We start from the raw sequence: 144,179 nt of genomic DNA on the forward strand, positions 1-144,179 counted from the left end.
ACAGAATTTTCTGTGGGATTTTCTAGTAACTTCCAAGAAAAGAAACTTTACGAAATACTATACAATAAAACCATATATTCATATATTCTATGCTTTTTCAAGAGGTTCTATCACTTCGCTCTGTATAGACATAAACTTCATAAATCCTGTAAAAAAATGGGATCCCATATGCCATCTTCTTTTGGCACCACATCAGGTGTAACTTTAAGAGAAGTTACACCTCAGACATAATTGTGTAGCCATTTCATTCTCTATTCCACTAGAACTCCTGGCTCTAGTCTCACTGACTTTGCTATCATTCTTTTTGCTGTACTATAGCCTTTTCTACTGACACTTTGAGACAATTTAAGACAATCTTTCACACATATTCCCTAAAGAAGAGTTCTAATGCCGAAACCGCCATAAGTCTGTTCTTACAGATGCAAAGAATTAATTTTAGTTTTCTCCTGTGGTTTGATTTTCTGGGTGCTCATTTTATACCTTGCTAATCCACTGGCTGTACAGATTTTCCAGAAGAGTTCCTGTTTCTGATATTTTTCTTATGATGTGGGCTAAATAATTTCTTATTTATAGCAGATAAGATTCTGAATCACCTTATGGCTTTTAGTAACAGCAAGTAAAACTTAGTCTCATGTAATTTTTCTATTTCAGCATTTAATATATTTATTAAATGTATACTTTATAAAATGTAATTAATTGGTATTTCTTTCCTGGCTTGTCTGTAGAGAGATTATAAACCATATTCTTATGTACTGCTTGGCAGCTACAGCTACTACTTAGTATCGCCAGAACAGCTCAAATGATTATCTGTTTTTCCAGAAGATGGTAATTTCTGAATATGTTCAGGAAAAGTATATAAAAAAAAGTCTGTCTTCATCATACAACTAGGTAGCAGAGGCTGGAAATTCATGAAGGAAGGAACCAGGGACTACACATACTTAGATGAAGGAAAACTTATGTTTAGGAACTGATAGACCTTATGTAGCCTTGGTAGGCAAACTGCCTAGGAGCACAGTCTCTGAACTAAAAGCAAAAAAATAATTGAGATGCCTCTGCTATTTCTTTTAAGAATATCTGGTTCATAGGAGTTAGAAAACATCTGTTGTGACACCAACAAAAAGCCTGAGTCAAGTAATCTCACTGCTAGATGGTTGTTTCAAATTCTTGTAATGACCTGTAAACAGACAGTGTAATCTTAGATAAACAATGGAGGGTATAAATGGAGGGTTCAAAGAAAATACATCTATTATATTCTGTTCCATACCAGTTTACTCATTAAAGGTGCTAACTTGACCTCCTATATTATTCTTTTTTACCGATGTATTCTTACATAAAAGCTTTTTGATGGGGCCTTTTGAGTTAATTCTTCAAATCTATTATTTCCATACTATCTGCTTCCAAAAAGCTCCAAACTGTGCTTGTCACTAAAATAAATAATACATTGGCTAGACAGAGGTAATTTCTTTCGCAAAGTATAGTGTACTTGAAACAATGCTTATATGAATGGGCTGCTTCATGACTGTAAGAGAAGTTCTGTATTTTTTCTCTGAGATAAAACATCAGTACACTGTGAAAATAAGAAAATTGCCTTTTTTTTTTTTTTAATGAGAAACCATTTCCTGATACACTACCTTATTGCGTTTGATGATCAAATATTTTGCAATGTATGGTTGCCTATACGTCACGGTCAGTGAGGTAAAGTAAACACCTTAATTTTGACTCTGTATTTTTTAATGGTAAATAGCCTGGTTTTGTTTCATTGGTTAAAACAGTAGGAAAGCATAATGGTAAGGCCTCCTTTTCACAACATCTTATCTTATAAACATAGCAGTATTAATGTCAGCACCTAATGGTATCATTACTAGTATCAGAACACCACTGAATTCTCATGGCTTTACCTACACATCTACAATAATATTGCAACAGTGAAAGAAGTCAATAATTTAGCTTTCTTTGTGGATTTCACAGTGCAAATCAGTCTTGGAGATATCTAAATCATAATTGTTAAAACTGCGAGAGTAAAAGTTCAAACGAAAACAACTACAATATTGCTAACATCTGCAGAAAGAAAAACTAATTTAAATTCATGTTAGATTGAACAAAAGATGTGAGAGAACCAAGACAAAAAGATGTCATAGATCAAAAAACTTATTTGAGATTTGGCTATTTTTCCTACACATACCAACAAATGTGAAGAACTCACAAATGTGAAAATCTAACTATAATAATGTTTTCATTTTTAGCCAGGTATTTCTACTTTGTAATTTAAATATGGAACACACTAGCAGTAACACTTCATTATTGTTTCTAACTCAGAAAGAAGCTCTTTCACATCTGTGACTGAATTCAGTGATTTCAGGCAAATGCATGAGCAACTTCACATTAAAAAGAAGCGGTTTTCTTTAACAAATAAAGAGTTCCCCAGCTTCATTTGGTCATGTGTACTTGGTATTTGCCTTAGCACAGACTTTTGAAAATTGAATTATATATTTTTTTTTCCAGAGTACTTCTGAAGAAATCCATAAGTCAGTCCCAATTATTTGGTGTGGATTCATTTCTGATATAAGTAATTTCTGACAGTCCAGCAGATGATGCAATAAATTGATCCAATCTACCCCACTATCGATAAATATGATGGATATCTAAATAAAACCAGGGATGCAGTACTCCTGTTGTTTGTGAAGAAAGCATTGAGCTTTCAATTTTAAAACATCACATGTACAGAACTAATAGCAACAATAATAAAAATTGCATTATGAAGGCTGCCTATTTGCACTTAATTGCCCTACCAATTTCTAACAGACCGATGCTAATGACATATGTAATGGGAAGTCCTGTCATTGTTTGCTATTTCAGATGCACAGAATAATATGATGTAATGCACACTGAGGGAGTACAAATACCTTTAAAGCTTTCAAAGTACTATACAGCTTACATACATTTCTGGAGACAATAGCCAGCTCTCAGGAAAAAAAAATGACTGCAGATGTCAGAGCAATTTTTTTTTGAGTGAAAAGTAAAAACTGATATGGCATATTTCATGTTTCACAGAACACAGACTATCTTGTGATTGAACACCTTTTTCACAGGCTCTCATATAGTAAAGTGAACCAAATTAAATTTATCTTCTGAAAAAGAAGGAAAGACTAGAGTATTATGTGGACTCAGTCCTTGATTTTTTTAAAAATTAGGGAATTTAGTGGTGATGAGCACATATTGTGCCTATTCAGATGCTTCATGTGTGATCTCTGTCTTCAGGATAAAGAACACAAATATATTCTATTGATCCTTGAAATGGAACAGTGTATGATGCCACTTTAAAGAAATCATATTCTAAGAATAACATAAAAGTACTTAAAAATATCTAAGTTTGCATTCATGCGCTCCATCACAATTCATGCCAGATGCCACGTCAGGTTCAACTGCCAGCATGAGGATACTCAGAAAATACGTGTGCTCTCCAGTTCTGTGCACTCGCTTCTGAACCATTTGAGAAGACTTTGGTCTTACCTGGATTTCCTTGATGGCTTTTGGTTTAGTTTCTACTCTGAGCGTGGTAGGATGGCAGTTGTTGCATTCATTGGTCCTCTCTTCAGTGGTGAACGTGTGGGTTCACAAAGATCTTTGAGGCAGCCTCTCATATCACTTTATAAGGCGTTCCTAGCAGTCCTGCAAAATGGGAAGGTTGTAGACTATTACTTAGAAATTTTGGGGAGTGTTTTTGCGGATGCTGACCCTCATGACTAAACAGCTCTTTCATGAATTTTGGGAGAAGCTACTATATCATGTCAATGTTTTTCGTGAGTTTGACCATTGTTGATTTTAACAGGATTGCCACCTTTCTTTTTTTTTTCCATATATTCTTATACAAATCTTAATCCCAATACAAATTCATTGTTAGAATCATGTGTTTTGATGTAATCTTTTTGGATTCCTTCTGTGCCATAAAGAATCTCAATATATATGATAAATTAGACGTTAGCTTTTCTTCTGTCTTTCTCTTGCTGTGGTTATCTCACTGATATCTCACTGATTTTTTTTTTTTTCTCTCTTGTGCTTGACATCCATATGTGTCTAAATTTGAATTACGGAGTAATAAATGCAGATAAAATACTTGTTTCTACCTTTATATGTGAATTTGCTGGGATGAATAGTTGACAATATGATATAGATTTTAATTTCAGATTAGAAATACTAACATTCTAACACAAATTTGATACTGTACCTACTTGTTAGACTGATGATTTTAATGGATAATTTTTTCCATTATCTTTCCTGACCTTAGGACTGCAGCTGTTTCTCTTTTTTTTTTTATTCAGTTGTAATTAGTTTTCAGATCCTCCAAAACATGACCACTACGTAGGTACAATGTCCACTTCTGACCCTTTAGAAAAATGTAATGAATTAGAGGCCAGAACAAGAATTTGAAGATCTGCATGCAGAACAGTATATTTCTCTGCTTGCTTTTGGCACAGATTGTTTCATTTGTGTGTAGTAGATCCATCAGTGTTATAATTCTATTCCTGAAGATATTATTTTGGGCCAAAAAACCCACTCCAAACTGGCTTATATTAATTTTCTTTTACAGTCCAGGACACAAGGGGAATAAGTTATGTCAGTCTGAATCAGGAATTTAAAATATGTTCCTGTTGAATGGATTACATGCACATACACACTCAAACACAGCAACATTCCTCCTTGTTCTTGTTGTCCCTTAATCCGGGCATAGGTTTGCGGCCCGTGCGCTGGACCCAATCAGCTCAGAGAATCAAGATCCCCCTTCTAACCTTTAATGCAGTTCTGCACAGAAAGGGCGCTAGGCGATAATGTGCAAATCTAGCACACCTCTTTGGAGAGTTCATAGGCTTTTTATACAGGTTATGACAAAGGACAGGTTGCACAAGATTTACGCATTGATCAGCTTTTAGCGACATAACTGGTGCACTTCTGCACAGGTTCTGATTATTGATTAGTTTGTTATGTAAAGGGGGTTGGACATTAACATGTAGAGTCTTCCTCCCTGGGGTGTGGTTTTTGTCATGCTAATTACTTTCAGTGACTTGTCTTTGCTGCTTTCAGCTCATTCCATACCCTGTATCACCCATCTCCCTTGTCAGGATGTAACTCATCTTGCTTTTATTCCTCACTCTGAGGAATGCGTTCTCAAATTTAATCATGAATAAAGAGTGTATTTTTTAAACTTTGTTGCAACTGGTAAGATGTGACAAGGTTTCTGGAGAAAAATTTAGCTGAATTGCTGAGTCAAATTGCTCATGTGTTTGTTTAAGCTTTTTCCTTTGGGAACCTAAAACTTTTTCATCTTTGCTTTTGATTTTTGAATGCTATTTCTTAAGTGGAGAGAGGCTTTCCTTTTCGATGACCTCTTCATTCAGTTTATCTTTACAGTATTTCTGACATAGATGTTTGCCCTTTTTGGCCATGATATATCTGAATTCCCTACTTCACATGTCCCCTCGTACTCTTTGGTGATCTTCCACATGCATTAAAACTTAGCACAAATGTAAAGAGCACACTACTGCTAACAAACATACTTTATCCCTCTTCTAAGCAGCAATGATATTTTGTCTCTAACAAGGCAAACAATTAATTTGTAGTGATTTTTAGTTTTTTGTGTTATTTTGAGCATATGACAACGTACCAACTCATCTAATCCACGTATAATGTTCTGAATGCTTTCTTTCGTGCCATCTTCTATGGATACTCCCTATATATTTGTATCTACACAGCCCAGCATACCCTTGTCTAGGTTGGACCACAAACAGCCTAGGCAAGACCTTTCTTTCTGGGTGTTTTAAGATGGGGCATCAGCTCTCCCTGCCCAGTGCCATTAATGGCCATGGGACCGCACACACCCTTGGGCGGAGGGAAACACAAAACCACTGACAGGTAACCATGGGCCGTGCGGCCAGGTTGTACCTATGACCGTGCCATGCGGCCAAGGCCCATCGGGGCCGCACGGCAGGGCAGCCCGGCGGTAGGCCTCCGGCCGGCGCCATGCCGCAGCGGCCCCGGAGAAGGGGTGCGTGAGGCCTCGGCTCTCCCGCCGGGCGGCCCGGCATTGTGCCTCCGTCCAGCCCCCGCGGCCACATCGAAGGAGGACAGGGCGGAAGAACGCAACGGGGGCTGCCGGCGCCGCCGCCTCGCCCACAGCGGGGGCCGTCCCCACGGGTTGCCGCCCGTCCCACCGGGGGGGCGGTGGCACCACACCCCTCCCCCCACCCCTGGCACTCCCCCGCCCTGGGCCTCGTCGGCCGCCGTCCGTCTTCCCAGGTGAACGCGTATCCCTCCGCCGCGGCCGCCCCCACCGCTGGGCTCGGAGCCCTACAATCCCCGGATGCAAATTGTTATGGCCGCCAACAGCGACTGGCTGGGCTATGGAGAGAGGCGAGGTAACTCCGCGAGGGGCGCAGGGCGGGAAAGGGGGAGGGTCCCCGCGCTCTGCGGGAGAGGGTGGCCTGGTGCGGGCCGCGGCGGCGAGGAGCGAGCAAGAGGTGCGAGCCGCGGCGGAGCAGGAAGCCGCCCCGTGCTAGGGCTGAGCCGTCAAATAGTCCCGCGCCCCCCGCCACCTCCGGCTGCGGGAAGTTTGCGGGGCGGCCGGGGCTGGCGGCGGGGCAGCTGGGGACCGCAGGCAGCGCCCGGCCGCAACTGGGAGGAAGCGCGAATGCCTCATGGCTGGCGTCGGGCTCCCCTGTGGGGCCGTATCCTTCCGCCGGGCTGCGCGGAGCCGGGCGAGGCGTCGCGGGCAGCGCGGCGCCCCCCGGGGCCGTGTGGGCGCCTGGCGGCGGGCGGCCCGGCGGGGCGGGGGCAGCGCTGCTCGTCTGTGCCGCACGAGGAGCCGAGTGGCTTTCAGGGAGGAGCTGGGGAGGAGAGACGTCCCTAGTCGCCCCCCCCCAATTTCGGGGAGCGTCCGGTGCTGCCGCCGCGGTCGGGTGGAGCCCGCGGCGCGGCCCTGAGGCGGTGGCAGCCCCGCGGCCCCCGCCTCCCCCCAGGGCCGGCGTCACCGGCCGCTTCGTGTTTGGTCCCCGCTCTTCCCTGTCTCCTCGTCCCGGGGTCGGAGGCACAGCCCGCGCCCTGGCCCTGCTCCTCGGCGAGCCCTGGCAGCACCCTGTGGGACCGCCGCTCGTCAACGGCGAGGCGGGAGCCCCAAGCAGGGAGGCGGGGAGCGACCCCCGACGACGCAAGGGCGGGCTGGGAAGGGGAGCGCTTGCAGGTACGCTGGCAGTGGCCGTGTGTCGCCGGAGCTTTCAGCTGCTGCTTTCGTAAGTGGCAAATTTTCCGTGTGGCATGAGTGTCTGTGTTTGTTAGCTTTGAAAGTGATGTGGTAATTTATTTTTATTTCATTTTTACAAAAGCAGCGTTTTGCTGTGTCAGATAGATTGTATCTGACCACTAGAAGCTCTAGCTCTATGGGTTCCTGAAGATCTAGTTTTGTCAGTTCCTACATGCGTCCAGATCTTTGTAGAGATGAAGGCACTACTCTAAATTTGCAGACACGTGTAGGATGGGACCAAGCCTGGAACATATTTTAGCATAGTATTTTTTTAGTAAGATTTAAATAAGTGTATACTGTTTTTACAGAAATATTGAAAATACCACCTGCCTGGAAATGTATTTTGAATTTGTTGGTTTTGTTCTAAATGGAAAAACTGTAAAAGGTAGCAAACTTGGAAGTGTTTTACTCACTCATTTCTCACTAGATTAAAGTATTTAGCTAAAACTTTTTTTCTCTGTGTGTACTTTTTAAAAAATAAGATACTGACATATTGGAGCATTTTGGGGGAAGAAAATAGAGGCTTAGAGCCTCAGGTGGTTACTTATGCTTGTGCTTAGTGGTTTGGGGTTTTTTTTTTTTTTTTTTTTCCATGAGAGTGAACTGTGGCACATGCTAATGTATTTACAGGATTTGTATTAACGATATCTATTTTATAATCTACTTGTTTCAAATATTGTGAATTCCACCTCCCTTCCAGGTTTTTGCAAAAGTTCGTAGAAAATTATGATTAGATCTTTGCTATAGAATTTATTACAATTTTTACTTAAGCAAAGATAAGTGTCTTTTGAGTTCAAGTTAAAATTTGATGGACTGAGGTACCAGTTACTTCTTTCTGTCTTGTTTTTAAGTTATTGTATGTTTATGCTTACCAGTTATGAATGGCTGAGATGTAGTGACAAAGCTAAGGTTAAAATAGGGGTTGTTAGGAGGAGTTTGCTAGTGATTTTTAATCCCACTTCTTCCTTTAGAATTTGTGTTTTATTTGATGGTGTTCTCTGGGAGAGAACATAGTATGTATTTACAGTTTTCTGTCTTCAATGTATTAAAAATACACATAATGTAAAATTGTGAAGAATTTGTGCTTTTCAGCTTATTCTTTCAGTTATGCTTTTACTTACACCTTTTAAAATACCTTTCCTTTTGTTTCCAGACCTTTTTTCAGTATTCCTCCTGAATGTGGCCTTTTCTGAGTCTTACATATTTACCTCTTCTGTTTGTGTGGAAAAATGTTAAAAAGGCTGTTGAAGAATTGAAGTCAAGTCTTTTCCTACCGTGTAAGTCTGACTTCTTCTTTGGTAATGTACACTTAAAGATCCCTGGGATTGATTGATTGATTTATTTTTTTTTTTTTACTAGTTGGTTGTTTCTAGTAAATGTTTTTATTTGTCATGCTGCAGGTGCTTGTTGATAGTTGCATGCTACCCAATAATAACAAAGTTAACTAATTAACCACACTAATTATAATTTATAAGAGATCTCAAATGAGCTTTGAATATACCCAACTGGGACTCTTTGCCAAACATAAATGTTTTATCCAGTTAGTGAAATGTTGCTCAACTGAGGACCACACTGGCCCCATATTAAAAGCCTGAGGCGTGTTCTCTGCAGCATACTTTATCCACTTCTGATTTTTACAATGTAAATTGCACACACATTTCAGGTTTCAGTATTTGACTGTATAACGTTTTAATCTGAATGACAGGCAGCTACCATCAGGATGATGTATTGCATCATACAACGTGTAATCTTTGTATGTTGCGTCTGTGTATTAAAAAAGTTCTTCAGGCAAACAAGTCCAAGTCACTTTTAGTTACTTATTCATTATGTGGGAGTTCAGCTTGCTCCTGTTCAAATAAGGGGTTTACCATTGATGAGAGAAAGCATTATACTTTCTGGTACTCTTTTGGTGAAAATGGAGTGTAATGTAGATGAGTTGTTCTATTTTGAAGGCTCAAAGTAGAATAATATCTCATGTATTAATCTACTGTGTGGAAGGTGGGAAATGTATCAACTGAGTAAAAAAAAAAAAAAAGTCATATACCTAAAGTGCTTTAGTTTAGAAAAGACTCCCAAGGAGGGAGTATGTGTGTATGTGGTTTGTGTATTTCTTGTGGTTTTTTTTTTTTTTTTGTTTTGGATGTGGTTGAAATCTTGCAGGTCTCATAGCTGAAGAACATAGTTAATTGTATTTATGTGATATTGGAGTCTATATAAAATGTCAAAGTCTACTGTGCTTGTTATTTTCAAGAATTGTGCATAAATGCTAATATTCCAAAGGAATGCAGTAAAGCATATGCTTAAAAACATTGCTTTTCTTACTATGTTCTACATGAACATGGCCTTGAAAAGTTTTTAGTCTTCATTTTATTTGTCAGGTATTTACATGTCTAGAGCTAGATACTTTCCTCTCACAGGACTATGGGAAAATATTTGGAAGACCTTAGTGGTGATGCTTATTATGGCCTGGAGCTCTAGAAGCAGCTCTTGCACTTAATCACAATGAGGGAGAGGATATGATCATTCTTTTCAGTTTGAATGTGAATAAATAGGATGATCTAATGAGTTCCAAGTCTGTGTTGCTTCAGGGTGTGCAGGATAATAGTGGAGAGAGAGAGCTGCTGATCAGATTTCAGCTAACACTTTACTGACTTGCTAGTAAAGAAGAAAGTGATGCTGTGACTTTTACTGTGGAAAAAGATTTTAGTTAAAAGAGTTATATACTTCTGAAGAAACAGTTATTCTTCCTTTTCAGTTTCACTTTTCAAAATCCAAATTATTTTCACTACTATTCCACTTCTGCTGATTTTATGTTGACATGTGGGAGTGCTGTTCGAGCATAGACTCAAGCTGCTCTAAATTGTCAGTGGAGCCTGTTATGGAAACACTGGCATTAAGTCTGTAGCGAGACAGTGATGCTGACCATACCTACTTGAGCCTCTTAATCCATAGAGGAGTACTGTTGTCAGTCATGCACTTGTTCTAAAAAGATTAACCTACACCCAGGAACATATGGTGAGAAAACAGTTAACTTTTATCTGTTGGCTACTTCAGACTTGTGTGATACTAAAGGTAGGTAAGTGAATAATTAATTGTAGATGAGTGTGGTGGGATTTTTTGGTGTTGGTAATGTCTCTATTAATGAATTATATCTTATGCCAGTTTTTGAATTTTTTTTTAAGAAAAATTTATTTTAAAGCACAATAGTTGGCTACTAATAGAGTAGCAGACTTGAGTAATATCAACTCCTGCTGAATTTGACTTGTTTTTAGTACTTCAGCTAGGTTCAGTTGGTGATCCATGTAACAGAGGAGGTACTGTGTTTATATTTGCTTGAAATCCTCACTAATAAATGCTAGCTTCATTTTTCAAAAGCAGCTCATTGGATTTCTCATGGTTGCAGGCTGTCCTAGTGGGAGAAACCCAAAATTTGATGGCATGGAATTTCAGTATTTTCATCTGTCAGTAGGTGGTGGTCTTTAAAGCTTATTTTTCAAGATTCGTGTATAGTTTGGGGGGGGGGGGGGGGGGGAACCCCAAACAACAAAACAACAAACACCCCCCCCCCAACAAACACAAACAAACAGAAGGTTATAGTGTGATGTCTCATATTTTTTGCCACATCCTTTTTTGTCTTAAATACTATTGTAAAAATCAACAACTTCCAAGATTGGCATGTATTTAGTAATGAACTGTAATGAGTGTTCTAATTGCATTAGTTTAAAAAGTAATATTTGCCTCTTTTTTTTTTTTTTCTTTTTTTTCTCCCTTAATTTCAGGAGAATAAAATGGGGAAGTTCTAGAACCTTGAGAATAACTCAGCACAGTAGTCTTGTTTGCTGAAGGAACCAAGACCGATCTCAAGAATTCACTTAAAGTAAAGGAAAACCTAAAATCATGCCATCTGAAAAGGAACAGTTTGTTTGTGATAAAAAGAAAATTAATTTGTTAAAACACAATGCTGCGAACAATTTTTCTACAGATACTACTTTGGAAAAAGCACTGGTGAATGATCCTTTAAGTATGATGTCTCAGCCAGCAATTTTGGATGTCAGTCTCTCTTACGGACTAAAAAACGTGAAAATTGATTTACCCAAGGTGAACATTCCCAATGAAGTATTAATGAAACATGAAGTTGATAGATTTAGAAAACTCTTTCAGTGTAAACAGCAAACGGCAAGGAAGTCCTTAAATCTAGAGAAAATAAACGGAAGCAATCCCAGCTTTTCAGAGGGAAGCCACTTGCAAAATAAACCAGAAGTGCAATTTGAAGAAGGATTGAAAACTACAGCAAAGATACTGAATTTCAGTTGTACAAAGTGCAAGGATAACATTAGATACAGCCCAAATGATCTACAGAAACATTTTCAGCTGTTACACTACGGTGAGTTGCCTTTGTATCCTTGTGAGATGTGTAACTTCTCAGCTAATGACTTTCAGTCATTTAAACAGCATAGACGCACCCATCGTAGCACTTTAGTAAAATGTGAGCTCTGTAACGATGAGCATATGTACACTTTGTTGGATTTGACAAAACACTTCACATCAAAGCATTGTGTAAATGGTCACTTTCAGTGTGAAAAATGTGAGTTTTCTACCCAGGATGTGGGCACATTTGTTCAGCACATTCACAGACATAATGAGATACCATATAAATGTGGAAAATGCCATCACGTAAGCTTTACAAAAGAGGAGTTCCAGCAACATCATCTTGTTCATACCAGTATGTTTCCTTTTTGTTGTCAGTATTGCAGTTACAGCACACCACGGAAAGATTATCTTTTAAAACACATCATAGCCTTACATAGAGACCACTTATATGCAAAAGAAAAACTGGAAAAGGATAAATGTGAAAAAAGAATAGTGAAGACTCCAGCAGGACTGAAGCTTGTGTTAAGAAGGTATAAAATGGGAGCATCAAAAAAAGCACTCTGGAGACGGAAAAAAATAAGCAGTGTAAGTGACAAAACTGGAGAAAAAAATGCACAAGTGCTAAGAAGTGTGAATAAAATTCAACCAAAATCTGTGGAGCTGAACAAGTGTATGAGAGATGTGGAAGCACATGAAGAAAAAGATCAAATTATATATACAGAAAAGCATAATTTCACGAGTGGAGTGCTCTCTGCTACTACTGCACAATACAATAAAGCAGATGATGGAACAAGTTATGGTCTGGGATTATTGAAAAATGCTGTTCATGGGCCAACAGTATTGATGGTCAAAAACAATAAAATATCTGTTCCAGCAAATTACAGTGCTAAATTTATGGGATTTAAAATGGTAGATGGAAAACAACATATTGTTATAAAATTATTACCTACAAGTAAGCAAAACTTATATTTGTTGGGTCCAAAAGCTGATCCTGTTAAAGATGGCTCTACAGCTCCTTTGCTACAGACTGCTGATCCCTGTGGCTTGTCTTCAGGTGCTATATCACATGTAACTGATCAGTCAACTTTAAGGAACAATTCTGTTCACTTACTAACCTCCCCTCCATTTTCTTGTTCTCCTCATTTAGGAAAAACAAAGGTGGAAAAACAAAGTAACTCCTTATTGTATGGTAGGAGTGTTTCTCAAACTGTAGCACCTTCTAATGTAGCTGTAGGAAAAAGTTTGAATTATTTCCCAATGAAGCTGGGCTCTACTGTACCTCCAAGTGATGAGGTGACAAAAGTTGGAACTCGGAGTAATATCTCGTGGGGAAGCTACAGTCCTCCAGGTCATCCTCAGGTATTACCACCTACTATTACAAATACGCTTCACTATGACCCTATGAGAATGCCCTTCTTTCCTGAACTGAAAATACAAAATGGTGGCCTGAATAATAGCAATGGAACAAATAATCTCTATTATTCAACTTCAGTGGATTCTTCTAATGAGGGGTTGCTGTCTTTTCACAACTATTCCAAAATGGACACTTCGGATAATCCATGTAGCATTTGGATGTCAACAGATGACAGATATAAAGAATTTATATCTAGCAAAACAGTTCATATTCAAAATGGTAGGAGAAGTGAATCTGCGTCTTCGTATTCAGAGTCAATGAAAGGCTTAAAACCAGAGAAAGTTGTATCAGCCCAATCAAATACTAATAAAACTTACGGACACACAAACACTAAGAATAACTCTGTGTCTTCTAAAAGCCAGTCTAAATATGTTGTCGACAGCAAGTGTTTTATGGAGGACCAGCAGAATGGCCAGCAGTACTTGGATGCTAACATACATCAGGGGTTTCAGAATGTAGCTGAGAAATTCCAAGAAGATGCCTCTGATTGTGTTAACTCGGTCTTAATGCCTAAAATCACATCTGTTTTCTCATTGCAGAGTGAACAGGCAGCTAATTATTTATCGCCTGAAATAAACCAGTTACTGCAAGATGTGTTAAAAGTGAAAACAACTACTCAGCAAGAATCCCACAGCAAGTCAAATAACTGCGTAAAACTTCATTCTGACAAGCTGCTTTCTAGTCATGAGACAGGGAATAAAGCCTTTACGCATTTAAAAAGCTCGGCAACTGTGTGTGGTTTTCAGAGACCTTCTAACGTAGGCTTTAATTTATGTAAGAGAGAGTTGAACACAAGGTGTAGCACAAATGAAGGTACACATTGTGTGAGAGAGAGACAGACATCCAGAACATCATTTGATTCACAGGGAATGGATCAATTATCCAGAACTCCAGGTGCCGGTACATTGCTAAGAACTCACAGAGATGCAGTCATAACACAGCAGTTAGTAAAAGATAAAATAATGTCTACAACCCAGAATCCTAGTAGCTTTTCGCCAGTTCTTCAGGAACAGAAGAAAACCCTTTTAGTTCAGTCCCCTCCGTCAGGATTTTTTGTTCCTTTGCACCTTGCTAACCAGCCTGGACTGCAGGTGGTTTCAGGAAAATCCCTTCCGTCAACCAGTTTGTCAGATGGACATGTGACTAAAGGTGTACCTGCATCCTTTGTTTTAAATAAAGGACCTGGAATGATTTTGACTTTTAGTGGGGCAATTGGAACAGTAGCAAATATTCCTAGTGATGGTTCTCAGGTTTTAGGGAGAGTTGCATCCAGAGAATATGGTAAAATAACGATACCAGCTTCAAAAGTGGAGGGGAAAAATGACAGTTTCAGAAGTGTAAGAAGTTCCTGTCATAGAAGAGCATGTAGTGCAACAAATGACTCATTAAATAGCATGCCATTCAAAGGACCTCTAGTAATCGCAAACTCATCGGAGTCATCCGTGAAAGGAATTTCGTCTGTGAAGGTGTTATCAGAGCATCAAGATGCTGTCTTTGGTTCCTTGGAGTCAGTAAACCAACAGGAAATTAAACAGAAACAACATGTTTATGCACTTTTGCCTGATGGACAGCAGGCAGTTTTTCTGAAATGTATGACACCAAACAAGCCTGTAGTTCATAAACATAGTGTTTTTCAGGATAATGCTAATTATCAAAATTGTCAGCCAAAGAAAACTGGAGCCATGGAACAAAAGCTTTTGCTGAAAATTAAGACTTCTGCTTCAGATACGCTGGCTGATACCACTCAGTCAGTAAGCAACTCAGTGCCCTCACTACGCTTGGATAACTTGCAGTCCCTTACTCCTGCACTAGCATGGAAACAAGCTAATCTTACTTCTAATGATGCCTTAATCTTACCAGGTAGGTTAATGCCAGCAAATGCCTCTTTGGCAAGCTCTAATCCAGCATGTTGTGTTCCTCCTGTAGAACCTGTTTGTTCTACTAAGTCTGCAGGGACACAGTTGCAAAAAGGTTCTACTGCGAGTAGGCAAGTAATAACTGCTAACAACAGGAATAACTTTGGTAGTCAGAAGTCCACATGGAGCGCTCGAAACAGAACCGCAAAAGTAAAATCTCGTTTAAAACGAACTGAGTCTAAGAGTTCAGAAACTGTGAGTGTGCAAAGAAACAAGAATTTCAAACGGAAAAGTAAGGATAATTGCCCAGAACCTCCAAGAAAAAAAGTCATGTTGCACAGAAAGTGTAAAGAAAAGAATCAAGCTGAAGTTGTTAGTGAATCAGGGGGCCCTTACAAACTGAGGGCATCAAAGGAAACTGTGAGGACTTTGAAATTACTTCCTTTTAATTCTAAACAGCTTGTAAAATGCCCTCGGAGAAATCAACCAGTTGTTGTGCTTAACCATCCCGATGCAGATGTTCCAGAAGTTGTAAATGTAATGAAAACCATTGCTAAATTTAAGGGACATGTTCTTAAGGTTTCATTGTCAAAAAGAACTATTGAAGCGCTTCTGCAGCCAGCCTTCCGCAATCCTTTGGATGTAACTACTGATGGTCTTTCTCAAAAGAGGCACAGGACAATAAAACCTATTAGCCCCGTAAAAGAAAGATTTGTCTTAAAATTGACACTGAAAAAGACTAGCAAAAACAATTATCAGATTGTGAAAACTACCTCTGATAATACCTTGAAAGCTAGGTTTAGCTGCTGGTTTTGCGGTAGAATATTTGACAATCAGGATAATTGGGTAGGGCATGGACAGAGGCACCTGATGGAGGCTACTCGAGATTGGAATTCATTAATGTAATGGTGACCAGTGAGAAAAATAAAACAAATATCATACATCACAGTTTTTTAAAGAAAGAATAAATTAGGATACACAAGTAATTTTGTTTTGCATTTCAGTATTGTAACTGAAGTTTAAAAATTATGCAAAGTGTGCTTGTATTGTAAAAGGAAGAGCAGATTCTCTGTTGCCATTAAGCTTTGAGACAAATCAAGGAGCTTTGTGGTTTAGATAACTTGTAACTAACTGCAAATACAATTCCATAAAAATATATATTATTTTTTGTTACTACTATCATGTCCTATATTTTTATTCTATAGAATGAGTCTTCAGGGCTTTTGTTCTGTACATATTTTTTAAAAAAACCTAAACATGTAAATATTTTTATACTTTTCAGTTATTTGGTATAATTCTTGCACAGAAATTGCCCTCTTCCCCTATTTTTCAGTTCTGTGCATGCACTACTAAAACCAATTTTTAAAATTTTTTCAGCTACACACAGCTGTTATCCTGGGATTTTTGTTACTTTCACTTGTTAGCTCTTGATTTTGTTTTTCAGGGATTAAACACTATTGTTAGCAAGTGCCTAAAAGATGTGAAGCAGTTTACATTATGTCAACTGTGTAACCATAGGTCCGTATAGGGCCATTTCCCCAGTAGTTTCATTTAAACAAAGCCATATGTGAATGCTTTAAGCTATATTGCTATGCACATGACACTTGTACTTTTTCTGTGCAGTTTGTCTACTTTCTTAGTGAAGTATTTTTCATATAAATTAATAAAATATGTTACAATTGTGTTAATACAGTGAGCCTGAGAATGGAATCAGTTGAAAATATACAGTATATATATTCATAATGTATATGATGTTTAAGAATGGTGAGCATTCCTAATCTGTATTGACTCTGTCACTATTAAATTTGCTATAACTTGTGTTTACAGAATATGACTGTGGGCATTTATAGAAAATATTTCTATTTGGTTTTATACTATAGAATCATAGAATTATAGAATGGTTAGGGTTGGAAGGGACCTTCAAAGGCCATCTAGTCCAACCCCCCTGCAAGGAGCAGGGACATCTTCAACCAGATCAGGTTGCTCAGAGCCTCATCCAACCTGGCCTTGAACGTTTCCAGGGACGGGGCATCCACCACCTCTCTGGGCAATCTGTTCCAGTGTTCTACCACTCACATTGTAAAAAATTACTTCCTAATATAAAATGTCTGCCACAAACCCTATAGGAAGGCCAGGATATGGTGAAGTGCAAAGCACCATTTCAGGCCTGTTAACTACATTATAGTTTTATTCCAGGTGGATATAATTTATCCTCATAATGACTAAATAGTATTTTCTACTATTGATTATTCAGATAAACTGCCTTTTAGGGTACCAGCAGTTTAGCAAACCAAGGCTTGAGTTATTCCTCCTTTGTTTTACTGGCCAGTAGGGTAATATTCCTAGGAGCCTGCTTGCTTCCTACTTACAGTTCAGGGATAATGATGACGGGAGAATGTGCTTCACATTTCTTCATGTTTATGTGAGGGTATGTAAACAAAACACCTTATCTTATCTATAGTGACTGAGAGTATACAAATGAAGGTCCTTATTATCCACAGTAATTATTATGTTTAGAGGCTTTATCTTCCAGATTCTTTATGAACCCGGAGGCTAAACTCAGTCTTCAGTGGGCATGCCATTACCATAGGGTATCTTTTGCTGAAGTACTGTAAGATTTCATCTTAGGTGTGTAAGTCAGCTTCCCAAAGTATTGATGAAGAAAACTGTCAAAATTGAATACTGGACTTGGAGAGGACTGGGGCACTTAAATCTCTGAGATTTTAGATAGATTGTATGCAAGCCCAGGGGTAGTTCTCTGACTGTTTCCATAAGGTAAAAGTGAAAATTTACTTCCTACCAATAAAACAGTTGGAAGTCTTTAATGGATATCACAAGGATGTCAGCAGTAACAGAATTTGACTTATATTTTAGAAAGTGTTATAATGAAAATTATTTAAAAAAAATTATCTCGGTAGCTAGATGCATTTTTCTTTCTTGATGTGCCTGTTGGCAGGAGGATGCACACTAGCCTTGTAGGTGGTTAATTTATATATGGGAGTCAACCGAAGTTCCTGAGACAGTCAAGGCAGCATAGTTTGAGTGAATTAATATACAGTTGGTGTATGTTCTGTATCAAAATCGGATCACTTTGTGCTGCACAATGGGCTTGGACACTGACATTAATTCGGCTAGGAAATCTGAAGAATACTAGGGTAGTGGTGAGAAAGTGTGTTGGAAAGAAACAGCATTAGGAAAGGAAAAAAAATGTGTTAGGCTTTTTGGACTGGAAGGATCTGTTGGCTGGCTCAGCTTCCTTTCCTACAAACCCTGAAATTGAACCCCTGAATTCTAGGCATTGCCATTGTATTTTTGACAGAAATATCTGTGAAATTTGTTGCTAAAACCTACTCAGTGCAGCTTCACCAAGGATGACCGATTTCTGTGAACAGTTACTTAGCACTGAGGTGGAAGTTCTGTTGTAGAGTTGGGAGGGTTTCTCTATATTCAGGAATCATGAGAGTAACAACTGTCATTGGAATTTTATTTCCCTACAGCTTGTGCTCCTATGAATTGGGTAATCTTAAATAATACTGTGAAAAAGAACATTGTAAAGATAGAAAATGTTGAAATGTTGCTTTATACAATCTTAATTCATTGTCATTTGTCGCTTTATCCATGGACATCCATCTCATTCAGTGCAGAGAATTGTTGCTCCCTCTTGAGCAGCGATGTAATATTTTGTTTCCCCACCCTTAATTATGTCCTTGTATTATTTAGCACACGTTGCTCAAGTTCTGAATATCTAATTCTTTTTTTTTTACAAGCCTTTCCATAATGCTTTGTTTGAGGTTTTAAGAGTTTGACACTTCTGCAGAGCAGATTTCAAAGAATCTTGAGTGAGACTTCAGTGAAGTTAAGATCACAATTAATGATCATCAGGAGAAAGTTTGGCTTAAGCAATCTGACCAGCGTTGAAGTGGGTGGTACAGTAGAAGGTGCAGGGACAATATACAGTTCTTCAATGAAATGTTCAACTGCTTTAAAAATATGAGGCTACCTTTTTACTGGCTGACTACTGCAATGTTGGTTTGTGCATTTCTCAGCATTTTCAGTAAATGGGAAAGGTATCTTAGAAATATCCTGCAAACCACAGTCTTTCATTACACAGATATGATTTATCCCTGACCTATTGTGTGAACCAAGTGAAATATATAAATCCATGTGGAAAAATAGTCAATGAATGATCATATATGTAATGCTTGTATTGTAATGTTTGTATCTGGTGTGACAAATTAAGGTTGCACAGGCCAGTTTCTAACTTGATTTGAAAAGTGTTTTGATTTTGCATGCTTGACCTTGCAACCATAACATTTTAAGATAGCTTGTAAGATCGCACATATAGCAAGATAAGAAAAACACTGTAACTTTGTTACAGTGTTTTGGGACATACAGAAATAGGTGCAAGTGCAGGGTCAACAAGTGTTTGTACAATATTTGTGTGTTTGTGTAAAGTGGTCTTAAAGAGGCCTAAAATCTTGCCCATTGTATATTATTTGCAAGATGTGTATTCGTCAGAAGTGATGGTTTCTCTTCCTCAGCAATTCCAATGTTTTAACAAAAAACTTGTGTTGAATATTTGTTCCAGGGCTGTTGTCACGTGGGATGTGTTTTTTTTTTTTACAACACTTCCTAAGAATTTCTGCCTGCTGCTGGTGGTTTAGATTGAAGGAGGAATGTAGTTTTGTAACTTGCATGTCTGAACACTTGAATTTTTGAGAATGCAAGTTCTTCTTTCATGGAACAACATTGTGAGGAATGAGGTGCAGTACTCATTGTACTCTCCTGTCTGTATCAGGTCGGCAGACAATGCTTCTGCTCCTTTGTACACTAGTAAATATACTTTGCTCTGGTTTCTCAGACAAAAAAATATATTTTAAAGCCAATTTTGTTAGTTCTAGTTTTAGGTCTTCCTTTAGTTTTGTTTTTCCTAGCTATTCAGTTAATAACAATTATATGGAAGATAAATTAGCTAACAATATCAAACAAACATGGAGGGAGAGGTGTGTTGCTATTTCTGTCAGAGATCAGACTTGACATACCTACTACCTGGTGGAAACACCTGACAGTATGAACTAGCGGCAGCTGCCAGCACTGCAACAGTTGTAAGATAAAGTTTCAGGATATAAAATAAAGTTGCAAGGATATAAAATAAATTAACACTCAGAACTGAGCATGCTTTGTTCACATTCTGATGCTATTAATTCAGCAGCCAATACAGAATCTTGGAAATGGTAACTTGGTGCAGTCCTATACCTGAAACTTTCTCTTCTCCAGCTAAAATTGTGTTTCAAACTATGTCTACACCACAGTCTGCCCAAGCTATAAAAGATCCAGCTTGGGTATGGAAAGCAGGGTAACTAACCTGCCCCAGCCCTGGAGCCTTATTCTGTTCCTAGAATGTTCTCATCTCAGGGTGAATAGATTATTTTGTGGAAAGTAGTGGTTTCTGTCAAGATAGCCCTGTAGTGATGTAGAACACGGCTAAAAAGAAAAGGAGGGTTTCGGCATGAAACTAGTTCATTGTTTATCTAGAGCATATTTGTTATTTGGAGATCAGCCACAAAGTTCCATGTAGTGCTGAGCACGTAAGAGCTGAGGGGCAGGAGCAGCAGTGCTTTGAGTATGGAAAGGGCTCACTATTGCTAATTACCTTAAAAAACCTGATACTTAATCTCTCATATGGAAGCCTATAGCTACACTTGAGTTTTACTTTTTCATGCCTTTTTCTTCCTCAGTTCTAGAATGATGGCGATACTACATATTTAACTCAGAAAGCAGTGTTTGAAGAACCTAGACACTTTTGTGAGGAGCAACATATAAAGTTTAGCAAGAAACAGACAGTTTTGTTAAGAAAAAAAGTTTAAATACTTTGCAGTACATGAGTGAATAAGGCAAGGACTCTATATGAACACAAAGCTACCTATTGAATGGCTGCTTTTTCATGGAGTATTTTCCATTTTAAGTATTGCTTGAAATAGTAACCTTCTAAAGTGATGTTTATAATATCAGTATGCATATAGGAGTGAATTCAGCTTGCAGAGGCTAATAACTTCTGTTAATTTTGAGGTTTTGACTTGGCAATCTTAACGTTCTAAACGTTACAGTAGTACTAAGTGTAGTATTAGTAGAATACTAATGAATACCAACTGAACAATATGCTAAACAGCATTTATGTAGTACTGTGAACAACAGTCTGTCATAGGCAGGCTTGTGTAAAGTCTGTGTACATTGTTTCTTACTTGCCAGTGTCTTGTTTGCTTCTCATCTGTGGTAAGTATTATCTGTGTTGTAAAGGGAAGAAGCTGAGACACAGCAAGGTAGGTAGCTATGTACCAAACATTTTAGTCATATTACTAAGCAGTTCTTTCTATAAGATGGGTGCATTACTTACTTGTAGAAGTAATTGATCAAAACCACAAGGAAGGAGTTGCAGAATATAACTAACACCTTGCAGATAATCCTAGAGAACAGGATTTGTGCCTGATTTGGAACAAAAATAATAACAGATGTGTATACAGTTTTGGAAAATACCTTTAAGATGGATGAGTTTTCAGGTCCAGTGAAATCAAATACCTATGCAACTAATTAACAACTGTTCCTAGAAGTTTTTCATTGGTGCAATTTATATGCTCATCAATTCCATTGTCACCACTTCAACTTTTGTGGTAGTTTGTTTGCAATAATACAGTAAGTAAACCACTGTGATAGAACAGGCTTGAAAAAAGAAAGGGTTGTGTGTTTGTGTGAACAGTAATTCTGCAAGAACTGAGTGTGTAGTTGGTTTAGCAATGAAGTAATGTGCTTGAGTCACCAACAGCAGGCAATTTGAAGACAAAAGATTTGAGAGGCATTAAGCTAAATATATATACTAAAGCTGTAAAAAGTTGTAGCCTTCATAACAACAGAACTTATGAAGGAACACATACAAATATATACATTAGAACATCAACAATCGTGAATTGATGCTTTCTTGCTGGAAGGATGCCAAGAAATGCGATCCAGCAATGCCTTCATACAGTATTGACTTCACAATATCTTTAATTTTATTTGCACATTTGAAAATACAAAAAATATTAATGAAACAGAGTAAAGCTGAGGAAAAGGACAACACATGTCCATTAATCTAAAACATTCAGACAGGTTTATTGCTACTAATCATGTGAAGTACAGTCCTTCTGTTTTCAGCTTGTACACAGCGGTACATTAGGTCGAGTTGCTTTAACTTCTGGGACATGCACTTCACAAAGAAATTGCTGAGTGCAGTGATCAGTGGTAAACATAACAAATGGAAAGAGTGGATCACTGGGTATTCTCAGTTTTAACGTTAAAATGTCCTACAGGAAATCTGTCTTTAAATAGCAGTTAAAGGACCAGGCTGTGGTATGCAGTTGATCTTCACGTGACTTTGAGTACTTGTGTTGTCACAGATGGAAATCACAGACGGAAATCACAGATGAGAGTATATCTGCTTTGGCTTCTTGTGTTAAATATGAGTTCTTTTCTGATAAAAGTGACATGGGGTTGAACTTTATGAGCTGCATTTCTTACTACTCAGTAGGTGCTCTTAAAAGAGTATTTTCCATAATTTTGGATTTTCCTCTTTTAATACCTGGTCCACATGTTCTGGGATGTTGAATAATTTAAAAAGTCTTCACTTTAGTAGTTTGGTTTAATTAAGAAACTCTTACAATGTGTTTCAGTTTTGTTGAGTCTTTTGTGTTGTTTTGGCTGTCAATTAGAACCAGGGATGTGCGCTGATGATTCTCTACTATTTCAGCAACGCTGTCAAAGCGCTGGATAGAGAAAACAAAAATTAATTAGTACTGGGTTCCTTTAATGCTCTAATGTTGACAGTAATAACAGCATCATTTTTTTCTCTTTGCTTCTCCCATCATTGAAGAGAGTGGAGCTACTACTGTTACCAAGTGAGATGCTCTGCCTTTTAGTAAGCAGTGATCCTGCTCTTAGTCCTGATTTTAATCACGAACAGATTCAATTTGGACAATGGAAAGTACTATGGCCACTAGCTGTCTCATCTCATGCTCCTTTCCATGTGTGATTGCTGCCTGCATAAACTGAACCACAGAAGTTGTTACATGGCATATTAAACTGACACCGTGTTCAGTTTACCTTAATATATACCAGACTGCAGACTGTGGCAGCTTGGAAGCTGCTTCATTTGTGGTTCAGCCACCTCAGAGGGAAAGCGATCTTCAGAAGTAACATGGTACAGACAGCCATCAAGGAGAACTGTTCTAGTTATGCAATTTTTATGTTTGTCACTGTAAATTAATATCCAGAATCTGCTAGGTCTATTGCTTTTCCTTTTGGTTATTGGCCAAATACAGATTTGGAACTACCTCTCTCTTTTCCTTGTGAGGTCACTTCTGACCCTTTGTTGAAGGCCAGATATGCTCCAGGCTATTATTTATTCTGTAACCTCAAAATTCTTGCCTGGGAGGCAGATAATTAGGCTAAGGCAAGCGTATCCCTGAAAAGCCTACTCTGCAGTGATAGCAAACAGTTGTTATCAGTACTTGGGTTCCAAGTTTCTGTTTTGCTGTCAGAGTAATTATCTATGTTGTATAATAGCCAATTGGTCACTCTCATTTTTGCCAGAAGGTTTTCCTTTTTTTTTTTTTTTTTGTTGTTGGTTTTTTTTGAGCATGGCTGTTCTTTATGATTTTCCAAGAAACTTAACGAGAGTCTTAGGTAGAAGGTGAACAGAAGACTGTAAACAACTGGAGAATTTATCTAGAAGCTGCAGCTCTGATCCTGATAACTTTTGAAAGCAGTTATATGAGTATGTTTTAAACTGTATCTATGGTTTTAATTACTCAACAGTATGCAAGAGCTGGTGTTACATTGGTTTCTCTAACTTGATAGATCATTCATTATACAGGGTACACTTTTATCTTGATACAGAAAGAATAACTGGTCATAGTGCAATATATCTTAATCCTTGCTTATTACAGGTATATAACTGAAAACTGTTAGGAAAAAACCTCCCACACAATCTCACCTCTTCACCACTTTTTTCTCTGCCCAGTGCATATTGTCGTGTTGATTCAATAAATCGTATAGGAATGTTGTACACTCTTCTGTTGTAAAACACAACCAGTGTGTATGGTTGCCGTGAATCCTGTCCAGAACTCTTTCTTACTAGAAAAGATCCATCCTAAACAGAGAAAAGTAGTAAGTGTATTCAGCTTATTTTTTCCAACAACTTAGTTTGTATTTAGCTTAATATGTTCATCTATATTAGCATTAAACCCTTTTCTCCCTTTAGAAAAACTGTACAGCAGGAGATGAGAAGTAGCATGCATTCCTGCTGTCTTACAGTAGCTTACAAAGGTGTCATTTAAGAGTCACCTTTACTGCTGCCTGTTCTCTCTCAATCAGCAAAAACAAAGAAGGAAAGAAGAAACACACAGTGGCAGCGGTCTGTTGGGGTCCACAGATTATTAGTAAATGAAGTTACTATCAGTGGCAGTAGGTAGGCGAGAAAGCAGTGAGAGGTGAAGATACTGTTTCTCCAGAGCTGTAAAAAGCACTCTGATAAAGATGAGCACCTACAGCTACCGATACTGTAGCCCAGTGCTCGCTAGCTAGCAGCGGCCTATGCTGGTGATAACCCCAATGCTCTGCTCCTTTATCGAGCTTTGTGGAGTTGGGCAAGACTGGAAATGCACCTGACGCTGAGAATGCAACTCTACACGTTACTGTTCCTTTCTGTTGAAACTAGCTTTTGTACACAGAATAGTTGAGAGAACTCAAATTCTCCAAATATCTAAATGCATAGTGTTGCTATTTCAAATTGCATAGCAGCATCAGCCTTTCCCAATAGTAGCTGTTTTTACGTGTGCCATTGGACAGTGTGGAGGTTGTTTAAAAGTCACGGGGCTTTGCCCTCCATTTTCACGGATGCACATGGGCTATAAAATCTTCCTCAGCTCTAGTCCATAATAGCTTTCTCTGCAGTGCATCAGTCAGTTACACTAATGCAATTTTGTCTTGAGATGGAAAGTATAGTTAAATAGTTCCACCACAATAATTTCATGTCTGACAGTATTTGCATGGCACAGTATTCTGACCTGTTCAGAATACAACCAATGTTCTTAGAATATTTCTGGTTATCTTTTGATTTTTTTTTTTATTTGACATTTTTTCATAAAATAGACATTCTTTAAAAGCGACCTACCTTGCTTGATCGGTACAATGCATCTTCTGCCGTTTTCCTATCACAGGTAGCAGCATACCATGCTTTACTATGAACACCAGCATCCTAAAAAGAGAGAAACAGTGTTTCACTTGTAAAATAATAATTATAATAATAAAGAATATGGCCTGTAGGGGAGTTACTACTAAATGACAGGTGTGAAGAACTCAAATGCAGAACACTTCAGAAAACAGAATTTAAGAAATTCTTTGTCAGGAGCTCACCATTTTTGTTGGATAGAGGACAAAGAAAAACTAGTGCGTCAAAACAGTGGTAACTGATGGGTGACAGAAGGCTGATATATAACAGAAGAGAAAGATACCCTGAGGAAAGTAGTCAGGTTCAACTGGAGGATAGTTTGGTATTTTTAAAGCAGGAAGCTATTATAGTAAAATTTAAAAGAGGGTATCTAGGAAGTGTTGAGGAATAAATTGACCATTAACAATTTAAATGCTGCTCAGCTGTGGCCTAGCCAATGAAATGTCCAGATTTGGTAGGCATCCAAGCTTTGGGAATGAAGTTTCCCATACACTTAGTGCTATTTGTAAACATGATCACGATTGCCTCTATCTGGATAGCATAGAGGTTGGGTAAGTGTATCTTTTGCTCTTTTTGTTGTTATTAAATAAGGACAAATGGATGGAGTCCTACAAAACAGAGGAATAATTAAGGTCTTTACTAATACAGCAGTTCAGTTCCCAGTGCTTTCACCTGAGACATGACATATGGATTCAGTTGCGGTTCTCTGTTGGATTGAGTCCAACATTTAGAATAGTGCTCTTATCTGAAAGGCATAAAACCACGTTTACTGTGGAGAAGGATTACATCTGTGACAGAATACAAGAGTGGCTTCCATTTTATTACATATCTCTTGGGTGCCTCATTTCTGTATTTTACCGCCTGTGAAGACCTCACCCAGATTATCCTTCTCTCTGTTCTGTTAAATGCTTGGCAGTGTTTTGTACAGTAAATTAACTTAACCTCTTCTTCCAGGGGAAAACATGGGACAAAGGACTTCATGGATGGGGGCCACAGGTGCAGACCTGAATATACAAGGTAGAAAGATTGGCACCCTAAAGATAGGTGGATTATGTTTTGGAAGATAGAAGCTCTCATAGCAACAGAAGTGCAAAGATAAAAGGACGGGAGGAGGTGATGGTAGTTGGGAGTGAGTGGTATGAGATTATAATTGGAATAAGAGAAGCGGTGTGGTAGAAAACTGGATAGTAAGATGATGCAGGATTGAGTGTAAATTTGGGAACAGGAGTGGGGTTTAGAGGAAATGTAATGTATAGGAGATTTTAGAAAAGTATGAAAAGAAATTATGCTCAAGGGAAGGACAGGATGGGGGATCAGAAGCAACATGAGACCTATGCAATTATTAGACTTAAAAAGCTAGAAGATTTAACTAGGGAAGCTATAAAACCAGGAATCATTAAAAGTGAGCTCTTCCTGAGGAGGCTGATGCAAAAGCTAACTCAAGTGAGTGAAGAGGCTATGGAAATAGTGCTGAGAGTATTTCCTAATGAATACTTCTGGGTATTAAGCTTCCTGTTCATTTGAACAGTTTTGCTCCAACTTTAAAGAAAAAGGTTAATGATAAAATTCATTTTCACACAAGCTTTGTCACCTTGGTACAAAACAGATTTAAGATTAAGTTGTACATTATGGCTGAGCTGGTTTAGCTGGCTCATTGCTGCCAAAAAGGGAATGTCTTGGCTTTTCCCTTGTGCTCATTTTGTTGCTCATCTGATCCCACAGTAAGATAATTCACTTTGGTAACCTCATAGAAAAAAACCAAACAACCTTTTCTGTTTTGTCATGATGTTTTATATTTTACTACCAGGTTGGTTTTCTGTCAGTTTAATGAGTTGGCTCAGCCCACTGCAGGGTCAGAGGAACACCAGAGAAGACTGTGTCTGGGAAGTGAGTTGACAGTGAGGAGAGAGCAGAGGTTTCATTTTGGGGGCATTGCACTAAATTCTCAGATTGGCTCAAACCATAACATATAAATAACTCCAAAATTCTTCCATGTATTTCTCTAGTCACACTATTCATTGGAAGAAGATAGGATGAGAGAAATTGCAAGTATGCAAGGTACTTAGAGAATGAGTCTGGTAAACCAAACTTTGTTTAACAGAACAAGGAATCAACTGCCCTCGGACCTTTCTTCTAGCACTATCTGTAGCCTGTAATCTGGAAGCAGAGAGCTGCTGCTCGAGTTTGTATGGGAACCAAACAAATAATGAACCTTATGGGCACGAATCACGTCTGTGAGCACCTGTATTGTACAGGATGCTACAGCAAATGATACCACTGTACATTGGTGGGAAAAAAATCCATTAACTAACAGTAGGTTTTTTTTTTTTTAAAAGAAAACAATAAATGCAAAATGGTTGTTTTATTAAGCTCTGGTTTTGCCTATGGCTATTACATAAAAGCTGCAAATATAATTATTACAAGCTGTTTATTTAGTGTCTGCTGGATTGTTTTATTTGAAAGCAATTTTAATAAAAATATCCAGTATGACATACTGTTAGAATTTTTCCAGAACTTCAAGTCCCTTGTATTCCTCACTGTTACATTATCTTTGTCATGTCAGGCTTTAGAACATTTAATGTTATTGGCTCTGCATAATAGAGCCTTTTTTTTTTTTTTTTGCACTCAACAGAACTATTTTTACCTTGTTTGTGACTACTAGGCTAATAAGAATGGCTTCCTGCATTTTGTAGTCTGCCTTCATCCGAAATGAGAGTAAGGGCAATAGTACTGAAATGAAAATAACTTTGTTTGTTTAGATTATTCAAAGCTTAATGTTGCAAAGAAACACAGGAAAAAAAATTAGTCATAAACCTGACAGCATTAATTGTAGCGAGAAGAGGTCTGTTAAAGGAACATAAAGGAGCAGGTCTTGGGAGAAACTAAAACATGGAGGGGAGGTATCACAGCGTCCTCCGAGAAGGGCAGCAGTGACTTTCTTCTCTGTTCTTAACACTTTTCTGACACCCCAAACTGCAATAAGGCAATGCTCAAAAAGGATTCTACCCTCTGCATCCTGTTGTGTTGGGCCAGTTAGGAGAGCATCCCTGTTTCCTCCTACAAATTTCTGGCACGTCACATCACTGCACGCTAATGCTAATAGCTGCAGATGGCTTCATTGTCTCCGCTTAGTGCGCATTTTTTTTTTTTTTCAGGACACAGTATGTACACCTATAAGTTATTAAACTCTTCATAGCCATCTATATCAAAGGCTAGACACAGATTTCCTTGTTTCAAATGACGTTAAAGTAGTATGAACTGGGGAGTCAGGAAAACCTAAAACTAAGAAGCTTTTTCTGGTTTTGTTTAAAGTGACTGGTAGAATACCAAGGTTTGAGATAACGCTATTTACATATTTTTCTACAGTTCGTTAAAGCTTTCCTATGCTATATGTTCTAAGCATTTTTTTTTTTTATGAAAGCTAACATTCAGATTATTTGTGCTACAGAAAATCTTCACTGCAAAAGGGGACACGGATGCCCTCCACAAAAAGGAGTATGATTTTCATTTAGAAAGGTTGTAGGAGCAGAAATACTACTTTAAAGTAAAGGATAAGAATATTTCCGTAATGTGAATTTAGCTAGTGTTATACCTGGTCTGCAGTACTTGAAATAGATGAAATACTGCTGTGGGAAGTACCCAGAGAACGGTTTGCAGCTTCTGGCACTTCTAGAAAAGAGAAAGAACAATATGTATGAGTTTTTAAAGTATGTTTGTTATACTGTAAGAAATTGATTTGTTACAAGGTCTTTGGAAGTTCTGAAAACATTTGACCTTTGGTATCACTCAGGAAAGCCATCTACTGCAAATGGATGGGCTTTATATAAGTGCTTGGGACATTTGCCTGCTCAAAAGGAGCCTTGCTTATAAAGAGAGAAACAGTTTGGTTAATACCCAGAGCTAGACTTAAAATGCAAGAAACCCTCACCCCCCACCACCGAAGTGAATCAATGTAGCAATAAAGAAAATGCAGGAACACAATGCAAAAAGCACTCAGTCCAGGGTGAGTAGTCATCATATAGGTGAGGGAGTCAGGAAAACATATGCATCTCAGAGAATTTTTCACTAATTTAGTCTAACTAGTTTGTATATGTGTGCAAGAAGTCTAGAAGCAGAACTAGTAGGAAAAATTATGAATCTTAATTATAATTGTAATAACAAAGTATAGTAGAAAATAGCTATTAGGGCTGAAATACAGATGTTGAAGAGTTTAAGAAATTAGAACGGAAATGGTTGAGTATTGTTGCATAGTAATGATATCATAGAAATATGAGAAGTAAGTAGATAATTGTTTTCTGGTAAAACAGAATCTTGGTCAAAGATAGTATAAGTGTCTGCTATAGATACTTGTGATCAAAGTTGGGTACAGATCAATCTCATTAGTCTAGAGAACATGATTGTAGAAAGTTGAGTGTTACTTATATTCTGTTATTATGGGAGGTTTTATTTCCTGTTTGGGTTATTTACTGGGGGGGGGGGGCACTTGTCTACTCCTGGACATGACACTTTACATACTGCTTTATCAAATCTTCACTAATAGAATTCTGCTTCAGATTTTTGTTTCAGAAAGCAGTAAGAATGTTACAGAGGAGGTCATACAGTGAATCAGAATTAAAAAGTTCAGTTGGACTGGAGAACTCAAAGACACCTTTGTGAAGTAGGTTTAGAACTTCTTTTGTAGTAAAGATGCAACTGTCTGGAAGCTGCATTCCAAGTACAGCGGAGACATTTTAAGGAGCAGTTCCAGCTCTCAATGAATGAATAGTCACCTGAAAAATGCTATTCAATATTAAGAATTTTGGTTTTTCTGGCAAATTTTGACCAACCAGCTGCAAAAGCTACAGCTGAAAAGTATGTTGTATGAATAAAATAAGAATTGCCAGAAGACAGGCTGAATTAGACTTTACAAAAATAAATGAAAATAAGTAATAAGATATTCCTTAGCTGTGTAAAAAGGAAAGAGAAATGGGGCTGTCTGCAGTAAGAATTTTAATGATTTTAAAGATAACCTAGGTACTAAACCAATATTACTTCTGGTACAGAAATGGAGGCGAGGGGAAGTGGGGGGCGGGAGGTGGGCAGTGTGGGGAGATGAAAAAGATGTGGACAGGCTGGAGAGGATCCAGAGAAGGGCCACAAAGATGATCAAAGGACTGAGAAGCCTGCCTTATGAGGAGAGGCTGAGAGAACTGAGTTTTTTTTAGCCTCAAGAAAAGGTGGCTTAGGGGAAACCTTATCACTATATTCCAGTATTTAAAGGACGATGGAGACTTTTTTACAAGGAGTCTCATAGAAAAGATGAGAGGTAATAGGTACAAATTACACCTGGGGAGATTTCAATTGAGCACAAGAGGAAATTTTTTCACAATGAGAACAATCAGCCACTGGAACAATCTCCCCAGAGAGGCGGTGGATTCCCCAACATTGGACGCTTTTAAGATTCAGCTGGACAGAGTGCTGGGCCATCTTGCCTAGACCATGCTTTTGCCAAGAAAGGTTGGACCAGATCATCCTTGAAGTCCCTTCCAACCTGGTATTCTATCATTCTATCAATTGAACTGGTGGGCCCAAATGATCTTTATCCCCAAAATTTTAAAAACTGATGCATGAAAATTATAGGGCTGGTAACAGTTACTTTAAATACATTTCAAGTCAGGGTGGTACTGTATGATGAAAGTATACCAAACATAATTGCTATACGTAAAGTGGAAAAAGTGACCTGAGCAACTACAGGCCTTTTTGTCTGACTCCACAGAACACAAGGCCCTACGAGAGAATTCGAAGGAAAGAACATTAAGATTTAGAGGTAGAAGTACAACTAGCAGGAGAAAAATCTGAAATTTACTCAAGTAGATAAAATGTTATAGCTCTGTCATAAAATAACAGTTCTACAAGGAGGAAATATGGTACTGTACTTACTCTGGAGTTCAGTAGAGCATTTGATAATGTGCCATATGGGAAATTATTACTTTTTATGAAGAATATGGAAGTTGACACTAGGCTTCTATGGTGACAAGGAAGAGCTGGCAGGTTATGCTGAAGGGACATGAGTGACTGGGACCAATTGTATCTGTGATTAAGTTGTTATTGGACCTGGCACAGAGTAAGAGTGCATTAAAGATAGTTTACTAATCAGAGCATCATTTAGCACCAGATGGCCTCAAAGAATAGTTACACTTCAGGGATTAGTAAGAATTTATGCTACAAGTTGAAGCACATCAGTTGTGCAACAGGAGCAGACAAACTTGAGGGCATCAGTCCATTGCATGAATAGGAACCATTATTATACTTCCACAACACAGGAAATGTATGTTGCAACATACATCAAGCAACCATTTCCAGGAAACAGAGGGAAGTACTAATAACAGCATATAAGCTGAACCTACAACACATGCAGATTTTTAGGTGCAATTCTCATAATCCATTTACAGAGTGAAAGATATGTTTAGACTGAAGTATGTGCAGAAAAGGGCTTGCAGGAAGGTCAGACAAGTGTCTGATAACAAGAGACTAGAAAAATGTTAGATCTAATTTACACTTCTGTGCAAAGAGAGTTCATATACATATTACCTAATTTGTTTTTAGCTGTGATCTGAAACAAAGTCCCTCTTTGAAAATATTAATTGCAGAAGAGCTTTAGTACTTGCCATTATAAAAATACCTTCTTTTTTTACCCTTGTAGAGAAAGAATAAGTTGCTGGATGCAATAATAATCTGTCGGGCTTCTAGGCAACAGAATCCTGGAACAGCCTAGAAATGTCGTATTTAGGGTTCTTCTATGGCAAGGAAGATTGATGGAGTCTTTACTATTATGTAGACTGACCCAAACTACCTTTGGTAGAAATTTCCAGGCGTCACAAATGGGAATGAAGCACCCAGTTTCCATTGATTTATACAATAACGCTGACTGGTTGAGCTAAGCCCCTGGATACTTGATCTCATCTTCATATGCATTACAGAGACAAATTTTAATTCCAAACTAATGAATACGCATGGCATCTTGAAATAATCTTAATTCAAAGATTAATTTGAAATTACAAGTTAATAACATTTTAATTCAAAATCTGAATTATACTTACTTGGCAGGATTGAGGACTTTTGAAGCAAAGGTCTGAAATAAAGAAAGAGATTACAGAAAGGTCTGAGGAGATCTACCCACTTCTGAAGATATTAAAATTGTGTATTTGGAGCATGCAGTGGTAGAACCTGTTCCATCTCACCCATTTGTCCATTGAGAAATAAGGGCCAGATACAGGTATTTAAAGAATTCATATCCCACTAGTACTGACAATTAGGAATTTAAACATCACCTAATTAGAGGTTATATCCTCTCATGCTTTTTGGTGGTGGTTACAGTATTTGGATGCATTTGCCATGTTTTATTTTTTGCTACTGTGAGGCATCAAGAAACATGACTTTAAAACAGCAACAGAAGGCTACAGAGAAAACAGTGCTCCCCTTTGAACTTCTCACAGCTGTATTCAGGCCACGGAGAAGGTGCACTGAAATATTCAAAAGATGATAAAACGGGATTTTACTTTTGGGTGCTACTTGGAGGAGGTGGAAGTGGAAACTCTTGGCCGGAACCTCGTCGTCGTTCTGCTGCTATAGGTTTTTCTGTAGTTTGGGAAAACAAATTGTAGAGTCAAGATTTCTTCAGAAATATATTGTCCTAGATAAGAGAATCCCCGTAGCTGAAGAAGGGTTTCTTTTATTATTATAACTTTTGGGGTTTTTCGTTACGTGGCAGCTTGCCATCCTGCTGCTTTCTTTATTGCCAAGTGGCATACCACCAAATTTCTAGGCAAATAGCTGCACCGTGAACGCCTGCAGGAGCTCAGCTCCGAGAGGCGAGCTGTGTGATACGAGGGAGGATGCTGGGGCAAGCTGCCTATAAGAGCTCAGCTGGAAGAGGTGCGGCTGGCTGGCTGCATCTTACCCTTGTGTTAGACACCAGCTCCTGCTGAGTTTTTGCCTGGAGGAGCTGCTGCCTTGCACAGAGGCGAGACACATTTTCTGCCTGTGCGAGGAACTGGCTCTTGCCAGGAGTCGCCTCTGTGTGAGGTGCTTCTTACTGAGTTCAGAATGATGCACTCATGCTTCGCCTCCCTTCCCCCTTCTCCTCTTTGAGGACTATATGGCGCATTGCTGGTCCATTATGTTGTATGTTACCCTGCCAGTAACCTCAACAGTTTTACTGTGACTGCTTTTAGAGAACAATGATATTCAGTGCCACTAAGGCTGGTCAGATCCAGTTCAGAACTGCTAAAACCAAAGGCCCCTCAAAAACCTAGAATAAATTGAATGTGGTGTTGTTTGTTTCATGGTTTTAATAAAAAGAAAATTAAGTTCTGATAAATGTCAACTTTTTCACAGTAGTGGAGATAATTTACCTTCATTTAGAGTTAAGGTCTCTCTGGAAGGTAAGCATGGTTTCTGCAACAAAACAGAAGGAAACCAAATATTAAATGGCATGCCACTTGTACAGCAAATGTTTATCTTTTTATGTTTTTTTGTGAACTAGTTTACATTTAGAATTTACAATATCGTGGAGGGATTTGGAGGTAGGGACATGACCATTCTGTGAAGAGCCTCTACTTGTATGTCCTTGAAGCTTGGGTTTTTGCAAAGTGGATTTGGAAAGAATCTCAGTTTGTGTGTATAAATAGATGGACAAATGAGAGATGTGTGCTGCTTTTTCTTAACTCTCATCAGTAAGTTTATGGTGTAACAAATAGTTTGTTCATATCTCAGTTCAAAAAATGAAGAGTCCATCCCAAGTACTTGTGAATCAAAATTTTCTCTTTTTTTTTAATTTTTCATCCTTGTCAAGCTATGTTCACAAATGTCTGAACATGTTTCTTTTTACTGAAAGTTAAACTATCAGTTTAGCTCACAGTAAAACCTTGCTCAACCTTCCAGTTTCAATTTTTTTTTGTTGTTTTGAAACAGTGATAATAAACTGTCAGTCTCAAAACATTTTTCAAATTCAATTCTTTGAAAATTTCAACCAGTTCTCTCACAAGAGGTTTTAGGATATTTTTCTAATGATGAAATATTTACTGGAAAACCTCTGACAAATTCTGGGAAAGTCTCGCATCTTTCTTGAGCTAGCACTCTTACAATAAATCCATGTTTTCCATATGCAGCCCTGTATAAGGGAATACTGAACTATTTCCCATTTATTCCTCATTTTATTCAGTGCTTGCCCTGTGTTTATTTTACATCCTAGAGTACTGAATCCAAACATCCCTTTACTCAAAATATTTTTCTACTTGAGCTTTGTTGCTGCTGCTTAGTTCATGTAACTACACCCAAATATTTCCTTTCTTTATAATTCTTTCCACTATTCTTTTTATGCATTTATGTCGTATCCAAACTCATGCTAAGTTTTACAATACATTAAAAATCACCTGTAAAAGTATTGTTTGATTATGCAATTACAAGTCAACTTACTGGTGAATTTACTGCATTAGAAGTTTTCTTTCTGCAGATTGGAGGAAAAAGGAGAGGGGGGAAAAAGAAAAAAAAAAAAAAAAGAAAAATAGTATGATTACTTAGTAGATACATGACTTCATTTAGCCACTAAGCATCAGGTTCATTGATTCCCAAGATATTTTGGCCAAGATAGTATGCATCTCTACTGGATAGCTGTAGCAGCTGCGAGGGAAAGCATCAGATGTAACATGGGTACTCAGGAAAGGAACTTGAGATATGCAAGGAAGCTACACACTGTCCAGTGCTTAATTAAAAGGATGACTTGGCTGAAGAGTTAAAATGAAAAACACAACTTTCTGCATTTATAGACATGCACATGCTATTGCTGCAGTATGTGACTAAATTAAGCATGCCAGCAGCATCTGCCATCAGTGGCAGGCAGCGAAGTGCAGCGACACTAGCATGCAAGCAGTATTCCTCCAGAAAAAACAGAATAGCTTGCTTTTACCTACTCAGGATATCTTTAACAACTCAAATAAAAATTACTCCTGAATTCTGATTGCCATAAGCAAGGACAGAAATTAGCTCCTAATCTATCTAGTAATTAACCTCATCCCTATCAAAGAAGTAGTTTTATTATTCCTTACTCACAGGCCCCTTGGTAACGGAGACGGAGCTGCTCCAGTAGGAAATCTGGATTCTTGTGTGTTATTGAAGCTATGATCTAGTGATGCAAGTGACATATTTAGTATGCAATATTAACTGTATCTGAACAGAGGGTCTTCCTCACTGCCACTGCAGTGTTAAGATAACAGAAGTAAAAATATCCATTGCTTTAATCTTTGTCTTGACTGTTTTCACTCTGATTATACTAGAAAACAGTTCAGTACCATTTCTTGCTTATTGCTGACCAAGATAAAATTTACACTGATACTCTATTACATGCTATATTAAGGTCACCAGTGACATTGACAACAAATTCCACTCATATTGTCACATTTTCAGTATAGAATACTTACTTTCATCATTACTGTTTGTTTCATGGTCCTGTAATGAAAAAGTGTTAGATTTGATGAGAAGTAATTAAAAAAGGAATTATTAACTGAGAAGTGCATAAACAAACTGGTCATGGTAATCTGTAGTAATATTTAAAGATATATTTGTACAAAATGCATATAATATTGAAGATACTTCTCATTAGCTTTTATTACTGCATTTGAAATATTTCAAACATCAATTTAATTTTGAACATTCTAATACCCTTGGGATTGCTTGTAGTATTGAGAAAATTTGCCCTGAATTTTGCAGCAAGACCTTTTGGTTCATGTTTAATTTCTGAGCTGGAAAGCAGAAATCTTGCAGCAGATTTGAATATATTAAGAACACATTTTCCACTGAACAAAGGACACTGAATGCATTGTCTTTCCCAGCTTCTTTTGGAGATGCTTGCTTTTGGCTCCCACTTCTTGTCTATTAGGAAATCAGACTTCCATATGACAAGTACCTTTCAAAGAGGCACCAATTATTAATTTGTCTGTCTCCACCCACCAGTGGAGTTAAAAGTGAATGACTTTTCATTAGTCTTGCTTACAAATGCATCCATTCTCTGGTTGGAGAGGTGTAATCCATTATCTGACAGTTGAGGGAGTGAGATGTGGAGAAATTTTTCTCCCAGTCAGCCCAGGTCTTTGAGAGGAACAAGGGTTACAGTTCTGTTAACATGATTGGTACTGGTTAGTGTTGAGAATGGTTTGAATGGGAGCAGTTAAGAGATGTTTCAGTTATTGTTTTGTCAGTGTGCATAGTCAGGGATGGAAAGGCACAGCACTGGACAAACATCATGCTCATGGACCACGTTTTACTTTAAAACTGTAAGGGCTGGCCACTTATACAACAAGCAGAGACCCAAAAATTTGTACTACGCTGGATAATTCTTTCATAGGCTGACTCTTGGGCCAAACTGGGTAAGTGCAAGTACCCAGGAGCTGAAGACACTCATTGTACAGATGAATGTTTGTTTGGGAACCCCATCCTTGGTGCTGTAACTAGGCTCAGTGTGTGGCCCAACAAAATGGTAGTCTCTTGATTCTCTGCAAAGTTAGGATGATAGCCATCTTAGATGTAAGCTCTGAGAACTAGAGAGGTTTCAGCTACAACGTGCCACTTGAGTATGTTCTGAAGCAGCAGTATTCCAGTTAGTGCTGATCAGAGTGGAATTTCTATCCAACATTCTCCGCTCAGAAGGATTTTTTTTTTTTTTTTCAAATCTTAAATTGGTAAGAAAAGCTGAGAAATCAAACCATTTCATAAAAGAGAAATCCTGGACTTGGCACCACTAAGGAATTGATCAGCATCTTACAGGATACAGATCTAAATTGGAAGGCGGCTGTGATGGAAGGGAAACTGAAATGCTGGTGCTATTGTATGTAGAGCTGTGCAAAGCCTCCCCAGAGAAATACTTGGTATACCTAGAAATTTAAAGATTGAAAGTAGGACTACAAGATGTTCTTATACCACTTACATTATGTTACCATAGCATTAGATGACTCCAAATTCCTAACTTTAAGTGTCTAATTTCTTTATGTATGGTAGACTGATTATTTTTTAAGGACTATTCAGAATACTGGACTGGGACAGAATTTGATGCACATAGCTTTTGGCACAGAGGCTGGCGCAGTTACTGTCACCCTGTTTCTTGGTAGTTTGCACACTCTTGTGCTTGCACAACTGTTAGTAGAGCTATGGTGCAGAACAATTTATGGAACCAATCTGGTTGAAAAAGAACCTTTTATGCTTTTGCCCATTTGCTGCAGTTAGACAAGTTTCCAAGTAGTTTGCTTCAGAAAACCTTAAACACAGCCTTAGGAACCCAAAGCTTGTAATTACTCCATCACAGACTGCATTTTCTAGTGATACTGGTTACTCAGACTACTCAGTGTGACATTTTAGAAGGATTCCATTTTTAGAAAGTATTAATCATTCACCATCTGAAAGGACTGAGCCTCAAGGAGGGTGCTTCAGATCGGGCAAAATCACCCATTGCTACTGAAAGTAAAGTTCCTGCAGTTCAACTGGTATTTTTTTAGTACAATAAACTATTTTTGTGGACTGAGATATATATTCTTTAAAACATTTGGAGTTTTACTTGGATCAATACAGATGTCCAATGTACCTCTTTTGGACAAAAGATTAATAGCCACAATTACAATATTAGATCAATGTGGCATTCAGCGTTATCTGTTTCAGTTATTTAATCCAGATAGTAAAAAGCATCCATCTATCTCTATGTATGTATATAAAACACAGAACAGCCCAAGTTTAGCACATTCTTTTATAGTGGCACATTAATTACTCACTGCTTTTAGTTGAAGACGATTTCTGGGAAGAGGCAAAATATTTCTGGAAAATACACACAATAAGCTAAGATAAGTAGGATTTAGTTATTTAATTGCTCAGATATGCGTTTCAAGATCTAGAGAAGAGGAGGTCTGCAGTAAATGGATTTAATTGCAGCTATGCACCGCTGCAGAGGTTGTGGTGATGCTATGCCCTTACTGTGGAACTATTCTAGAAGTTCTTCTGTCCTGGACCTCGGGTCCACTGTGACTGTGCAAAGGACCTCACAAAACACTGTAACACACACACACAGACAATATTATGGATGCCACCTGCTCTTCCTGGGGCATATGGCCTATTCTGTGGAGCAACGCCCTAGAGATGAGACAGTGGTTATGAAGCAACTCGTACACTTCTAGGGACACAGGAGTGAAATAGGCTGCATATGCAAGTTTCCTTTGCCTCTTTTCCTCCAGACTTGGAACATAAATCATAGATTTACTGTCTCCAGCTTCTTTACAAGCAATCCTGTACCCCACCCCCTGCAAAAATATCTCATTTGCAAGGGTGGAGAGATGGGTAGCAGGACTTTTAAACCAGCTTGCAGAGATGTTTTACCCCTGCACTGGGTCCCTAAAGGGATATTCAAGAAAATAGTACCCATTTGGCAAACTGGCTTGAATACAGAAGTTCACATGGAAATGAGAACTTTCATTCTTAACTGGTCCCCACATCCCTAGCTATTTGTGTGTCTTGACAATTGTTTATTGTCTCAAGGCTACACAATAGAAAGGGAAAATTTTGTCTCTGCTAATATTCCCTATTGATATAAGCTGCTGTTGACTTACCTGGAAGTATCTGGCTTAGGTGACTCTCTGATTACGTTGTGCATGTGGGAGTGCTCCATATTCTGAGCAGGCATAGACGGCAGTGGCTTAGTGAACCTTGTAATAAAATATTAATTAAGAAAGAAAAATAGTATTTAACAACAGTGAATACAAAGGCAAACTCTCTTTCTCCTCCCCTAGCCCCTCAAAATTCTAAAAAGTAACCTTATGAGGTATTTCTTTTTAATATGTGTTATGTTTGGGTTATTGAAATTAACATAGAGATGGATTACAATCTTTGTGTAGATAATCTAAAGAGAGAAAATTACTATATGTATATCTTCTAGAGAGAATTATCAAACATATAGTATCTAGATGAGAAAATTTATTTCCTGACAAGCTTTAAATAATACACAAACATTCATAGCAATGGCTTACCTGGTTACTGGTGGTGGTGATGGTTTTTCCTGTAAGAGAAAATGCACGTAATTGGTCAATTTTTGATTTCATAAAATACATTCATATGATCCTGTTTATGTTATCACAGCAATATCTTATTTTTGCTCTGTAGTATAGATTTCTAGTAGAACTCTGCCTCGTAATCTGCAGTAGGATGGGAGAGGTAAGAAGTCACTACTAGTAAATCTGTGAAGCCCTGAGCACACTGCTTAGGCTGTATGTCACGTCAGTACCAGCAAGTGGGAAGAAAATTACTGTGTCAGAACTGTCATTGCTCCTTTGCTGCAGTTCTGCTTCTGGAAAGCATTTCCTTAGGTTGCCGTGTCCCAGACTGGATCACTATCATACAGTACTGGGAAACTTCAGTCCCTTCCCATTTACTCTGTCCTGCAGACCTTTTAAATTGGTTTGCCAACTTTTCTATGATGGAAGTGTCAGAAAGTTTTAAGTGCAGACAGATTTGTTCCCATGATCTTTTTTTACAATCACGTTTGTGCCCTGCCTGAGGGCAATGCCAGTCAAACTACAGAAAGGCCTTACCTCTTCTTCAGGAACTTCATAGACTTCTGTAGGACAGGAAGGAAAAAATGTGTTCTTTGGTTAGCAAAAATGTACTATGTGTTACCAGAAAAATTAATCACAATTTGTATCAATTGTACTTCTGCCTCTGAAAAAATAACTTGGAGAAGTCACCTAGAACTTAATTCTGCCTCCAAAACCCGGCATTGGTACACTCCTGGTCTTCTAGTGGGAACTTCAGGAAAAGTCGCAGGAAATCTGATAAACCGTCATCGTATTAATGAACCTTCCCCAACTCCACAACTTTTTTTTTTTTTTCCCCTCAAAGCAAGATGAATGTTCTTGCTGTAGTAGCCTGGGACAATTTGCAAAAGATGTGTTATCACACTTGTGGTAGCACTTAGCCTTTCCTTGACTCTCAGAGAGGAAGAGATCAGGTGAATCAAAAATACAAGCTGGCTCATTTGCGTGACCAGTGTCCATCCTTGAGCTCTGTCCCACAGGCATATTTTAATTCACAGATACTAAAAGCCAAAACCACCTGCATCCTTATCTATGTCCAGTCTCTTCAATTAAAATTGAATTATATTTCAACCAATTTCCTGTCAGGCTTCACTGCTTTTACTGCGTGGAAAGATGTCTGAGTTCCCAGCAGGGGGAGATGTTTTATTTTTTTTTAGTAATATCTGTCAGGAGCTGGTTGTTGCTTGACACTGATTTACGGAAAGGCTAAGATTGAAAAGGGCATTTAAAAATGTTGGGAAAATAAGTTACAAAATCTTAAGTAATTCAGAAAAATAGCTTTTGTAGATTATGACTTGAAAGCTAAACACATTGCTAATGAATATGCAAAGACTTTTAAAGAACTGTGATCAGGCTGTAAAGGTTACATTCCAAGCAATTAATGACATGATGGGATGCAAAACAACTCTGAGTTAGCACAGCTAAGAAAGATTAAGCAAGTCTACCTGCACTTACAAAAGCAAATATGGTTATTCTTATTTGCTTCTGCTTTTGATTCTTTTTCCAAATAAATTGCTCTTTATAGAACTTAAATGGGAACACTGTTAACACAGGACAGGCAAAACATCAGCCTATGCAGAAATTCTTTAAGGTTGACTCTCAGTGCGGTTTTAAAGTATTGAGTCTTGATTCACATAGTGAAATAGGAATACTAACATACTGAGTCATGTTGTTTTTGCTGTATTGATCCATTTGTGTTCCTCTGCTAGAGTAAAAGACTAAAAAAATTGTTTTGGGGCAAGTGACTTGTTCTAGTTTCATTCATGCTTAAACCAGATTTACTATTCAAGTTAAGCAAAACAACTGCTACAACACAGAAAAGCCTAAAGGGGAACATATTTTCATTTTACTGCAGTATGTAATATTGTTTGTGTTGTGAATACATCAAGCGTAATTTAATATTCCTCAGTCTCAGATTATTTTATTTAAACAGTGATACAAACTCTACATACCTTGCATATTAGAAGTAACAGGCGGCTTTGGAGAAGTAAGAGGGGCTGACTTTGTCGTCTTCATAAATCTGTTCACAGGAGCTAAAACACATTTTATTCATATACGTATATACCTACGCATGTGTGTATACACACATATAGTTATATATATATACACACTTATGTATTAAAAACTAACAATGTAACATTTATACAATAAGAATAAATATTAAGTACGTTCAAGTGATACCTTTTGTGTGACTTTGAACAAATCAACTGAGGCAGAAAGCAGCTCTCCTTTTAAAAGGGAAACATTATTCAGTGTTTATGCCTCACTGAATAGGTTTGATACTGTCAGTATGTCAGAGAGCAGAACTACATACTCTTCTGTTTACTTTTCACCTTTGGACTGTAATAATTTCACTCTCCAGCTAAATATACTTCAAATAGTGCAGTTAAAAAAAAAAAAATGAATCAAAGTCTGTCTGTATTTACTGAAAATCTAAAAAGGCTTGTTCTCCTGAGGCACTTCAGCAGAGAATTTTAATGCTGTGGCTCCCTTGGATGAGGAGGGAGATCACATACCATGAAAAGCTTCCTGATTGCGCAAGGGCTGGATGTTGAAATAGCTAAGTGAGAGAGGCAGGAATTAAATACGGCTTCCAATAAGTTAAGTTAAATTTAATTTTTCTTGGTCTTTTCATGGGCCAAAGGAGCCAACTGCCTTTTTGCAGGCTGCCTTCTCTTTAATAGCTGCACCTCCACTCTTTGAACCCAAGAAACAGACATTAATTTGATCCATTTTTTCCACTGCTGTTCCTAACAAGGCAATAATTATTAGCTTAAATGACAAACTCACATCTTGTAGGTAGTGACATGCTGCTTTCTGTGGGTTCAATATAGTTATCGTCGTCATTGTCCACTGGCACAATGTAATTATCCTATGAGAAATGCAGGACAAAAATCTACCAGTTAAACCTCCATCATAACAACAAACTCTTGGCATTGAAGCCCTGACAGTAGCTTATAATAGTTGCTCTTTCACAGTGATTGCTATTTCAGCCATTTATTATCCTATGTGGATGGGATTCTCCAAGACTGAAAACCCTTTACCAAATTATTCCAGTTCTGGACTGGTGGATAAAAGCCCTCCCTTCCCTTTGGTCCTGGTGTAGCCTTTGAGGTTGCTCTCTCCTCACTGCCTGCAGCTTGTTATGGATGAGTAGAAACTATTCTGTGACCTAAAGAGCGGCCTGAAGTAGGCAGATATCTCCTAGAAATCGGCATGGTACTTGCAGGTCACTGCTTGTGATGTACAAAATAATTTGTACCTTAGAGGCTAATAAGGACATCAGGCCATGGCATTGCTGTGTAGCCTATCTTATGATTGGTGCAGTCATTTAGACTGATGATTGGTCATCAGTCATTTAAACTGTCAAAACAACCATATATATAAACATTACCTCATCATCACTACACTCCTTAGGCTTTGGTGGTACTTTTGGTTTTGCAGCAGGAGATGGCAATGGCAGGGACGGCACGGATGGTTTCTTTGGTTTGGACATTGCTGGACTGGGTGTAGTTGGGAGAGGTTTGTGGATGGGAGGAAGCTGCTGGTGACTGGTGCGATTGTCTTAACATGGAAGAAAACAACAATTTTAGTAAAAATTACACATTAGCCTATGGACTGACTTCTACTACCTGTGCAAACAAGTCTTTACTGTGGCTGCAGCTTAGGTCAAAGGGCAGACCTTAGTGTATACTGGCCTGATGTTGAGACTTGTGTGCGAACTGGTCCAATGGTCATCACTCAAGGTAGCAACCTAGTCTTCTCTATCAGGCTGCAGAGGGTGCTTAGACACTGACTGTTGCATAAGCAACTGTTTAACTCCTTGAGGAAAAGGTGGTGGCTGCGTAGTGTAGTCCATTAGTTACTATGCCCTGTGCCAGTATGAACTTTGGTGATGGGAAGTGAGAAAGAACATATCTGACATAGGAGAAAAACAGCTGTTACAAGACAAAGGGTGGGACTGAAACACAAACTATGCCAGGTCCTCTGGGGTGTTATTTTAAAAAATTCCTCCCCTTTTCAAAGAACAAGGAGGTGAAGTGCTAACAAACTTCCATGAGTACATATGTGGCATTTTAGCACTTTCATGATTATTCTACAACCATTAACAGTCTGAAAGCGGGCATCATGCCAATGTTTCTTTTCCCCATGGCCCACATCTTCATCTAACTGAAGCTAACTTTCATTCACTTCAGTGCAGTCTGCGCATGGTTGACAAAAAATCAAAACAGGAAGAAAAAAACCACGTTTATGCTAGAAAAGGCTAGACTGATGTAAATAAAATCTTGATCCTGTCCTGTTTTTCAGGATATTTAATCTTCTCAGTACCAATCTTGAAGGACAATATCAACAGAATATTTGGGCTGCTTTGTCCTCTGTTTTACTGCTTTTGGAATAATGATTTGAGATACAGAAAAGATTAAGGGACCTGTCTAGTCTTATGTGCTTAATCTTCAATACGAATTCTGCATTAAATGCAGATGAATGTGGAGGCAAGTTAGTGACATCCCCCATACCTCTGCTTCAATTTCATAGTTAGTTGATATCTCTCAAAGTCTCTAGGACACATTATGTTGTAATTCTAAACATTGCTAGCAGCAATACTAACCTGTTTCATGCTGTAATAACAAATCATACCCCCCAAAAGCTAAAGACGTGATTGTCAGAATTAAAAGCAAACTCTTCAGGAAAGCACAAGTTAGTCCATTTGAGGCCACTTCTCTTTTGGTACTGATAAATAAGCAATTATCAAGCTGACTTAGCCAGCAAGTCCGTAACTACCTGCATATTCACCCCTAGAAATAGGGAATGCAGAGGGAATCTTCTTTTTCTCCTGCTCACTTGGAGGTGGCTCATAGCTGTCATCAGGATTCTCTTCACTGGGGACCACGTACATCTCAGAGTCAGAGTGGTCATCTGGATTTTCATAATCACTGTCCTAGAAAGACATTTCTCATCTCATAACATACTTATGGCTTCATAGCCGTATATGGCACAAATATCTTTGCAGGAGTACAATTAAGTAAATTAGAATAATGCATCCTTGAAAGGACACGTTACACTCCCTTTTAGCACTCCCTCTATAAAGAAATAGGCACTCCTGCCTCCCCGTCTGCTCCTCCTAGGAACTTACTGCTCCCTGTCTTCTTGCTATATCCAGGGAGTCTTTTCACACTGAGAGTTCATTCTTCAAATTATGGACCAACAGCTTGTTTCCCTTCACAGGACAGTTCCTTCCTAGCTCCCGCTGTGACTCCCGATGTGTCCTGCCACTTCCTCTCAATTTCCTATTAAAAGGGTACTCAGGAGCTGACTCCAGAAGGAAACTAGTCACTTCAGGCTGATGGTTATGCACTACGGCAATTACTTTACACGGCTGATAACTACGTCTTGCTTTATTCTAAAGTTTTCTAAAATCTTATCAGAAATTTTTCATTTTTAGGGAGAAAATGGCTTTCCCCTCCTCACTCCTCCCACTCTCCCTCCCCCAAATACTACTGGTTCCTGAAATTACTATTCAGTTTGAGAAGTCCCTCAAATTGATGCCACGTGCTTACTTATCCAAAAAGCTTAGCATCTATGGCTACCGCTGACAGTGCTTCTGAATGTACTTTAAGTTGAATGTAAAAAAATAGAGGTAGCTGAAAAATCAGTGGCTACTTGTAAATAATGCTGATGTAACAAATAAGATGACATTTTAGTAGCATTAAATTCAACCATAAGTAGATGATTCAAAAATAAACTTGTCTTATTATTGCTTGTGCTGCACTTGTTGCTACAGTAACCTCCTACTACCCCAAAATAAGTACTTACAAAATCATCTGACCATTGTTCCTCTTCATTGTCTGCACGTTCTAAATGAAACATTAGAGTTATTTAAGGAGATGGAATAGTGAACATAAATGTTTATCTTAAATATAGATCAAGAAAAATAAATATCTATCATATTCTGTTAAAAAAGAGTGGTCAAAATTTCCTAAACAGTTCAGAGCAACACATCTGGTTTGGACTGAATAGTAAATTAAAATGCTTGCTTGCTTGTTTTTGATAAATTGTTTCAGAGGTGTTGGAAAAGCATTAGAAAATGGCAAACTGCACATGGTCTGAACAGCACGTATGCACTTTACCCAGAGCGTCCTGCTAATCTAACTTTTAAGTAGGAGTAACAATTTCTACATAACGGATCTATCCCTGACCTGGGGGCCCTGTACTTCCTTGTTTCTCAGTTAAAGCTCCAAGACAGCACGCTAATTACAAGAGCTTACATTAAACATGGAACAATTATCTGATAACTTCTAAACTGTCCTCTTTGCTTCAGTCTTCATATTGCTGTTTCCTTAACAAGGTAACTGTTAACCTGTGAAAACGAGTATGAACTAGTTTGTGGGCAGTGCTGTATAATACCCAAAGATAGTTCTTCCTCTAAGATAATTAATGACATCACTATCGTCACGTTAATAGTATTAAGATTCTGAATCTGTGATGATCCATTTGTTCAATTTTTTTCCCTATTTACTTTCACATCACATTTTCTGGCAGAGAGGACTGGATGCGAATTCTCCTCCATTTTTAGAGCAGCCTACATGCAGAACCCCAGTAAATACTGATTTTGAAAGAGTAGCTACTTGCTACTCGTTCATACTGAGACAGCTTGTCTTGTTTTGCTTTCCTCTCATTTCACAGGTAGGAGCTACCTTCAGAGTTGTTGATAATGGTATATTGTTCTCTCATTAAAAACAAATTAGGAGGAAAAGTATAGCTGAAATACTGTTAGGCATATAGGTATTAAACATACACAGACATGCAGTTTAAATTTACATTAATACAGCCTTACCTGAAGCATAATCCCTTTGTGGTAGACTTGGTGGAGGTTTTTTTTTTAGCCTGTAAACAATAATTATTACATTTATGATCCAATAAGTAACATTCACTAGAAGGGAGCATTAGCCAGACACATAAAGCTGGTAACAAAAAGATACCTGCAGCTGAAGAAATACAGATTACCATCATAGATGCTTAGCAAACAGCTGCAGGAGAATGCTTTGAAAAGTTAGAAACAGATGATAAATTAGAATCTAATCTGAGTTTGTTTTTTTTTTTTTTTTTAACTAAGAACATATTTTCAAAGAACAGCTTCCTTGCCCACTCACCCTCCTCTTCATTTCCGATGCAGACACAGGTAACATAGGGGTCAGAGATAAATGTAAATCTATTAGAAGGTGAAAATCTGTTCAGGCTCACAGAGACTTTACCAGGACTATGGCATAAGAAAGCAGTGCAGCACGCTCCAGTTATATTTTTCTAACTATCATTCTGCATGCCCTTTATTTTCTGATTAATGTTTAAATGTATGCCAGGTTTCTCAGGGCTTCTTTTTTTTTTTGGTAAATACTGTTATAATGATATTTATAATAGCAAATTAATCAAAAGATAATTTGTAGAAATACTGAAAGGATCTTTGTGGCTATACATAGGTATATGTATGTGCATGTATATATATATTTAGCAAACAGGAGTACACACATATATAATGTGTATACATACATATGTGTGTGTACTCCTTTTCATACATATATGTGTGTATATATGTATAATTTGCTACGTGTGTGTATATATATATATACACACACACACAAACATATATGTATAATTTCCTAAATTGCAGCCATTCAGAGAAGACATCGAATTACAGTCAGCTGATATATCTGTTATTTCATTGCCCTGTAAAAAAAGAGAATTGGGGTTTAAAGTCAAAACTAATGGTGCATGTGTGACATCAGAGGCCAGACTGATGGATCTGAAGACAAAAAAAAAAAAAAAAAAAAAAACCAAAAAACAACCAATAAACACCTTTGCTTTTTGTAGCCATATCAAACAATTTACATTAAAATGACTCTTCAAAGTGACTTTGGAACACTGTCTGACAGCTTCCCTGTAGCACTGATGGGACCTCACCACGGAGCTGAACCTTTGTCCACTGAAGAATGAGTGAAGCCATCAATTCAATCAGGCACTAACAAATTCATTTGCAAAAACGTGCAAATAATTTACAAAAAAAAGTCCACAAAGAACTTCAAATGTTTTCTTGTGATCTCTGAGCAATAGTGATGTATACAAATTTTGCTTTACCACAAGAATTTGACACTCAGTGTTTAAGTCCTGAGCATGCTGCTTAGATGTCCCTGTTCAGATACTAATGTAATTCAGGGTGATGGCACATTGACACAACCACATCAATTTGCACAATTTTCCCCATCTGTTTTGAGAAGTGCTTTGGCTACTTTTGAGTTTAATTCATGGAATTCGGTTGTTCAGATAGCCACCAAAAAAAAAAAAAAAGCACACACATGAATCAACAGTGTAGGCATCGCAAAAGCTCAAAAAAACTCCCCAAACCAAAAATAACCAAACCAAAACCAATCCAGGCACATTATTTTTGAAATATTTACCTGCTTTGTTCATTACTAACAACACTAATGATGGATAGCTGCCTCTGAGTGTTTAACTTCTTGCAGCATAATATAACTTTGTGTACAAACAATAAGTTAAAAAGCATTCTCAACAGCCCTGCTGTTGTCTTCTGTCCAGGTTAGCACAGGCATGTTAGAAAGAAAAACTCAGGGCCACTGCCAGGGCAGATCTCAGGTCTCAGGGAGTGGGGACCAAAATCTATTAATGTACTTCGTAACATGTCTATCGTAAGCTGTTCAGAGATGGTGGAAACTTGGAAAATAGTGGAGCTGAGGCAATAGTAAGAGGCTGTCTGGGCCACAGTGTAAAGCATGTGGCTTAAGACACATTATACATTTCCAAGCTCCTAAGCAGAAGGCTTCAACACTTTGTCCCAGGCCCCGTAAATCCTGGCAGTGGCCCCGACAGAAAATGTAAATATGTTATAACAAAAGCATACAAAGCACAGAACAGAGGTCTGTGTCTAAGCAGCCTATCATGCCATTGTGCAGCTCTGAAATAGCATACCGATCCCAAGTATCTTTCCCAGTTTTGCAAATTAAGGCCACTTGTTCATTTTGGAACCTGAATATCAATAGAAGAAAAGAAAATGTTTCTGTCACAGAGCTGAAACAGTTCACGGCCACATCTATATTTGCTAGAATCTTTTCAAATATATTATTTATTCTAGAATTTAAATCCACTTAAAAAAAATTCTCTCACTGTACTGGTATGGTTTACTGAGTGCCAGAACTGAAATCCAGACTCTTTTGAAGTCAATTGAAGCTTTGCTTTGCAAGAGCCAGAACTTTACCCAATGTGCGGACCACAATGGAAGCTCAAAGACATGACGGCTACGCCAAGGAGTGGTTACCTAGCTATTTCAGATTCTGATGTAATTATCCACATAGATACTTGCAGAGTGACAATTGACTCCGTCCTGTTCCCCTGAAATTAATGAGAAAGGACTGAAAGAATTAAATGCTGTCCAACTGAGCATACATATTTCAGTGGAAGACAGAATGATTTCTTAACGTATCTTTTAACAGAGATATAAAATTATAGCAAATGCAATTTCCAAGTAAAACATTCTAGTGCTACTGCACTCAACTTACAGGTGGTGACGTATCTTTGTGTTAGCTGTGATAGAACACAACTAAGTAGTTCAAGTTTCCATTTACTTCAACAGGACTAGTATTTTTCTAAAATTTAATATGAAATAAATAATTTTCTGGAGATTTTGAAATATCCCTGAGAAATTTCAGTTCTAAAGGACTCAATAAAATCCAAGTACATTTTTGAGAGTATGTTTACAGGTTTTAAAATCAACATAACACATCTTACTATATACATTTGAGCTTCAACAAATAACCAGGCAGCATTTGAGACATTTCACATAACAGGGTCCAGGTGCTGCTCACACACTAATAGAATGGAATGTACAGAAATTCACAGTAACCTTTAGGAGGTTTCATTTCAAAAAAACAATGTATTCTGCTTTCCCCTCTATAGCATGCTGAGGTTGATCCAACGAAGCATTTAGGCACGTGCTTAACTTTTCTCACATAAGCAGTCCTGTAGGAATTGCAAATATTAATCAGATGCTTCAAGTTCATAGCACATTTTTGTGTTTTCCTGCACTAAACGGAGAATTTTAAAATAAACTGCAGCAGATGTCTGGGTTTTCTGCTCTAGTAACACTTGTTTTTAGAAGCTGCACCCAGAAAAGTAACCAAACATATGCAGTAGTAGCCCTTTACGTGTAGCACTTAATTAAGCACTCCTGCAGATGCATTTCCTCACTAGTGCTTCTGCTCACTCTCCCAGCACTTACGATGTGCCTAAGAACTCTGTTTTCAGGAGTCTTTCACTTTTTCTGTTGTTAATTCTGTACAAAGTCAGCTCCCTTCATAGGAACCATTTTAACTTAACGGGTTTTACAAAAATTATATGGACATCTTTACTGAGTTGAATATGTATAGTATGTATCAATCCTAAGTGCACTAGATCATCACACTTGTGATTAAAAGATAAATTAATTGAACTTTTCCAAAAACTTTTTCAGAGTTCTAAACACTTGCAATCCTGCTGACAGAGAAACTTTTCCTGAGCTCTATTCTCATGACCTAGTGGAATAGTTTGTTATAGGTTTGGAAGTATTGTAGAAAAAAATTAATCTGAAACTTTTTTTTTTTAAAGTGTTATTACTACTCTTTTTCTTATTTTCTTTACAATGTGCAGTAGCAGTGAAAAGGCATACAGTTGTGATTTATTAATCTTTAATTTGATGAAATACTGTTATATTAATAAAAATCCTGGCACTCAAAACATTCTATTCAGCCTCCTGTTGAAATTTATGTTTAGGTATTATACTTTCCCCTGTTTTCTCTTTCTAAGTGTAGTACAGCTTGATTTTAGTACTTTTCTATCATTGTTTAGCACATAAAATAGCACTTTTCCCTCTGCCAAGAGTTTTATCATGGATGCCCTTCTAGTTGCAGCTATGCAGGTTGAACAGACTTTTAGTGACACAACTCCATTTTTGTGCCTGAAGTTGCTGTCTAAGTTATAAATGGTATAGAAAAATGGACCAGACAAATCTGAAGTAAAAACTTACCCATCAAAAAGCTGGGTAAAGCAGATGAGATGAAGATGCATTTTCTTTCATTTTTTTCAGGTCACATGGCAAATGCGATTTCAAGCAATGCACATATTTGGATTGTGTGCAGTCTAGACTAATAACTACAAGTACCTGAATTCTGATGGCTTTGCAAACAAAGTTTTGATATTGCCACAAGGTGAGTAACCTGAACTTCTGGTTTTTTATTCAACACTGTAGGTGAGCATGTACCAAAACTTCAGGGTGAAATCCTGACTTTGCTGTTTATGCAGGATGACTTTTAGCATTGACTTCAATAGAGCTAGGATTCCACTGAACAAAGCCTAGATGCTTAAAGCTTACGATTTAGAGATGCGTGCTCTGTCTTTACAGTATATTTCAAGCAGAGGCAGCCATCCTGCAGAGAAAAACCTATGATTTCTCTCTTACTTCTCTGTTCAGTATTACCAAGGATGTGAATACGAAAAAATGCCCCCAGCTCTCATTGTTTATGCAACTTTGGCTATACCTATTGCACCTATCTGCACAGCAGCTGGGACTCCAGTATTGCAAACAGTTTTGCATGTGATTAAGGGCAAGCAGGTGAATGGTAGCTTGCAGCAGGCAACATTTTTACTGTCAGAAAATTTTAAGTCAGGATGGGAAATAAAAACCAGGAACTTTTGAGCAATGAAGAAACAATCTGTAGTTTTCTTTCCTGTTATCACCACTATTCAGAGTGCTTTCTGCAGATCTTTAAGACACACATGGATGGTAGACATACCCCTCCCCTCCTACATACTACAGATGAACTGGATTAGAGAGGAAGACACTTGATGCAAGAACTTATCTTATTTTTCTGCATAATCAAGAGCCAATCCAGATTTTAGAAGTGTCTTAACAAAGACTGGTATAAAGTCAAATGTATTTAATAATTATTTGATAATTCTTTCAATTTCAGTAGCAGAGGCTTACAGTACACGTGTGACAACACTAGTCTTGGGATAAGCAAGTTTGAAGTCTCTAAAATTATTTCTACTTATAATAGATTTAAATTTGAGCCAAAACAATTTCTTTCCAGCATATAGACAAATCCCAAACCTGTGCTACATAAAGCCAATTTTTTATACAAGTTTTCCTGTTTCAGTCATGTTTAAATCCTTGACATTTAATAAAATAATCCTATAACTGAAATGGAGGAAGTGATCAACTAGATAACTGCATTTTTTAGAAAAGGCATCTACTAAAAATAGAGAAGGAGAAAAAAAAAAAAAAAAAGCACCCCCAAAGGGCACATTCAGAGGAATACAGCCAGTTCTAATTCTGCAAAGCTTGGCATCTCTTGTACATATCTTTATCAGTGTTGTCAACTCATGCTTTTATTTTAAGTCTCATTATGTGCTAGGTTCAAGATTTGAGTACTGAAGTCATGTGCAAACGTGAGAATTTTTTTTTCCATTTAAAAAAAAGGTTTCTGATCTTCCTAATTGCAGAAGAGATCAATATGACTCAGAAGAACTGTAGAAGTATCAGAAAGATTATTATATATATTTTTTTTAAACATCTCAGTTTGTGTTCTTATAGCTGGGAGAGGTGAAATGTGAGCTTTGTGCTGCAGTCATACATTAAGATAGTTTTTATGAACCTGCTTTTTTTGTGGATTTTTTTTTTTTTTTTTTAATCTTGAGAGAATCAAAGAATTGCAGCACTACAGCGGCAATCTTCTATCTGACATTTAATGATGGCACCTCTGACCTTCCCAGCTTCAGCTACATTTAGTTATTGTTACTTGTCCCTTATCTGTCCTTTTCCTCTTACTCTCAGGTAAGGACACACAGTCAGAGCAATACTGATTAACAGCAGAATTCATGTTCAGGCAACTATGTGAGACACTTTGTTGTCTCCAATTATAAATTTTAGATGTTTCTGTTGTTTCTGACATCTGCTTTCCTCTCAGAGGCATTTGAACTGGATCCACTGCAACATTATTAATAGTAACTACACTTAAACTACTACTGTGAAATAGGAAGCCATCCTTTATTAAAAAGCAACCAAAAAAACAACCCCAGACAAAACAAATCCCTCTCACACCTCTCCACTGCAAAAACCCACCAAAAGCCTTTACAGCCTAGCAGCTCTTCCCTGTGAGCAGGTCTCAGGTGAAACAGAAGGTTTTTTTTTTTTGCAGACAGATCTCTGAACAGTAGTCTACTTACATACACACTGTATTAAAAACAAAAACATGCTTAGATTAAATTACGGATCCCAGTAGTTGAAAGAGGGTAATTTTAAGGGAAAATTTGCTTTTGTGCTTCTCTAGAAATAACAAGTATATACACTACACGACTGATTTACTGGGAATTGCAGCAGTGCTAGAGTGAAAGAGGACAAGTAAAGGAAAAAAGTGATGGCAAGAATCTGAGATATCAGGTGTTACCATCAGAGCCTGCTCAAGGCTTGTGGACAGAAACACAGCTGTAACAAAGGAGGGCTTGCAACCTAAGGTTAGTCCTCCTGCCTGGGGAACCAGAGAACCATGTGGTCACTGCTGCTCCTACAAGTGTGTCCCCCTCCTCTGCCAGGGACAGCAGCTGCCCCACAAACACCAGCCCCGCCTGGGCTGGCAGCAGGGACAGTAGCCGTAACCAGCCTGGCTTTCCAGAGCTCTTGCATAGCCAAACCAGGCAGAGCCCTGCGGCTCCTCCCATCAGCCTACTGACCACTCATATACACCTAAAATTAGCTCTTGTTAAAACCATTCTTTTTCTTTTCCTTGAACTAAGCCATGATGGTCACTCTTTAAGAAAAATTTTAAACAATATTTATATGCGCCTTTTATGTATGAGAGCTGTATTTCGAGAATTTAAGATGGGTGTCCCGGAAACACTGCAGATACTATGTACTAATTAACTTTTAGAAGTACCTAGTACTTTTGTCATCAGTGACCCATGTAAAGACAGACATCTGAATGAGAAAATCGCATCCAAATGGCAGTTCCACGCAAATGAGCTATTGCATTAAGAAAAAGTGTCCTAAATAGCTAATTAGTTTAAATAGATGTTTGACTGGAAACAGTGAATAGAGGATTCATTTGGCAAGGATGCAGAATTACTGGAATTTCTTTCTGTGTATACATACACATGAATATTTTATGATACTCCTATACACGTGACACCAATATGCATGCTGCTTAGCAGTTCTTACTGGAATAAGGATGTTAGGTAATGCTGCATTTTTGCTGTGTGTTTCGTGAGACTGAAACACAGGAGGACTTAGCATTTTTATAGGAATTCTAACCATGATGTCTGACGAGTTGGTTCAAGGTAGAGCTCAAATTAAAACTTAATTGCAGCAGGTAGCCTAAACAGTGGCCTGAGGAGAAAGGCGCACACCCAGACAACAAACGGTGACTGTTCCCAAAGAATATGTAAGAAAAATGCATTTGACCCAAATGCTGTTTTTCAGAGCTACAAACACAAGCCCCTTTTGAGGCCAGTTCTGCAACTACTTTGTGATACTCTTAATAATGATGACAATTCTGCATGTTGCAGTCTGGACTGAAGCTCTTTACATATGCTGAAGTACATCTCCCTAGAATAACATGGTCCCATCACCAAAGTACTTACTATACACTATGCTAGCAATCTGAACTTTTCCAAATTGATAAAACTAGGATTGGCATTTCAAACTTACTTTTTGAACTTGTTTATTATCCCACTTTCATTTTTCTTGATGTCATGCACCATCTTTTGGAGCTTCCTGTGAGATATTAAACAAAGTCAGCATTAAGATTACTGTGTGGTTGAACATCCATTTATATAAATTAAGAAAAAAAAAAACAGGAAATGCATTTCCAGTAATATTTCAAACATCAAAAATGCTTAATATATGTTCAATAAGTAGTTTAGTTGCTAAATCGTTTGTGTATGACCTTTCCCTCTCTTTTAACAGAGCTCTTTGGCATGACTTGTGTTATCCTTCTCCTTAAAACAATTAAGTGCAGTTTAAACAATCAATTTTAATAGTAAGTGCATCAGGAAAGAACACCACTGCTTAAATTAATAGTTTAGAATATTTCAACGTTAACAGTTCATTCAGAACTGACTTTACAACACTCCAGAGTTATAATGGCAATGCCCTCTGATCTGTGACCTTACATGATTCATTTTATCAGTGGACAGTTTACCTCATTCCCATAGTGTTTGGCAGTTATAATAGGAGGGGGAAAATGATATATTCCTGGGCCTGGACCATCTGAGAAACCATCAGAGTATCTGTGAGTGAGCTGTAAAAAGTTGTGATCTCAGGATTCCAGTTACATGGACTGGTATCTGGAATCACAGATTGTTTTAATTCATCAGCTGCACTGATCTCATTACAACTTTACTTGTAATCAAGGCAATTTAGGTTCTCATTTTAAAAACCACACCACTAAGACCAAGTCAATATCAGCAATACAGATACAACTTTCTGCAAAAGATTGATTTTATCGTTAAACTTGTTGGAAGGCTAGGCATGCTAGAAACTTCTACAGAATACATATATATACGTGTGTGTATATATATATATATATATATTTAGTTTCTTCACACAGTGTATGTTCTTCCTGTTCACCTAAACTAATGTCCTGGTTCTGGCTAGGATAGAGTTAATATTCACCTGAGCTGGGTGGAGAACTGGAGCTGGTGGCCCCTGTGGCTGGGGCACCCAGCTGGGATAATTAACTAACTAGCTAACAGCTGGGGTAAGTTTACCCAAATTGGCCAAAGGGCTGTTCCATCCCATCTGACATCATGCTCAGTATATAAGTGAGGAGGGTGCTGAGGGAAGCCTCCTGCTACTTGGAAGAAACTAGGTGTGGAGATTTGTTGTAATCCATTGTACTGTATTTGTATTCCATCACTGTTTTGTTTTCTTCTGCTATTACTGTTAAATTTATTTTTTGTTCCATTCTCAACCCACGTGTTTTTGCTGGGTTTTTTTTGTTTACCAATTCTCCCTTCTTTCCCACTGGGGTGGGGGGGCAGGGAGAGAGACTGTGTAGTCTGGTCCTGATCGGGGCTGAACTACGACAACTAACTATCTTTTATTAGACCTAAGCTGAAGATTTTATCATAACCAATGAAGGAAAGCAATGATTTTTTTTTTCCCACAGAGGGCTTAAAAAATTTACCTTCCATTCTTCATCATAAGTTGTCTATGTCATTCCACATTTTAGCCTTGCCTACCTCATCTCTGATGCACACTCAGGCTACCAAAAGACTCTTGGAAGCTTTGCTTACAAAGAGAAGTACAAACATTCAAGTATTCTTTCCCTTTTTAAAGCTTTCTTTAAACTTGAAACCTTATTATTCAGAAAGTTAAGTAATGCGTAGAGCTTCACTAAAAAGACACTATCTTCCAGCTTCATAATTAGTAATTACAGCTGTCTCTTAAAAATTAAAGTAACTTTTTAAAAGGAAATTTGAACTAGATGAGAATTAGCTAAAGAAAAATCAGGAAACAATTGCACTAATATTCTGTGATTATTTGTTTACAGTCCGTGGTTCAGGCTGAGCAGACGTGTAGCCACTCAAGGCATCAGGTAGCAGTTACTATTAGGCTGAAAGGGACCTTCATAGAATCACTAAGGTTGGAAAAGACCTCTAAGATCATCAAGTCCAACCATCAACCCAGCACCACCATGCCTACTAAACCTGAAGTGCCATGTCTATACATTTTTTTAACACCTCCAAGGATGGTGACTCCACCACTTCCTTGGGCAGCCTGTTCCAATGCTTGACCACTCTTTCAGTAAAGAAATTTTTCCTAATATCTGATCTAAACCTCCCCTGATGCAACTTGAGGCCATTTCCTCTCATCCTACTGCTAGTTAGTTGGGAGAAGAGACCAACTCCCACCTCACTACAGCCTCCTTTCAGGCAGTTGTAGAGAGCAATGAAGTCTCCCCTCAGCCTTCTCTTCTCCAGACTAACTAATCCAAGTTGCCTCAGCCCCTCCTCATAAGACTTGTTCTCCAGACCCTTCACCAGCTTCCTTGCCCTTCTCCAGACACACTCCAGCAACTCAATGTCCTCCTTGTGCTGAGGGGCCCAAAAACTGAACATAGTATTCAAGGTGCAGCCTCACCAGTGCCAAGTCCAGGGGCACAATCACTTCCCTACTCCTGCTGGGCACGTTGTTCCTGATACAAGCCAGGACGCTGTTGGCCTTCTTGTCCTACCTCTGCTACTGATTTTAGAGCAACTTTAGCAGTTAGTGACAATTAACCCCACTTTATGAGATGTACTTAAAAAAACCAGTTAATTAAGTGAGTACTTCCAAGTTTTTGGAGTCCTGAAATAAATAATAAAGCTTAATCTTAATAATGTTTATTAACAGAAAAAAAAAAATCAGATCCTTTCATTATGCTGGCTGGAATTGAAGGATATTCAACATTTTCAGCAGCCCCGTAATACAACAGCATAGAATATCGTGCTCTGACAGGCTAGGTCACAGGTCTGATACTTAAATTGTATTCCTAGAGCCTAAATCTTTGCCCAATTTTACTTTAAAAACAACCTATTCTTTTTAGGTTCTCAACTCAGGAAAAAAAAAAAAAAAAAGAGAATAACTGACAAATAATTCACAAGCACATCTTTAACTTTTGCTCGAAACTCATATTATTAATTTACAGCAAAATGATATAGTGTTATCTGCTGAAATTAATAAAAAATACTTATAGGTGTAAGAAACAGGTGCACAGCAAAATGTTTCAAGATTTCCTGCACTACATCTATAAGAAGAGCTTGGATTATTATCTAAACTAACCAGATGCATTAAATTTGCAAATCTGGGGTGAAGCTCTCAGAACTGCTTTTCCGTGGGCTTTGGGTTTTCTTTTTTTCTGCTAATAGATTCAGCTTCTGGTTATGCTTGAAATATCACAAATAGCTGTCTTCTGCAGTTTATTGTTTCTTTCTTGTGCCCCAGCTGGCACCTGGCAGTGTCTATAAATGAAAAGTAATGAGGAATGAAAAGAATGAGAGGAGATTTAAATGGTTTAGTTCTAGTTTGGAGAGAATGGTTGTTTGCAAGTGTTTGTGTCCTTTTCAAAAAGGCTTCCCAGCCTTTAATTAGAAATGCATCTAAGCAGCAGTTATTTTTTTTCCCTGTATTTATTGTTTGTTAGAGATAGGACCCAAACAACAACAACAAAAATCTAACAGTAGATTTAGATCTGAGTATTGTTTATTGCTCCTCTCTGACATTAATATATCTTTACAATAGCAAAATTACGCTTTATTTTGAAAAAAGGTGTTCCATTTTTCACTCGACTGATTTTATTTTTGTGTTGTCACTTTGGTTTGTAAAAAAAAAAAAAAAAAACAATCCATACACACAGAAATAAAACCCACCCCAAAATCTGTAACTCCAAGTACCCAGAACAATGTGCTTTTCATTTGCCCATGTTTAGGTGAATTGATTAGACTATCATAGGTGTTCCATGTGGACTGAATAAGGCTATAGTTTAAAAGAGCTTTTTAATACATATTTCAGTTTTTTTGAAAAGATGCATTTAAATGAGAGATAATCACATGTATGCTACTGTTGTGGTCAGTTATTTTTCCCATGCAGATGGACTGAAAACAAAACATTCTTATTTTTGCATAATGAAATTTCCTAAAAATCTCTGCCTCTCATTCCTCATTCTTTTTCTGGAGCCACTTCTTTTTCTAATTACAAAATATGATAAATTAGGGAGTATCTAATATGTATGTGTGTGAATTTTTCAATTTTTAAAGTTACACAGCTTTTGTAGAAGTTGCTAGAATACTTAGTTTGCTGCCTCTGGACAAATTAACCTGTATCAAGCCTGTGAGAGTAAGCAGATAACCAGTACACTGTATAGTGGTAAGCGTAGGAAGTCATCAAGCATGGACGATCTCCAGTTCAAGTGGAATCCACTTCCACCCATGAAGTTGAACAACCAGTCTGTCCAGTTAGCTAGAGGCTGAGACTTCCTGAGGTGCCAGCCAATATAACAGGCTGTAACTGACAAGTTTTATGAAGAGCTGTCTGACTTGTGATTTTAGAGAGACAGTAGAAAAGATGAGAGGCAGACAGCAAAGCCAATAGCAAGGGGATTCTCTAAACCTTAGAATCTCAAACACAAGCCTGAAGGCCATTCCAGAACGATGAGAACAGCGAAGCACAGAAGGGCATTTGTAGACTTAACCCTTTGCCTGGATCTGTGTGTCTGACTAGCTCGCAAATACTTTTTGTCTAGCTCTCAAATACCTTTTCTTTACTTAAGATAACAGTCCAAGTAAAAGTTCATTGTGGGAAACACTCATCAGAGCAGCAGCCCTGAGAGTATCTAGGAAATGGAGGCTACCGTGACCCAGTGTAGACAGCCCTTGCTTCAGGTACGTAACTACAACCTTCTTTCTTCACAACGCATTTCACTCAGGACCTCGTTACCAACTAATGTTTATTTTCTAGTTGTTCTCTTGGGATGAACAGATACTAGAAATGTTCAAGGACCTCAATCAGCTAAAACTATACATGAAAATAGTAAGTAATGCTAGTTTTACCTTACATTGCATGTAATAAAAGATTATTAAGATGTCAAACTTAAGAGTTGTTTCTTAACTACAAGTACCAACTCTTCATTCAACTTGGTTGAGAGCTTTTTATGTAAAATCAGGCTTGCAGATAAAGGTGCAGTCTTGTCTCACTGTTAATCTCTGAAAACATTTTTTCAGCAATAAATAGCTATTGTGAGATCCAGTTTAATTGTGACAAGTATAGACTGGATGGGACCCTTTGATCAGGAACTCGCTGCACGCAGAATAGACTTTCAGACTTCTGCAGATGAGAAGTTTGGAAGTCTTGGCTCTAGGTGCTTCTAAAAAGTTTTAGATTTCTTACAAATACATTGGAAGAACAAAAAAAGACTGTTGAATGAATCCTAAAGGAAACACTTTTTTAGCCCTGTGTTGCCTTTTGATATCTTATCAATTTTGACTTCCAGCAATTCAGGATTATCAGATGTACTGACAAAGGGTCACTAGGTGTGATACATATGTTAAGGAAGGTGGAAAGGTTTACCATTGCAAATATAATATACCCTGAAAGAAGGATTTGCTGTGTCACAACATACCTAGCTGTGCTCAAGGACTGGAGGAGCTGCCTTGAGATAAAACAAAATGTAGAAAACCCACCCTCTCTTTGATCCGGTCACAGCTCAGCACATCAGGAATGTATGTCAAGTGAAGGGCGATGGGTGGGCCTGGCCTATGACACATCCTCACTCTCAAGCATGAGCTGGAAGCTTTTGTCTCTTGCACACAAGCTATCCCACAAAAGCTTTCCAAAGTTAAAATAATTTTTAAAAACAGAAAAAATATAAATAACATGAAGAAGAATAAAGTGTAAAAATCTTTCAACTCAGATGTGAGATGAGGTAGAGAGTCCCTAGACTTGAGAAAGAGGAGTCTGTCTTAATTTCAGACAGATCTGTGTAATAAGGAATTCTCCCACCATTTAGACTAATTTTTGAAAAATTGTATTTATCAGTATTATAAATCTGTGCAGACATTTACAAATATATATTATGTATATTATGGCACAGAGCAGCTGGCATGAATGGCTCCTTGGTGGCCGTGGCCTCCCCCTGCTCCTGGGAACAGAGAGGGATCTCCCGGGCGCATGAGCAGCACAGTTCACCTACTTGTGCACAGTGAATCCAGTACTTTTGACCTTCAGCACACAAAGAAGTTGTCAGTATTTTAGCTGTACAGCTGCCTGCATCACGTGGTGAGTGCCAGCCCACAGCAAGTGACACCTCTCTGCTGTAAGAACGTATTGCCTGGTCTCCAGAGTGGGAAGACTGGGCACAGTTGCTTCAGTGCATCTGGCTGTGAGCAGAGATGTGCGCACTTGCAGTTGGGAGCGGTGCCGATAATGTTTGTGGAAACAGGGCTGACTGCAGCGTCAGTAGGGAGTGGTGGCATAACAAAAACCAGTTTTAAGTGAATCACAGGAAGTTTTCTATATTACAAGCATGCTTATTTCTGTTTATCTAGAAGACTAGAATTATACCTCCTTAAATTTCTGGTGCTTACAGGACTGTGTGAATTATCTGTTGTGCTTCTTGAAAAATCCCCATCTGCACTCATGGACCAGTTTCTTTATTTTAAAAAGGGCAGAATTTTGAACAGGATCTATTCAGACAGGTCTGCAAGGGAAGCTTTGTAAGCAAGATTGACACATTCAATATTTAGTGACCTGCATACTCCTCCTCCTAATGTCAGTTAGATCTTGACTAATAAAGCTGAATTTGTCTCAAAACAGTAATAATAATTTTTTAAAATCATCACACTGTAAATCAGTCAGTTTGCACTCCAGTACCAGTTCTTAGACCTTTTTGGTTACATCTGTTTCTCACTTATGGGGCACTCTGTAGTTCTGTGTTCTAGAAAGTCTCGTTTTCTGAGATCATTACTACCTCCATTCACGTAAAGTAAGACGGTAGTTAAGTGCAGACCTCATTTTTGTCTCGAGAAAGGCAGCATAACAGATCATGTGAAAACAAAAAAATAGTTATTTCTTGTTTTTCAGGCAAATACAAATGCTTAGCACTGAAAATCCCAATCCCCCAAAATCCCATCTGCTTCAGGTCCAAAGTTTAACAGAAAAGAACCATAAAAAAGAAAACAGAAAGCGAGTAAGAGTATACTGGAATTTGGAGAATAAAAGCCAGGGTAGAAGATAAAAACAAAAAAAAACTTAAAAAGCAGAAAATTAAAAATTACTACTGCTACCTCTGTTATTTAAAAAAACCCCAAAAAACAAACAAAAAACCCCACCAAAAACTAACACATTAAAACACAAAACTGAAGTAGGAACAGTATGCCCAGCCTTCTCCTTTGCTGCTTCTCACAGTACAATTATTCCACCACCTTCTCCCCAGCTGGTCTTTATTTTGTGTTTCTATTAGCATTTAGTTTTATAAACAGGTGTGCAGGTGACCAAATTAAGAAGGAAAGTTATTGTTTCTGGACAAAGGGGAAGACTTCTGCTAGCTGGAGAGGGAAGTCTGCTCACCTGGAAGGGAATTTGCGAAAGTACCACTTGAGATTTTGAAAAGCCTGAAGCTCTTATCTTGGACAATCTTCTCAAATTAAATTAAAGAACAAGAAAAGTACCAGCTTTCTTACAATAGGCTTCCATTAACACAGTGCTCTTGACACGGTCTTTGTGGAAGAATATAGATCTCGGTGAACTAGGCAAGTGTCCTTGTAAGATGTAATTTGGTATTACTTGCCAGACTTGTGGACCTAAACCAACCCAATTAATTATGCAAAACTCTCCCCACTTCCACCTCCCTTCTAATTGCTCAGTAGAAAGCAAGCGGAAATTCCCAGATATGGAAAGCACCCAGTTCCTCTTGTTAGGCCTCCTTCAGGTGCTTCAGATCTCCACATGCTCACACCCCTGAATCATATGCTACCTGGAACAGCAAGAGTGGAGTTCCCTTGCAAGGAAACACAGGCTGGCATCAGCTGGCTGGGTTGGAGCTGGTGTTTTCAGTGGCTGTTACTTGCATATATTGCATAAAGACATAGATGAATTCTTGAGGTGCAACTAGATAAAGGGCCTCAGTTGCTGCTGGTCTAGGATAAGGGAGTTACTGCCCCTCATCTACTCTGGGGGCTTATCGCAGCCCACCCCTGCAATGCCTTTCATGATGGGAGAGGAGGAAGTTTGGACCTGGAGGTGGTAGGCTGTGACACCAAACCATCAGTTCAAGGCATCAAGCCTTTGATCTTTATCTGTAAAGCTATCTCAAAGCTGTGAAGAAAAGTTGAAAGAGGTTTGCTTATGGGGCAAAGTCAATTACAGACACCTATCTGAGAGGACAAAGGAACAACAAATTGTCTTCTGCCGTTTATGATATGCACAAGAGGAAATGACTATAAATAGTTTAGTGTTGTCAAGAGTGCTAATTTTAAGGTCTGAATAACATCCTATTCTGCTCACTTTTCAATCATCCACTATTTTGTCTAAAGGCAAACCCCATAATTTACAGCAGGTGTGTTTTTACATGGTACATACAAGCACAGAAAGGCTAAATATTGATTTTACTTTTCATCTCCATGTGCCCTCTACATAATCTTCGCAAAGAAGCTATCAATGTCTCTTGTACTAGTAAGTCCTAACATAGATTGAGTAAATGAAAATAGGTAGCATGCAAGGCGTCTTTCATACAAATCAGTCCTAACCTGAAGTTAAATACTATAATTACTTTGAGGTGACTGGGAATTCTGTGCATTGAAAGAACCTATGCAGATTTATCAGTGAGGCTGAAACAACTGAAGTCCTAGGAGTGACACACACCACTTGGTGCAACTGCTTCCTCATTTTAGATCAAGGCTGAGGCTTGTTCTGAGTACGTATGGACCCTATATTAGATTTCACATGTTTAAATTGTACAGTATTTTTTGCAATTACTTTTTTTTTTCCCCTTTATTTAGCAGAGAGGAGTAGCAGACCTGGTTCCTGTTATCTTTCTTTACTGCTTGTGAGTACTTCACAGCTGTTTTTGAACAGGAAGCAGTGGTGGCTAGGCACTTTTTAGTATAGTTTTAAAAATAGGTATTTAATAAAAGCTGAAAGCATTTCAGGTTTGGACACCTCTTCCCTCATATCCAGCTTGCTCTGCCCTTTATCAGAACTGAATAATAGTGATAAGTACTACAGAGAATAATTAGCTATTATGTTATACTAAGTGAATACTGCACATCACTTCTTGACACAAAAAGTTAAAAGATCTCTTCTGTTCTGTAACTGACCTGCTCTGTTCTGAGTCTTTTTGGTTAACTGATCCCTTTTATGCACTAGCTGTCTGAATATGAGCTGATGAATTAAAAATCAAAAAACCTACACAGAAGCTATATTCACAAGGCCTACTCCATTTTTCTGAAAGGTTTGCAAGCAGCAGAAGGAAACTAAATGCATTAGGTTACTCTAAAATACAGTTTCAGTTAAAACTAACTGAACTGTACCTCCCCGAAGGATGAATACCCTACAGCCTGGTAGGTGAAGGAGAGCAAGGACAGAAATTTAAAAGAGTAAAGTGGTTTTTATATTTCACCACAAAGAGGAAGCAAAAAGTCACTGCAGGGAAGTGAACAAAATTCAGGACTTGGTATGGACCCAGAAAATTACCACCTGTCAGTGGCAACATTACTTTTAGTTACAATTCTACAAGCATTTTTTTGAAAGGCGAGATAACATTTCTGTCATTCCTGCAGGCATGTAACTTGAAAGTGAGCTACAGTCACATGAAGGACATGAAAGTGAGTGAAAAAGTAAGAAAACTGCATGAATTGAACACAGAAAGATGAAGGCTGAATTTTGGTTTGGTATTCCAACAAAGTGAGTTATTCTGTTTTTCCGCCTCTTTTACCCATTCAAAAAATTTCAAATCTGCCATTTTAGTTCTGGTCACCTATGGAAGGACATCAAAAAAGTCTGTATCTAACTATGTAATGGGCTTGACCAAGATCTAGCCAGATGTTTAAGCACATGTCTAACTTCAACTATCGTAAAGCTAGGCAAGTACTTCAGTTTTGTGTTAAGTTCTTGCTAATGTGGGCACATAAGTGCTAACACGAGATAAATACATTTCTAATGTAGTGATTTTAATCCAGTAAGTTCATAGATAGTGAAAGGATAAAAAAAAAATTGTGTGCTTTTTCAATGGGCTGGAAAACTTTGTGGGCTTAATAGTTTGAAAGCAAGGTGCTGGGTTCACTAGAGAAAAGTGGTGTTTTCTGAACAGCCTCTTAACTCTTATCCTTAAACCAAAACTGCATTTATATGCATAATGGTCTGCATTTGCTCTACTAAATAGTGCTCTGACAACCAAATAAAAGAGAGCAGAGCTTCTAGATATGGCATTAAACTTTAAACACTCCCATTAGCCTACTCCTAGAGACAAAGTAACCCCAGGTATCTTAATGCTGCCCAGTATTCGCAAGTCACGAAGACTGGTTCCAAGACCGTAGTTTTTATGTATATAGGTTCTAGATACACTAAGTAGATGTAAGAAGTTAAGAGAATTGCTAATTTTAGGATTTTTATAAATTTGCATTGCTTTTTGTAGAGCCAAAATTTGTCTTTAAAAAGTATTGCATTATTGGTTCTGTTCACACTTGCTCAGCATGAATAAGAGTAAACACTCCCGTAACTGGATTTTCAGCACTTTTTTTTTTTTACTGTCCTTTACGGCGCAATACTTCCTTTTCCATTCTCTGACAAGATTTTTTCCCCCTCTCCCAGGCAGTTTCTCTACTGGAATGCCTGAGTTGGAAGGAGATGGGAACTCTCTCTTGTTCCTCTCTAAAGCAAAACTTTTTATTTTTTTACTTTCAAATTTTTTTTTTCTTCTCCATTTAGCAACTTAAGTGTAGCAACTAATTTCCTGTGTGTATTTTTGCTAAAGTCACATAATGCTTATAGGAAAAATTGCAGATGTTGTATTTTATGCCTTTAGCATTAAATTATTATAAAATATTATATTGAATGCCTTTAGCATTAAATTCCCTTTAGATTAAGTTATTTTACCACCTGTTTAGAATCAAAATGATAGGAGTACAGAAAAATGGATACTTTTTGACACATCTGATGAAAATTAACAAACTCTGCTGTACTTGGGCTGAAATTGTTTTTGCTCAAGCTACAGAAGCATTATATCCATTGTAAATATAGGGTGGCACTGGCAGGGATCCAATAGAAGCTACTCATGGATCTGTTTTGTTTATTTTGTACTGAAATCTATCAAATTTTGTTAGAACTTTGGAGAAGTATTGTGGTCCTTAGGGTTATATGGCCGCTTCAATGGAGCACACATGGATTGCCATTGAAAGGGGATACCCTGCTCTTTTCTCTGCCCTCAGTGCTTACCCAGCTATGATGAGTCATGGAACTTCCAGCTGGGAGACTAACTTATCTTTTCTTTTGCCAATTTAGATACCAACAGGATCAGATCCAGCTTTGTCACATGGTCATGGGAACCCTAATGCCAGTGTGAGGGCGGAGACAAGTGGCAGGGCGAGCAGGGACATTGGGAGGGTGGAAGAAAGGAACCTACTGTTTTGGCAGCAGCTCAAACTTATGCTAAATTAAATTGGCCATGTAACTACAGCTTCTGTAGCGGTTATCTGCCTCTGTGCTTCTTGCACAGAGGCCTATAGTGTCAATATTTTAAGACATGAAGGAATCACTAAGCCTTATAGAATAGCCACTTGTATTTACAGGCTACTTCACCCAGTTGCCCTTCCATTAAGCTTGAAAAATACATGCTCCTGTTTTTTGTATTATTGCCTCAGGATGCATTATTTTAATTCTTCCTAAAGTATTTACTGTGTCGTCTATCATTTGTGTTGAGGTCATAAACCTGTAGCATTGCATGTCTGGCTTTGCTTACTTTTGGAAAATGAACTTGTCCAAAATGCATATACTAACAGATTAAGATGTTAACAGAATTTCCAAACCTCTTTTACCCATCAGTCATTTATTATGTCTTTCACAAAACAAACTTATTTATACAGTATGTAAAGTCCTTTCACAGCCTACCAAAAAATCTAAGATGGTTGGTCTACAGCCAAATGAGAAAATACTGTCACTTTCAGCCATTGTTTTCCACCAGTTTTCCAGTTCTCTTCTGTGGTGAGCACACAGAACCAGCGATATTTGCTTTCTAAAAGAAATATTAGCTTATCTATCATATTGTAACATGCTTTAGGGTACTTACACTATAGAAGATGTTATATAAAGCTAGAGTCAGTCCTCTAATGCAGCAATCATTTAAAAAACTACATAAAATGTATAAGAAAAAAATCTAAGTAGTGAGCAGATATGTTCTTTCTTTTCTAATGATCAGTGACTTATAAATCATCTGCACAAGTGAAGATGGCTAAAAATGACTTTTAACTGATTGCTGCAGTCATATGCTTACTTATGAAAGAAGTAGTTTTGTGGCATTTCCATTAAATAGATCAAATAGAATGGGTCACAAATTTCCCTTGTTGCAGTGTGCATATAGCAGTGTGCTACAGTGGAGAAGCACAGTTTAATTCTCAACTGTACAGGCCCAACAAACTAAAAGGAAATACTGAAATTTTTTTAAATGTCCAAAATTTCAATTAACATCACATTCTTAATATTAAGTAAAGTGGTCTCAAAACTTCAAGTTATTTTTTTTTTCAGTTTCTGTTCTGCAGATAATTGAAATCTTTTTTTTTTTCCTTTAGGTTTGGTCACAATGCTGGAATTGCCTGCAGTGTTGAAACTCCGGATTTCACTCATCCTTTAAACAGAAAGCAAACTCAATGGAATTCTTAGGATATTTAAAAATGCTTCAATTATACCTTGTCTGGCTTGTTACAACCTTGAATATTAGTTAGTCAGGATTTTTGATCAGGTTAAATGGTTTTCCAAAACTAAATTCAACAAGCAGAACTAACACTTTATTCCATTGCTCTTGATTAACTCTTTCCACTGTTGACTTACAAGTTTGCTTCCCAAGACTATCAGGCAGCACAGAGAGATAATCAAATAGCAGAGCAGACCAAAGAGGCATTTTCCAATGTGAGAAAGGGAACCAGTAAAAACAATACTTATTTTCAAATAGAGGCACTTATAGCAATTTCTCCCAATGTGGGAACTCTTCCCCGCCCCCCCCCCGGTAATCTAATGTTATTTTCCATGTGCTGACATAAGCCATAACAGTGTGGAGGGCTTGTTTGCAACATTTATTTGGGATATTTGTCTTCCAAAAGAAAAGCATCTATCACATTATAGTGTAGTGTGCAGTATGTAGGTTTTGAATGATCCTGTAAAATAGAACACTGTTTTGTTCTGGGATTAACATATCACTTGATACCTGCAATGCCATATTATGATTTAATATCTAGCACTCTGCAGAGCTGTATTAAAAAAAATGCTGAAAAATGGTTATGCCAAGTCTTCTGAAATTAATTTTCTGGGCCACGGGAAAAAAAAAAGTAATTCATTTGATTGGCTGTTGGTCATTTATTATTTGACTTTAAAACAAACAAACAATTTTTAGATCAAATCTATACTACTTGGTTTTGCTGAATACCTGACAGTCACAGGCCTAAGACAGCGTCATTTGTGATTGCTATAGTTTGCAAATGCTCCTACTGTGGGCAATTATTTTGGCAAAACTACAATGTCACTAGAAGACCTAGTTTTATTTGGAAGACTCTACATATGAGGCAGTGGTGGAATAAGCTATACCAGTGACTGAACAGTTTTGCCAGCATAAGTAGAATAAAACTATATGTACTATATAAGCATAGCTACTCATTGCAGGGAGGGTTGGACTAGATGACTTGTAAAGGATTAAATTTCTAAGTCTGATTGCTATTATTCACCATTAACAGGAATTAGTAGAACTACTGTAATGAAATAGTTTCTCAGAACTAATGTTCAGATATTCCCCATTCATGTTCTCAGAAAGTAAGTATTCCCTTTGATATAACATCCTATACATAGAAGGTATCAATTTACAGTTAAATATCATTTCACTCCCAAGCAAATTCATTTTCTGCTTATACACTTTCAAGAGGAAATGGTACCAGAAAAATCCTCTGGTAAAGACCTAGTAGTTACAGTCAAGCTATCTCAATCAGTAGAAAATTAGTGAAGACCATAAATACCTTCAAATTTCACAGACAACTAAAAGGCATTCAGGCCTTAAGGAAACTCGTCTTGATTTTAACAGAATTAGGACTCATATCTTGTTTACCAAGGGATGTTAAAAGAAAACATTGCGAGTAAATCAACACACTTGTCCAACCCAAGAATAAAAGTCAGTTGTTTTTTTTTCATTTGCATTTCATTTGGGAGTTATGGTTGGAGATAGTGATTTTAAGGGTGTTTGGTTTTTTTTTTGGGGGGTGGGGAGGAAGAACTGCTGCAAATTAATGAAGTAATCTGAAATGACCATGAAACTGTGCTCTTGGAAAAGTCTGTTTGCAATCCGGAAGTTGCTGGCTGTACGACCTTAGGCAAGTGAAAGCACATGGTACATGTCTGGTTGGTGCCATGGTTTCGCCACCCCTGCAGTGGTGATGGTAACGATGCCTTTGAAAAGGACTTTGTGATACACAGCTAAAGGCAGCTATGAGCAGAGGGTCATTATTATGGTTTGTAGCCATAATGAAAAAATGCAGCAAGTCTGAAGAGATGCTATAAAAGAGTCACAGGTAGCAGCTAGAAATTATTTAAGGACCAGAAATCAAAGTCTAAGGAAGTTGAACCAGAAAAAAGGCTGCAGGTTTGGTGCTGTATCTTTTCAGTTGCTGACTTCCTGTTATCTTTGCCACCTACCAGCCCTGACCATCTATTTATGTATACATTTATGTATACATTTGTCTGCAGCATAACTTTTTTTTCTGAAGTCCAGGCTGAACTCAAGGCACACTAGAGTCTGCCATGGTAGCATGGCTATTGCTGATGAATTGACTCCACACTTTAGAAAATCAAAGTACCAAATTGTTTGTATGCATCAAATAATTTTTTCTCATGATAAACAACCAAGCCTTGGAATTAAGTTTTCCTGACTATATGGAAGCAACTAGAACACACAATGTACTCTGAGGGAATACTTGTATAATACTGTGCATACCTTATAAGGAACACTATATAAAAATTGGAATTCCATGAAGTTCCAGCATTCCAACCCAACTGATATTAAAGTTAATTGAGTGACTTAGCTGCAAACAATGTCCATATCACAACATGGTAAAGAGGCACATAAGAACACTTACAGTTCTTATTGTTGCAATAAACAAACAAACGCAGTATGTTAAGAATTCAGATCTGACATAAGTATTGCTAATGCAACAAAAAAGCTAGGTCTGGTAGGCTCAAATGAAGAATGGAGGAGTTTAGCAAAACCACATAATATCTAGTTTTTCAGGTCTACACTTAAAAAAATCAAAAGCTCTACTCTGAGACACTGACTCAACAGCAGTGCTACTTTAATTTTTGCTACTACAAAGCAGAAGTTTTAAGAAAGCTGTCTTTAGAAAGATGTGAACTATAATTACATCAGTTGAAACTACGCTAGGTACAAATATTTCTCGGCATTGCCTCTTGGCATATGGAGGAAGGTAGGTTTTTAATATTATTGTTTAGTTCATGTAACATTCAGTACAAACTCTGAACCATCCATGTGCCTTCCATGCAGACAGGAGGCTGTATTAGGGAGTCAACTGCACTGTCAACAAGTCACGTTGCACAAGGGCATGTTCGGCTGTTTCAAAGAAGAAAGAAAAGGCTGCTGCCACGTTATGGTGATCTCTTCCTACATTTACACATATCTCCTAAATTTATACGATGCATATGTACTCATGGAAAGTTCTACCTTAAGTTTTTAAAATCCTGATACTGTAGTAAGACCATGTAGCCAAATACCCAGGTTTCTGTCCAAGGAGGTATTTCAACACGATCAAATCAAAGCATGCGTGCACTTCCACTGTGTGCAGAGAGAACACTCACATGTTTGAGAAATGAGTGCTTCCATGTTCCTTGTGCTACAAGGGTGAACTGTCCATGAGGAGGAGAGAAAAAGTAGCTTTTAATATTTCAGGATAATACAGGAAAGCAGAGCTAGCTCATCTTCTTTCTTGTTTTACAGCAATACTGAAACTTGAGACAAGATGAAGAGTGTCAGCCAGCGTAAAGATGCAGCAGGGGTGTAATGGCTGCCTGTCTGGTTTAGGGCTTTTGAATCAGTTCACAAATAAGTTGTGGACCATTATAACCCTCACATGTAGACCCCCTCTGTATATTTGAAAGTAATTCTGCTTTAATTGTTTGCAAAGGTGCAGAAGATGTGTTTCACAGCAGAAAGCATGCGTTTTACTTCTTTACGTACCAGTAACCACCTTGATGGCATCAAGCTTTCCATTGTATCACTCAGCTTATTATCCTGAGATAGCTAGTTCAGCCTAACATTGAGGCCTGACACCATTTAGACTATTTAAGGTGATAAATCGCAGACAATGAGGAAATTCACTGTCTTCTTCCCCCTGTCCATTGAGCCTTCCACAGACTTCTTGCCGGGGCTGTAGGATGCAGCCTGCTAGGCTTTTATTATGTGTGCCTGGCTACGGAATATAAAGGTCATTGCAACCCTTCAAGTACACATCTCCCTCATCAATATTTCAATAGTATGGAAGTAGATATCAAGAAATGCCGTTCCATCAAAACTAGCTTTACAAGGGGTAAATATGAAGGCTTCTGTGGAAAGGGAGAGAGACTTGAAAATGGTTTATAAATTAGTATCATGTGCTTAAGTATGAGTTATTTTAGGAAGAATATCTGTATTTCATTCTTATTTTTCAGGGGAAGAAAAAGTTTCTATGGTACTTTAATCTGAAACAGGACTTTTAACTACTCAGAAAAAAAAAAAAAAAGAGTCATGATGAAAGAGCCTTGAGGTGCCAACTCCACCAGCACACCCATTCAGTCACACTAAAAATACTTCAGTAATGGTCAGCTTCTGCTTTTTTCCTCTCAAACCCTGTATTTAACATTGTTCTCCTTCACTCAGGAACATTTCCTGTTTTCCAGTTCCCTCTATTCCATCAGTTCTTTCGAAGATTAGGAAATATTACAGACCTTAACTGCAAAAGCCATCTTCATAGGACGCTCTGATTAAACCATTAAGCAATTCATTCAATTTTGCTAATTGGCATAAGGTTCACACATCTGAGTGAGTCAAAGTCTACTTTCTTACATCTCTGAAAACAGACACCTGAGAAATATTCCTCTTTTCACCGCAGATGAAGCAGACACACGTTTTGCTTTGAATCTGTGTCCGGTTAATCACTCCAGACCTGCATTTACCTTCCGCCCTTCCCTGTCCCGCCCCGGCCACCAGCAATAACTTCGTTTTACTCTGAAATTTCTGTCAACTTCCTTGTGCCCCACAGTCCTCCCCAGCTGCCGGGCGGCAACCGGCTCCTCTTCACCCCCTCCTCGCCCAGGCCCCGCTCCCCACTCGCAGCCCGGACCGAGAGTGGAGCAGACCCTACCTGAGCTTCTCCCCGGCCGGCACGGCCAGCTTGTTCAGCCGGTCCATGCTCCGCGCTGCGCTCGTCCCGACCCGGCACCTGCTGCGCGGCCGCTTCCTCTGGCTGCGCTGGGTCCCTTCGCGGTGCCGTGGGTCGGGGCGCGGCGGAAACTCCTCCGCCAATGAAGCCTCTGCCGAGTTAAACCCCGGCCTCCCTCCGTCCTGCCCGCAGGCGTTAGCAGAGGAGGGACCCGGTGCGCCTGGGCCGGCCCCTCGCCGCCCGCCCCCGCCCCGGCCGGCGGCGCGCACAGGTGGCTGCGGGACCGGGAGCCGAGGTGGAGCCTTTGGAAGTGGAAACGCCAGGCCTCGCTGAGCCGCTCCTCCCTTTAGAGCTTGCGGAGTGCCTTAGGGAAGCACGGGCTTGGCCGTGGAGGAAGGTGAGCCGGCAGGTGGATCCCTGGGTTTGACAGCCGGTTACGCTTCCGTGGGCTGCGGCAGGGCCAGGTAACCCCCGTCCGGCCCCAGGTGACTGCGGGCTGCCGGGACCGATGCAAGCGCTTGGCTCCCTTCTCCCCGCTCCTCCCCACTCCCCAGGGAAGATGTGCCAGTGGGAACTTTACCCTTCTTAGAGGTTCTCCAGGAAAACTAGAGAAAATCATCTTGTTATCTCCAGCCTTTTGATTATAACTGTCGGGGGGGAAACCCCCACACATTTTTTCACCCTATTTCTTAAACTAACACAGGAGCAAACCCTGATCCTTCCACGGGTACAGGGTGAGGCTGTTCCCAGCCAAGATATAGGCAGCTGATCGGTGTTTTATGGCTTTGGTATGTTTGATCCTGGGATTTTTTTGCTTAGTCTTGGGCTCAACCATTTTTTCTTCTTTAAAGATGGACTTTGTAGGCAGCTGGTTGTTTCTGAGGGACAATGTAAGCAGATGCTCGTGTTCAGCCTGTATCCTGAAGTGCTGATTAATTTGAATTCTGCACCTTCAGAGGATGACTCTTGTCGCTCTATTTCTGTATCTCTGGCCTGCCTGCAGCTTAGTTTATAAACTAAGGCTGCTCTAGGCAGGAAGCCTTTTCTTTCTTTTTTTTTTTAAAAATGTATATCTGCATCATGTTAATATGTTTTGATAAGTGCAATATGTTTTGAGGACACTCAAAGTTATTTCTTGAGAAGATTCTCATGCCGCTTAGGCTGGATTTTTACATGCATGTGTCTCCTTCCCAGGTTGTACCAACTATAGGGTTGGTTTTTTTTGTGACAATGTAGTGGCAAAACAGACTTTCCTGGTTAGTACAGATGACTGTGGGGAAACAGCCTGCTGGGAGGTTTGATAACAGTATTGCTCTGATCGTGGCATTGCTGACGTTTTTGGTCTCTGAGCTTTCAGTGTGGAAATCACTGGATGTTTACATAGAGTGTTTCCCTAGGAAGGGCCCATAGTGAACAAAAGTGGCCTTTTTGGGGGTATCTTACAAAGTTTGTGGGCTTTAAGGAATAACGTAATAATGTTGAATGTCGCTTATTCTGGAATTCCATCCTGCATTGTATCTGGTTGTGAATGGAACACCTTTGCAAGTTTACTCCCTGAAAGTTATTTTGAAAATTAAATTAACTTTGAATGAGTTAAAATTAACGCTCTGGCAACATGAAGAAGTGGGTATAAATACATTGCAGTGTCACTTTACTTTTTGCTTGTATAATCCTGCTATATCTAAACATATGTCAGAATGCAGGATTTGCTCAGTAGGATCATGCAGTGATTTCTCTTACACAACTGCCTTTTGCCTGACTGTCACAGAAATCCCAGACCATTTCCCTTTGAGATCTTTGGTGGCAGCCTGTCATTTGCACTGCTGTACTGGGTTCACCTTGTTTCTTCCTGACTCAACAGTTACAGGTTTAGTTTTAATCCTCCACAGGGCCTGGTGTAGAGGGCTTTCACGCCTGTCCTCGCAGCGCTGTCACCTCGCTGCTCCTGGGAAGGGGCCGCAGCTCATGCCTCGTGCTCAGGGCAGTCACCGAGTTCCCTGCGCTCAGGGCTTGGTGACACTGTGGCTCATGCAGGATCTCTCATCCCTGTGATCTGCTGGCCCACATGTTTGTGTTGCTGTGCAGTGAAATGGACTGGGGAAGGAGTCCACTAGAAATGATCTAGCAAAAAGTCACAAAAAAAGGAGATTTTTGACTGCATCGCTTCCTTGATTTCATTTGGTGCACAGACGTTTGTGAGGGTGCAGCACAGGGTGGCAGGAATAGAGTGTGTGACTGCTTAGACTGGTGCTACTGCCAAGAAGTTACTGCTATGAAAGCCTCCCTTGCACAAGACTTGTTTATGAGATTTTGTGGCATCTGCCACAGGGCTTGTCTGCTGCTTGCTTCTTCTGTGCACACGCATGGCCTGATACGCAGCCCTACTTCACTTTTTTTGACTACAAACTGTTTGTAGATATTAAACCCCAAACCTTTTCCTACTACTCCATCAGGGCTTGTTTTTACCTGTCTGGAAAGCAGTACAGGGAAAGGAGGTAAATGCTTGTCCTCACAGCTCTGGCCCTCTGAATGCTTTCACAGGGCATATGCTACTTCCCTTTATATCCACTCCTACCAAGACACATTGGCACTGAGAATTTTTCTCAGGGAGAAAAGACTCCTGGCTTAGAATGAGGTCTAAGATCCCAGAGGTCACTAGTACCAGGGGATGTAGCCTAGGCTGTCTCTCTTTGCTCGTGCAGAACATGGGCAAAGAATAAATTAGTCCCTTCCTCCACCAAAAGCACATACAGGACTCAGTATCCCACAATTATCTTAAACCCAAGGCACCTGAGAGAGTGGCTTCTCCTGGCCACCTTGGAATATGCTGTGCCTGGGAAATGAATGGAAAGTTAAGTGCAGGCAAAGTCCTGAAATTAAGAGGAAGAAGCCACCCTCCCCCACATGTCAAACAAAGCCTTTCTAGTTATAGTGAAATTCCTCCTCTTCCCCATTTTAAATGTGTATGTGGATCAAAACCATCTGGGTCTAAACAGTGTAACCTCACCAGAAAATAGCTACAGCTCACTTAGCTCTTTCTGGTCTGCCTCCAAATCAGCCTATCTGGCCATCTACCCTGGTGTTGAAAAAGCTTGGTTGGGTGCAACAAGATAGGACAACCACTAGAGAAAAACCTTAAATAAAGAACACCCCCAAGCTCTTTCAAACAGCCCCCGGCCTCTTCTTTTTGCCCAGCAGGTGGCTGGAGTCCAAACTTCTGGCCTATATTGGGACTGATCCTCTCTGTGGTCAAGAGGATTTTTGTTTAGTCTGTTCAGATAGGAGCAAACCGCAGTTTGCAGCTGGTGAGGAGGGCCCCGCAGACCTGCACCAGGTGCACCAGGTGAGCGGCAGCAGTTCCTCCATCCCTCTGGCGTTGCTCATCACTCCAAAACAGTGTCTCTAGGGGCCCAGGCTGGAGGAGAAGCCAGGGCCTCACTAGCCCCAACTCCAGGAAACACCCTGCCTTCCTCTTCAGGAGCCCGGGGAGGGCCTGGAGGCAGTGGCAGGTTTGAGCCACACAGCAAACATAATGTCATACTATTTTTGTAGTTGTAACCTCAGCAACTGCCCCTCTTTGACCTAATATGCTCATTTGGGGAATGCCAAAGAGGAACTGGGATTTATTTTACCACATGGGTAGCAGCTTGACCACAGCGATGGCTAACGTGAAACCTTCCTCCCCAGCCACAAGTGCCATTCTTGGCAGAGGTGGATTTGTTTCGAGGGATGCCTGTGCCACCTCCATGCTCCCTGGTACATCTGGGGCCATTTGGGATAGTGTGGGATGCACGGTCACTGGCTGCCAAGTGCTGCTGCCCACTGAGCAGCAGTACCTGGAGCAGCTACACTGCCCAGGTGAGGGACAGGTCCCAGGGATGCAGGGCATAATGGTGTGCTAAGAGAATATATCTTGATTCCTTGGACAAGGCTTTTTGCAGAGGTTTTCCCACAGTACTGGTCTTCTGGAGCATCATCATTCAAGCCCTTTACCTAAATGATATTTTCTTAGATAATGTTTTAAGAACTTGCATTCACATGGACTCTGGCATTTTTGTGATTACATAGATAGCCACTAACTTTATTTTCCTGTATATCGCTACAAAAGATGCAGGATAAATTCCTGGCACCATTACTTGACACAGGTAAAGGAAGATTTGCCAGTAACTTCCCTTGGCAGGATGGTTTACAGAATATGCACACTTTTTTGTTTTTATTTTTGATGCTCAAAATGCTATTGAAATTTTGGAAAATACCTCCTAAATGCTTGGACAGATTTTCTAAATGTCGCTGACTGTTGCAACATAATTTCCTCATCACTACAAGTGTTGTAGCTTAGTCTGGATTTGTCTCTCTGATCCTCTCCCAATGTAACTGTGTAATTCTCCATTTATGCTCATAAATAAAGGATTTAAAAAAAAATTATCTTGTGTCTTCAGAAACTAAAATTATTTTTTACCCCCTCTCCTTTTTTCTGCTCTTTATTTCCCGCCAGCTCATTTCTTGTACGTGCTGCCTCGCTCTGGCAGTGTGTTCTGTTTTCTATTTAAGGGCTATGAGGTCATCTAGGCATGGTCAAAACCAGACTCAGTGGAACAAACTCTGTCCTGAGAGTATTCTACCTTCATTTGGTCAAAATTTGCTGCGAATTGCCAGATATTTCCTGTTTACTCAGGGCTCCATTTTTCTGTACCCTATTGTTAAGATCATTTATGGTTTGACTTTGTTTCTCTGAGTAGATAGAAAACTCCTGTAGCAGAGAAACAAGGGATCAGAAGACTTGTCTGAAGCACTTGAGTTCTTGGTAAGTGTTGTTCCTACGTCAGAACAAGCAACTTCATACAGAGCCAATTGCTGTAGAAAAACCATTAGGTAAAATCCAGCGTCTGACTGCTGTCACTGACGTGACTGATGTTTTTTCTTGGCTGAAGGTTTCTCTCTGATTCCTTTGACTGCTTTTTCTGATTTCCACTGAAATCAATAATCTCTAGTTTAGTACATTCCAGTACGTGGTTTGTATGATGATTTTGGGTTTGTCAGGGATTCCTGCTGAAGCTACCAATATTACTAATATTCATATCACAATTATTATTAAACAAAGTATCAGTTGTACATATCTTCCTTTTAAATTAACAAGCTGTCATACTAGCACCTTTTTATGGAGACCATTCATGTCATCGTCTTAATGTGGATTACAGGTTATGACTACGTTTAGTCTGCTGAACCTAGGGGCCCGTTTGAGTTCCTGATCTGGGTTCGCAGCCGAAGCCATATCCTGAGTGCCTAAGAGTGAGGCTCAGTGGTGCAACAGCGTCTGTCCATAGCTGCCTCTGCACGACAAGAAACCAGGCAGGAGCTGTGGCACACAGGAGAGATAGACAATCAAACTCCAGCAGTGTGAGAAGTCCAAGCCACTGCATAGGTACAGCCTCAGCCCTCTGTTTCCATTTCTGACTTCTAGGATTTCACACAGTTGAAATAAAAAGCAGAGAACTGTAAACTGTATCATGTGGCATAAAAATTTAGCAATGAGAAGATGAATAAAAAGAACTGTAAATAGATTAGTTTAAAACATCAAATTATAGTAAATCTTTTTAATGTTTGTTTTTAATGCTTTGAGGAGACAGTGCTGCCTCAAAGGATCTCAATGAACTATGCATGACTATTTCAAGAGGAAGCTATTTTTTACAGATTACATTAATGCTCATAGATACAGTCTAGTGCCTTCAATGTACATAGAACAGCTGAGAAATCTGATGTGAACTAAGCAATCAGTTTGATAACCATGTTTCAATTTTATTCATAACATGACCATATAAGACTTACTTTTTCTCTCAGTCATGCTAGAAAACCATTTCTTAACCCCTTCTCAATTAGTAAAACTTTGTTTCCAACAGTAATAGAGAAGATCGTGCCAAATTTTTTTCTTAGAAGTACTGAGGAGTAGAGGATGCAACTGGTCTTTATAGGAAAGAAATCTTCAAATGGATTTAATGTCGAACCTATCTTGCCGAGTAGCTCATTTTGAGTCCCCCACTTCTGAGCAACATGGGGAACCACAAGATATTGCACATTTTACTCTTTAAAAGACAGCCTTGAAGCTTTTGCTTGGCTTTTCCTTCAGTAAGTCCTGACAAAAGAGCAGCAATGTAAGCTCTCCTGAGCAATATGTACAATGACTGAAAACTCACTTCAAAATATCTGTCTGATTTTACTGTCTTGAGGTCATAGTATTTCACCTAGCTCAGAGGTACTTCTCCTTGTCTATATCTACATGCTGTCTTAAATCTCTCTCAGACTCTGACAATTGCTTTGAAGAGTATTTACTGATGCGTAAAGGTCTCTATTTAAATTTTGAATCTACTGCTTGAGCTCTGACTTTGTGTTGCTACTGGGATAGCAATAAAGGTGAGAGCTCCAATAAAGGTGAGAGCTCCAACCATGGTAGCAGTATAACGTGAATGTAAATGCAGCCCGGTCAGTAGCAGGAATTTAGCCTGATCAGTAGTGTTCAGATGAAAGTCAGTAAATGATTGCTACAGTTCTGCTTTTCAAGGCTGTGGAAGTTTAGTGAAAATAGCCCAAAGGGATACCACCTACCTCTGAACTGGGAAACAGCTAAATTCATACCAGCTGAGTCTGAACTGGAATCTCTATCCATGTTGCTGGCTTGAATTTTTCCTAAAGGCCTGCTATTTTAAAGTATTTTGTATATATTTAATCTCTTCTGCTTTCAGAATGTCTGTAGGAAGACATGCTAGCAATATGCTGTGGGGTGAAGAGCGAAGGGGAGACGGAGGGTTAGCAGTAGACTGTCACATGCTGCCCAGGAGGGTTTTGTCTCTGATCATATGAGCCTGAATGCAAATTTGTGGGACTTGGTACCAGGCCAAAAGAGCACTCCAGCTCTATTGTTTAAAACGATGCCAATTTAGACATAGTTTTGTTTCCCCTCAATTACTATTTCGGTTGATACACTGCCTACTTAACTTACCGTTCAGTGTCCCGTAGCTGGTACTTGGAAACCATGAGTTTATGGAACATTTCTCATGACATTCTCTGTATTTACTACTTACTAATTGCTATAAACAGGTGAAATACTGCTGCTTCGTGTTTAAAATAGTACCTCTGTTTTTCCCAAGCATTGCTCTCAGACTGTCATTAACTAGTCTACTTGAATGGATTTTTGCCAGTTCCAGGATGCACATAAGCCGTTTTAAACTAGGAACTGCTACTTGTACAGGAAAAGTTACATGTGGGCATTTAGTTGTATCTTAGCAGATGAGAGGAAGATGCTTTTCTGTCCCAAATGTTTTTAAATAATACTAATTTTCAGAAGTTTTATTCTCCTCACTGTCAGTCAGACAGCTCAATGCCACAGTGTTAATTTTGGAAGACTCCTAGCAACTGCCCTAGAAATCTTAAAGCTTTAATCTGTTATCACTTTGGATACTAAATGGCATATTCAAAGTTGTTCATATAGTAACAGTAGTAGAACATGCATTTAAAAATGCAACTCTAAATTTAATTGAATGGGATTTGGGTTTGACTTTAGGCTCACTGGAGGAAACAGGCAGTATGTGTAGGCATGTACTGTGGGGTAGGAAAGATGTTAAACCAGTAGATTAGTAGGATTTTCTCATGAAGGGGCTTCTGAGCAAACTCATTTTAGCACCTGCAGAGAAAATGTGTTTTATTTCTCTGGGGACAAACACACTGTGTAAAAAGCTGCACTTCTGCTTTTCAGTTTTACTGTAACCTGTTCCATATGCACACAGAAACAAAAAATTTGCTCCTTCAGGCAGACTAATTATTTGATGTTAAACTGAAAGTGTTTGAGGTCAGACTGCCATGGAGGCAGTGACCCGTGTTGGAGCCAACCGACAGCTACAGTGACTCTGAAGAACAGTGCTGCTGCTTGGTCTGCCAATCTTATCCCCTTCCAGCAGTCAAGAGTGACTGCAACAGAGGTACTCGTAACTGGCCAGCCGTAGTGTAGCTCTGATCCTGAACCATGGAAGGGAGGCACCTTTTCTCCCGGGCTTGTACAGCCTGCTCTCCTTCTTCCTCACCTCTTGCTGCAACTGGATTAAATCTTGGACAAATTTGCATCTCTGTCCATTCTCCTGTTTGGGGTGTGGATTTACCCTGGAGAGTACCCAAGAAGCCTTAGTGGGAGTGCTTACCAGAGCGGGTTCTTTGGCCCTGGCACTGAGAATGAGACTTGCATGGGGCAGAGGAGGATGGGGGAGGAGAAGCTTTTTGTGTCCTTCCTTTCTGCGTGTGCCTGCTGAGCATCAGGCACAATTCAGACATAGACAGTGAATGGTCTCAGTATGTTTGTGTCCCTGCTGACAAAATCACACAGACAAAAGGTTGCATAAAGTTTTTGAATTTCAAAATGGAAGGAAAATCTTAAAATGAGGTTATTTTTTGTATAGCGCTGATACTATTTTCACATATTACAATGCCTTCAGTACCTGGAAAATGCTGGAAAACCACTTCTTTCCTGCACTGGCCTGTAGCACATACAGCTAAGGAAAGTGGCACAATTTGTTAATCTGCACTGCTTCACTGACCATAATCATTTTTGTCTGAGCATTTTCCTGTTCCTGCTTAGGAACAGGAAAAATACTTTTGTCTATAGTCTTTTCCATTTTCCTGTGTTCTGTCTTCTTAAGACTGCTCTATTCTGTTTCTTGGATAACTGGAATTGCCTAACATTATGTTCTGGGAGTAGAAATGTCACCAAACAGAAAAAGTTCTGAAAGTCCTTCTCATCCAAAAGTACAGTGGATTTGAAATACCGCCTTCCGAAAAAGACAGTGAAGTGATCAATGAGATGGGGGACTTTCTAAAGAAAGAAATTAACATCTTATTAATTTAAAAAGTAGCAAGCTACTATTTGAAAAAATAACATTATAACATTTTATGACCAAAGGTGCTATATGGCTGTGAAATGAGACAGTTTCATGAAATACTTTCTTCTGTGCAAAAAAATTGCTCAGACTTGTAACTAAAGCCATGAAATTCTTCTGTTGTCTAAGACTGCCAATTTTGTGAATTGTTGCAAAGAATATGTTTACATAGTTGGTAGTTTTAGTTGCATTGAGACTACAAAACTGTAGCAGATGAATAGAAGTGCCCCACTATATCAGAGTGGGTTATTATTTTTTTATGTATTCTATTTTGAAGCATTTATTGCTGTAGTACAGCATTTAAAAGAGTGATTTCTTAAGTCTGTGGTCATAAAAGCCTGCATCTTTCTACTCTCAGAGTATATTGGGGGAAAAAAATCCTGCATTTAGTAGCAAACACTGGGTTTCAGAATAACTGTTTCTACTTTTTTTTTGTCATAACTTCAGATTTAAAATATAAAAGGAACTTGGAGAAGTGAAAGAAGAAAGAAAATTTGATAAAAGTCTACATGTAAAGAAATGCATAAATGTAAATTTGAATATTAATTGTATTGCAGTAGCACATAGTAATCTTATTCATAAAGAATTATCACTTTTCATTATATGTTGTTCTAATAGAGAACAAGAAGAAAGTCACTGCATTGAGGAAATTACAATCTAAAATATTTTGGGATTAAATAAAGTTTATGACTGGTCATTTAGAAATAATATATAGAGATGATAGTCTTACAAGATTTTTAATTTCTGGACACTAGTGGATTTTACCCACATCTGCAGCATGGACTTGGGTACTTAAATCTTCTCTGTGTTTTTGAGATCTGCCTGGGGTTACATTATACATTTGAAACTGTCCTGTTTGTTACTGCCACAATAATGTTGGGTCAGGAATGTGTTTATAAACAGACTGATGAGTGAAGATTAGATTGCTATGTACTCTTTGTAATTTGACACTGTTGACAAGGTACATATTATTTGTATAGCTTTTGCTATAAAATGTTCATATTAGTTAGCGAATAGGAAGACAATAGCGATACAATAGTATCTTCCAGGGAGAAATTATTGGTTGTTAAGGTATCTCTTCTTTAAGGGTTGTGATTTCTTTCAAGCTTAAGCTTTCCTCAAGGTTGGTTAACTTTCATAATTCTGTTCACAGAAGAATTTCCCCTTTTATGAAAAAGACTCCTGAAGGTATCATGAGCTTCTAAAGAAATTACAGCTTTCTATTATTATTCTTATTCCTAGTGGAACTGATACCACCAACACGGTCCTGACTCAAAGTTCACAGTGTACATTTATTTGTTTCAGCATGGCCCATTGGGATGTTATACCAGCTCAGTGACATACTGTTCATACGCATGCATACTCAGGCACCCACTCACACCCATTTGCTCATTCTTATTTTCCTTAGGCACCTGATGCAGGCTAATGTCACAAAGGTAATATGAATTAGACCTTTGATCTGACCCATGATTGCTTTACTTTAAGTAAGTCAATACTCAAGAATATTAGAGTAGAGAGAAATGACATAATAAAGGAGCAAAATTTTAAGCTTGGTATAGAATAAGCCTGTCCAGGTATCTGCTGGAGCTATGCCATGGGGCTGTGTTTCAAAATGTTCTTGGTGCATTGGTTGTGAATGGACAACACTTCAAATCTGTACAGAAAGTGGGGTTTTCACAGAAACTATGGACTCTGCAAGGTATATTATAAATTCAGATATATACTGATATGTTGGTTTTGACTTAGGCAGGTTCTGTATCATTTACATCTTTAATCCTGAAGAATTTATTCCCATTATTCACTGTGGCTAACAGAGGTTCTGATACTATATTCACCTTGATGATTGTAGAGAAGTGTTGCTGGAAATACATCATCTGTAAGGGCTCTGGTCTGTGATCTGAAATTAGCTATAGTTGTTATTTTTCAGTGTTTTCCTAGAACCACTTTTTTTTTTTTTTTTTTAAACTAAAAACCAGTAAAGTACCAATGTGATGGAGGTGTATCATACATGTTTAGTACTGCTTTTGCTTAAAAGCTGGAATTGTTGAAATTTTGGTTTTATCTGTAGTTTTCAATAAATCCCTGGAAAGGACTTAGCTAGCAGAAAATACCTGTAAGACTATACATGTGAATCGTACTTCTATTTCTTTAAAAAGACAAAAGAATGACAGGAAATATTTGACTTTGTAATTCTTTTCAGAGTATATTTAAATATATATATTTGTGGGCTATATGTGGACAAAAACCATCTAGTTATGAATAATTTCTTAAACATTATTTGTACCAGTAATCCAAAAGGGATATAGCGGATAGTTCGTGCTGACATTTCAAGCAACACAAACAATCCTTTCATTTCTGTGATCTTGAGCTGTATTATCTATTCATTAAAGTGACAGCATGAATATGCCTTATATTCCCTTGTATTTCTTCAGAATATTTTTGCTTGAAGCCAGAGGAATGAGATAAGGAAGATCTATATACTGATAAAGGTAATTAATTATATCAGCCAGATCAGGGATTCAGAAAAGGATCTGATTACTTTTAAGAAATGAATGATAAGGCAAATTAACTGAAATGGTAGGATATTTTTAGGTTATTGTCTGTATTCTGAGAGCTTTGTAAAATAATAAAAAGCCATGAAACTGGGCAGTGAGGAACTAAATAGGAGAAATGACAGAGCTGTGGTAGCAGGTGTCTGGGGAAACTGAAGTGTCAGAATTGTGAAGAAGAAACTGAGACTTACTGCTCTGTCAAGGATATAATTGGAGAGTACCTAAAATGTGCAATGGCAGTGGGTGAAAGAGAATGGAAAACAGAAGAACTAGTATAAGAACTGTAAAGTATGTAATTTTTTTTTTCTCTCTCCTTTCAGAATTCTTGACTATTAGGAATAGGAGGAGATTGTCAGACTTCGAAAACTCAGGCATGGCTTGTGGAAAAATCAAATAAAATTTGTTTCATTACAATTTTTAACAGCAGTCTCAGCCCAGACCGAGATGGCTTTGGACAGGGAGACTGAACTGCCTCTCCAATCTGGAAAATGTCCTTTCATCCCTCTGTCCTCCAGAAGGCTGATAAAATAACCCGCGAGAGGTGGTCTGAGTAGTCCTAAACTGTAACATGCTGCAGGGAAGCTGCATAAACTGATGTTAGCGTGACAAGAGATTGGCCATAGTCTGGCCTGCAAACCTCTTCACCTCTTCAAGACTTCAGGGCATATGTGAATTTTACTTCTAAGAATTGTAAAGAAACAATGATTATGATTATAAAGTCATGATTATAAAGTCAAAGTGTGTTTACACTGTGTGGCAGAGCATGGTGCCAGAGCTGGTGACAACTGAGCAGTCTCTGGAACAAGATGTAGAGGAACTGCACCTTGAGACAAGGCATTTGAGATCTCGGGCAGCATCCAGTAATGCAGCTTTCCTGCTTCTGGCAGCTGAGTAGCTCCTGTGCTTGGTGCTAGCTCCTCAGTCCCTATGCTGCTCCCACTGCAAGTGTACAGATGCTCTGAAGCACTGAAAGGTAGAGAAATCTAGCATGGAGGTTGCCTGTGAATCTTAATTTCATAAATACGTTCATTATGATACTGTCTGATTTAGGGGGTTACAGATGAGCTATCCAGAGAGGCTCTCTGATGCTCTGAATCATGTGTTGAAGGAGTGCTAATACCATCTGTCGTGCAGATATGCACAGGTACCATCATGCTGGTGTCCACGGTGTTACTAAAGTCATTCTACATTCCTCACATTGGTGTTGCTCTTGGAAAGGATATTTGTGAGGAAGGTGCTAATAAAGAGGTAATTTGCATACTGAATGCAAGTTCTGCATTTGTTTGGGGCAAATCTTTGACATACATGTTTTTGGCAAATTAATTAATTCTATGGGTTGCCACCTGTAGCAGTGCAGGCTGTTGGGTTTCAGGTCTTGAATTCTGTTGCACAAAAGGCTGCTGTGGTATTTCTGTTAACTGCACTTCATCTTTTGCAGGGCCAGCTGTGCTGAACAGCCTCTCCTGAACCTGTTTCAAGTGACTGGTTGCTACAGCACCAACTGTCTGGCTTGCAGATGCAACAGGCCCTCCTGCTGCAGTGCCTTAACTTCTCCTTGCAGCTTATCTTGCAGTTTTCACGGCTTAGTATCTTATCTCAACCATTTACCTGTTCTCTACTAATTTCTGAATACAAGAAAGTCTGAATGAAAGGGTTTAATACTTTCTTTCATTATCTTAGAAATACTGAATAGACCACCTGCCATCACAGCACAAACATAGGAAGTAATAAATGAAGCTCTGCGTGCTTATACAAAAGAAAAAGAGGTTAAGTTTTCACTCGATTTCACAGAGGCTAGTCTAAAGCAAGAAGAATGAAATGCCTGTCTTGCAGAGAGCATAAGTATGTGTTGATAACATGCTGTAAATGAAATATTGTATTTCTTTCAAAAACTGAGAGGACTCCAGTTTGGAGACTTAGAGCAAAATGAGCCAAGACATCTGCTCTGTTTTCTGCCTAGTGTGTACTTGAGCTGGGGCACATGTGGAATTCTGCTAAAATGAGATTATAAATTAACAGTCCTTCACACTTCATTGCTTGAGTGAGCCTGAAGTTATTTTCTTCTGAGTTTTGAGTCCCAGGTGCAGCACTTTCTGATTGCCAAATATGATTTTCTAAAAGGGAAGAAAGACCAATGAATTGAAACTACAACAACCTCTTCTCTGTGGGCTGAGTATGGCCATGTAATAGACAAACAGAAAGCACATGAACTGACAGGGTGGAGGAAGAAGATCCTGTTCAGACATGATGATGATGAACCGGTTTGTGATTTGGGCAACAGCTTCCATTTCTGGTTCTGCTTCTGGTTTATGTACAAACATAAGTGGGTCACTTGGGTCTGTGTCTTAAAAAGGTGACCTCTCACTTGTTTCTTTGATTTTTTTGGTACCCAATTTGAGTTGATTTGCAACTGATATTCTATTGGTATTTAGGCTGGCCTAGAATACTAGCTTGCTTAATGTCCCTAAAAATGAGCTAGCAAAGAGGTAATAAAGAAGTATTTATTTGCATGCTGAATGCAATTTCTGCATTTGTTCGGGGCAAATCTTTGAAATACTCCTACCAACTGGAATGTTTCCAGTATTAAAGAAACACTTCCATAATAATAATACTGTTAACTCCCCCCAAATGGCATTCCATAGATGGTTGAACATGGTAGGGTGCCATGAAAGAAAATTGGCAAGGTTGAATCATTCTAAAATTTTCTAATTTAGAACTTGTCCTGAACAGGCTCCAGAACAGAGAATAATGGAAAATCATGATGCTGAAGAAGAGGAGGAGACTCTGGAGACAGATCTAGGCTTTTACTGATTTATGTATTATCTATACAGACGTAAGCCAGCTAAGACTGCAACCTCTGCACCTCTCTCTGTATTTTCCTAACTGGGATAGGGATAAAAATCTGCCATGCAAGATACTCAGAGAACTTGAAACTGGTTGCCATTGCAGTCATCAAGGGTGTTGGGAAGAAAAATTGGGTCTTCCTCTGACATTTTCATATCCTATCAGTTCTTTCATGACCTCCAGATAATATCAAATGGTATTTCAATTGATTGAGAATGGGATTCTTTTCAGTAAGAAAGGATGGCAAAAAGGACAAAATTATTTTCTTTCATTGGAGTATTCAGATGCAATTTTTATTAAAATGGAAAAAAACCCTCCAGCTCTGACAATATATCTGTAACCCTAAGGCATTCCTCATCATTGCAATAGTGGTAATTCAGTCTAACAGTAGTATGTGCATAAAGAAAGACTTTTGTTGTATGTTCTTTCTACTCAGCCCAGGGGCAGGAATATAGTCCACAGAACCACAAGAATTAAGACATTGCCAAGTTTGTTTCCCCTTTAACCACAGCTGCAATACTCCAGCATGGTAACATTTGAACAGCTGCCATTGCTATTTGAAAAGCAGTAAGGCCCCAGCAAATATATGGATATCAGGACTTGATCAGAAAACACAATCTTGTAGATTTGGTATATTTTTGTATGTTTTCAAGTTTAGAGAGAACTGTATTGCTACTATTTGTGTTATCCTTTCAAAGACTGAATTGCTGTTTTATTTACAGTCTCTTATGACTTCTGATGAATCTTGTATGCAGGTGTCTGTTTTCTCTTTATCAGCTCTGCCAAATGTAGTTTCTCGCTACAGCTTTATTTTTGGTAACAAACACAGGCTTGTAATCATGGTTATTTCCTGTCAAATGTATTTAGCATCTTTATACAACTGCAGTTGATGCAATTGTTCAGTGAGAAAGGCTGCTAAAAGGAGGGGGTTTTTAGACATTGTGTTCACTTGAAATATTCTTAATATAAAAATTTAAGGGATGCTTCAGGACAGGTAAGACTGTTGCCTAAGTTCTGCATCTCTGAGTTTGTCTTAAACATGAACTATAAGCAGCTAGTGGGCTGACAGGTGACAAGTCACTCATGATCTAAAAGCTGTACAGCACAGGACTGAACAGGTGATATACCTTGCTCTTCAGCTGAACACATTGCTGGCTGGAATGGCTTCTATTTTCATCCCACCTAGAACACCATTAATGTAATTCCAGCTTTCATCTCCATGTCCAGCTTAGAAAGAAGGTAGTTGGAAAATGTCTTTTGTGTGGTTGCAGTTGTAGGAGAATGTGAAGTACAGAAATAGCTTCTCCTTTGTACAATTTTCTTTGTACATTATTTTCAAAATAAGACAGTGTATAAAATACAAACTCACTGTTCATCTATGGAAAAGTACCAAATGTTACTGGACTTAAATATTGGACAGTGTATTTTGCCAAGATAGGGTATCACAATTTTTTTGTCAAATCTCAAAAATATGGTAAAGCTTCTTGGAAGATTGGATTGGATTTCCTTTGTACTAAGAAAAATGCCCAGTTATAGATTCACAGGATTGGAAAGTGTCTGTCTGTCTGTGTTTGCCTGACTAGGTACTTCTCTTGATATGAACTGGGGAGCTGAGATGGGGAAGGTGCTGTGATTAACTATGGTCTCATGTTCAAATCCATAAGGTCTATGGTGGTGCCACGAGGCTTTTAAGGCTGTGACTTTTCCGTTCTTTCATTGTTAAGTTTTGGCAAAACACTTAAAAAATTATTTCAGAATACCAGTTTTGCCTGGCTTTGGATTCAAGATAGCATGATGAAGAATGCTATCACAAGAGCAGAAGTGACCTTTATAGAAGAGCAAGAAACACAATATGCTTCTCAGCTGTGAGAGGGTCCTTCTTCCTTCTCAAGTAACTGATATCACTGCAAATGTCTCAGTTGCTCCTGGCAGGATGGAAGAGAAACTGCTGTTGTGCAAGTGTCTGTTGCCCCCTTTCTGCTGCAGGAGTGTAATATTGTCTGCTGCTGTAAAAGGAGGCAAGATGGTATTGCGTTGCTGAGAAAATAGTTCCTAGACCCTCCTGTGAACAGGAAAATATCCAGAATTAATTCTAATCAGCAGGCAATGGTTGACTGTAAATATTTGATGCCTGAGTAGACTTTTGTAATAGCTTTTCTATGATAAAATTGAGTAAGTAATATTTAAAAATCTGATTGAAAGTCAAATTCTGATACTTTTTTTTTTTTCCTTTGGAGTATATATAGCTACCAAGGAAGTGTCCTGTAGTGTTTATGTAATATTAGAGTGGTTATGTCCTGGAAACCTCTTTTGGTCTCTTTTAGGTATCATTTTAGTTTATTCATATTTCACTATATGAAGAGGTATCTTCTGAATTTGCAGCCTTGGCCTTTTCCAGTTTGGGGAGTAAGTGGAGATTTTTAAAGTGCCATTTAAGCTACATCAAAAACTAAGGAAAGCAATGAACTAAATCCACATATTTAGACATAAAGTATTGAACCTGAGTCAGCACTGGTATTTAAAGGATATAGGGTAATTAAAAATCTGTTATGGTATAACCCAAGGAGAGGAGAAAACCTTTCCTGCTTGCTAAGTATTGGGATAGAAGTCATCGACCACCTTTGGTTTTTCAGCTTGGAGCTTTCTCTGGAGTGAAGAAAGTCCAAATGCAGATTGTCACAAGATTTCTGTACTGCTGCATCTTGCTTAAAGAGATGGCAAAAGCTCTTTGTCTTTATTATTTCTTAAGGAAACAGTCTAATTCTCATAGAAATCTCATTGATATTATTAGTATTTTTATTAGGATTTGTCTTTGGTTAGGCAAAGTAATCCACTGAAATAAAAATATAGAAGCAAGAAATAAAAATATTTCAAAATGAAATCCCTCCTTCTCGCAGGGAGGTTGGACTAGATGACCTTTAAAGTTCCCTTCCAACCCTAAGGATTCTGTGATTCTATGAAACTGAAAGTATCGTTGCACACCCTACCTTTATTGACTAAGAATAAATTTAATAATAATGCCTGTGTAATCCACCCCTCCAAAGAGGATTAGAAAATTCCCTACATGTGAAATTTGAATGTCATTGTAGTCTGTTAGAAGCCTACTGATTTATTTCTCGACTTTTAAAAAATTTTATTCTTCATTTTAACTGTTGTCTTAATGTTTATGCCTTCTAGTTTCTTGTCTTTTTGATGAGAAGTAAAAATGTAATGGAAGAAAATGCATTATGTATGCAAGTGTTTGAGACAATGATTCTTGCTAGAAGCATGGCCAATGACTTAAATGATGCACTGAAGCGTCTGACTAAATTGTTGAGAAAAGATGGGTGTAAATCTCTGTCACGAGTACACTAGAATTAATTTTGCCAGCAGAGGCCTCTCTGCCCTTTGAACCATCGTCCTCTTTTGTTGCCCACAAGCCTGGGTTGCCCACAAGCCTGGGTTGGCCCCTGCCAGCACAAAGGTCTGCTGCAGCGATGCCAGTATTGGTCACTGCTTGGCCAGTAATCTTCACAATATTCAGATGTCCTAAATGCATGTCACTCCTGTGGTCCTTTGGCATCACAGCTGGTGAATGGGACCTTGGGAAGCAAGTTACGGCTTTCACCTGCAGTGCAGTTGTGCAGTTTTCCTTACTATTTTAAGTAAAGACATCACAATTCCTGTTACTTTTCCATTATAGCACCCCTGTGAGATAGGGAAATACTATTATTTCCACACTGCAGGTGGGAAAGGAAACAGAGAATGCTAAAATAATTTAGCTGAATTTACTTAGGTAAGGCAAGGTTTCAAATCCACATTTATGAAATCCAAGTTTAGTGATTATTGGTCACCATCACTCCAAAAGATTTTGCTTTATCAACTCTTCTGACCCAGCTACAAAGGGGCTAAGAGGGGATCCAGGCCATTGCACCTGGTGTATGGAGAACTTGTCTATGGATTTAAGTGTTGATAGCTGTGAAAAAGCTGAACAGTGAATTTTCCATATTAGGTTGTTTACCTTCCTTAATGAAGAAATAAAAGAAAAAATGTGAGTGGAGCGGGGTGGGGGGATGAAAAAGGAGTTAACGTGTAATATTTCCAGTTCTTGCCATTTGAATTATGCAAATGCAGACATTTCAAGTGGAACATCTCAGCATTACAAAGGTATTTTCCTGATATGTAATATCTCTTACAATTGAGAATTTATTCATATGTCTCAGGAAAAGACATCTCCTTTGCTTGGTTGGCAAGGATGAAATGTTTCAGTCTGAAGTTATTAAAAATTATGAACAAATGAAAAATAGAAACTAATCTAGAAATCAATCTTAATTACAGAACACTTCCTTGATTTTTTTTTTTCTTCTTCTATATAGGGTTGGAAGGGACCTTCGAAGGTCATCTAGTCCAACCCCCCTGCAAGGAGCAGGGACATCCCCAACTAGATCAGGTTGCTCAGAGCCTCATCCAGCCTGGCCTTGAACGTTTCCAGGGATGGGGCCTCCACCACCTTTCTGGGCAACCTGTTCCAGTGTTCTATAACTCGCATCGTAAAAATTTATTTCCTAATTTCTAATCTAAATCTACCCCCCTCTATTTTAAAACCATTACCTCTCGTCCTATTGCAACAGGCCCTACTAAACAGCCTATCCCCATCTTTCTTGTAGGCCCCCTTGAGGTACTGGAAGACCGCTATCAGGTCTCCCTGGACCCTCCTCTTCTCCAGGCTGAACAGCCCCAACTCTCTCAGCCTGTCCTCATAAGAGAGGTGCTCCAGCCCTTTGATCATCTTCGTGGCCCTCCTCTGGACCTTCTCCAACTGGTCCATGTCCTTCTTGTGTTGGGGGCTCCAGAACTGGACACAGTTTTGGACACAGAACTGGACACAGATTTATGAGTAGCAAATTTTTTCTGCATATGCAATAAATTCCTCATAAAATAAACTAGTACCAATTTTCACAGCAGTGAAAATTAGTAGATGTTTATTTCAAGGAAAGGAGATCAAATCCTCCTCACACCATAATTAAACAAAGCTTATAATTATGCGTTCCTCATCACAACTCACTTATAATCCAGGATCTTCCATAACTGCATGTTGCGATGTACAAAAGGGAAACTCAAGACTTGGTATCTCATACCTGATTTGCAAGTGAAGATTTCTCATTCGCCTAGCAATCTGACACTGCCAGAACAGGCTTCTAAATTAGTGTGAAAGAAAGCACTGATTTTGTGGTGAAAGATTCCAGTCCTGATTTTGGAAAACAATCCCTAATTTGAGAGCAAAATTTATTCTAAGTTTCATTTGGGACAAATTTCTAATTACATTAGCTGTAAAGAAGGCCTTTTAATTTCACAGTCCCTGGGAAGGTGAAACTTGAATAAGCAGAAAGCGTTGTGAAACAACTTCTGCATAAACATCTGATACTATAAGGCTTGGACTATCTACCCAGAGGTGACTGAGCTGTAATTACATTTCTTTCTCAAGATGTGCTTTCAAATTATGGATGTTTATAATTGAGTTATAGCTTATATGCCAGTTTTGCTGAATACAGTTATAAATACCAATCTTATTTGCACTACTTATTAAGATGTTAAGTAGAGAAAGCAACACAGCATGTTTGGAAAGCACTTAAGTTCCAGTATTCTGAAATATCTGTGGTATGAGGTCAATTTGGATACCTGTGCTCTCTTAAAGAGTGCTCCTGAATGTAGTGTGATGTTCTATATAGCGTTCTTCCTGGCATAGATTTTAACACTGAATAAAGGAGCCCATGACTGTAGTCAGTGGGATGTTTGAGACTTCTCCAATAGGAAGTATCTGCAAAGTGCTGTTGTACTGCCATTCTTGAGGGAAAATGTGTTCAGCCTTTTGGGTGATCCCAGGCTTTCAGGGTGAATTTATCAACTGAGTCTGCTGTGTGGCATGAAAAATACAATGGTAAAACTCAAGATTTCAACATATCAGGACTATTGAAAACATATAAACCTGTGACAGCAGTTTGTTGCACAAACCTGGCAGACAGCTCCAGAGAGTGTTTGGATTAGTGCCTCAGTACCCTGCTGTCCTGTGTTTGAAAGCAGCACCTCTCCTCTGTTATTGTTTTAGGAAGTGGGGAAGGAAATATTTTATTATTGCATTTCAGGGATAGGATAGAACACTAGTAGAGATTGCACCTTGGTAATTTCACTACTTTATTCAGTAGGTGCTCAGAAGCAATCAAAGTAGATCTGTGGTTTTAAGTGTTGATGGGAACCAGTTTACATCAGGCTATCATTAGGGTAACATCAAAGCCACTACTAATTGAATTAACAGAATATAATAAGAGACTTCATGGAAAGTGTAGTGCAAAAGAAGTTTATTTCAGAGTATCAAAACAGAATTACTATGAGAATCTCTCCCCAGAGAAAACATTTTGTCTTTTTTCCTCCTGTAATCTTTTCCCCCTTAGAGAACAGGTATACTACTGACTAGAGAGAAAAGAGCCTTTCATTGAGTTACTGGATGTATTTGGTGCAGAAGTCAGGGAAGTATGCCCATGCATGGCTGCAGATTGCTGCTGGTATATTTGTGATAGGATTTCCTAGTAAAATGTAGAATAACTGTGTATTTTAGTTCACAGAGCATTTATAGCTTTCTAGACTAAAAATCTTCCTTACAGAAAAGAAGAACACTAAGTGTTACACTAGTGAGAACTAGAATGTGAAAGGCAAAGAGCTTTTGATAGTGGCATGTCAGGGGACCTAGCTTCTGTATAATGAAGCCCCATCAAGAAACTTTTGTAACAGGCAGAGACCTGAAGCACTGGCCACTACCAGGAGAAACACAGGATTCTTGTCTCACTTTGTCTGGCAATTACTTTTTTTTCTGTTTATCTACCCTTAGAGTTCTTGTCCGTTGGGGATTACTTGCTGTACGAACAGGCTTGAACAGGCTTGTTCATCTGGCTTAAGTGGATCAATGTAGACCTTTTCCAGTTAAAACCTGCAAACCGTTTGAGTGCCAGAAACTCAGGCAATTTTTGCAATGGCATATAGTAAGACGTAAGAGCAATAGGTGTCAGAGTGAAAGTTGGTGCTAGAGACCTGACATGCACACTGTGCCTTTCAGGAGTTTTATTACTTTGGAGTTGATCTACTCTGGTCTTTTGCTTTGTACTTGATAACAGAATTAATAACAAAACACCTTTGTTATTCCAACACAAAATTTGAGAATCCAAAGCTTGAATGCTCACATCAGTAGAAGTCCAACTCTTGGTCTCAGTTCAGTAGATTTCTGTTTGCCCCAATATTGTAGTAGATTCATGTATATCACAGAAACAGAGGTCACACCCTTGGTTAAATTTATATTCTTGCTCTCTACATGTTCTCTCAAAATGATGTCCCGTTAGACTTAATTACTTTGCAAGAAAGTCCTTTGATATTTTCCTTACTCATCTAGTTAATTATTAAAACAAACCCAGAAGAATATTAACTTATGCTCTCATGAAATTCTTATCAATAGGAATAGGATTTTAATGGGTAAAAATGCCTCCAAGTTCCTCCAGTCTTTTACTAATAGAGTGGGATTTGAAAACCAGTTCTGGTTTCCTAAATTGATATATTTTCCTAGCTAGGGAAAAATAAAAATGCTACATGGAATAACAACCACCATTAGGTGAAACAGAGCAACTCACTCCATATTAACCCAAACTCTTATTGGTTTCAACAGCTTACAGCAAAAACTCCTTAATATTATTTCTGTGCAGTAAAATATAATATAATATACTTGAACATATAAAAAATAATATACTTGAACAATAAGGATATCCTTCTAAATTAACTTGATTTGTCACAAATTACACGAAAGTATTTCCTGTTATACCTGTATTTGCTTATTCAGTATTCTATTTAAATTTGAACATAGCACTTTGTTAAAATTGATCCCTAAGCAGCAGATGAACCAATTCTGAAAATTTGGCCTCATACACTATACTAGTAAAGAACTTTTGTACTCTGGAAGAAGTGGAACTTGTACTTTTCCTAATATTAAGATTGTCCCTGTCTGTTCTGAGGAAGGATATCACCTAGCAGCTGGTGCAGAAGATACTTTCTTGTCAGCTCATGTGAACCACAGTTCTTATAAACTTTCCAGGGTCCTAATCCTGAGGAAGTTCCACCCACATCAGTTAATGCCCTTCACATGAGCAGGAGGTTTCAATTCTCATTTTTCCATAATTATTAACAGAGAAACTGTCATACTACAACAGGGTATTAGTCATTCAGTAGGGAAGCAGAAAATAATGAGAAACTTACGGCTGGTGCATTATTTTGAATCTGCTCAGCTCATAATCTGATAGATTCTGAAAAGAGAGAAAACATGTTTTGTATTTTAAATAAAGATCAATTTAATCAAGACTAATCAACTAAGTGAACTAAAGAAAGACCTAAAAAATAGTTTTTAGTTTGGTAGCTACATGGTTGTCTCATCTTGGTTAATGCTTAACTTTTTATTACTGGTCTGTTGTAACATTTCTGAAAACCTGAAAGCCCACGCTACATTGTTAAACTGGAATTTAACCAGGCATGTGGCAGATTAAATTATGCTGGTTAATGAATCATTCAAAAAGTGATAAGCAAGCCATTTTATATGGTCTCTTTCCAGCTCCACCACAGAATTTCTTTACATTTTTTTTTTACTGAAATCAGCAGCTTAGTATAGCAATGACTGAGTGGAAGGTTACTTTAAAAATGGGAGACTATTGGGTCCCATAATCATTTGAAGACTATTAAGTCCCAGTTAGCTCTGTTCTTGGGCTATATTTCTGCATGACTCCTCAACCCATGAAAAACTGGAGATGAAAAAGAAATAGAATTTTTAGTGTGCCACCTTGGCACATACAGTGCCCATTCTAGTGCTGCACAAGCTAATTCACATACTAGAAACATTTTAGCCAAATCATTTCAATAGTTTGTGTAGCACCTTTCACCTCAACGTGCCAAAGGGTCCATGCACTACACTAAAGCTGCAGAAGTACTGCTGATGTTCAAGCTAGTTTGCAGCTTGCAGCCAAATTTCTTAAGTCAGCATTTTAAGATAGCCTAAATTAAACATTTTTTTTTAATCTACAGATTTTCCTTTACTGCAAAATTTCCAGTAAAATCTCTGGATTGTACCCAGATCCAGTATGTGATTGCATAGTTTCAGTCCAGAAACCTGCTAATTGCAAAATGCTCTCTTTCTCAGCATAGATTTCAACAGGGAATATGTCAGGCTGAAAAGATATCTATTTAATAGATGCAATTCTAACCCTTCTTCTATTTTTGTGTCAGGAAGAGGAAACTAATTTGCCTGTTTCCTGAGACTTCCTAGGCACACATATAATGACTGTGAAATCTCCAAAATGGATACTTCAGTGGTACTGAGTTCAGTGTAATGATTTATGTTTGCCCAGCTCTATCTCTTTTTTTTTCTGAGTAATTCCCCACCCATTAGTCCCATTCCAAACTGGTTTGCCTTTTCTCTCACCATCTCATCAACATGATAGATGAGTTTGTATCAGGCATACAAAAGGAGACACTAATAACAAGTGTATGAGACAAGGAGATCAAGTGGAGAACATGTAAGATCTCAGAAAAAAAATGTATTTCCTCAGTCTGTATTTAAATTCAAGTGAATCTCTGCATTTCTTTAAGTTCTTTGATATATTTGTTGTGAAAATATGCCTTTCAGACACTAGAGAACCCCCTACATTTAATACTTAGTGTGTAATTATACTGTAACAAAAAGCAGCTGCCTATCTACATGTAGTGTGTATGGTAATTAGCAGATGATCTAGCAGATCTAGAAATCACCAAATTCCTGAGGAAATTTAAAACTATACCAAGCTGTCTGATTGACATACAGGCCCATCTGGGCTCCTTCAGACTTTGTCAGCTGTAAGGATGACTCACCAAATTGCCTCTGCAGATCAATGACCAGCAATATTAGGGATATTTCCTCCCCTGTTATTGCACTCTCTAAATAAGAGGAGGAAGCAGCTATGTTTTTTGTTGTAAGGATTTGATTCTTGTTTACTCCCTTTTCTTTGCAAAATAGAATATTTGAGCTTTTACTTGTGTGTATTAAGGTCGCTGAGATATAATTGCTTGGTGATTGCAGCCAAGTAGCTTGTGTGATTCTCTCTGCCCTTTCAAGCTGATGTTTGCTGGAATTTGCCGCTTAAGCAGCACCCTGCCATGGGCAGCTCCGTCTGTACATGCAACTGCTGTGTGTATGCTCAGACCAAGAACTTTTTAAACTAGTAATTGTGTTTGGTAGAGGAGGAAGCTATGGATCTAAGCATTTCCTATACTGGAGAATGTTTGATAGAGAGGGTTTCTTAACTTGATTCATTTTTCTCTCTGAGATAGTCTTCAATAAGGGGATTAAGCTATGAGCCTCCCTCAAGTTTGAGGAGATTGACATCTGTGGGTCCAGCTGAAAGCTATCTCTTCTTATTTTGTATGTTTATTTTTTTAAACTTTTTAAAATTTTTTTTTTCAGTAAATTGCACCATTGATTGTAACTAAGAGCTGCTGTTGCATTTTAGCAACAAAATTCTGGTCTTAGGAAAAAGTACAGAAATATCTTGCAAACTCAACATTTTTGAAATTACATGGTAGCTTCTGTAAGAAGATGAGTAATTCTTCCAGGTTTTAATTATCCTTTGCTCCTGTTGTTGCTTATGATACACAATGTTAGTGATTCACATTGGCATGAATGGAATACATTGCAAATGTGTGATAAAGAAGAAGTTAAAGTAGTTTCTTTCCTGGAGGGATCTGGGTTGCCAAATATACAATGAGGAACTAAAGTGACAGATTGGGCTGTTTGGGTTTTTTTGTCTTTACAGTTTCATGTTAGCGTGCAATTTAGAAAGTATATAAAAATTATGTTCTCCTCAAATGCACTATTGATTTTCTCTTTTCTACTGGCTACTTCATTCACCTGGCACCAACTTTCTCAATAGCTTGTTTACTTAGCTCAGTAGTTAAGAGTAACCAAAACTGTTAGCTTGCATATCAAGCCAACCAGCATTGTTCTGCAGATAGCATCATGGAAGGGGAGAAGTGCAGCTGTGGTGCAAATGTTTGAGGTGTGTCTCTCACTCCTTTACTTGCAGACACTTGTCTTGGATCTGAGCCTATCCTGCTGTAGCTGCTTGCCAGCATGGGTGCTAAGAAAGGGGAAGCCTTACATCAAAAGCAAAGAGAAGCTAAATTTCTGTATACAATCTGGAGTTGCAGACTCGTAAGTAGATTTTATGCATTTTTGTCTGGAAAAGTTTAGACTGACTCATGCACGTGGACTGTGCAGTACACACACAGTGAACTGGGATGTCTGAGGTGCTTTGGTTTTGTGCATGAGCCTTGCAAATGGCCAGCATGCGTGCATGTGGCTTGCATGCCTTGGCTGAGTGGGACTTACAGCATTTTACAGACTTAGGGACATGTTGAGGATGATTGGCCGGTGGATAAGGGGTAGTCGCATGTAAATGCGGTCCTGGTTTGAGGAAACAGAGTAAGTGTGGTAGGAAGGTAAAGGAAATGGGGCTCTTACATGGGATAAAACATTGTAACACAGTCTGTAGCATATATGGCACCTTCACCTGCCCCAGGTTTAGCACTTCTCTTAAGAAGGCTTCTAAGTCATAAACATGGCTGTCAGGAGTCATGAGACCAGACATATTTTGGCCTCTGCATTTGCTTTGGAGTTGTTTTTGCCATGCTTTCACAGTTTGTGCTGTGAGATTGTGCTATGGGATATTTTTAATAGAGTTACTGCCTCAAAAACTTTTTCAGATATCTTTGAAGAACGTTGTTGATACAGTAGATTGTATGGTACTGTCTTTTCAACTATGTTTTGAAGTTCATAGAAGCAGATCTCTTTCCCCTTCCTTACTTTTCAGCCTTTTCCTGTAGGCAATTACCTGTATTAGATGGTTATGGCTGCAGGTGCAAATAATACGATGAACAATCCAAGAGAGCCCTGAAGGATCAGTGGGAGTTTGAAAAGGTCAAATTTTAATATGCATGAGGATGAGGGGATTCCTTTGACACTATGATAAACATACTGTGTTGCTGGATAAGCTGTCAATATCCGGGCAGTAAAGCTGCATGTAAGGTGACAGTCGTGTCATTACCTTATAATAATGCTGAGTTACGATCTGTAACATTGCCATTTCTGAGCGTGGACCAGTTTGGAGAGGTTGGCTCTGAAATGACTTTGTTGCTTTTCATGTGTGTGTGTATGTATATATATTTGAATATGATATTGTATAATTAATTTGACTTTCTCCTAATTTTTCTTCAATTTTTTGAGGGGTGAATAAAGACCCAAATTTACTTGATGTAAAGCAATTTCATGTTGTTATGGCAAAGTAAATGCATCATATATTATAGAAACTCTGTATTCAATATGATGAACTTTATGTTAGGACTTGTTTATGTTTATGCCATCTATTTGGTATTGACAAAAAGACCTGCAAGAAGCCAGGATTAGAAGGAATCTACAGCTACCTTTTTAACTTCTGAGAGACAGAAATTTGGAGTGTAAATAAAAATGATCTACACTGAGACAATCAATATGAGTAAAAATCTAAAAAAAAAAAAATAATAATTGTAATAAGCCATGTTAATGATATCCCCTATTAACTGGCCTAGTAGACTATCTGTAATTAGTCAGAGAAGATACGGCATTTCTTAGTAAAAATGTCCTTATGGAATATAAAAATATCTTTATGGAATAATATCTCAGTGCAGGCCTCTAGAAATACAACTTGAGCTATAGATTTTTGCCAGTGATATCTGGTAAAAACTGTCAGAGTGTCTCAGACTGAGTAAATCGTGGCATAAATGCGTGCATAGTGGAAAACTTTTAGAGCTTTTTTTTCTTAGATAAATGAGATCTGTGCTGCACAGTGGGGGGAAAAAGCAGAAGAGAAGGTGGTGGAAACCTTAAAATTAAAGGTCAGTCCAGAAAGAATAGCATAATAAAGAAACATATTTCTACTGTGAATGGAGAATTACTATTTTTAAGGTATTCATCCATTTTTAAAGTGTATAAAACTGACATCTAGTGGTAGCAAGGGCACTTTGTGTGCAAAGTGGCTTTATAGTTAGACCAGTTTGCATAGAAGATTAACAGGTTGTAACTAATTACCTACTAAAATTGCAATTCCCTGTACTTTATCCTAACTCAAATCTGTTTCTTTATGTTACAGACCCTTTGATATTAAATCTTGCTCCTTTTAGTAATATCGCACTTATATAATGCAAGGTGGTGATGTCTGTTCATCTTTATGAATGCACGGACTCCTGCTAGAGAAGTGTCATCCTGATGAACAGTTTCATTAGAGAGGAAAAGGTTGGAAGAGGCATTAGGATTAAAATATTCCCATCCAAAAAGCTGAGGATAAGAGTTAAAGAATTTCAGTAAGATCACTGAGGAAATTGTTCAGCAGCCACCAATTTTAGACCTGTTATGAGTAAACAGGAGAAGTCAGGCTTCAGAGCTGTGAAGCACGTCTCGGAGGTGTTCTATTACTCACAAGAGTGCTTCTCTGGGAGGGGAAGCAGGACTTTACGGCCGAGACTCAGATCTCACATGAATTCAGGCAAGATGTAGAGGCATGTGCTTAAATCATTCTCACTGAAGACAAGAGGATATGCTTGTTTGCTGGGGCCTGTGCTTAAGTGTTTTGTGCAATCATAGTTGATATACCCATTTATCATTCATAATTTTATTTGAATAGCATTTAAAAAATATTTTTCTATTTTCTTCCACATTTTGTCTGGCTTATTCAGATTTTAGTGTCTTTGAAGAAAAAACCCTTGCTAAAACTGTGTAATACCTACCCCAACAAGGCTTTAATTTAGCTTTGCCTCCAGTGCTATTATATACATAATGGATAAATAGCTCTTTTTTTCCTCTTTATTAGTAAATGTATGCAAAAATGAAATATGAATTATTTTACAATTATTTTAAAATACGGCTTAGGGCTGTGATATCTATAGTCAAAGGATGCAATTTAATGAACAGAGAAAAATTTAAAAGTACCATTCAAATTTATCTTAAAGATAATAAACTGAAAGAGATCAGCAACAGAAGGCTGGGTGAAGATAGACAAATCTGAAGGGAGAAGGAAAGGAAATGTGCTTGAGTGAAAGTGTAATTAGAAGTGGGCAAAAAGAAGGGGGAAAAAAAATCATAGCTTATTTTTTCAGGGTTGGCAGTTTGGCAATAATTATCAAACTATATTGGTCAATTTTTGGTTGTGAATGTTTATTTTACAGTCGTTTCAGTTCATAATAACTGTTACAAATATCTCAGAGGTAAAAAGTGCTGGTAGCATAATTCTAGTGAATCATAGCTCCATGCAGTTTCAAGGCTGAGGTGAATCATGCTATGCTGCCTCTATCATTCCATCTCTCTTACTTTCAAAACATGGTGAATCATATTTGTTAAACATGAATCTTGATATTCTGCAATGAAACTAAAGTCACAGTTATAAAAGTGGTACAAGAAACAGCTGTTGTCATTTCAGGTGAGCCTACTGCTTTAACATTAAAGCAGAGATGAGCAGCAATCCTATTCGTTGCAGAGCTGCTCTGTAAGGACAAGATTAGTTGTTAACAGTCATTCCAGCCAGAGCTGGGCAATGCAGTCTTATCTATTCTGAGCTGGTAATCCAGTGCAGGTGCTTAACAGTTCTAATATACTTTTGACCTTTCAGGCCTGAGTGTGGGAGAGGTTGCAATGACGTGAGGACAGCTGCTATATGCAGAGTCACTCTGGCTTTGTCTGTGCTCACTGAGGCCTCTCCTTACTGCTTAGACACTGATACTTTTCCAAAATAGTGAAAGCATAAGGATAAGTCATGCTAGGAGCACCAGCACTGTTGATATACATGATAGCGCTAAGATTTCACAGCAGCTGTCTCTGCATTTGGAATATATAAGACCTCACATATTACAAATGAAGTTGTGTTGATAGCAGTGCTAGTAGCAAGGCAATATATTCAGGAAATGCTTGGTGTAAAAAGGACTGTTGGGGATGGATTTCTTGCTCCACTGTGGATTTATCAGCCATCGGGAAGTGCTGCTGCTATTTTGTCCTCAGGCATGATTTTAGTTCAACAAAACTGCTCACTTAATGTTGTGTTACTAAGAGCTGTGCTCAACACGTTACGGGAGTTTGAGGTCTAGATGTGCTGAGGTCTATCATGCTGGAAGGAACAGTAGAGTATTTCACACTTTTTAGGACAGTCAGGACTACTTCAGCACCATTGATGGAGATCTGTTTGTAGTACTGCTGCTCTAACATTTCATGTGAAAACCAAGGTCTTTTATGAATTATTCTATTAGGTTAATATGCCTTGAACTACTGTATGGTTTTGCCAGAACTCCAGGGCTGAGGAGTCGGTACAGTATACCCTACAGCATTTATTTAACTGTTGAGATGTTAGAAACTTTATTTTTCTTTGAGAGGAAGATATTTTCCTGCAGTAGTAGGTCAGTGAATCACTGTGGTTTACATTATTTTGAAACTGCCTTTTACATTTGTACCTGAAGTGCACACATTTAAGGTTAACCTTTTTTTTTGCTTTGAAACAGCTCCAATGAAAGATTAAACTAGTTGATGCTTTGTTCTCAAATATACTATGAGTGGGTTTGCCTATGATTTATTTATGACCTAGGGTTTCCAGCTCATTCTGTACTCCAGGAGCTGCTTGCTCACACTTGGCTATCCAAGACACTTGAACCTGTTGTATTCGATCTCACACGCTGAATGAATGGTCCCCTCCCTGAAAGCTGGCTGCAGAAATAGCCTTGGTCTAAGATATTTATGTTGATCTACAACATAAATCTGTCTTTTTAGTGCTTGCAATGGGAAAGTTCATGTTATTTTTCCTAGAACATGGGTGTCCGCATTAGTCTTAGGCTGACCTGGTGGAGAGATAAGAGGTTTCCAAGGTTCTTTTGAAAATTATGCTCTGTTCCTCACTGACAGTGTAAGCTCAGTGGGCTGAACTCTATATTTGCATGTCCCTATTGAAAGGGTATTTACTGGAACTCAGAACATAAAACCACTTCCCATATCTTTATAGTAATGCACTGCTGTATACTTAAGCAAATGAAAATTGGTTTTGGTGTTTGAAAAAGGAAGCAAGTCACCACATACAGAAATAACAACTGTGACCACTAGAAATTTAGCCTCAGCAAAAACCAGTAGAGCCTGCTGCTGATGTGAACTGCAAGATTAGGAAGTCTAGTTTGGGTTTAGTGGGTGATGGTTTCTTTCATTTGTTCTTTTCTAAAAGTGAATTCCGAAGAGCCAGCTGACAGTCTTCTAGCAGAAACATTTATTTCTAAAAATGCTTCATCAATTAAAGCGGATTGTTTTGCAGGACTCCTTTCACTTCATCAATGATTAAGAATGTGTAAAAGCTCTGGCAAAGTTGAATCAATTTATTTTGATGTTTTTAATACAAGGTAAAAGGTCCAAATAAGGCATGTCAGTGCTACTGCTTTAGTGCTTCCAAAACATTTTATTTTTACTCTTATGGGAAACTTGCAGCTATTCATTCTGATTCAGAACAAAGGAAAATATTGAAGTGTCAGAAGTTCCATTTTTGGCTACATCTAAGAATTAATGGCCTGCAAAATATTTCTAGTCTGTAGTCAAGATACTAGTGACCCAAGATCTCCAAGAAACAGGACATGCTGCAGAAATGTCCTCAGCATGAGCCTCTGCTGAAAGCAGAACTGGTGCTTTAGGAATTTACCTGTCCCCAGGACTCAGCCCCAGGTGGGGGTATACTAGGCTGTTGATCAGTTTTGGACCTGCTTTAATTGTGACACCTAACAGGATTTACACTGTCAGCTTCTTTTAATAATCTTGCCCTTCAACCAGGCTCAACCATGTCTGGGGCCAGCTGCTGCTTCCAGCTACCTGCATCCACTTCCAATAACTGCATGCTGGTGATTTGAGTCAACTGGTGCTCCTCTGCATCTAGCTTGTTAAAACAACACTGTTGTGAAAAGAAGACTCTCCCTTGGCCATGTGGTTATGTGCAATTTCTTTCTAGTTCATCTTTTCCTGCCTGAACAATCCGGTGTTGCTACCTGGTATATCCTTAAGTGAGCAGGCCTCTCCACCATGGCCTGTATACCAGGCTCTTGCTGAGCACACAGGGGCTCTTCCAGGACCTTCCCTCACTCTGACAGACTCTCTTGCCCCTAGATAACCTAAGTGAGTTTTATTTTAATTACCATATATCCTATTTCTGGGGAGGTGTTTGATAAAACACAGCTAGCATGGAGCCCTTCTGTGCTTGCTCCCTGAGGCCAGCAAGGTGCTACCAGGCAGGGCTGGGGGGAAGCTGTACGAGGCACCTGAATGTCCCACTGCTTTGTGGCTGCCAGAGGGCCAGTCCTGCTCCCTCCCTTCTCCCTTGACTCCTGACTCTGGTGCTTTGCTGACCCTTTTGTGAGTTGAACCAGCTGCAAATCAAGCAAGGGCATTCCCTTGAACCAAGGGAAGCTTCTGGTAGAAGGGGAAAGGAAGAGGAGAAAATATTTGGTGAGGACAGCCACCCCCGTCTCTGGCAGCAGCCTCTTCAGTTATCTGGGTTTGTGTGAAATCTCTCACTGAAGCTGTGTTTTTCACAGCCGCTTTAAACCTCCTGGAGAGGTGTATTCTCTGGGCACTGTGCTTCCTCTACCTCCTCCATGCTGTCACCAGCAGTTGTGCAGTGAGCTGGATTAGGGAAGTGGTCTGGCTGAAAAAACATTTAAAAAAAAAAAGTTTCCTTCTGGATAAAGCCTTTATGGTCAAAGGAGACCCAGTGCTAGCAAAGGTGTGTGTGTGTAAGGGAAACACGTGGCACAGGTGGAAGGGGTGTACCCTTCCAGGTACAAAATTGTCCCTTCAGTTAATCTAATTTGCTTACTGAGGAAATTCAGGGAGGCAAGAGCTAAAATTGTTGTGGTGGTGGCATTTTCAGTATTTGAATATTGACTTAGTAGGAAGAGTACCATCTTGGAATGGTGGCAGAGGCTGTCTTGGTGGAAGATGCTCTCAGCACTGCGTTGAAAAACAAAAGTTTTCTGTATTTTCTGGGTATTAAGAGTTTCCATCCTGCTCTCATGAGGGAGGCTGAAAAGGACAGCAGGAAATGGCACAGCAGGAATCAATTCTCAGGTCACTGGTAGGTGAGACTAGCAAGGACCCTTGTTACCTGGGGAAAGTTAAGTCATAATCCTACTTAAGTGCTGCTATACAGGTCAAATAATTGAATACAGAGGCTCCACAGGCCTCTCAGGAGGAATGGGATCAATCTTGGAGAATCCCAGAAAGTGGGAGACTCTGGGCCTTTAGCTCTCCCTTGCTGGCCAAGGGCCTGGGAACTGTGCAGAAGTGCTCCCTGCTGACACTGCTTGCAAAAACAGCTGCCTTCCGCTTTTCTGCATCTGGACAAAAACAATAATTATAACAAGAAGTGCTGGGAAATAGCTGAGCCTGAAAAGGCTGTACAAGAAGGAGTGTGAGAATCGTCTTGCCTCTCAGAGCAAATACTATGGCAGAAGCAGTCAGCAATCTCAAAATTGCAAGAGCAATCTTAAAGCAAAACCTGTATGTCAGAGTATTCTTGAAAGATTAAGAAAGATCATATGCATAATTGTAAGCAGATGACACTTTATCAAGGGAACTAGTTAATCTTAATGATAAGAATAAATGCCCTTACTGAATGTGAAACCAGATGTGACTTTGCACATGTCTGGGCACATCTCCAAACACTCTGATGGCTGCCTGCCTTCTGTTTGGAAATAAACGACAACCATACCTTGGACATTTACATGGAAGTAACAATATCATATGCCCACCTAGAAATATACTGAGCTACTTAACTTTGAAAGTAGTCAAATGGGATAGATAATAATGGGATAGATTTGCTGTACCTTCTTTGATATTGTTTTATATTTTTGATGTAGTACTCTAGTTCTACTGTTCAGCTTCATTTTCATAATCACAGTGGTTATAGCTATCTGGTATAGATACTCTTTAATTCATGCAGTCATGAAAATGTTGTGTATGTATGTCTAGGAATCTTGAAAATGAGCAGTTGATTTGGTTGAATCATGTTACCTCAGCCACAGTAAGTAACATCGCTAATAGTGGGTAATCACTGAGTTGTGTGTGTGTGTATTTTATCTGCAGAATATTTGTACATAATATAATATATGTGTCTTTTCTACTTCTGTATAGCTTAGTCTTTAGACACAAATTTTTGTTTATTTGGATTTCATGCTGGATGTGAGTACTTATTCAAGGTCCTGGGGCACCCAGTGTGTACCTCAAGCCTGCCCTCTCAGCACTGTGAATCTTCTTCTTTCTCTTTGACGCTTCATGTTAGCCAAAGAAGTCCATATCTACATCTGAAGTTCTCCAAGCTTTTAGGAACTCTTGCTTTTAGTATGTTCTGCACTGATATTATAGCATTACATACTGTTCAGGAATGCAGATGTCTGTCATTTTGCTCTTTCTTGAAGTGATCCCAGTTACTTGTAAACAAGGCAATTAAAAAGCAGGTTATAAAAATGATGGCAAATGTCATAGAAATTACTGTTTCACTATATATAAGCACAAATTAATCTCTTTTAGGAAAACCCCCCTGTTTCTACCAATTTCTTAAAATTTAAATTACAGTAGTTAGCAACTGTGGTTCTTGCAGTGCAAGAAATAGTAGGATATATATTTAAAATGTCTAACAATAAATACATTTGTTTCAAGGTTTACATGTCAATGAACCAACATGTTGTTGATAACCAAGATTAAATGCTTACAAGAATAACTGCTTACAAGAAATCTCAAATTTCCACTGAGATACAGACACTCTTTCCTTTCTTGGCAGTTCATGAAACGTTTGAATTTCATCTGGTACCATCTTACCATTTTGGAGCAGTATATCTTTAAATCTATTAGCAAGCTTGTGCAGAGTTTAGAGTGGGAGTGGAAAGGAAGAGCAGCCTGTTTTCTTTGAGAAAAGTTGAGCTTTGAAAGCTACTGAAAGTTTTGTAATGTTAAAAGACAAACCAGCTGCTGGGCAAAGTGCAAGAGAAGAGGTCAAAACTCTACATGCAAATGTCCTTTCATATCCTAGTAATTTCTGAAGATTCACAGGGCTTTAAAACTAAGCTAATTCCAGGGATACAATACACATATTTGCAACCAGTTCTAATATTAGTCCGTCATGATGGTGGTGTCTGAAAGTCAGTGATATTTATGCTAGCACAAAAGAGACTAATACATTAATTTTAAATTAGTCTCCCAACCCCAGTTGCCTTGTGTGTGGGAGTAGTTTCTTTGTAGGAAAAAGTCACGGCTGGTTGACTTTATCTCCCTTTCTCACACTCCAACCATTGACTAATACTGAAATTTAACTTGCAGTGAATATTTCCATTTTTGCTTACATGCCATTTAAAATGCTTTAATCAAGATTTGAAACCAATTTATAGTGCAAAGTGCCTGTCATGTACTATGGTCTACATGCAGAAGCAAACTAAAATTGAATGAATTTTGAGCACTAATCATTTGCTGGTCTATAAATGATTTGATGGATTTGTGAAAGTCAAGAGGCAATAGTGGACAATGATCATATATTATATAATAGCCATCTGTACGACTGGGCACATACACTTGTAGAACAGGAAAACCACACAAAAAGAGAGAAACACTTTTTGATATGGGTCAATTAATTAAATGTCAAATGTGAACAAATTTTACCTGTATATTAGAAGTTAATCGGCCACTGTGTTAAAAGGTTTGTAATGAGTCCCATATCAATGTGAATCCAGTCCTTTTTTTAAGTGGCCACAGGAAAAATTAAATAACTTTATTGGATACAACCAGTCAATTTTGATTATGTAAGTTTCCTTCATATTTCAATAAATATTGTAAGTACTATTTGTCAGCATGGCCTTCCAAATTCACTCTAGTGACTAAAGCTACTAGCAATGATCATATCTCTTCAATTGTAGGATACAACTACTTGTAGCTATTTCTAGTGCAATTAAAATGTAAAAATGTAAAAAAGCATCTCCTTAATAAATTAAGATGGCCACAGAATTAGTGTTGTGCTAAATCTCTGTTTTATCTTCACTTATTTTTCTCAGAATTGGAGGGGAGGGAAGAACAAGTTTTATACTTCAGACATGCAGACTTAGATAAACAAAATCCATTCAGGAATTTCTCTTTATTAATTAATGAAATAATCCATAATGATGTGCACCTCCTACACATACCTAAACAAAGGTATTGTATTTCTACTCCAGAAAAATAAAATATTAATTTAAAAAAGGTCCATTTTCATTTCCTATGGTACTCGCCAACTCTACTTCTTTTTACATGTGACTGTAATTACCTAGCCATGTAACATACCTGCATAATACAACAAGATGCCATCTGAAGTACTTGAAAGTATTATTTGTTTTTCCTCGTTTTCTTGTACTGCATCATCTGCTGAGTAAAAGACCCTGGCATTTCGCATTCTAAGATGTTTGTAAAATTAATACTGCTTCCCACTGTTATCTTATGTGAGAGTGGATCTATAGCTCATTCAGATGTGTATGTGAGCATGCATGTATTCAGATGATGGATGTTGAGCTAGCTGTTGATCTTCTGACAGATGGCCATGGTTATGTGGAATGTCTGTAGATCTGGGTACCATTTAGCATGACAAATGTGACTTTAGCTGATTAAAATTCATATCCAATATTTCATTAATAAGGGCTACTTCAAACTGAAGCTCAACAAAGGCAAAGTCATATTCAAGAAATTCTTGGTCTTGGAACAGTATTTGATGTTACATTGTGGAAATCGAATTGTGGAAATATGCAAATGTCAGATTATACCCATTTTATCTGTGCTGCTCAAATGGGTATTTCTCCCATTTGGAACCCATGTGGTGCTTTGGGTTATGATGAAAAACACAGGAAAACATTAAAAAAAATCTCCTCTGACCCAGTTATTGAGTTCCTCAGTTTATGTTCCTGAATTGATTCAGGAGCACAGTCACAAAATCTTTAAAGACCCAACAGAAAATGTAGCGCTACACTGTAAAGTTCAGGAATGCTTAATTGGACAGGGAAAAGGAAGAAATGGTAACACCGTGAATAATGCATGGCACAGGTCTAAAAAAGACTGAAAACTTGTTGGTAGAGGACTTTCTGTTGGGGGAGTGTATATGCTATGAACAAGTATAACCCAAGGCTTTTGGGATGATACCCTCATTCTTGCAGATTTTTTTTTTTTCCTATTTTCTCTTTAAAATCCAGTGCTGTGCTTGTACAGATGCATTTCAGATACTCTGTGAACTACCTGAATCGAAAGTGTTCAAGTAAGAGGCTGAGTTTTTGAGGTGGTGGTTTTGTTTTGTTTTGTTTTGTTTTGTTTTGTGTTTTGTTTTGTTCCAGTGAAGAGTCTACTTCACTTGCAGTGTGGTGCAGGGACATGTAGACATTTCTCTGATCTGTTTTGCCCTGCAGTATATAAATCTGATGTACCAATGAAGTGTTGCATTTCTCTCTTCACAGGAAACTAGGTATTCTGGGCAAATGCAAACTTTTTTTGGGGGGTAGTTCTGAGCAAGTAAAATAGGTTGTCAGCTATGCATATGGAATATACATTTGTAGTCTAGTGTCTCTATATTTTTTTTTTGAACAAAAAAAGTTGTACAACCTGTGTAGTTAGTTATTTCTATCTTATAAAATCAAGTTTTTACTGTATTGGAGTCATACCATGACAAATCAACAAAGGGCATTTGTAAGACCCTGGGTATTTTTAATAGTTCGCAATCTTACACTTTTTAAGGATTATATTGCAATGGATACAGACAGTAACACCTTTTAGAAATGTATATTGCATTCAAGTAGCAAGGGGCGAAATAGTTAAACTCTTTAGTCAAAAAGCCCAACCACACAGGAACAGTGGAGGAAAAAAAAAAGTACAGAAACAAAAAGCATTCTACAGCAGGTCTCAAAAACATTAATTAGCAATTTAAAATATCTTTAATGGGATTTTTGTGCCTATTTGTTTACTGATGCAAACTCAAATACTACAGGTAAAATACGTACAGAAAACCAAGCACCCAACAAGTAGAAACTGTGTTTCTGGATTTGATACAGTAATGTGAATTTTGCATAGGTTCTGCCCTTCAGTATTCCAGAGGATTAAAATACATGAAGTGATTGAAATTCTTATTCTTCTAAGCACTGATTTTGTGGAACCTCTGGGAATTCTAATTTCTTTTCAGCACGCCTCTTTGAGTGCGTGTGATGTGGTTTTCCAGCAATGCAACCCAAACTTCAAGCCAGATTCCCTAATGCTAAAGTCTGTGGTTATGCACAGAATTGGCACTGGGAAAACTCACTAATGAAAGATCTCTACAATTTTATTAGTTTTTTTTTTTTTTTTAATGTGGGCAAATTCCATGAGTTTTTAGATATGGAAAGATTTATAAATATTTTAATAGTGTCCTCTGGGCCATTCTAGGAATGGTTGCAAGCTTTCATTGCTCTTAGCAGTATGTTGATAACTGACAGGTTGTGCAAGCCATCTGCTGATCATTTTAAAGTAAAGACAGTATTACACTGAAATTTAGCAGTCACGACATTTGTAGCAATCTGCAGGTTTGCTGTTCCTATTTTGTTTGCTTCCCTCTGCCCCCATCATGCTTATTCAGAGCAGATGTCAGCCTGTAAAAGAAAACAGGATGGCTTCATTTTACTAAGGGAAACTCCCTGACACTTGGTAACTTGGTCTTTATCTGTCTCTGTGTTTCTTGTTTCTCTAAATTTGCATTGCAGACTTCATAGATTTTCATTTTAGCGGTGTTAAGCCTTTTAATACAGCCATAACAGCTCAGTCAGCATTAGCAAAATGTGCTCAGTTTATTGTGGGTGGAAATTAAAGTTGCTTTAATTAATTTATTTTTTAAAAATAATTATTTCTAGCCATCTTTCATTTCTGCAATCAGGACCCCAATTAGTTCTGCTTTGATTCATCAGGAATAGCAGCTCAAAATGTATCTCCTTGGAAATTTATCTCATTTTGGCACTAGCATCACCCACTGGCCCAAGAAGCATGTTAATATTTGGGGCCTTTCCAGGTTCCCTCTATTTGGAATAGAAACTTATGCTAAAGACAGCTATTTTATTTAATGCAATCCTGTGTTTATGTAGAAAATTGATGAAGTCCTCCCTTCCTGAACTCTGAAGAAACAAACACTTGTTAAGGTGTTTCACTTCATACTCTCCATCGCCTGTTCCCAAGGAGCACTTTCTCCCTGCTATATTGCCTGGATCTCACAGGATTTCATAGAGTCATAGAATCATAGAATGGTTAGGGTTGGAAGGGACCTTCAAAGGTCATCTAGTCCAACCCCCCTGCAAGGAGCAGGGACATCCCTGACTAGGTCAGGTTGCTCAGAGCCTCATCCAGCCTGGCCTTGAACGTTTCCAGGGATGGGGCTTCCACCACCTTTCTGGGCAACCTGTTCCCGCATCGTAAAAAATTTTTTCCTAATTTCTAATCTAAATCTACCCCCCTCTATTTTAAAACGATTACCTCTCGTCCTATCGCAACAGGCCCTACTAAACAGCCTATCCCCATCTTTCTTGTAGGCCCCCTTGAGGTACTGGAAGACTGCTATCAGGTCTCCCCGGAGCCTCCTGTTCTGCAGGCTGAACAGCCCCAACTCTCTCAGCCTGTCCTCATAAGAGAGGTGCTCCAGCCCTTTGATCATCTTCGTGGCCCTCCTCTGGACCTTCTCCAACTGGTCCATGTCCTTCTTGTGCTGGGGGCTGCAGAACTGGACACAGTACTCCAGGTGGGGTCTCACCAGGGCAGAGTAGAGGGGGAGAATCACCTCCCTCGACCTGCTGGCCACGCTTCTCTTGATGCAGCCCAGGATGCGGTTGGCCTTCTGGGCCGCAAGGGCGCATTGCCTGCTCATGTTAAGCTTCTCATCCACCAGCACTCCCAAGTCCTTCTCCTAAGGGCTGCTCTCAATCCATTCCCCGCCCAGCCTGTATTTGTGCCTGGGATTGCCATGACCCAGGTGCAGGACCTTGCACTTGGCCTAGTTGAACTTCATGAGGTTGGGACCTCTCCAGCCTGTCAAGGTCCCTCTGGATGGCACCCCTCCCTTCCAGTGTGTCGACGGCACCACACAACTTGGTGTCGTCGGCGAACTTGCTGAGGGTGCACTCTATCCCACTGTCCATGTCGCCGACAAAGATGTTGAACAGGGCCGGGCCCAGCACGGACCCCTGAGGGACGCCACTCGTGACCGGTCTCCACATGGACATTGAGCCGTTGACCACCACTCTCTGAGTGCGGCCATCCAGCCAACTCCTTATCCACTGAGTGGTCCGTCCATCAAACCCATATCTCTCTAGTTTAGAGAGAAGGATGTTGTGCGGGACAGTGTCAAAAGCTTTGCACAAGTCCAGGTAGATGATGTCAGTTGCTCGTCCCTTGTCCACCGATGCTGTCACCCCGTCATAGAAGGCCACCAAATTGGTCAGGCATGATCTGCCCTTGGTGAAGCCATGTTGGCTGTCACCAACCACCTCCTTGCTCTCCATGTGCCTTAGCATGGTTTCCAGGAGAATCTGCTCCATGACCTCAGGCACAGAGGTGAGGCTGACCGGCCTGTAGTTACCTGGGTCTTCCTTATTCCCCTTTTTAAAAATTGGGGTTATGTTCCCCCTCTTCCAGTCATCGGGGACCTCACCAGACCGCCACGACTTCTCAAATATGATGGCCAGTGGCTTGGCAACTTCATCCGCCAGTTCCCTCAGGACCCGCAGATGGATCTCATCAGGACGCATGGACTCGTGCACCTTCAGGTTCCTCAGATGATCCCGAACCTGCTCTTCGAGTACAATGGGCAGTTCTTCATTCTTGCAGTCCCTGCTTGCACCTTCTTTCTTTCATTGTTTTCAGTGGAATTGTATGTATTCACCTTTCCAAACCATAAAAGCCGTAAGAGTTGTCCCTGTTCCTTTACGACATTGATTTTTAACCTTGTACATGCTTTCTCATGAGAGTCAATAATATTCAGCTAGTTTTAGTCTTTGCTGCAGAAAGAAGTATTTTCCCGGAAACCTTCAGAGATATCTTCCAGGCGAAGAGCACCATCGTCCCACAAGACAGTTAATTAGCATGAGTGTATTATCCTTGGGAACTCCTGGTTTAATTATATTGAGAGTGTGTCTACTTTCACTTTATTGTCAACTTCTTTTCATTTTTGTGACAGTAAGGAATGATAGACTTGCGAGTTTAGTCTGGTCAGTGAAGTCATACGTGTCCTCACTGCTGTTCCTCTGTTACATGATTATTAGATTTCCAGTATTTCTTTTTATTCTTAAAAAAAAGGGGAAACTCTATAGCCATTATGAATTTATGTTGTAAGAGTAAATTTTCTTATAAAATAAAATTTCTAAGAATAAAAAAAGAGTCCTGAGAAAGAAATTTGATCCAAAAAAGGACATATGTTCTCACCAGTTAGTTGAGGTCTTTCTTATTCTTCTGTTTAAAAACAAATAAATGTTTTAAAAGCCAAGTGCTCCTGCGAAACTTGGATTCTTGATCTTTATTTTCTTCTGCTCTGCCAGAAGGGTAGACTACTTGTCTTATAAATGTGGCCTTGTCTAAATCTATCTCTGGGAAATTCTCACTGATTGTTCCAGTTTAGTTCTTTGTTAACTAAGACAAGCATGAAGTATAACTTCCTCATATGCTTCTACAAGGCACAGTCGGTTAATGGTTTCCAACTGCGCTCTATCTTGAGTGACATTTGGGTGAACATAGACAAAACTGTCTATAATTGTCTGTTTTGGTAGCTTTGCGTTGCTAGAGCTGCAGCTATCAGTATGTAATGACAAATTTGGTCCACTCTTGTATAGGATTACATATATATAAGTACTTTTAATAAGAAAAGCACGTATTGAGAGAAGAGGAAACCCGCTATCTCCTCTGCTTGACATATTTTGCTGACTTCCTGTAGAACTTGCTCACTGAAACTTCTAATTACTTCATTAAGTAATCTTTATGTAATTTACAATCTGCATTTGTGTACTGATGTAGATGTGGTTTTTGTCTTTTTTGTTTTGATAAGTTCAGTCTTGTAGAGAAGATAAACAATGAAAAAAATGAACTTGGCACTTTAGTATCAGCTTCCCACATTCACTGCCTCTTCAAGCATAAAATAGAGTGGAGAATTAGGGATTTACAGCCCTATACTGGAAACAGCTAATACGAAAACATATGGACTAAATTTTGACGTTTTAGGGATTCTAGAAGATTTCTGGTATGGTGAGTAGCTGGTATTTAACAATGGGGGAGTGATTATAGTTTCTGGCTAGATTTTTAAAAATAACTAATGATTTTAGGCATTAGTGTTGTGAAGTTCCAACTTGCATGCATTGTAAAAGCTCCTGATTCTCAGGAAGGAAGAAGTATAAAAGCACCCAAAATGAAGTTTATTCAAATCTCAAATTGTCTCTAGAGACAATTTCCTAAAATTATCTCAGAGGGGGTGCATTTATATAATCAGGATGTTGGAATAAAGCAGAAACAGAAGGAACTTCAAAATTGGAGAGCCTGTGACTGTCTGGAGTTTTTCTGTTTTTCGGCTCAGGGCTTACAAAGTCAGTGTTGGAAACTATGACACAGTGGCTTAAAAATTTCTGCAACTTCTCACATTCTTTTTCATATTCCTTGAATTTGAGATGTCCACAAAACTTGAAGAATATTTAAAATAACTTTTAAAATTATCAGTAAACTTTAAGAACAAAGAATTCTGCATCAAAGTATATTCCTTTAATCCATATTTAATGTAATTATAAATAATTTGACATTTAGAATTTGATTGGATTGTTGTGTACCAAAGCTTTAAGACTGGAAAGCAGACAAGCACTTCCCATCATTCACAGCTACTGCATAAAACAAACAAAATTATGTTCAAATCATTTCGGGCAGTGGCATTTGGAATATGAATAGAAATGTTTTCTGTCACAGAAAAAATTAACGGGCCACTCGTACAATGAATACTTTTGCACTAGTTCAGGATTACATTGCTAGATCATGGCATTAGATAGTTTTATTAAATTGCTTTTGAGATATTTGAAAGTACTTAGCAGGAAAATAAATCAAAATGATTGGATGCAAATTCAGTTTCTGAGCTAATGTTCATGGGAGTCTGGTGATAATGATGTTCGACTTTGTATCTTAGTCTAATATTTTCTTTTGAGTGTTTTCTTTACTAGTTTTAGTATTTTGTTTTGAAATTAATAAATTGATAGCTAAAATCACTTGTGTTCTTATTTGTCAGATAATGATGTATAACTTCACGGTGTCCTAGATTTCAGAAATTATATCTACATTCAGTAACCTCTCTTCATATTTATCTTTTGTTTTGTTTTTTAAGAATAAGGATAAATATGAAAATCTTGCTTTTACTTTACAGATGCCTTATGCTTTGTTGAAGAGACATGCATATGTAATGCCCTTGTACGTTACTACTTAATCAAAGATGATCAATAAGCCACAGATGCGCTAAGCTGTGAAACATCTCCCTTGTAGCCCTCGTCTCTTTAGGGTGACTCTTCGATTCTAGTTACTTTATATGTTAACAACGTTTACTTCCTTTCTGTGGTATGTTCTTATAACTTTCCTCTTTTTGAAATGACTATAAGTACCTGTGATTCTGCTTTTAGAAACTGTTTCCTATTTGGTTATAAACAGCAAGAAACAGAACCCAAGCCCTCCCTGCTTGATGGCCAATGATGTTCAGAGTGACCTAGGCAGCTGTAGCCAATTGTCCCTTTGCTGGCAGCCCCCCTGCGTTGCTCTGCAAGAACTGCGAAGTGGCAAAGATTGCACTTCTCTGCTTTGTTACATTTTCCGCCCTCCATTTTAATATTTTGCATCCATCTCCCCTGAGGAGAAACTATTTGCAGTTTCCACCTGCTCTGAGAAACTCTTCATTTTAAACAGCTTTATTTTAACAGTGTGTTCAAAGTCCCTAATAAAGCACTTGCTATAGGGATAGGTGCCAAGATAACTTCTCTTTGCACAAAAGAGTTCAAGCTCTTAAGGTGCATGGCTTGGCAGGCTCTTCATCGAGAAAGTGAGCCCAGGGCCTGTACAAATATCTGGAAATTAAAGTGTTTCTGAAAAAATACCTTTCATATCAGAGCCAGTTCAGCTTCCTCTGATGGGGAACCTCTGCAGTTGAACATTCACATAGCAACAGAGGAGCTCTAGGTGTGGTGTCTTCGGTCGTTGTGGTCACTAGAGAAAGGAGATATGATTCCTGTCCTTTCCTGTCTGCTGCTTCTGCATTGCAGAGGTGGGAAGGAGCATCTGAGTGAGACGATAGTTGCTTTTTCTCAGTAGCAGTGCTGACACAAATGGATGTCAAAGTACAGCTCTGGTGAGTTGAACCTGGCAAGCTCTGTCAGTGTTTTGCACTGTCAGAGAGGCATGAATCTCCCACAGGGAGACACAGGTTCCATTCTCTAAATATTACTGAAAAATCCCCAATAGCGTAGTGGTGAAGAAAATGGGTCTGGTTTTCTCTATAAGGCACTCATATTCCAGCCATGTGATTCAAAACACATTTTGAAATAGCAAGAAAGAGGATAAATTCATGTAAGTTGTTGAGAATCAATGTCTGACCATTTTGCTATGTTTAAGATTTCTTTTAGTAAATTGCCATATACAAATCCAGTAAGAAAGTCTACCTTTCTTTCAGTTCTGAAGTTCAAGTCAAGATTCACTGGTTTTTATCTTTTTTGATCTATCATTAGGAATTCAAAACAATTGAAAAAAAAAAATCAAAGGAGCAACCTACTCTTAGAGGGATCTGAAAAGCAGAGTACAGTGTAGAAATTTCAGACTTTAAAAAGGAAGAGAGAATATAATATGCTCTCTGCAAGGCAGCTGTGGCTAAATGCTGATTTGCACATTAGGACTAGATTAGCATCGTTCAGATGCGACCTGCATATTGAATAACTATCATAAGCATAGTACTATTGATAAAAAATGAAACTGCACGGTACACTTCAGATCAAATATACCATCCTTTTGCATTTTTTAGATTCTACAGAAGTGTAAAGGAAGAGCTATTACTTCTATTATTATTTATTTTTTTTTTTATAAAATGCATGTAATTTTGTTTCCTATAAAAGATAAGCTTAATACTCAGTATGTTTATAAAACAGAATATAATATTGCTATAAAAACGATTGGTCTTTTGGCCATTTAAAGACAAGAAATGACCATAAATGTTGATTACTCTATTTCTATTCTGAAACCAGTCAAAATTGATTTAAGGTGGTGTGGCTAACGTATTATGTGGCTACAGTGCCTACGTGACTCGATTTTGAACATTTTAAACTTCAGAAAGGCCTAGAATATTGATTGATCAGTCTAATTTGCTTTCAAATAAAATGCATTTTGCATTTGACATGAAGGATGTGTTGTGCAGGAAGGCCCCGTAAGAAATTTCATTAGTTAAAAGGGGAGCTTTAGGATAATTATTTTCTGCAGCATTTTCCCAACTTTTGACAACATTCTTTCTTTGGAAAAAATTAAAAAGTTGAGCGTCCTAACCGAAACCACACAGGAAACAGAGGCATATCTGGTGTGTTGGTGGTTATATGCTGTGCTAAATGTGCAGCATCCTGGCTGCACACATTGCTTTCCAGGAAATGTACCTTCCAGCAAGGCCCACCAGTGGGCCAGCGCACTGCTTGCCTCAGAGGGGCGTTGTCTCTCTGAATTTTGGCGTATTTCACTAATACAAAAAGCCTGTCTTGCTTATGCTTAAGATGTCAGTGCCATGACAGGGAAAGAGAGGTTTGGAGAAGGCTGGAGGAGATTTATTGTGAGAAAAAGGACAGACCTACATTTAAATACCCATCTAACATCCGGTAGACACACAGAAACGCTGCACATACATCATGAGATCTGCACATGTGCATAGTGTCTCTATACACACATGTACAGTGGTAAACTGGTATTTGCTTTTTAGGAATTTTTAATATGTGAAGGTAAACCCGCCACTCCTGTCTAGTAGATGGCATCAGGCTTGCTCAAGTGTTTTCTGGGTTTTTTTTGAGGTGGTTTTTTTTTTTTTTTTTTTTTTCTTTTTTCTTCACTGCTGTCTAGTGATAGATGGCCAGCTTTTCTCTAGTGACTTTTAGCTCAATGTCTAAAGGTGATATTGAACTTCTGTTAAGGCTTTGCAGAGTGTAGTGAAGTAAATAATATGCCCCTTTTAACTGAATGATAAACTGAGGTGCAAAACCTAAGATTTTTGACAAAGGTAATAAACAGACACAATAAGAGAATCAGGATTTTGGAATTTTTGATTTCCAGACACCTCTACAGAAACCAGTTGGGGAATCATGCTTCAAGTGGTGTAGACAGAAACTCAGATTTTCTGCGTGGAAGTGTGTACCTTAGCCATCTGGTTAATCCCTCATACATTGTTAAATTTGATCTGCTAAGGGTGTGCCTTCTAAATCAGACACCTTGTAACAGAGAAAGAACTTTTCATTCCTGGAATAGCATAGATTTCTTGTGCACCAGGCTAGGAGCTTGGAATAAAAATGTGGGATATTGATTTAATTACTTACAAGTTAATATACATATTAGCTTGTACATATGAGAACAGCCTCTTGTAGTTACTCAAATATTGCTATTAATGATAGCAAAATATAGGTTCTCGAATCATTTTTTTTTTAGTATTGTCATAATTAATTCTGTTTCAAGCATATCTTATTACAGATTTATCATGTTCACAATGCTACTGAACAATTCAATTAATGAACACATGAAAGCTGTAAGACGTTTACTACTGGTGTGCGAGACCTGTATTTTCTCTACAATGCCATAAAAAATGGATGTTGCTTATTGTATCACACACATACTGCCATGTTTTCTGCAATGTAAAATAATCTTTAAAGATCTGCTAAGGAGAATACATAGTTTGGAGAACATACTAGCAAATGCTTTCATTTTTAATCATACTGCTCTTGTATAGCAGACCATCACCAAAGATCATCAATTGTTCCCTTTGCTTTTTTCACTTGTGTTTTGATTAGGTTACCACTAATGTCTGAAAATATTTCTCATATCCTTTCCCACTGCTGCTGCACAGTTTTACAGCAGCAGGCAGAAGAAGCCAATGCATTCACCCTGAGCTTTAACTTCACTCCCTCTCATCTAGCAGCAGAGATTACAGCACCTTTAGTGACTCAATTTGTAATGCATGAATGGGACAGGAATCAGTTTGTATTTGACAACTTTGTTAGCCCTACTATGCTAGCATGAGATGTTAGTAAAACCCAGTTTTAGTCTGTGGCCATGCAGGTTTAAACAAAGTGAACCTGCATGTACCTGAGTAGCTGTGGTCTAATGAATCACTTCGCAGGACTGGAGCCCTTGTTAACATAAACAGCAGATATAACTCCTGATGCATCCAGGAAGCAGTGTTCTTGAGTAATGAAGTGCCAAGCAAACTAATTTCTCTGCAGTTAATAAATATATTATAAAAAATATTTTACCTTTAAAAGAGATCTTAAAGGTCTTTTACTTCAATAGCTACACAAATGGAATTAGTGGTAGAGGAATTGCCCCAGGTCAATGAGTTATCCTATTCCTCTCTTCTAATTAGTTGCAATCAATTAACCACACTCTTATGCAAAAAATTTATATGGAGGTCAACAAAGGAAGTTATCAGATTTTTCTCAGACATTGTTCCTAGTATCTGTAAACTTTTATTGTAATATTAATGTAGAATTCTGTACTAGTAAATGTTCTTAATGATGCAGGTTTTATGAAAAGGCTTCTACATAAACAATGGCTTTAAAAATATGTATTTTCTTAAGAAAACCCCAAACTTCTCTAACTCATATTTCATGAGACATTGTCTGCAACGTTTGTGTACTAATGGCTGATTCTACATATCTGCACTTTCTCTGGAGGGGGAGAAGGGCTGGCTGGGATTTTTGTTGTGCAGCAGGTTTCCTTGAGTCAGTCATGTAAATCAATTCACTAAAATGGGAGATCAGAGCAATTGATGAAGCGTGTATGAAGGAGCACAATGTCTCATTATTTCCTAGCACTCTAAGGAATACAAGCTTTATGCTGAAATATGCTTGGATGATAACTTTTATGACATATTTGCTCACCAAGAAATGAGATCCATTCATGCTCAGTTTTTCAACAACCACAGCAGATTCAGGCATTCCAAACTAAGGTGAGAAAAAATAGAATTATTACAATAGTATGAAACTTAACAATTGTAAGCAAAGTAATTAATACTTCCATGCTCAAATACTTGGGGTTGTGGACGTCTTTATACTATCTGACATGTATTATTAGGAAAAAGAATACCGGACAGAATAACAGTAATGCTTAGAAATAGTGACTACCACGTAAGACACAGTATTATCTCTTTCTTAGGAAGGAAGATTACAGGGGATAAGGGCTGATAAAATTGTGAATGGAGTAGACAAAATGAAATTATGAAGCAGCTGTTATGCATGGAAAGTAGGAAAATTTAGAATTCTTTTATTTAGGAATGTACTACTCTTGTAATGAGTTTAGCTTGTCAGACAAGCAGACAACAAGCAGATGTCTCACTACTGGTGTTTAGTGATGACCACTGAACCTTTTATTTTCTTACAAATGCATTAACTCTGTAACACTGAGGAGAGGGACTAGGCTACATGGCAGATGGGGACCAAGTACATAAACTCTGAATGCAGCATGGAGTATCTCAGTGTTGTGGCAATTATAGCATAGATGCAAGATAATAAGGAAGTACATGCACGTGGCTAACAAGTTTCCATTATTATAATCTTCACAAATTTATTTATGAGGAAAAAAGCAAAATCAATAGGGTTAATTATTTTTTTTTTAGTAGTGAAGTTATTGATTTAATACAAAATGCCTTTCATGAGGCTGGAAACACTTTCCAGAATGGCTAGTTAATAATTCTATACTTATGACACACAAAAGTCTGTTTTGGAAACATCATTAAGTCTGCAAAGTTAAGGAAATGCCAAAATGGCACTGTATGTGTGTACATATGCCTTGTACATATACGTTATGGAACCAACCTCAGTACACCTGGCCTCAGCCACAGCACATAAAATCTGACATGAATTTCCTGAACTGCTGTTCAATGTATTGTGTTCTGGTCAGTGCTCACTGCTTGTCTATCTTGTACATCTGTACTGCACAGTATTCAAATCTCCTCTGAACCCAGAATGACTTTTTTTTTTCCTGTTGTTCTGAGCTGTTCTACAGCACACTTTTTATTGTTTAAGTGCTTCAGAAAAATTAATTAACTGCATTTTTCTAAGACCTCCCTGTGAGATGAAAACTCTGTTAGTAAGGGGGAATTGAAGTGCATGGGAAATAAAATTCATACAGTATCCAGTGGTTTTGGATGCCTCACAAGAGCTATTTAGGATCCCTGAAATATACATATATATTTACATATTCAATATTTTGTCATTTTTACCTTCTAAGCAGAGCTACCACCGTGGGTACAACTCTCACCTCTCACCACTTCTCCAAATAAGAGCCTGGAATTTTAGTCAAGCACTCAGGAAATGTTGCGTTTTTTTCTGGGTGACTTGCATGGCTTGAGGGGAAAAATGCTGAGCTGGGGCAGTGACAGAGTCTGATATTTCAAGGCAGAATTGAATTGACATTACATCTTTCAGCACACCCTGGCCTTGCATACCTTACAACTTCCATAACGGCCCAGAGTAGTGCACAAAATATACAGGTTTCTCTGCATTGAAAGAGTCAGGTTTTTTTTTTATGAATGGAAAAGGTAGCATACAAGTAAGCAATTACAGAATACCGTAATGTGTATGGAAAAAGGGGCAAATTCAGGTTATAGAGGTAATCCCACTTCTGGCACTTTTAACCTTGAATGATTGTTTCTGCAACCTTGACAGCATTGTTTTAGGGTTCATTTATGTGTATGCCCAGTCTCTGAGGGGGAAGGGCGGAATCCAGCGCAGCCCCTGGCACGTTGGCTGGCTGTGGGAAGGATGGCAGGACTTGGTGCTCAGGCTTTGGTTCCAGGAGCTGAACAGCTTTGCACATGGCGGCTGCAGGCAAATGGCTGCTACTCCCCAGTGCTACTCTGTGGTATGCAGAGTGGCAAAGCACTTAATGCTGGTTATACTGTAGTAATTAGGTCACTTAGCTTCTTTAATCAGCGATATGAGTGTAAGCATAGGCATTAAAAGCTTTTTATAAAGTTGGAAGACTCTCTTTACAAGTATGAGGCCAGTAGTTGTGCCATGCGTGCTGAAATTTCCCTGGAAGCCTCTGAGTTGTTGAACAATTGTTATTAATTTTCTGTCTCGTACGCTGCTATAGAATTACAGGGTACTTTAAAATCATTGTATCTTCTATTAATTAGTCTAATTTCCTTTAAGCTGAAAGGCTTTGAGCTAATTAATCCTCTGAGTAGCTGGTCACAGTAGTAAGTTTGCAATTTAGCTGATTCATTATAATTATGGTATGAATTAATTCCATTTCTCAATGTAGGGATGATGGTCCACCTGTGATACATCTGCATTGTAAAACTGTGTGTGGTTGTTTGTTTTTTTTTTAATTGTACATGTATGAGCATATGTATTTGTGCACAAGGCAAAATAGAAAAGTAATAAAAAACTGAAGAGTTTAAACTTTGGCCTACTTTCTATGTAGCTACAAATGGAACTCTTGTAGAAACAATTCATAACACTGTATTATTTTCCTTGAAAAAGACTGTATGCTCCTTCAATTGAAAAGGATAGGAAAACTTAATGACAATAAATTCGCAGTGTTGGTGTAAGGCAGGTACTGGAAAAGACTGGTGCTTCTACTGTTAGAAGCAGGATGAACACAAGACAGAAAAATCCTATATATAAAACTATATAGAGACATTTGCATTGAAAGAATCCCAAAGGCATGTAAAATGAAACAATCAAAATGCAGTGAATGGATTTATTGTGTAAGTTAATTACAGACAGAAGTCTAAAAGCTGAGTAATAATATTCAGGAAGTTAAAAAGAAAAATCTGATATCAAAAGATCAAAATATATTGTATATATCTTAGAGGAGATTATTCAAGTAGTGAAAGGATGACTGAAGACAAGCTTGGAATATTTTGTGCAATTCAGGTTGTCTTACATATATGAGAAAGGACATTGTACATTTCCAAATTCTGCAAGCAGCCAAAGGAATGATTAAAAAAAAAAAAAAAAAAAAAAAGCTCAAGTACCTTAAACTTAAACAACATCTAGCAATGACTGAAGGTATATATATGCATTGACAAGAAAAGATGAACAGTAGATTCATATTGACAAGCTGTAAATTTTGAAGCAATATTTAAATATAAAATCTAGACCCTCTTCACTGAAATGGCTATTTCTTCCTAGCAGGAAATTAATTGGGGCATGAAATACCTTTTCTATTATAAGAAAAATCCCTGTGAGCAAATATTTTTATATGATTTGCCACGTAGGAGATCTTTACCTAGCAGCTTCTACCATGAATTAAATTTCTATAAAAAAAAAAAAAAACAGGAAAGCACCAAGAAACTCATGTAATATGAATAAGTTCTTGGAAGTGACAATTTCTAACTAATCTGTTTTCAGTACTTTTGAATATCTGTGCTAGATTTAGGATAAGATACCTGTTTTCAAAGATAAAAATCCAGTAAGAGTTTCTGCTAGCTGAATATAGACTAGACTGAAGAGTTACATATACATTCAGTACCTGTCTTAGGAGATCTGCAACTTGAAAAGCTGTCCAGTTCTCAAATTCCTCTTGAGATGGTAGTTTTGTGGCCATGTTGCTAACCAGTGAGAAAGACTTGATCTGAATGTATAACACTGAACTGTTGCTTCACTGGTTTTTACTGAGCTGCTGTAGAAATCCTAGGAGGAAGTAGTTTTTGCAACATTTTTCCTGTTTGCTCACTTAAAGTGAACGCCTATAAAGGGTGATTTAGGAAGTACCAGTATTCTTCTACAAGTGACTCTTTCCAGTATAAAGAACCTGTAAGCTGGTATATAAAAATATGCAAATATCTGTCATTACTGAAAGCAGTTAAACAAATTCTGCTGAAAATCAGTATATAAAATATTTCTGAGTCGTGAACATCTTAGAAGTTTAAATATGCAAACTGTTTTTCATATCTATTACAAAAACAATTAGTGACAGCTGTCACTTGCCTACCTTGAACTCCTTGATCCAGCTGCTTAAATCTGCCTTTAGATTGCATTTGACTTGCTTGTGGATTTTGACATATTTTCCTGTGGTGTTTAAACAGAAAAAATACAGCTCAGTTGCAGAAATTTTACTTCCATATTGTCACATCATATAATCTCATTCTTTATGTCAAGTTTGGGCATCATAATTTCAGGCTTAAATCACTCAATTACTCTAAGGTGATGTATGATCTAAATTTTGGGGATTTTTTATTTGTTTGTTTTGTTTACCCCCCTCTCCCCATCGTTGTTACTACTGCTAAAGAATAAATTATCAATAAATTCATTCCAGTGCTACATTATATTTTCAAAAGTTAGTGCTAACATAAAATGCTTGTACTGAGCCAGACCATAAGCTCATCCAGCCCAGTATTTTCTTTTCTGACTGTGGTCAGAAGTGAGCTGCCTAGGAAACTGTACAGAAACAGGGCAAGCATGTAAGACTTCCATAGTGTTTCCCTAGTCTCCAACCGTGTTGAACTCGGGAACTTACTGGTCTGAACATGGTTTCTACATATGCTGCGGCTCAATGTCCATGTGGAGACCGGTCACGAGTGGCGTCCCTCAGGGGTCCGTGCTGGGCCCGGCCCTGTTCAACATCTTTGTCGGCGACATGGACAGTGGGATAGAGTGCACCCTAGGCAAGTTCGCCGATGACACCAAGTTGTGTGGTGCCGTCGACACGCTGGAAGGGAGGGATGCCATCCAGAGGGACCTTGACAGGCTGGAGAGGTGGGCCCATGCCAGCCTCATGAAGTTTAACTAGGCCAAGTGCAAGGTCCTGCACCTGGGTCAAGGCAATCCCAGGCACAAATACAGGCTGGGCGGGGAATGGATTGAGAGCAGCCCTGAGGAGAAGGACTTGGGAGTGCTGGTGGATGAGAAGCTTAACATGAGCAGGCAATGCGCCCTTGTGGCCCAGAAGGCCAACCGCATCCTGGGCCGCATCAAGAGAAGCGTGGCCAGCAGGTCGAGGGAGGTGATTCTCCCCCTCTACTCTGCCCTGGTGAGACCCCAACTGGAGTACTGTGTCCAGTTCTGGAGCCCCCAACACAAGAAGGACACGGACCAGTTGGAGAAGGTCCAGAGGAGGGCCATGAAGATGATCAGAGGGCTGGAGCACCTCTCTTATGAGGACAGGCTGAGAGAGTTGGGGCTGTTCAGCCTGGAGAAGAGGAGGGTTCAGGGAGACCTGATAGCGGTCTTCCAGTACCTCAAGGGGGCCTACAAGAAAGATGGGGAAAGGCTGTTTAGTAAGGCCTGTTGCAATAGGACGAGGGGTAGTGGTTTTAAAATAGAGGGGGGTAGATTTAGATTGGATATTAGGAAAAAAATTTTTACGATGCGAGTCATAGAACACTGGAACAGGTTGCCCAGAAAGGTGGTGGAGGCCCCATCCCTGGAAACGTTCAAGGCCAGGCTGGATGAGGCTCTGAGCAACCTGATCTAGTTGGGGATGTCCCTGCTCCTTGCAGGGGGGTTGGACTAGATGACCTTTGAAGGTCCCTTCCAACTCTAACCATTCTATGATTCTATATATAACATATGTTACATCAGTGATTCTCAAATTTGGAGCCATGACCACTTTCCTTGAAGGAGGGAGATGTGCAATGGACTGGGCCAGCACAGCCAGGAATCACTCCTGGGTTGCAGGAGGAGGAAGACAGATGATTTTGTGAAGGCTGGGGCTCAGATGGAGTAGAGAGGGATCAGAGCTGAGGAGGCTCAGGATGGGCACTTCTGCCCCTTCCCACCCCTATCCAGCCATCTCCTCTGAGCTGCATCCCTGCCCCACTCACAGCCCTTCTCTGCCTCATCACCTTTGACACACAACACACTTCCAGTTTGAGAGGAGCAGCGTAAGCAATTCTTAAACTGGAGAAGAGGGTGGATGCATATTCTAAAATGGAGCAACGTGGGAGAGTTTGAGAGCTATTGCTTTGTAGAATGGGAAATTTAATTGCAAAGATGTAGCTGCAGCTGCTGAAACGAACCCAGACTACTTTACTCAGCAGTTCTGAGTCACCACAACAGGAGAAAGATGAAAGCTGCCATAAAAGGCCGGAGACCGAGGAATGTTACATTCTGCTTTCCAATTACTCTTCCTGTTTTATTTCCCAGTGCAAAATGGATTTGAGGCACATTTTAAAGATTAAAATGGATTTCAGCTAAGTTGAAATGCCTCATCTGCTATTCTTCTTCAAATTTTCCTACGTGTATTTTTGCTGTAAGAGTGACTGACAGGTCAGTTGTTGCCAGTGAATACTCTTAACTCTTTACTCTCTTGCGACTTTGCAGAACATTGAATCTGGCAAAACTCAGCTCCTGGAATTTCAGAAATACAGAATTGAGATAGAAGCCTTTGCAACTTAAACTTTACCTCCTCAGAATAATTTTCAAGTGCCTGGCTGTGCACACTATAAGAAAAGTTATGTTGAATTTTATAGAGTTTTGGCTGTGAGTTGTTCTAAGGGCGGCAATATTGCACTGGATGATGAGGGACTGATACTCTCATCCACTGTGTGCAGGACCAGACGAGAGACGTATTCCTTAAGACATTTTGCTTGCTTAGTTTGAGTGCAAGAGTAATTGTGTGGGTAGTAGCATCTTCACATATGATGGAGGTGGGAAGCAGCTGGGTGGGAGATATGTGTGAGTTACAGATTTAATGGTTGCTTAGGGGAAACAACAAAATAACAGATGGCATCAGGTGTGAAATATGAATAAAGTGAAGCACAGCAATGCAGTTATTTCTGCAGTACAGGCTGAGTTTGCTTACACCTACTCAGTAACCAATTATAGTTTAGAACATCTCAAAGGCAGATTAAAAATAGCATTTTAAGGATTTTGCAATTCAGTGCACGCTGCCAGCAGTACCTGCTCCTCTTCTCACCGAGGCCCTGTAGGCCACCAGCATTTTCAGAAATACTGGCGTGCAAAGAGCTGTTCCTTGCTGCCTGCTGCTGTCAGCTGTTGTGTCCCTGCATGTGTGGTAGTCTGCAGTGTGAGCTGAAACTGTGCTCTGCCAGCTTGCCCACCTTGCTGTGCCCAGGCCTCCCTCTTCTCCCACCTGGCTTATCTTATTGCTCCCCCCCAAGAGTAAGTTTTGGTTAATTCTCGTATCATTGCCTGTGTTGACATTGCCTTAATTTTGTATTCTCGGCTCTCAGGAGAGTATTCTCAAGAGGCTGGTGTTTATGCAGTTCATTTCTTTCCACTGAGCGAGACAGACGTCTATTTAGGAAAGTCATGTTCAGTTGTGTTCACAAAGGGGCTGCAGCAGAGGTGGTTAAACCACAGGGACTATAGCTTGCAAGAAATATTTTGCCATTTGTGTTTTAGTCAGATTAAAAATGATAACCTCAACAAATTAAAAAACAGGGACATGGGGAGGCTTGCAGCTTGTCTCTTGATGTTAATATTGATGTTGGCTTGATCAATGCTGTGGTTTTCTTTCCTCAAGTGTGTGCAACAAAAATGGAGAATGTTGTCATGCACTTCCACTTGCTTTCTGCTACCCTCAAGGGGATTATTTCAAGAGTTGTTGTCTAGGAGGACCCAGATTTGGTTACCAATTGTACTTAGTACCCTCATACTCCTAGTTACTCTATGCTGTATATCACTTTTCATGGCAATCCAAGTAAATATGTGTGCTTGAACACGTTGGCTGTGTGGGCTGCAGTGAGAGGATCCTTGAGCAGAATATTGACCCTTCCAGAATCCACCAGATAAAGACAGACCACAGAGGCTCTTTCTTTCCAAATGGCCAGGTGCGTACAAATAACTTTCAAGTAAATTGTAGAGACCTGAATGAGAACCAGCATTAGGCTTGGCCAGGTCATGCTCACTCACTCCTGAATACTTCCCGGAGCTTCTTGATGTGGCGCAGACACTGTCACACTTAAAAATGTATTTGGGTACCTGTGCAGAGTCTAATCTGTTATTTTAAAGTTGTATCTAATTGGAGATGTTAATACTTTTAATCTGTTTTGTTTGCAATTTCACTCTGTAAAAAAAGAGGGAAATCTGATTCTGTATATTAAGAAATTTCGTTTTCCTGGACCCCTTAGCAAAAATGACATCTAGTACTTGAGAGCTACCGTATTTTAGAGGAATCTTAGTTAATGTTTTATACACCAGGTAATTTGACCTCTAACCAGAAAGTAATTCTCATATGTGACCTGTACATAAAGTAGAGTTAACACATCATTACAGTATATCTTTGAATGATTTTTTTTTCCTACAGTCTGGAATGCGTGAACCACACAAGAGGCATGTTTTTACAGGCTACAGCTCCTTGGAGTTCTGTAAAGTAAATTCTCAATTTGTGATTTTATAGAAATTTTTAATAAGCAGTATAGAAACTGATTCCTAGATCATACCACTGACATTTCCTACTAAATACAACTATATATTTTCATGAACGTTAGCATGAAATGTGTTAAATTATTTCAAAACTTTCAAAGTCAATTTCTGCTTTGCAAAAACCCGTAGCAGCTGCATGCAACTTATTTTACTGAATATAACACTGGAGTACTGCTCTCAGGAAAATAGGCTTGAGCAAAATAGCTCAATGAAGTATTACCATGTATAAAATATGAGCCATTGTCACTGATTTTTTTTTTTTTTTTACCCATTTTATACAAAAATAACGGCAGGAACGTGACTTACCGTATACTCATTTTTCTTCTAGGCACACATGTTGGAGTTGATTCCAAATAAGTTAAAGGAGCAGTTTCTCATGTCTGTGCTTCCTCCTTAAACTGTCCCATATGTATTTTGTTGTTGTTAGTGTGATTGACAGGCTTGGCATTCACAGTGGGCGGGAGAAAAAGGAGAAAAACTTTCTTAAAGTAAAAAGCTGGAATTGTGTCGTAGTTTGAATAAGTTCACACAGAGTATCAAAAAATGAAGACTTGCTTACAACTGTCTGTCTAGAAGTTTGATAACATTTTGCTAATTGGTTTTATCTTTTTAAAAATTTATTTAGCAGGAAATAAAAATAACAGAATCAACTGAAATCATAGGGTCTGTGAGGGACCTCGGGAGGTCTAGGCAGGGCTTTAACAGAGAGGCAGGATTGAATACAACTAGAGCAAATTGACTCAGTCTTGGAAATAAGTTTGGTAATTCCTTTTTTTTTAACTGGGAGTTCTTGAAGTAGCATGAGGTTCACCACATCCTTGAGTGGCACAATAGGAGGAAGAACTCTAATAATTCTGTGCTATGCTGTTGGAGGGTGCAAGAGCAAGTGCCCGTTGGTAAGGATACCTGCTAACTAAGCACCAGATGGGCTGAACCTGGACCTCCTCTCTTTCCTGAGGAAGCAAATCCAGTTTCCTTAGCATTTCTTCCTAAGTAATGTTTGACTTGTTCAGTCTCTTTGTTCTCAGCACTTTTCCATTCGGCTCCATCTTAACTGAAAAAAAGAGTGGCCAAACTAGCCCCAGTATGCTATTCTTTATCCTGTGGTAACTTCTTCTGTCTCAGCGATATCCAGATGTGCTTTAGAAGTGGCTATTCAACATCCATGCTGTTAGCGAAATACTGAATACAGATCAGGCCAGAACAAATTCCTATGGAACCCTACTTGAAATACCTACTGAGTTTGAAAGTGATTTGCAGATGTTGTCTCAATGTGAGTCAGATGAGCGCTTACAGTATACAGTACTTTAATTGCATTTCTCTAGTTTGCATGTGATGATTTTTATATGGGACCACATAAAAAGCCTTAATGATAACATGTACTTTGGGCTTCTTTTCTGCTAGGTATCTATCATATCAAGGAAGGAAATGAGACTGATTTGACACAGTTTGCTCCTGACAAGTCAGTTTTTACTGTAGTATTAAAGAAACAGTTTATAAGTATATTGAGGCCCAACATTTACCTTAGTATATTTGTGAGAATTAAAGTTGAGCTGACTGTTCTGCAGTTCCGTCTTCCTTTCTCTCTCATCTTGAAGCATGGATGTTTACCCTTCTTTAGCTACTATCATTTTACTGACCTACATTGTCTGCTGAATTTATAGCACTCAAGATTTCAAGGATAATGCTTTGGCTACTTCTTTTCATAATTCTTATTTAAATTTCTAATCCACTTGAATAAATATCCTGGTTCTGCTGTGGCTGCTATCAAAATTAAGCATCTGGTCACAATCTTTTCTGTGAAGACTAATTAAATACTTCAGTTTTCTCTCATATGTGTTATTTATTCTCTTTTTTCCACTATGGTGTGGGCCTGTAATTCCCTGTTTTTCTCTTACTAATATTTCAGGACCCACAGTGGCTTGAGTGGACTTCGGATGAACCTGTGAGTGAGGGAGGTGTCACAGACTTTTCCAATGGTGCCACACGTAAGTACTAAGGGAAGGAATTTATTATAGAAGTGTTTCAGCAGAAAGCAATTGTGTACTTAAGACCGTCTGGCTTAATTGCGTTCTGGCATGTGCTTTTATCTTTAAATTGCTTTTTTGGTTTTCAGTGTTTGGTTTTTTTTGGAAGTTTTTGTTGGAATTCTAAAAATCGCACAACGAGAAGGTATTCAAAATCACTTATTTTTATACAGCAATGCTGTGTTGCTTAAAACTGACATCTGTTCTTATAATAATAAAACTGTAATGCCAAATTCATAACAACTTTTGTAATGGTGTAATGTATCTCAGGGCTTGATTGTAACTCGGAACATGGCAGACTCAACAAAGTTTTCTTGGTTTTGCAGAAGTGGGGATTAGGAGCTATAACTGGTTTCATACGACAACGTGTACTCCAACAGTGACAACATGTAGGGCATGTTGTTTCAGCTGAATTTAAATTATTACCAAATGGTAGATATTTTTTTTGTTTACTACTTTTGTCACAGAGGCTGGATATGTGGCATAAAAATCATTGTCTTACGGCCAGTTACTATTTCTGTTATCGCTCAGCCTTCTGAAATATTTTTATATGGCTTTTGATTGTTAGATTGATCTTCTCTTTGAATCTAGCAACAGATTCAGCAGGTTTTTTTTACAGACACTTTCCCACATCTAACAGTGTATTAAAAATGTACTTATAGGTATTTTTTTTTGTAACCTGAATTTTGCACCTAGTTTTCGTTATCTTTTCAAAAATTCATGTTTTTAACTAGTACAATAAAATATAACAGTAATAAAAACCCAACCTGCTACAAAAGTGACATTGTTCATTAGAAATTCTCTTTGATTTTTTTGAAGGCTGGAATTGATGCTGTAGTGCTTGGTTGTGATATCCTTCACAAGTACTCAGCATTCTTTGCAGTTTAACTGAGCTACTTTTTGTGTTTTTATTCTTTTGAACACCTTGGTAGAACTTGCTGTCTGTTCCTCTAGATTCATATGCTAGCTTGTATAGTTTGCACTTGAATTTTATATAATTTCTTTATAGAACCTCTCCTTCCTTGAAATTCATCTGTGTTGACTATTCTGAAAAATATAGAAAAATGTATATGAACAGATTTCCTCTGGTAACACTTATATGCATTAAAATGTAGTTAGTAAATTTCAAAACAGAAAAACAATGTTGTTGTAGTGTCTTGCTTTATCATGTCAATAACATTCCTAGACAGCTTAAATTTGAAAAGCTGTGGTTGATGATTATTTTAAATTATTTTATTTATGTTCTTTTGATGGATTTTTAGTATAACAAATTCTTAGTTATACACTATTGATTTATTTTATACTGGTACATTGATACATATAGAAGGTCTTTCACTCTTGGTACGAGGTAAATGGAAAAATGTCAAATTAATACTTCAACTCCCAGTGGGTAGACTAATGCATCATTGCATGGTAGTTTACAGTGGAAGATCTGAACAAAAGTTGACCCTGTAGGTGTTGAAGACTGCCATGAATTTAGTATAAGAACCAGAGTGGTGGGTGTTTTTTTTTTCCTGGTTCTGCTTCCTAGGTCCAGAGTTCTCTGTCATTGCAATGAACTCGACCAACTCCAGCAAACTACAGTTAGAGAAAACTTCAAATGATTTTTCTAAGAAATCTACCTCAGTATGACTTCCAAAAGAGGGCTAAATTTAAATAAAAATATACAAAGATATGCATTTTTTTTGAAGTGTTATGAATACCACTAATTTCTTTGAGGTATAGACACAGAGGTATATCTCCGTTCCCCACTTGCCCCATGCTTCCCCAGTATGCCTTACAGCCCTTGTAACCTTTGGAACAGCTGTTGGTATTTCAGTACATCCAGCTGGCAAGCAGCAGTTATGTTGATTTTCACAGTGAACTGGTATTACTTGAGTTCACTGAATTGATAGTGACTTGAACCAGAAAAAACTAAGTCACCACAGACTTAGGAGTTGCAACTGAAGTATTTGTTGCTAGGATGCAATGTTAATGGGAAAAATAGGTATGTCATGGAAAACAGATGCTTCTGTTTTCTTCCTGCTTAAAATACAGGTTCAGAGAGGAAGGATGGCATTTCTCCCATGCTCTTCCTGAGCTGGGGAACTTAGAGAGAAGCATCAAAACAACAGTGAAGCATTAGTAAAGTGAAGCATTGTTATAGTATCATCAGTATTATAGTAAATACATAGTATATGGTTTCTATATAGTACATATAGAATCATAGAATAGTTTGGGTTGGAAGGGACCTTTAAAGGTCTATGTCCTTCTTATGGTGGGGGCTCCAGAGCTGGACCCGGTACTCCAGGTGGGGTCTCACCAGGGCAGAGTAGAGGGAGAGAATCACCTCCCTCGACCTGCTGGCCACGCTTCTCTTGATGCAGCCCAGGATGCGGTTGGCTTTCTGGGCTGCAAGTGCACATTGCCGGTTCATGTTGAGTTTCTCATCCTTTTCCTTGGGGCTGCTTTCAGTCTGTTCTCCGCCCAGCCTGTATTTGTGCCTGGGATTGCCTTGACCCAGGTGCATGACCTTGCACTTGGCCTTGTTGAACTTACGAGGTTTGCACAGGCCCACCTCTCCAGCCTGTCAAGGTTCCTCTGGATGGCATTCCTTCCCTGCAGCGTGTCAACGGCACCACACAGCTTGGTGTTGTCGCCGAACTTGCTGAGGGTGCATGCTATCCCCCTGTCCATGTTGCTGACAAAGATGTGAAACAGAGCCAGTCCCAATACCAACCCCTGAGGAATGCCACTTGTCACTGGTCTTCACCGGGACATTGAGCCGTTGACCACCACTCTCTGAGTGCGGCCACCCAGCCAGTTTCTTATCGACGGAGTGAACTGTCCATCAAATCCATGTCTCTCCAGTTAGAGATAAGGATGTCATGTGGGACAGTGTCAAATCCTTTGCACAAGTCCAGGTATGTATACAATGCAGTATAGTATATAGCATATGATTATAGCACTGTAGTATAGTATTATGATACAGTTTTTCTGTGCAACTGACATGCAGGTTTCATTCGAAAACATAGAATCATAGAATCATAGAATGGTTAGGGTTGGAAGGGACCTTCAAAGGTCATCTAGTCCAACCCCCCTGCAAGGAGCAGGGACATCCCTGACTAGATCAGGTTGCTCAGAGCCTCATCCAGCCTGGCCTTGAACGTTTCCAGGGATGGGGCCTCCACCACCTTTCTGGGCAACCTGTTCCAGTGTTCTATAACTCGCATCGTAAAAAATTTTTTCCTAATTTCTAATCTAAATCTACCCCCCTCTATTTTAAAACCATTACCTCTCGTCCTATCGCAACAGGCCTTACTAAACAGCCTTTCCCCATCGTATCAGGTGAATTCATAAAGTTCATAGCTTTGGTTCTTCTATTTATTTAGAACAATTGAGATAAAACTGCACAGGGAAAATAACTGGTGGGGGAACAGGACACTACAATATCTAGGACCTTTCTGTAGGACAGCAAAAAGTCTGAGGGAAACTGCGATCAATTGTCGTGTGAAGGAGGGAAGATCTGGGAACAGAATCTGAGATATAGAGTTGTTTAGACAAGTTGTTTATTGCTTATTGTCACAAAGAGAGCACGTGAAGGAAGGAAGGAAGAAAAAAGTAATGGTTTTGGAGAGCACAGAGAGTTTAGGGAAGCATCTTACTCACTTTTGTGGATAAAAGGAATTGAGTGGAGCATATGTGTGTCAGCTGGCCAGCATCCAGATGCTGCTTGGATCAAAAAAATTAGCAGAGCTCCTCCCTACTTCCAGTCAACAGAGCCCTGAAAATGAAGTTGGAAAAATGAACTTCTGAGACTGTTAAATAAGGACGGAAGAAAGGAAGGCATTTGAAAGGGTAAGAGGGGCTCAGAAGATGGATAGAGAAATTGAAGAGATTGACAAAGGGAGGGGATGTAGAAGTGGAAGGGTACAAAAGGTAAAGAAAATGAGAAAGGAGGTGATGAGGAGATGAGCTGTATAAATAGAGAATGTTTCTCAAGGTTTTTTGACTCATAAATAGAGCTTTTACATGTCTTGTGTCCTTAGCCTGCTGACATAGATAAAATTTTACGAGCAGAGTTTATTTGACAGTTAGCAGAGAGAGAGTATGATAAAATCTCAATAACTAAGACCTTAAGAGCTGAGAGATCTATAGGTTTGGGTTTTGGTTTTTTTTTTTTTAATTCTGACTGCAGTATTTGGGGAGATCTCAAAAAGATACCTCAAGATATATTATTTTGATGATAATAAATTTTAAATTAAAGAACTATCAAGACAAAAATGACAAAAAGTGCCTTTTAATTTTTCTCATTTGAGTCACACAACTTAAACTCAATAATTTTGTAATCTTTTACTCTAATTCCTTTTTATTAGCTTGGTTTTCTTTATGATTTAACTAATGGGTATGCGATAATTTCATAATCTTTTATTCTAACTCATTTTTATTTGTTTTTATTTATCATTTAGGTAATTGTAATATCATCAAACCTCTCTCTCAGCATATGTGAAACTAGAGCTAGGTAAAATGATCTTATGATAACAAGAAACGTATGGAAGGAACAAACATTCAGTAACAGATTAATCTCCAGAGAAGCCTTCTATTGCTATGTGCTGAATACAGTCAGAACTCAGTATGGTTCTGTCCATTCTCTTTCCATTTTTCTTGTTGACTGGCTTTTGCTTTTGTCAGCCTTTCTTACCTAGCTTTAGCACCTCCAGTTCGATTGTCATAGAGCTACTCAAGGAAAGCCTTACTGTGAATATTCTCACAAGTATTTTCTGTGCACTGTGCCAAAGCCACCTGTTGCAGTACAAATTGATGACAATACAGACTTGTTTCAATTTATTCTTTTCGCCTCTCTTCCAAAGGCAGAAGACTTGCTAATCACATTAGTTTATTTCCCAGTTTTGCATATTGGAAAAATGCTGAGGCTTCTAAATATAATTAGGTAGAGAGTGAATAATGACGTGGGATGTACCGAAGGGCAGTTCTGTGGTACATGTTGGAATTAGTGGGAAGGAGGGTAGTAACTGACTGCTGCTTGTGTTTGCATGACAAACAGGATTGTTAAAGTATATCTCAAGATTTTTGCTGTTTCTAGGGAATATACTAGGGAATGCTGGGCTAAATATCCATGCATATTGCAACCTAGTGGAGAAAACTGCAGTAATAGCTCCTCTTGTGTGTTGTAAACATTCCTCTGATAAGCTTTTTAAAGGATCTAGATATAAGCTGTTCAGTATGCATCCATCCACTGACAGTATTATAAATATTGTATTTCTGACTTCCACATTTTTCCTCTTGATCTCTGGTTAAATGATATATCTGCCTGTTTGACACTGCTGACGTTCTGTCTGCCTGGTCTAACGCTGTTATACTGTGATTCCTTGTGATCCCATTGTCAGGGGAATAAAATCTCTCAAATGATGAGTGTACTTTGAAGCAACATGGGAAATAAACATGCTGGCTGATCTTCATTTACAACAAGACTTTTTGTTGCAAAATGCCTTCTTCAGTGTCCAGTATATTAGATTTATGTAATGTCAATGTATTTAAGAATGCTGCTGGTTTATCAGACAAGATACTCAGGTGAGTACTGAGTATCTTAATTATTATTGAGATCAGATTTTCTCTTGTTTTTATTTCCCATGCTTATGGCACTGCATCAGTGGGCTTTGCAAGAGAGCCAACTGAACAGTAGTGGAATTTTGCACTCTGGTATAATTTTGTTTTCATATGCTTGTTTTCTGTTTTTGAACACACCTCAAAAGCAACTCAATCTTAGAATTCCATGCCTGTTTTCAAAAGTTGATTGGATATACGATATGAATGAGACCTTGATAATGTTACCTACATTCCTGATAAATTGAAGTCTGACTATTTTGATTCAGGTAATTTATGAAAAGTCAGTGGGAGTTGTTTATGCATAACCTTCATGTCTTCATTCCTTTGTTATTGAAAAGAAATTAAATGAGAACTGAAACATAAAGAAAAAATTGTTGACAATAAATGTCAGGCTGATAAAACCCTCAGCATTGACCTTCAGAACAGTGAGATTTGACTGTGATGTGATTATCCTCTGAGGTCAGAAGTTACAAATCAATTGAAGCAGTGGTGACTTCAGTCCTCTGCAACCTACACAGTCTGCATAACATCCCATGCCTCATTTGCCATGTCTTTTCCACTCTCCAGAGCATGGTCTATTATATCTGTTTGCAATTTTGCTTCTCTCCATTATTAGTGGACTACAGCAGACAATTGAATTCTCTGGCAATTCTCACCTCTTAGTCAGTTGTGCCCTGGTTCATAACCAAAGGACTTGATTTGCTGTATATGTGACTAGCATGCATGAGTGCAAAAACCATGGGGGCATACACCAGCTCTGACATACCTATATCAGCAAAATGGAATGGCCCATAGCTTATAACTGATTACAGATTATTTAATGTCATTGTAAAATAATTGCTCTGAACTGTATTTTATCTTTTGTCTTTGCTGTTTACTTGGGTGGCTGACCTTAGTTTGATTTACAAACACAGAAATGATTTTATCAGTTGTATCAGTTACCAGTCTACCACAGCATGTGCTGGAGGCATTCTGATTCAGTGTTCCCTATCACAGCACTGAGATGGTGCCATCAGCATTGCTTACCCTGCCAGGCCAGCTTTTGGATTTCTACTGACAGTTTGCCAAGCTTTTAGAGTAATGGGGTTTTTTTTTTTGTTGTTTGTTTCTAGTTTTAAAGAAAGCTCAATAACATATAAGGAACAATAACTACCCAGTAGTTTTGAGATTACATCTGGAAAGCCACACAATCACTTACTTCTTAAATAGTTTCTTTCCTTACTGGGATTCTTCCTCACTTTTTTCCAGATAACTTTATCTAGCAAAACTTGATAAATAAATGCAGGCCCAAGCAATGCTTAAATTGAGGTTGTTGCAAGACTTAAGTGCTGAAAACTATTTTGCATAGAGGAGTCAACAGAGGTTCCGCTCTGGATGGACCAGACTCAGGAGGTTCATGATGGTATAAATATTTTTTCATTTTCCTTCTCATTCTCACAATAGATGTGTTGCACTCAGCTCTCTTACTTCTTGCTGCCTCTCTCAGCACACAAAACCCTGTGAGTCAATGCTCTTTGTGGGAACAGAACAGCAGGAGAGTAAGGCCAGAAAGAATGCAGTATTTTTTATGGGAGTTTTCTTAGATTAGTCTCCTTCAGATTTCTTATTTGTATCCCAGGAAACCTGAGAGCACAGATACTTGCTTTTCAAGAGGCTCTCTGAAACAAAAGTAGGCTGAAACACATCACTCCTGCACTCCATCTCTGAGATGGAGAGGAACATCCTAGGAGGCAGGTGGTGGCCAGCTTTGTCTGGCTCTCTGAAAGACTGGCTTCCACCCTGCTACTCATCGACAGCTGGGTGAAAAAAACAAAACAAAACTCTATTTGTTGAAGCAATATATTAGTAAGGATTACCTTTGTGTTTTCCTTTTTTTTTTTTTTTCTGAATTTCTGTCAGTTTGCCCTTAGATTACAGACTGCCTATAGGAATGAGGGGTTGCTCCCCTCTTGAAAGGTTAGAAATGTCTCAACAATAAGGTGATTCTCTTGTGGACAAGCTGCTAAGGAGAGGAGGGGGCGAAAAACTGATTTCTCTGTTCATTCAGCCCATCTGAAAGATTGAGCCTTTGTATTTATGTATTTAGTCCTCTAACACAAACGTTGTTGTCTGTACTGCCTATAACTAGTAAGAAAATACTTCTATAACTAGTTTCTGCTATTAACTCCAGTTTTAGAAACTCATAGAAATATTTCTGTGCAACTGCATATACAATTATAGTGCATCCATGTTACAAAAGTAGGCTCTGTCCAAATACAATCAGTCTCAGAAAGAGCAAATGTAGCATTTCATATAAAATTTCTCAGTAACATTTTATAGTTTTGTATCAGTAGAAGAATTTAGGAGAAAAGTTGACAGGAATAACATGCTCTGCTTCAGAAGGTAGCCACCTTCTTTAAGGCCCAGTTGTAAAATTTTTACCGAATAGAAGAATTTGTTTCATGGGTATGACTTCGGAAATTTGGAAAGCAAAATCAAGTGAGATTCTTGAATGAAGTTGACCCCCTGCTGTTTGATTCTTGTGTGCCCTTTAATGAGCTTGTAGAGAATGGGCCTTTAGATTCTCTGTTAAGCTCCCAGAGGAGATTAAAACAGTTCTGGGAGTGATTTATCAAAAGTTATACGGGAGTGTTAGTATTGAGGCTTAATTTTTGGTGAGGGGATTTTAGTAGGTTTTTGCCTAATTCCCCAGTGGATTGTATCCATTGGGCTGTTCGCACACTTTGAATATTCTAATAAATGTTCTGAATCTTTTTTTTACATTCGCTTTCACAAAATATACTGCAGAAAATTGTTAATCTGATTGTTTTGTTTAGAGATCTAAATTGCAAATCCGTCACAGATAAACCCACTCATTTTTTATAAACTGAGTAAGCAAAGATAAAAGGACTCTCAGAAAGGATGCCTTTTGGCAAACTGTTTTATCAAAATGACCCCAGAACCATTCAGTTAAAGTTCAGTGAGAAGTTGTTGAATCAAATGAAGTGCTGTTTATGTCCAGAGAGAGGGTCTTAATCCTTAATATACTTTGCTTAACATTACAGGATCTTCTGGGAGAAGTTATCGCTTGCCTGCCTTTGAAGTTACCAGCTGAATTCTGAAGAATTTGCAAGAAAGCTGAGCACTTTGCTGGACTGACACAGCACGAAGGTGGTGAAATCACATCCCTGTTAATGAATATTTTTCAGTGCATTTTGAGAAGGTGAGTTGGAGCCAAAAAGAAGTGAAGGGGCTTGATGGTAACTTTGCACTTCACTGTTTGAAAAATGTTTCAGGTAAGGATATCAACATACTTCCCCACCACCCCGAAACCTGAAGAGAACTTAGTAGAACAGGGAATGTACAGTATCACAAACTGCACTGAGGTGTAAGATATTACAATTGGTTATAGCAGGTGAGATACTCTGTTTGTTTTCAGTCAGCACTGGGTGAAGACAGGAACAGCAGAAGACTTCTTAAATGGTTAAAGGCATTTAATGTTGAACACCTTTTAGTCTAGTGCAGCTAATCATATATAATGTCTAACTAGTAAAGTTTTTTTTTGGTAAAAGAACAGTACAGTGAAGCTGCAAATCTATTCTGTATGTTATGAAATTAGCATTTTGAAATGGACTGCTTGATTTGAAGAAAGAGTAGTGAACTCAGAAGTGCAAATTATTCTCATCAATATAGTCTTTCATGCAACAGAGTGAAAGTGGCAGTGGCCTCATATATATGCTGGGCTTTTTTTTCTGCTTCTTTGGGAAAATGTATTGAATACCATTTTAATGATATTTCATTTCACTGTGCTACGTTTGTTTCTTATTGGATTAACAAATGCAATTTCAAATAATTCACTTCAGTAGCAAACCACCCATCAACAATGCATAGAAGTATTTTTAGTCCAGAGTAAATCCCAATAAAAGCAAGATATTAGTCAGCCAACCCTGATTTAATAAATTATTTTTTCTATATATTTGTTCTATTCTGAAATTTAACAGTGGTGATCAAAAACACATTTCAAAGCAAAACAATGGTAATCTACAGTGGCAGACAATCTGCAATTGCAAGTATCTATTAGCACAGATTTATTCAATGAAACATTTTACAAGATGAGTTTCAATCTATAGGCCTAGCTTAACTCTGATGATATATGTACAGTGCATATGTGAGATGCTATCATTTAATCAAGAGAAATACAAAACATTATAATGCCATGTTGTAGCAGACCATAAGGGGGAGTACTTAACAACTACATCGAAGTGTTACAGCTCGGATGTAGAGAGATGGGAAGCAGGAGCTTTAATGCAAGGCAGCTGAACATGGGTAATCTCTTCGACCCTTGCTGACAGTTGATATCAATTTCTTAAAAGAAGACTTCTTCAGTTCTCTAGACTCAAAATAATTAAGTCACTCCATGTATATATAGAATCAAATAGTAAATGCCTTACTGAACCAGAACCATTATAATTAGTTTTCAAAAATGGAGTGGTGCTTTTTGGTCACTTGGAAAGGAGTTTAAAAGTTTCTTCATTTATTTGACTAGATGGTTAATTTTTTAGTTTGAAAACTGGAATAGTTACATATACGAAACTACTGGTTCATTTTCTTTCCCGTGTTAATGCACTAAACATAGGTTCTACCTGTAGTTTTACCATAGAGAGTTGATGCATTTCTCTTATGTTGATGTTGTTTACTAAGAGACCTTTTATTGTTACTATTGTAACTGAGATAGGAATCTAGCCCACAGTATACATTCATGCAGGAGGCATTCGCAGCTGTCATGTAGTTGGCAGCTCATTGGCTTGTTTTGAGATCTGTGGATAAAAAACCAGCGCAGATTAAAGACAAGATATAGGATTCTTTTTTTTTTTTTTTCTTTTCCTAACTGACACTTGGTATCAAGGGGGCTTAACATGATAGTTGACTGCAGGTTTATCCTGGCAAATTCTATGTGGAAGACAGCAGTAGACTAATGCCACACTATTGAAAGAAAATTTTGTACTTTGCCTTTTATTTGGGAATTCTCATGTTCTTCTTATATGCTATTCACACAATTTAAGCAAGCCATAATTACCAAAGTTAGACAGAACTCTTAGTGTTCCCCAATTTGTCAGCAGTTGGAATATAACAAATACAATGTCAGAGCTTTGCTCTTTACAGGTGTGCTATAGCCTCTCTTTGTACTTTCATAAGCAAAATATTGTGGTAACTCTAGAAGATGTTTTCAAAATCTACTCTTTATTGCGACCAGCATATGAAGGGAGAGAAGTATTGAAGTGCTTAGTTTCACCTTCTCATTTGTCTGCCAGAGCTTATATTCCCAATTGTTTTATCACCTTGTAAATAGAAACTATATTATGATATGCCAAAATCTGGCTTTGATACGCTTTCTGGTGAATAGATGTTTGCTGATGATATAATTTCAGGACTTAATGTTTGTTCAATTTGAAATTAGGTCTTAAATGAAGGCTTTATTTGAAGATGATATACAGCTATTGATTGTAAGCCTAATGGATTCTCTCTATGCTTTTGGATTGATTAAACAGTGATTTCTGAGTTAGAGAATTGGGAATAAGTGATATCGAACAGACATTCCATGTACGTTTTCATGCTTCAGTAACTCAAGTTCAAAGAAGTGTGTCAGCAGTATATTGGAAACCATTCCTTAATCTCCATCAAACCAGCTCTGAAAATGACCAAAACTTTGAAAGAAATTTTTTTCTTAACAATGAACCAAAGAAAATTGTTGCATTTTTTTGAAAGGATTACTTTTCTTGCCAGTGACTTTGTGTTTAGGGGAAACAGGGAGTGTGTTCTCAGTCAGGGGCAGTAATTCACACTTCTTTCTCAGGTGAACTACTTGAGTATTTGATGTTCCTTCACTTTTCCACTAAAACCAGTGATCACAAAAATGTGGGAACTTAGCTGAGCTGTTCTTAGCACAGAATTGTCCTTATGTAGGAACATCATCCCTTTGTGTTGAAGTAATTGATCCAAATAATTTACTGAACAATTCTTCCTCCATTTCAATTTACTGTTCAAACATTTGCTGTATAAAATATTGCTAGATATAACACTGGAATCTAGCTTAAAAAAAATAAAAGTCTTTTGCTGGATTTATTTCCATTTTATGGACAGAATGAGTTGGCTTACAAGTTTCAATATATATAAAAAGTATGAGATCAGTTCCAGAAGGATTTACATCAAGAATAAATCCCATAAAGAAAGAAATTACACATATATGAATAGTACCAACATTTCTGTGAAGCACATAAGGGTCATACGAGTACAAGTAATCAGACTGGAATTTAATTAAGTGTAATATCTTAAAAAAGTGTGGAACATGTTCAGCCGTTATGCAAGATATTATAGTGTAATAGTCTTGCTTGGGTAATATAGTGATAAATAGTTGGATAGAAAGCAAATTGTGCTCCAGATTAATGTACCCCTTCAGTCTCTGAATCCTTCAAGAAAAAGTTGCTGTTCTGAATCTTTGGCGATATAGGACTGCTGTCTCCAGTGAAGTAGTACCAACTGAATTATAAATGTTTTCAACTTCAAGCATTTGACCTACCCAATACAGACAAAATGTTTTTAACATTCACAGAAGTGAAATGTGCATACATATGTGCACACACCAGTATGCAGGTGCAAAGCACATTTGTTCTGCACCAGTTGCAGAGTCAAGGGCACTGCTCTTCCCTGGCTCTTACTGAACTTCTGTTTACTTATTTGGGCTTCTGAAAATCTTAAATGAATCCCTTACTGAAACACAGGGGGTTTTTTTTGCCATCTATTTGAGTTATGGTTATACTAGCTGAAGCAGAAATAATCCAGAAGCTGGCCTTAAACCAGGAATGAAAATGAAAACTACTCACTGTAGAAATTGCAGTACTCATCTTAGTCTTCTTTTTCACAAGGTCTTCAAATAGAGATTCATAAATTCGTAGGTATTAAGGTTACAAGTGACTAACAATCATTACAGAGTGTGACCTTTTATGTAACAGAAATGATGATTTATATAAATAAATTCTTGCTTTATGTCCTATGACTGTGATTGAACTAAAGCATATAGTTCATAAAAATATTTAACTTTGATAAAAAGAGTTTGCAGTGTTTGAAAATTTGCCACAATCCAGCTGCACATAAATTGATGAAGGTAAGCCATAGAAACATAGATTGATCACATCTGTGATCTATTACTGGTGAGAGCTTGAATTTATCAAGATAGCCACATACTACACCATATTGGTCTAAATATATCTAAGTCTAAGTATATCCCATTATAGCTAGTCTTGATATGCCGAATATGACTATTACAAATCAAGATCATAGTTAAAGAAATGGTTGTAGATTCTTTAGACAATAGCATATGTTAAACAAACAAACAAAAACACACACGCGCGTGCGCGCACACACACACGCACACAAAACCCAAACAAAAAACCAAACCAAACTACAAGCAGCTCCCATCCCAAACACTGTTCAGTGCTGTTACAGAAATCTAAAACCAGCCAGGGATTCATATTATATTATATACGGATATGTTCTGATTGGTTTCCCAACTTAGCAGTGTTTTTTTTCTGTCTGACTGGTACTTCTGAGGTTCATGTTGCTTACACTCATTTTAGGACTCAGTGTTTACAAAACTTAAATAAACCAAATAAACAATAACGATGACATTAAATAATGTCATCAGCAGAATGAGGTGAAATAAAGTGGTGGGGTTGTGTCCTTATTGGCATTGGATCTAACTAATGTTTCTCCAGCAGTGCGACTGTTCTGCTAAATGCAGCAGTGTTACCTCCATGACATTTAATTACAGCAGGAACTTCTATGTTGACTTAAGTCTTTTAATCACCCTTTGGAGAATAAAGGCATTTCTTTTTGGTGAATTCTAACTACCAGCTTCTGCAGAGCAACCAGTGCTATATTACAGAAAAATCCAGGAAAAAGTTCTGGGAGAGAAAAAAAGCCAGAAATAGATCAAATGCTTTGTTTTAAGATTTGTGATTTTTTACTTCTCATTTAAAAATGATATTTTGAAATAAAAATAACCCAAAATTTAAAAATAAAATAAGTAATTGGGAAAACAAGTATTCTGAAATTGTTTTAGGTTGCCTAGCTTCACATCAAACAAAGCACTTTGTTCAACCTAAATCGAATGTGGATGTTTTTGAGTATGCAAAATGCAAGGAGTTTCGTTTTTGGTTGAACAGATACTTTCAATCATAGAGAAACAGTTTTGTTTCTTTTGTGGAAAGTATCGTACCTTTTCCAATCAAGCAAATATTTATTTCAACAATTATTCAGCAAATTAATTGAAAATATTTTCTTTACCTGCTTGTGTTCCTACACTACGTGTACTTCTCTACATTCAGTATAAAGCACTTGCCAACATGAATGCACAGATTTGCCCAAGAAATATATTTAATTGGGGGCCTAATAAAGTCACTTCACAAGATGAAAAGGAGCAGCATTAGATTAAGTAGAGAAGAGGTGCAAAAGCTGAGCTACGAGTGCAGAGGGAAATTATTGTTTGTATGACCACGAAACCAAGCTGGGTGACAGCTTCTGAGTCAGGTCTGACTCTGTCAGACACTGTTAGCCCAAACACAGCTGTTACCTCCCCACACCTAACACACTTATAAAAACATAAAAGATTCTTTATTTGCATAGGAATTAATTAGCCATAAACCCATTTGGCAATGTGGATAAACGACCCCAGCAATCCTGACCCCTGCTACCCTAATATTGTCTGCATACCTAGAATTGCTAGCCCAGTAATCCTTTTAGACATAGGGCATGGGATCCTATTGAATTAAACTGCAACTCTGCTGAACTCTAAAGATTTAACCTGTCCATTAATATTAAAAAAAAAAAAAGATTCCTTTTACCCAAAATCCAAGCACAGGTTTCAAACCCTTGCTTGCATCAGCACTAAATCAATTTGCTGATTTCTAGAATAAGTCTAAAACACAGGCAACTGATCTCTGTTTTCACAAAACCTAATAATTACTCTAGCCTGATTGTTCAT

At 38.4% G+C, this 144,179-nt stretch overlaps 2 protein-coding genes across 6 annotated transcripts; one reads left to right on the forward strand and one right to left on the reverse strand.

Moving 5' to 3' along the window:
- Positions 1-6,283: 6,283 nt before the first annotated feature.
- ZNF518A (zinc finger protein 518A) lies at positions 6,284-16,622 on the forward strand. Of its 4 annotated transcripts, none has more exons than XM_086752466.1 (3): positions 6,284-6,410; positions 8,445-8,568; positions 11,071-16,622. In XM_086752466.1, the coding sequence occupies exon 3, from the start codon at positions 11,189-11,191 to the stop codon at positions 15,836-15,838; it is 4,650 nt and encodes a 1,549-aa protein (XP_086608592.1). In that variant the 5' UTR covers positions 6,284-6,410; positions 8,445-8,568; positions 11,071-11,188; the 3' UTR covers positions 15,839-16,622. The 4 variants fall into 4 exon arrangements, with proteins under 4 accessions (XP_086608592.1, XP_086608591.1, XP_086608593.1 ...); XM_086752465.1 differs by lacking the exon at positions 6,284-6,410 and adding an exon at positions 6,825-7,280; XM_086752467.1 differs by lacking the exon at positions 6,284-6,410 and adding an exon at positions 6,825-7,231.
- Positions 16,623-21,961: 5,339 nt separating this feature from the next.
- On the reverse strand, positions 21,962-119,124 carry BLNK (B cell linker). Of its 2 annotated transcripts, XM_086752585.1 has the most exons (24): positions 119,067-119,124; positions 94,071-94,117; positions 54,039-54,104; positions 48,275-48,331; positions 46,131-46,180; positions 45,110-45,150; positions 44,078-44,234; positions 42,690-42,859; positions 42,086-42,167; positions 41,248-41,328; positions 39,794-39,819; positions 39,233-39,261; positions 38,816-38,911; positions 37,988-38,030; positions 35,651-35,678; positions 35,283-35,355; positions 34,650-34,680; positions 33,587-33,629; positions 32,732-32,810; positions 32,273-32,304; positions 28,786-28,862; positions 25,137-25,220; positions 23,958-24,113; positions 21,962-22,728 (listed from the first exon to the last, which is right to left on the reverse strand). In XM_086752585.1, the coding sequence occupies exons 1-24, from the start codon at positions 119,121-119,123 to the stop codon at positions 22,609-22,611; spliced, it is 1,725 nt and encodes a 574-aa protein (XP_086608711.1). In that variant the 5' UTR covers position 119,124; the 3' UTR covers positions 21,962-22,608. The 2 variants fall into 2 exon arrangements, with proteins under 2 accessions (XP_086608711.1, XP_010123913.2); XM_010125611.2 differs by lacking the exons at positions 94,071-94,117; positions 119,067-119,124 and adding an exon at positions 71,468-71,574.
- Between the last annotated feature and the right edge of the window lie 25,055 nt (positions 119,125-144,179).

This window comes from Chlamydotis macqueenii, chromosome 7 (genome assembly GCF_036417535.1).
Source record: "Chlamydotis macqueenii isolate bChlMac1 chromosome 7, bChlMac1.mat, whole genome shotgun sequence".
NCBI classification, from domain to species: domain Eukaryota; kingdom Metazoa; phylum Chordata; class Aves; order Otidiformes; family Otididae; genus Chlamydotis; species Chlamydotis macqueenii.

What these genes read in the sequence shown, in the direction of transcription:
- ZNF518A (XM_086752466.1), top strand. Translation starts at nt 11,189, where the DNA reads ATGCCATCTGAAAAGGAACAGTTTGTTTGTGATAAAAAGAAAATTAAT.
- BLNK (XM_086752585.1), bottom strand. Translation starts at nt 119,123, where the DNA reads ATGCCTGAATCTGCTGTGGTTGTTGAAAAACTGAGCATGAATGGATCT. An exon ending in CATGTCACTACCTACAAGAT is followed by an intron (nt 41,329 to 42,085) that starts GTGAGTTTGTCA and finishes AATGTGTTTTAG; the next exon opens with CTCCTGTGAACAGATTTATG. An exon ending in TGTTACTTCTAATATGCAAG is followed by an intron (nt 39,820 to 41,247) that starts GTATGTAGAGTT and finishes CCTGTCCTACAG; the next exon opens with AAGTCTATGAAGTTCCTGAA.